This window comes from Spinacia oleracea, chromosome 4, assembly GCF_020520425.1.
Source record: "Spinacia oleracea cultivar Varoflay chromosome 4, BTI_SOV_V1, whole genome shotgun sequence".
NCBI lineage: Eukaryota > Viridiplantae > Streptophyta > Magnoliopsida > Caryophyllales > Amaranthaceae > Spinacia > Spinacia oleracea.
Window position 1 is genome coordinate 120615671 of NC_079490.1, and position 144179 is coordinate 120759849.

General features: G+C 36.6%; 2 protein-coding genes and 1 long non-coding RNA gene across 4 annotated transcripts; all 3 read right to left on the bottom strand.

Annotated features, from left to right (window-relative positions):
• Window positions 1-13302: 13302 nt before the first annotated feature.
• On the bottom strand, window positions 13303-17711 carry LOC110792168 (uncharacterized). Its single transcript, XR_002534318.2, has 3 exons — window positions 17368-17711; window positions 16462-16534; window positions 13303-16378 (listed from the first exon to the last, which is right to left on the bottom strand). It is a non-coding gene; the product is annotated as an uncharacterized lncRNA (long non-coding RNA).
• A 26200-nt stretch (window positions 17712-43911) lies between these two features.
• On the bottom strand, window positions 43912-56971 carry LOC110792169 (probable S-adenosylmethionine carrier 2, chloroplastic). Of its 2 annotated transcripts, XM_021996978.2 has the most exons (12): window positions 56815-56970; window positions 52241-52345; window positions 48813-48899; window positions 48551-48623; window positions 47901-47991; window positions 47159-47212; window positions 46980-47075; window positions 46720-46809; window positions 45565-45616; window positions 44673-44734; window positions 44481-44561; window positions 43912-44286 (listed from the first exon to the last, which is right to left on the bottom strand). In XM_021996978.2, exons 1-12 carry the CDS (start codon window positions 56846-56848, stop codon window positions 44182-44184), a joined length of 930 nt encoding a protein of 309 aa, XP_021852670.1. In that variant the 5' UTR covers window positions 56849-56970; the 3' UTR covers window positions 43912-44181. The 2 variants fall into 2 exon arrangements, with proteins under 2 accessions (XP_021852670.1, XP_056682630.1); XM_056826652.1 differs by lacking the exons at window positions 44481-44561; window positions 44673-44734 and having other exon boundaries at window positions 56815-56971.
• Window positions 56972-81135: 24164 nt separating this feature from the next.
• On the bottom strand, window positions 81136-111703 carry LOC110806057 (uncharacterized). Its single transcript, XM_056842158.1, has 10 exons — window positions 111647-111703; window positions 109736-109930; window positions 109363-109677; window positions 109190-109261; window positions 108690-109108; window positions 108369-108594; window positions 107984-108281; window positions 107674-107888; window positions 107432-107605; window positions 81136-81297 (listed from the first exon to the last, which is right to left on the bottom strand). The coding sequence occupies exons 1-10, from the start codon at window positions 111701-111703 to the stop codon at window positions 81136-81138; spliced, it is 2133 nt and encodes a 710-aa protein (XP_056698136.1).
• Between the last annotated feature and the right edge of the window lie 32476 nt (window positions 111704-144179).

Genomic DNA, 144179 nt, shown 5'->3' on the forward strand with positions numbered 1-144179 from the left:
ACTAGGATTCTAGTTTAACTAATTAGTATCCTAATAAGATTCCAGTTTCTTTTCCATACCTCTATAAATAAGGGCCTAGGGTCATTATTTGCAGAAATGATTGAAGTATTCAAAGGGTAAGTTTTTGAAATAAAATTAACCATACACTTGCAAACACTAGCCGAAATTCCTAGTAAACTTAAGGGCGATTCTAGTTGGTCTAACTTGAGGCGGATCCGGACGTACTGTGGACTATCTACGGAGGGACGACATTTGGAGTCCTAAAGACTTGTTCTTGTTCGGTTCGGGCGCAGCTAGGGAAGGCACGCTACAACATGTATGCATCAATTCTATGCTAAATGATTATGTGAATATAATATGCTTTTCTGGCTTTATGGTTTTCCGCATGATTTATGAATTGTCATATGTATCATAACCTAACAGTGGTATCACGAGCCTCTTATTATTTTCATAATCTAAATTGCATGAACATGGTTAAATATTACAAATTCGCAAGAATTAAAAGGGGTGATTAATTTTCGTAATTGTTAATTAATTGCAAATTGCGTTTATTTAATTATACGTACGCGGTTTTTTCGGCAGTTTCTTCGTTACTCATCCAAATCGAGTGATTTTTGTGTCAATTCCGCATGTAAAAGGCATTCTAAAATTTTGACAAAAATAATATTTTTCGGCCGAACCCAGAATTCTCAAATTCGAAGCCTAACTATGACTTTTCGGAGGTTTTAGTTTTTCGAATGCAAAATTTCGTAAATTTAAGATGTTAAATTAAATATTTGCGATTCTTGTTGATAAATCTTGAATTTTTGATTGACCTACTGTATATGTTTAACAAGTTTGAATGCCTAGCCTTGTTAATTATGCAATCTAATTTGTAATTATGATTAATTTGTTGAAAATTGGAATAATTTAGAATTAATTTGATTTTCATAATTAGTTATAATTTAATTAGATACCTATGATTAAAAACCACCATAAAAATTGTAAATTTATGTTAAATTTTAAATTTTTATGACCTAGACTTGAATCCATGTTAATCGGAAATCAATTAAATAATAAATTTTCGATTTTTTCGCCCTAAAATTATGAAATTAATATTATTTATTAATTTGTCATTAATTTTGAATATAAACTTTTAATTTTTATGCGATTCGCTCATATAACTTGCACGCACAAAGCAATGGACGCTACGTGTTACCCTTAAGGGGTGTTGTATAGTGCGGGCATGCGACGACGAGCAAGGGAGCTCGTCGCCCATGCGGTACGAATGCAGCGAGCAAGGGCATGGTGCACGAGCACAAGGCAGCAGCCCTTCCTTGTGTCGTGGGCTGTGAGCAATGGGCGTGTGGGCAGGGGCGAGAGCAAGGCACGAGCAGTCGCGTGTGGGCAGCAAGCGTGCTACGCCACAGCGCGCACTGCCTCGCGCAAGCATGCGGAGCCTCGCGCGCAGCGAGCGCAAGGTCGCGTGCCACGAGCGCTACGCACAGCGTCGATGGCTCGCGCGCAGCGAGCGCCAGCTCGCATACTACTGCCTCGTGCGATGAGCACAAGCTCGCGTGCGGGAAAGGCAGGCGCGCAGCGAGCGATGGCTCGCATAAATCGAGCGCTGGGGCGCGCAGCGAGCGATGGCTCGCGTACATCGAGGGCTGGCGCGCGCAGCGAGCACCAGCTCGCTTGTTCGATTGATGCCTTGCGATGGTGAGCAGCAGCGATGCGACGCAGCGCATGGGCTGCGCGCACATGGCCAGCGATGGCTGTGTGCGTGTGCCCCATGGGCGTGCGTTGCGTGGGATTGTTGCGTTGCGATTAGATCGTTTTGAAATTTTAATTTGAAATTTTCAGTTTACGTAATTTTAAAATTAATAATTTAAATTATTTTCTTGGATTTTAATTTTGAATATTGTAATTATAATAAATTTTATTTATTCTAATTATTTTACTAAAATTAAAATCATGAATTAATTTAAATACGACTGAAATTAAATTAAACTTTTTGGATTCAATTATAAATTTATATGAGCTTTAAATTTTAATTAAATTTGTATGTTTCCGGTTAGACTAGAAATACATTTTTATGTTTAAAATTAGTGAAGCATATGAATTTATTGGTTTAAGTGGGAGCTCCTTTTAGTCATATACTCTTGATTAGGTCTACAAATCCTTAAGGTTAAAACAACTTGATTAGAATTAATAAGCACTGAATAATTTGTAGATTATTGGTGCCCTTGATTAATTGCTGCAAATGTTTATGTGATGCATAATGTGTTTTACTAACCAGCTATGTGGGCCATTCATGATAATGAATGGGTGAATGGTATATATTGTATATGTACTGTTTTGCAGGTTATGAAGTGACTAGTATGGCCCAAATAGGATAGAAAATATGGTCTGCGTACCATTAATTTGAATGTAATTGGTCTAAAGTACCAAAGTTGTTTTTCAATTCAAATATGGTCTGCGTACCATCAAATAGTTGTAATTAGTTTTAATTATAGCTTATCCTATTTAAAGAAAATGGTACCTCCCACGGAGATTTTCAAGACGGACTTTGAAGTTGAAGCTTCAAGATGAAGTCGGGCCATACTAGATCACATTTGTCTTATACATGTTTTAAGTTATTTATTGCTTTAAATATGTCTTAAAAATGCATGAGATTACGGCTTGATTATGTTGCATGATTAAGGATTTTAGTTCACTTAAAATCTAACCAACATAGTAAGAGCCTTAAGTTCCAAACTTAAAAATTGAGTTAAAAGGTGCCATGCCAAAATATACACTTGCTTGGATATCCTTTACATCAATCTAATAATAATTTTCGCTCAGCGAGGTGTTACTTATTGGTCCTAAAGGGGCAAGGTACACAAATAATTGTGAGTACATGTAAGTTTTGGTGAAACTCAACGATATAAGTAAGGAGTCCTTTTATGTCGTGGCAAAATCGATAGGTTTACCTAATAAGTTCTTAGACGTACCTATCAACCAAGAATAGTTTCTAGACTATTAGCAAAAGGTTTTTGCTTACCTAAAATGTTTTATGATTGAGTCGACAAACTGTGCTTAATTCTTCAATGATTTTAGGGTCTTGGAATCATTTTATTCACACCTGCCGGAACAATAAATTCGAATAAAATGCTAATAACATGTTTAAATTGCATGATTTCTTTTCAAGTTATTACTCATAATAAATGTTTAGACTTTGCATGCTTCAATGTATGTTTTAATTATTGTTTATAATTAAATATCTTGCACTGCAATAAATCCTTTTAGAAAGGTAACAGTAAATTTCCTCGATTGGTAGTGAATCCAAGAACGATTCACGGAAATGAGAGAAAATGAGCAATTTAAAATGTACGTTTCTTATATCGACTTTTATGGTTGTTTTCGAATATCAAAATCGAATGGCAACCCAATTGGTGCTTGTGAATTCAAAATACAATGTTGTTTTGAGATCATAAAGCATTGAGTTTAAACGCTCAGCCTTATCAATGGTTAACAACCTAATATCTTTGTCCATTTATTTCTCGAATGAGTCTAGTCCCTAGACATTCGAATAGATTGATGCTTAGAGAACTTTAGAAGCTTCTGGTAAGATCATCTAGTTGAAATAAAATTTTCAACATAAATTAAAATGGTAAGAACCTTGTTGGTGACATTGGACATGTCTAACAAAGTATAAAAGTCAACACTAAAGAATTCAATTCTTAAGACTATAAGAAAGGGTACAAGAAATAGGAAAACAAAGGAACAAATGACAGGAATTTACAATTCCGTTTCTACCTATAAGTTTATGTTTAAAGAGAAGTGACCTATGAATCAAACTTCCTTGGTATCATATACCGTTTGAGGTTCTTACTTCGGTAATAACTCAAATAATGGAAGCTAGGCTACACTAATGGCCTACAAGTGGGAAATGAAGCATGACAATGCTACATTAGCTGTAGGGTCATCTAGGTTGTTTTAAGTCCTTTCAAGGCTGGAACTAAATGGCTATTTTGTTCCATAATCAGCATACCTAAATTTCTGTTTTCAAACACAGAAAGACTCAATTCAAGAAAAACAAAAACAATGTTTGTTTGTTTATTTGAATGAAATGGTCATTTACGGGTTGAGTCAATATGCTTGATTAAAAACAAACAACTCTTTAACAATAAAACTTTACTAGGTTCAAATCAATCTCTTGATTTGAGTTCCACTAACCTTTAGCATTGTTGCTTAGACCATATCAACAAGTTAACATTCAAAAGCTCTATTTTGATGGACTTTTGAAAGTTGATTGATTTCTAGATCAATTTAAGACAACTAGTCTTACTTGTTGAAAGTAACAAAAGATATGAACTATTGTTAGAACGCCTAGACAATAGAGTTCAAAGCTAAAGAAAGATTTTATGACTTTATTATTTCACACAGATTTGAGTGAATATAGGTTTATTTACTCAATGTCATATAAGTTGAATCTGTTTGGCTAGTTCAAAGATTCAGAAGTATAAATCCCACTTGGCAAGAAATCATAAAGATCTAGGTTAGATCATGTTGATGATTACTTAAGTCAAGAATGAGCATCAATGATTGTGTATTGTAATTTCACAATCTAGCTCCATAAGATATGACATATCTAAGTTGGAATAATCGAAGTCAATTAGTACTTGATTCGATTAATGATGAATCATAAAGACTTTTCCTATAATTTCTAAACAAAATGCTCAACTACCACCAAACTAAACCAAATTCGTCAAAGCTATTGAAAAGTAATTTCAGAATAACTTTTCATAAAATATATCTAGAGAGTTGCAAAACTCAGTGGGAGCTTAGTGTTTGTCGTTCGACAAACTAAGGCCCAAGTATAGATATATGTTTCATTGTGATTTATTCAAATGAGATACAAGGGTATTGTTTCTACCACGAATTTTTGAGAACATAATGTTTGTTTGCTCGAAATATCGTCCTTCTGGAGATTCGTTTCCAAAATGACAAGTGGGAGAAAATAGACCTCGAAAGTCTTCGAGGCAAACAACAAACATAAACGAACATTCCGGAGGCTTTTCGAAGTGCTTCAGAAAATCCGAACTTATTCTTTAAGGACTTTAGAAGTGGCTTTTAAAGAATAGACATCTCTTAGAAGACTTTACAATTGCTTCAAAGGGAACAGAATATTTAAAGGACTTTCAAGTGGCTATTAATATTCTATTTGTTTGATGTTCTATACCCAAGTAGGCATAGAGTTCAAGTCACTGAAACTTTGAGATTCTTCTATTAGATAGTGAAGAAACCTACAACTTGCAGTCAAACTATTATCATGAGTTTGTGACCTGTGAGAAAGCTATGACGAAACCCAGATTCCTTAAAAAGGTTAGAGGCCATATATAAACTCAAATGTTTTAAATGTTTAGAGGCCATAAAACATACTCAATGTTTTGATGACAAAATTGAAATTTTGTTGATTTGCAAGAATAGTTTCACACCTATTGGTTGCAAGTTTGTTTTAAGGATAAAAACCATCAAACATGAAATTGTGTTCACACACAAAGCTAGATTAGTTGCTAAAGGTTACAAGCAAATTCACGGTGTGGATTGTGTTGAAACCTCATGCAAAATCGTAATGCTTAAGGCTATAATTCAAGCAATGATTGCATATTGGTACATATGGCAATTGGATGACAAAACATATTCCTCAATCAAATGTTGGAAGAAACTATGTACATGACATGTCATAGGATTTGTGGATCCAAATAATGCTTGAAATGAATGCTAAGCTTATGAAATCTAAGTACAGATTTAAGCAAGCAATTGGGAATTGGAACTGTATTTTAAGTGAAGCTAATAAGCATTTTAGTTTCATAAAATATACATGATTCTTATAGATATATAAGAAGTTTAGTGGGAGTACATAAAACTTAATTGGTCCTATGTGTATCACACACATATCTCTCTATTGTGAAATAACATTCAAATGATAATGATTTAGGTTTGAAATTATTCATCAATGATGGACCAAGGTGAAACTTAGTACATACTGGGTATTAAGATCTATTTACAAAGATCTTATATTAATGTTTTGGATTAAGTAATGGCATTTACTAAATCAAACACGAAAGACTCCATTGGAGATATTCGACCCATATGAATAAATCTGAGTAAAGGATGTTTGAACTATGTATAAGCATTTACTAAGTTAAACATCAAAGAATCTAAGTAAGATTCTTAACCTATATTATATGTCAAAGAATTTAGCTGAATTTAGTATCTACTGAAACTAGATGAGCTAAAGTTACATGACTAGAATTCAATTGGGAATTATTCTGCAAAAGAATTTATCATGTATGATATAATATGAGGATCGCCAAAAACGTATCGTATGACTTTAGGCATGACAAAAATATACCAATCTCTATTGATCTAAGTGAAGATCAACTAGATTGAGATCAAGAATACTTATGGTACTTGAAAAGGTACATAGGAATAGTTCTTGATTCAAGGAAATAAAGATATGCTAAATATTGATGCTGCACGCATAAACACTAGCAAAGGATCAAGCAAGATTCATTTGGAGTTAACCATTGACAAGGACGAGCTATAGAGCATCGTGTTTTGAAATGGCAACATGGATTGGAGACCATGAGTTGTTGCGTGGGAAATTAAAATATTAATTTCTATGTTCTAAGATACAGCTGGAAAGTCTTCCACATATCTGTGAACTGCTTGGATAAGTAAATCCAAACAAAGCATCACTAGCAACCTATACAGTTGAAGTAAAAGTACTTATTGCCTAAGAAGCAATTAAACAGGGTTGTTTATGTTAAAGAGTTCTTCATTGAACTTGGGTAAATCAAGCATAGCTTTGAATTCCATGAACTGTTTTAGAAGATGGGTTTGAGGCCCATGGTTGTAAAACATTGGAGTTGAACATTTATCATATATGAAATATATTTTCATATTCCATTTAATCTTGGTTTAGTATTAAATGATGAGTCCCTTCAATTTGACGATATATTCAAGATAGACTGTCAGGACCAGTCCTGTGACTAAGAAATGTCTATCAAGTGAACTTGAATGTCAAAGGTTGAAAATGGTCCCTAGTCGGAGTTTTCTATAAAATTGGACGCATAGAAAACGTTAGACGACTAGAATGCAAGATGACTAGTAGTTCTGTTTCTTGAACTATGTGGACATGGCAATGTCATAATCATTTGCATAGATACTTACTTGGGAACACTAGTATCGGACAAGACCTATGAAACTTTACTGTAAGAGATGAAAATCTGTCATAAATAAATTTCATTAAAATTATTAAACACTAAATCCTCAATACCTGAGTGGTTTGAGATTACTTGTTTGAGAACTGGTTACTTTGACGTTGACCAACCGTCGCACCGTAAAAGGAAGCTATAAAGGCAACGCTCAGGTAATCACCTATCAAACGAAGTCTAATCTCAAGATCGCAAGATTGGGATTGTCCTCCCATAAATCGGGATGAGATGCTTAAAAGTTGTACAAGGCCACTCGGAGAGCTAGAAACTGTGAAATGCATGGCCGTGCTCGGATGAATCATAGGCTATCATTATCTGTTTATTTGATCAGTTGAACTCTGAAACCGAGGAACACCTCTGGACATAATAAGGATGACAACTCTTACCTTATGTTCAAGAGCAAGCATCGATCGACAAAGGAATTAGGAAATGCACACTTGTCCCTAAGGACAAGTGGGAGACTGAAGGAAATAATGCACTTGGTCCAAGTATGCATTCTATGTTAAATCTAATAAATGCGGTTCAGTATTAATTAACAAGTTAATAATTCAGTGAGATCAAGTGAACTGAATGCCTAGCTAGAGGCCGCTTCAGTTCAAGTGGAATTAATAATATTAATCCACAGCTTACTCTTGACTGAACCCGTAGGGTCACACAAATAGTACGTAAACGGATCAAGTATTTAATGTCATTAAATACTCTATCTATGGATATTCGGAATCGACGGATCTTGGTTTCAGTGGGAGCTGAGATCGTCACAAGCAAGAAATGAATACTCCGGAAACGATGATATTGCCGGAAACGGAAATATGGATCGTATCGAAAATATAAATATTATCCAAGTCGTAGATGTTGCCGGAAACGAAAACATGGTACGTATCGGAAAATATTATCGAAAATGGAAATATTGCCGGAATCGGAAATATTGCCGGAAACGGAAATATTTTCAGAATCGGAAATATTATCGGAATCGGAAAATAATTCCGGAAAAGGAAATATTAAATATTTGTTCGAAACGGAAATTAATTCCGGAATCGGAAATATTAAATATTGTTCGTATCGGAAATGAATTCCGGAACCGGGAACTTAATCAAAAGCGTATCGTACGAATAAGCATCGGACGAGGCCTGCCGGACGAGGGCCCAGCACGAAGCCAGGCCATCGCCCAGCAAGCCAAGCGCGCCACACGAACAGCCAAGGCCACGCCAGGCCCAGCGCAAGGCCAGGCCCAGCAGGCCATGGCAGCGTGCGTAGCGCGCGCAGCAATGGGCTGCGAGCTGTGCTGCTGCTCGTGTGGGCTTGCGGCTCGCGTGGGCCGAGCGGCCGTGTGGGCTATGCGCGGCCATGGCCTGCACGCTCGTGGGTCATGCTCGTGTAGAGTTTGTGTTCACATACGAAACCTAAATTGTGTAGGATTTGTTTGATGATTAAATTCCTAATCCTAAAAGGATAAAATTAATTAATTAGAGTCCTACTAGGATTCTAGTTTAACTAATTAGTATCCTAATAAGATTCCAGTTCCTTTTCCATACCTCTATAAATAAGGTACTAGGGTCATTATTTGCAGAAATGATTGAAGTATTCAAAGGGTAAGTTTTTGTAATAAAATTAACCATACACTTGCAAAAACTAGCCGAAATTCTTAGTAAACTTAAGGGCGATTCTAGTTGGTCTAACTTGAGGCGGATCCGGACGTACTGTGGACTATCTACGGAGGGACGACATTTGGAGTCCTAAAGACTTGTTCTTGTTCGGTTCGGGCGCAGCTAGGGAAGGCACGCTACAACATATATGCATCAATTCTATGCTAAATGATTATGTGAATATAATATGCTTTCCTGGCTTTATGGTTTTTCCGCATGATTTATGAATTGTCATATGTATCATAACCTAACAGAATCAATACCTTTTATTTCTATGAGTCGCTAATAAAGAAACATATATCCATACTTGAGTTTGTTTGATGTAAACACTAACTCCCACTGGGTTTGACAACCCTAGATATATTTGTACTGAAAAGATGTACTGAACCGAAGTTCAATCCTTATGACATCTTATCCTGGGCTTTGACAAACTTGTTTAGTGTGATAGTCACTTGAGAGTATCATTTACAAACTATATAGGAAAATAGTCGTGATTATCGTTAATCGAATGGATTCCGATTTCTCCATTTGGACATACCATATTCTTATGGAGCTTCGATTGTTATAATGCCATATAAACAATCTAGATAATCTTTCTTTGCTCATGCAAACATCACCTTGACCCAGCCTAGATGTTCCAAAATTCTTGCCAAGTTGATTTTATACCCTTTTGTGAATTACATTGAAGCATTTCACACATTTCACATTGAGTAAATATAGCCATATTTTCTCAAATTCTTGTGAAATAGGTAAGTCATAAAATCCATCTTTGGCCCATGAACTTCATGGTCAAGAAACTTCTAACAATAGTCCATTTCTATGTCATGTTCAACAAGCAAGACCCACGTGTCTTAAATTAACCAACTTTCAGAAATCCATTCCATGGAATCTTAGAATGTTGACTTGTTGATATGGTCGTATGACATGGCCAAAGATATGTGGAACACAAATCAAAATGTTTGATTTGAACCTTCTAAAAATTGAGTGTGAAGAGTTTTGTTTGTTTATTAATCAATCATATGACTCAACCCTTAAATGACCATTTCATTCAAACAAACACTCAACGAATGTTTTTGTTTACTTTGAATGTGAGTCTTTCTGTTGTCCAAACATAAATTGATTATGATGATTAATGAAACATAATACCATTAAGTTCCAGCCTTTAGAAGGACTTTAAAACAAACATGATGACCCTACAATTAATGTAGAACAACTTTGCTTCATTTCCCACTTGTAGGTCAATAACCAGACTTAGCTCCCGGAATTTGAGTTCTTAACAAGAGTTTAGAACCTCAATCGGTAATCTAATACCATAGGAGTTTATTTTCTAAGTCGTTTCTCTTTAACATAAACTTCAAGGTAGAAATTGAATATTGAATTCATTTCTTTTGTTCCCCTTTCCTATCCTTTCTAGCACGTTTTCTTATAGTCCTAAAGATTTTACTCTTTGCTTGATCTTCTTACTTTGTTATGCGTACAAAGTCCCTTTCTTTTGTTCACTTTGAATGACAACATCCAATGAGTCTAATTCATTATCGAATCAAAAGAAATTTGGTTGTTAACCATAGGTTATACATGAGTCTTTAACTCAATACTTCATTATTTCAAAACTACTCGGTATTATGAATATATGAGGTCCAATTGGTCTACCATTCAAATTTTAGTTTGAAAACAACCATGAAGATCACTATAAGAAAATAGCATTCAAGATACGCTCTCACTCTCCTTTTCTTTGAGAATCGCTCTCAAAATTAGTTACTAATCGATCGACGAAATATCGCAGTTCTATTGTCCGAACGCAATAAGGTTGAAGATGTACTATTCTACAGAATGAAATAGCAAAGCAAACATTTATCATACTTTAATAACTTGAAATAAAAGCATTCACGCAATCATCAAAGCTATTAAACATTCCATTCATGCAAAAAGCAAAAACATGGTCCAAAATGAATGAAACGATTCCAAGACCCCAAAAGTCCTAAATCCTTAAGCAACTTTAGCATGTCTTAAGTAGTTTAAGATTTTAGGTAAGCAAAACCTATTGCTAGTAATCCCCAAATTACTCTTGGTTAATAAATTAATGCCATAATTTATCCCATTTCCACAACATAATGCCATTGTTGTTTGAGTTGAAACCACAATCAACGTGCTCCTTTAGGACGCCTTACCACCTAAGTCAACTAAAATAGCACCTCACTTTAGCGTAAACCTACTATCTTAGATCCTTAGATTTTTGTAAGTGCTTGATTTGGAAGGCAATTTTTAAACTCAATATTACTTTGGACCTAGTTGTTTCTATGTTGGTTCGATTATTTAGTGAACTTAATCTAATCGATTCATACGAAACAACCTGTTTATGCAAAGCATACATACATTCACGCATATATATATTAAATTGCATAAAGAAATGGTGATCTAGTATAGCCCAAAACATCTTGTCTTGAAGCATCCAATCTTCATCACCTCCTTGTTAGCTTGGCATCGTCTTGAATCTTCGTTCAAATGCTAACTTAAAGTTCTAAACTTAGAAATAATTGAAAATAATAAATTACATCAAAATTTCCATGGTACGCAGACCATATTTAAAACTTTACATTCAAAGATAGAACGGTACGCAGACCGTATTTAGCTATCCTAAATTGGCCATACTAGTCACTTTGGAGTACCTGCATTACATAAAATATACTTCCTCCGTCTTTTAATACTCGCAACGTTTGGACTTTTGCCACTATTCATATAATCTACTTTGACTATTCGTAGTGTTTTTTGTATACGATAAAACATAGTCATGTGGGATCTTGTTAGATTCGTCTCAATGTGTATTTTCAAAATATCAACTTTTTATAATTTTTGCATAAAGAGAATTTAAGATATAAATGATCAAATTTGTGCATTGGCATGCGTGAAACTAACAAACGTTGCGAGTATTAAAATACGGAGGAAGTATATTCTACACTCATTCGTGTGCTAAAACGAATGGCCCATATAAATATGAAAGTATTTATGTGAATTAATTAAAATTCACGTTCACATAAACGCCTCCTAAAAGATTAATCAATTTCCAAATTATTAATCCTTAGACTTTATTCTAATTAAAATTGAATTTAATTAAAATAATGCGACCTACGAAAATAATTAAAATAATTATTTCATTTTAATTTCATTTTGTGGCCCCCACTCAAACCAAAAATTATTCCGGATAATTAATTATGAAATATTAAATTAAAACTCGCGGCCCGGCCCAAGCAAATAAAATATTAAATTAAATATCCTGTTAGCCCAAATTAATGCAAATATGCGAAGCCCAACGAAATAAACAATTTTCAAAGAAAAAGTTCAATTACGTAGTTGGGCTAGGCTTGCGCCCATCCCATAGCCCTTGCGTGTGGCTTACGAGGCGCACGAGCAAGCTCGCACACCCCGCAGCCTTCGCGCGCGCATCGCTGCGCTGGACGTCGCATGGCCTTGTGCCTTGCTTCTTCGCATGCCCCTTTCCTCGCCCAGCGCGCACGAGGCACGCAGCACGCTTGCTGCTGCCCGTGTCGCTGCGGCTCGGCCATTGCATAGCAGCCCGTATGGCTCGTCGAGCCATACGTCCACCACACATCGTGTTCGTTCCTTTGGTTCGTGATACGGACCAACTTAATTAAAAATAAATTTAATTTCACGAACTTGCATTAATATTATTTTTCAAAAAGTTACGATTTTTATTTTCGAAAAACGATTTTTAACGATTTAATAAACTTTAACGACAATCCAATTTCGTAAAATTATTAAATCAAGGCTAACATTATTCAAACTTTTAAGAACGAACGAATCAACATTAAAAATTTGAACTTTTAATTAATAAAATCCGAAGCTTTAAATCGTTCATTAACATTTAAATTTCAGATTTTTAATAATTAGGTTTAAGTGCGATTAAAATTAACGAAACCATTCAAAATTTTAATCCAATAATTTTTAAAATTAGCCACTGACCCATGAAATTATATCACTTTTCCCAATTAACCGAATTATTAAACCAAAATTAATTAAAATTCAATTAGGGTTTCAAATTTTACGAATTGGGAAAAGGAAAAATTAGGGTTTATACTTATCAGAAAAATCTGAACATTTTACCATAGATCAAGAATATACCCAGAAACATTGTGTCAAAATTTCAAGCAATTCCGAGTAGCTTAGGTCGACCTTTTAATTGAATTACTGCCCGACACTTTTAATTTTTAATGAAAAATTAACAAAAACGCTCAAAACACGACATTTCGAGGCCTGTTTTTGCAATTCCGTTCCCATGATTTGATCTTAGAAAATCCTTTTCAATCAGATTAGGGTTTTAAAACTCAAAAACACGAATATTTTTGATTTCGGACCTGATTATTACGCAATTCATCCAATAATTCGTAAAAAATCCGAAATTCAACAAAAAATTCAAAATTTTCGACAGATGAAAAAGCAATTAAATCATGCTAATTCATGCTTTGAATACATAAGGCTCATGATACCACTGTAGGGGAATACAGTTAAACATAATAACATGTGCGGAAACAATCCCCAAAGCCAGGAAGCATGTATAAAGCACAGATTAAGCAGACTTACGTTTGAAGCGTGTTTTCCACAAATTGTCAACGAACACGATCTTAGAACTCCAGATGTCGTTCCTCTACTTGGTTAACCGACACGATCAAATCCGTCTTGATTATCGTAGCTTAGGCAATCGATCAAGAGTTTATGCTTTTGGGATGAACACACTTTGGAGGCACAGAGAGAATTAGGGTTCTCTGTGTCTAGGGTTTGAGTAAGAATTGTGTGTGTTGGAATAATACAATTGACCTATTGTATTAATGATGTAACCGGCCAAGACTAAAGAGCCTTGACCGGCCACATACACAAGCACATGGACCACAGCCCGCCGCCCAGCAACACACACTGCAGGCCGAAGCCCACAGCGCGCGCGCGCCGAGCAGCTGGGCCATGGACCTGCTCGCTCGTCGCTACATGTTGCTGCTGTTGCGTGCTGTTGCGTGCTCGCGCCCAATGGGCTGGCCTTGTTCGCCTTTGCTCGCGAGCTTGCTGGCTCGTTGGGCCTTGCAGGCTTACGTGCGTGGCTCGACGGGCCGGCAACTCCGATGCCCTTCGTATTCGCGATTCAATATATTTCCGATATATTATTTATCGTTTCGTATACGACGAATCACCGTCGTACGATACGATTTATTCGTGTCGCCCAGCTTACGAATATTCGCGATACGATATACGATTCCGATGCAAGGTCGTATCGTATAATACGTTTTTCCAACTAATTCCCGAAAAGCTATTAAATGAATTTCCGATTCATTTAATCCGATGATCTGTTACGTGTCATTGGTGTGACCTTGTAGGTTCAGTCAAGAGTAAGTTGTGAGTTCAATTTCCATTAGAACTCACTGATCGGAAGCATTGCTCCAGCTAGCTGTTCCGATCACTTGATCTCACTGAATTAATTGTTCGCAATTAATCTGAACCTTGGTATTAGACTTAATGCACCTTGGGTGAAGGACATATTTCTTTCAATTTCTACCTGCTCTGATCATCCCTTGCACAACCAGCAGCCTATACCATGTACCAAAACCACAACCTAAAACTACTAAGATAACAATCATAACAAGATGATCACTTTGACACAAAAACAATAAAATAAATAAACATGCACTCACAAGATAAGGGAAGGAGTTTGGTGACAGTACATGTCTAACACAACTTCCAACAGAAATGTCATTAGTGAAGTTTCATAGACTAGTTGCACATCTCAAAGAGTAAGTGTCATGAGTTGATTTAAAATTAAGGTTAAAGCAAAGATAATTTAATTCACCTATTTCAAATGGTAAAATTTCAGATACTTGGGGAATACATTGACTTATTTATTTGATGAGCATAGAGAGTTAAAAAGGAAAAAAGTACTTGTTTTGATATAATTGTTTTTACCCAAATCCCATAAGATTGAAAGGTAAGGGACTGAAAAGAGTTCTCTTGCAGGACAAACATGTAAGTAAGAACAAACAACTAGTAGAACAAACTCTTGTAGCACACTAGCACTTTTCCATCATTTACAAATGGAGTTCAATAACTCAATTATTCTAACAAATCAAACATGTAGGTGAGTACGTCCAACCTCAACTAAATCTAGGTAATGTAGACATTTAATTCAAAAATCACACCTATAAATCAGAAAACCTTACCAACCACAAAAACAACGGTGAACCTAAAAAATGAAACTGGACAAACTTTATTATGTTACCTTAGGCAGCAACAATTGAACCTAGCTATTTATTTTGTAAGTCATTCTGATCTAGTGGTCAAAATCGAAGGCTCCTTGCTTTGAATTGTTAGACACAGTTAGAAAGAAATATCAAGAGAATTAAACTTGCTGCTATGAGCATCATCAAAACCAGGGGAAATGAGAACCAAAGAGATTCAACACCATAATAACTAACTTAGTCGGCATCATCCAAGAAATACATAACCAAAGAATCAGAAAAGAAAATGAATATAATACAACAGCTAGTCTACACTAGTATCACCAACTAATAGAGGATGGTATAAATCCTAGCAAAAAAAAGTCAAAATCAAGTGAGTATTATTTCAAGGTAAAAATAAATTCAATTCGGTTCAATTTGGACTGAGTTCTTTTTAAAATTTTGGTTTTATAATTTGATTTGGACTATAAATTATGAAACCAAAAAAAATGTGAAGTGTTAAATTGTAAAGAAATGGTGTTTTTTGCGCTTTTTTTCTAGCCTGATTGTATTGCCCAAGCTACTTAGAGGGGTACCTCCTAGAGGGTTTGTTCTAAGTAGCTAACCTATGGCCTATGGGGATTGGGTTTTGATGTTTTGTCAATAATTCGTACATGTTTAGCTGTTGAGCTCTTTTTTCGGCTTTTCGCCCTGCATTTAATTTTTGTATCTCAACAAAAAAAAATGGCAAAAAAGATGGTGAAAAGAAAAAGTAACTTAAAGATGAAAGGAATATAGAAAAGTACATGCACAGTGTGTTTCCGAATGCATCAGAAATGGATCTGAAGCTGAAGTGTAAATGTTACTACTAATTATCTTTACATTGTTCCATTCTTTGTTCTGTTAATTTGTTTTTACTTCTGAATTTACTCAGATACATTTAAGGGACCTGCTAAAGAGTAGCAACAAAAATACCATGCAGGTGTCCGGATTCTTGGTTTTATGGTCAGGGTACTTGCACTTTTAAGCTTTGTTTGGATCTTCAAGTACTATTTTTTTTGGGTTAACATACCTTTAGTGTATATCCTATGGGAAGATATCTGATTGTGCCTAAGAAATTCTACTTATATAAGTATGCAAACACAATTCAGATACGGAAAGTAGTAGCAGATGATTGAAAGAGATGCCGTATTAGCTTAACATACCTTTAGTGACTTCACTGACTTGATTTTCGATCTCTCAATACGCACCAGCTATGGTGGAAATGCCAACTGATATCCTATATGTAAATTTGCAAACACAATTTAGATACAGAAAATAGCAGCAGATGATTGAAGGAGAGACTATATACGCTTAACAAACCTTCAGTGAGTTGGTTTCTCTAGCAGCAAAGACACTTTCACTGACGCCATAGGTGTATCCATGTTTGATATGCCTGTATAAAAACACCGCAAATATCATGAATAAGACCGCAATTATCAAGATTCAAGAGTATAATCTTCAGTGCCTTGCTCCAAGGTGAGTTCTTGTGTAATACATATTTTTTATTATCAGAAGCCACATACAAACATCATATCAGAAGTTGCTGACTGAAGGTAATACATCAGGTCAGAAGCTGCAGACTGAAGGCATATACAAATTCAGAATGTCGTGTTTCGGAAGACAACACATCAGGTCCAGGTCAGAAGCCTAAACATACCTGATTTTCGACATTTTATTGTATGCTGTTAAATGTAAATGTAGCATTGAGGGAACAGACTGGAAACACTTCCTCTTGTATCCCTTATATTGATTGAACCACAGGTATCAGAAACAAATACTCTGTGGAATCACAAAGATCTATCATTTTCATGATCCGTTAACTCTAAGACTCATGGTTTACACCCTTAAAGACCTTGGATTGATACAAAAAAACAACAATGCCAACTGAGTATTACTAAAATAACATAGCATCCAAACACATAGTAAATCAAATAGTTAAATATACATGATTGAACTAAATCTGATACTTTTATAGATATTTCAAGGGCAAAAAAAGTAATGCAGTGAAAATAGAGAAAGACCAGTGCTAATTGAATTCACTAATTAAATAATTAAAACCAATGCATAAACCCTAAAACCCCAAAAAATACTTAATTGAACAAAATCTGAAACCCAAACAATCTACTCTACTAATTGACGATAGAAACAAGAGCAGTCAACCAAACGACAAATCCAATTAAAAAAATAATAATTAGGAAGTTGGTGAGAAAAATAACAAGAAATTACCTCATAATTTCGAAATTGAGATTCCATGTTCTTCAATGGAAATTTCTAGGATGAGCCGCAATCAACGGTCGTCGGTTTTACCTTAAAATAGATTAAACAAAACGAGACAATATTAGAGTAATTACAAATTAGAACTGAAAAATTAGAATGGAAGAAGGAGGAGAAACGACCTAGCACAATAATAGCGAGCGACGAGCATGAACAACTGAAATGGTGAGCAGGAACGATGGAAGGGTGTAAGTGGGAAATGAGGGTGTTCAGAACTTCGGATGGGGTTTGCGGCTTGAATAAGATTTTAGAAAATAGGGAAAATAATATAGTAATGTCCCATTACATGTTTATATTCTTTCGCCAATTTCAATATCATGATGTATTGGACACCGTTGCAATATCTTAAAAAGTTGTTGCAATTAAGCGCCTAATACAACGGTTCTTTACCAATCATTGCAAAAAACCGTTGCAATATCCCTGACTGTTGCATTAGACTGCAATAAACGTTGCATTAGTCTAAAGCGTTGTAGTAAACCGTTGCATTATCTAAAACCGTTGCACTAACCGGTTGCATTAGCTTTAACCGTTGCACTTGACTGTTGCATTTGTCCGTTTATGTAGTAGTGGTGTTAACTAAACTAATATATGGAGAACAAGCAAATTTACTGAACTGATATGCTTAACTAATTGCATTTTTACATACTGTAGACACCTACTTTTGTCCCCATTCCCGAAAGGGAAGGTTCGATAATGAGAACACAAATCTCCACTTGGCAACGCATCTCCTATAAAATAACGAATCTCAATCACCTTTTCATTTCAGCCAAAACTGCTATTTATGGAAACCTGCTAAGAATAGTAACTGCCGTAAAAGGTAGTTGTTAAAAATGACAAATTCATAAAAGATAGAAACCTGTCAGAATTAGGTGTTGCACTCTAACATAAATCCTAAAAGAGATAGAATTTGCATTCCTGGTATAATTCGAAAATAAGAGTTATGTATTAATTAAATTCCTAACGAACCTAGAGTTCGTAACGGGCCCAGACGCATTCCGTCATAAGTTAATACGCACTAAAACACTCGGATAAATCTCAAGAGCTCCGTGTTCTAAGAGTCCAAATCTGACAAAGAACTCGGCCCAGATCACATTTTCAACGCCCAGCCCTGGGCGCTGGAATCTTTGGCGCCCAGCCCTGGGCGGTGAAAATTCCTGGGGCCGTTTTATCTCCGGATTCTTTTTGGATTCGTATCTTAAAAATCTATCTCTCCACACACCCTTTTCCTATAAATACAGCCTCAAAACCGACGTGAAGGGAACACACAATTCCATAACCTGAGTATTGACTCTAGCCTTAAGCCTAGCCTCACGCTGCGAAATTGATCCGGCGTTCTGTCGCAATCGACCCAAAAGTCGAACAGAACGCGTCCCGCCCCTTGTAGCTGATGAATTAAGCCTAAATACTGGAACATTGCTTGGAAACCCGAGATTCGTTAAATAAAAGGAGAAATAGCAAAACCAAGTGGTTAGTTTTCTGAGAACCGTAACGCACCTCTCAACGGTGTGTTGTAATGTGTCCCTCATATGATTTAATCGCTTTCATCACCCTTTTATAAAATTGTCAAACTATTAACTTGATTGATCTATCACGCCTAATAAGATAATACCTTGGACAATTGAATTATCATGCTAGGTACCTTAAATCAATCTAAATAAGATAATCACGATCGATTTAGTGTTATGTGTTGCATATTGCTAAAATCAATTCAGAATAGTTTAATAGTTTAACGCATGTCCCTTCAATTATTTATGCTGAGCTAGTAAGGATAACCTGCCTCTAGAGTTATCGATGAGCGCTCCTCTCGGTAGTTACAGTCCCCCGAACTCTCAATCTCTGCCCTGCGGGAGTACGTTGAGCGATCCCCACACCAGGGATCACAAGGGAACCTATGGCCGTCGTGGTCGAACATAATTGCACTCCCTTTATGTCACGATAACCGGGTTTTGTCAGTTTTTCTCATTGTCGTTAAAAACTAAATGGCGACTCCTATATTACTAGTCGATTGGGTTTAAACTCACAGGAAATCCAATTACACTTGATCTGACAACGTCACGTCCACGAGGGACGAGGTCACGCATTAGCCTCGTGCTTTTTCGACCCCCCCACAGTGGCGACTCAACTGGAGAACTTTAATGAAATACTCGTGCTCGTAGGTAATCAAAATAGCCGAAGGGTGAAACGATCCTACTCCGCGTTTATTTCCTTATCAAGTTGGGACGACCTGAAAATCAGCATATTAATGTGAACGGACAGAACCGCATAACGAATCTTGGCTCCTTTGGTGTGTTTCATCTCGGGAGTTGGGACTAAGGATACCCATTGCCACTCGGGGGGTGCATACGCTTCGAATGTTGTCCACTCGGCACTTTCGCTAGTAGTACACCTGTCCCCAACCCAATCGCTCGCCCACTAGGTCCCTCTCATTGGTGCATGCCCCCTTGGCTTACATCGTGATTGGCCTCTTGGGATGAAATTCGTCTGTTGAATGCACTACCTCGACCAGGGCACGTGTTGGATCTACGATAGAAGCGGTACCAAGCCGGCGCAAATATTACCCATAGAAGCCTATCATAAACTACGTGACATATTATTTTTTGCTTCATGTTGTAATGCTAGTTATGTGTAGCGAATTATGTGATTGTGTTGTGATTGTGTGTGACAAATAATACCAGAAAACCAACGACCCTAAAAACTGCCCAAACATTCATAAACACCGATTGGCCAAAGAGTTATACCAAAATACGTGTTCCGCAGCCCCGGGCGATCGCCACAAAAATAAGCGACGCCTAGGACGGCCTGTAACGGATCCCACAATGCTGCACAACGCGTAAAGGACATTATTAGGCAAGCACGCAAAATTAAGTCGTACGAAAAAAGGATAGACGAACAGAATACGAGTACCAGTCAGGGACGCATTTTCAACGCCCCAGGCTGGGCGCCAATTATTTTCAACGCCCCTGCCGGGCGCTGAAGTTACTGCCTGGCCTTTTGGTCAGGCACAGTAGCCTCGGTACCCGCGCACAAATATACGTAGCAATGAAAAACATTCGTAACAAAGTTGCTACGAGGACGTATGGAAAAAGGCACTCAATTCTAAGAACGACTTATAAAATAAATAACTCCTTGTGTCGTCATTAGGCCTCCTATGACGACAATGTTCGGCACCAAAACCGAGCATACTAATTAAAATGACCTTGAATGTCACATGGGCAAAGTATTCAAAAATGATGTTCGAATAAATTTTTCAAGGAAAAATAACGTTCGAATAAAAAAAAAATCCGAGTCTAGACTAGGCTATGCCAAAGTACAATCTAAATCCTAAGCCTTAGTTGTCTTATACATAGAATTGGTCCTAATGATTGGTGTCGTTCTGCAAGTTAAAAGGTCAAACCATATTGAGTCTCTCTTCCTAACATTTAATAGAAATCAATAAGCACCCATATTTAATTGTCTTCCCTTGTTAAGAATCTACGGCCTCAATACTCTCTCTCACCAATAAAAAGAATATATTATGTAATTCAAGTATTTGCAAAATGGAAACAGTCACATTCTGAAAATCATTCCTCCATAGTCGTACAACCCCCAAAGTGAGCCTAAGGTGTCAATACCATTGGCAGGAAAAAATTAATGGCCTCAAGGATTATGATCACATTGGGTCACGACTATCATAGTCCTCTCGAGCCACTCGCTCCTTGAAATACTCCTAAGTACGGAGTAAAAGATTTTCCATGAATGCAACATGACGAACCATGAAAATACCCAAATCGGCATGCCATAAGGCTACCATTGGGGTAAAGCGATACACACTAAGAGGGAAGCCGCACTAATGATTCTAGTCTTGCAAAAATGAAAATTCGATCTCCCCAACTAACTACCTTGCCAACATTAAGCAAAATGGCGCATGACAAATGAACACCCAAGGGTTAAAATCTAAAGTGTCAACCAACGAAAGTTATGGTCCAATTAGCTTAAGTCTGAAAGTCGCTTGGTCAAGTATTATAGGCTTACGCTACGTCATTATTTTGAGTCTAGGCCACCTCCTTGTATTCATTCACGGGTTATAATCAGAAAAATTAATGAAAGTTCGAGTCTAAATCACAACTTCCAATTAAATCCCGGAAACTAGAATCTGAAAAGAAGCAAAAAAAATTATTTTCGATGTAATTCTTTCGTTAAATTTCAATAGAGTAAAAACAACATTTTGAACCTACGCTATTTGCACATTTTAAGAAACGACTAAAAACTCTTGCAAAGTAAGACAATTTAAAGGTCCACCCTAGGCCTACTAAAATTAAAGGTCCACTATAGGCCTACCAAACGAGGCTCACTCAGTCTCGCCTCGTGACTCAAAGACCACAACCATCTACCTTTTAGCCCAAATAAAAAGGGGGAGAAATCCCAAGCAAAAAAAAAAGAAAGAGAAAAGGGAGAGCGAAAAGAGCGAGCCATGAAATACTTAGCCCGTACCTCCCAAAGTGCGAAATTTACCCAAGTAAACGAAGGAAAAGAATTGAGTCAACCAATCCAAATCATACCACAAAAACTACATAATGTTCTATGATCTTCTACCCTTTCCGATCCTCATGCTTGACTAATACCTATACAAATTATCCTATCTCATTCAACCCATCTTTCAAACCATCTTGAGTCACGAATAAAAAAAAAGACAAATGAAAAGTACATTCTACGCTTAACGTAAAAAAAATAATAACAAAAAAAGGAAACTTTGCAAAACGCCTTTAAAGTCCGTCTAAAAAAAAGCATTTAGCGCACAAAAAAGATTCGCAAATATTTGGCACAAAACGAAAAGGATCAGCGCCAAAAGGCAGCCCATAACACGTTTTCAACGCCCAGGCCTGGGCGCCAAAAATAATAACGCCCAGCCCTGGGCGCCGTTCTTGCTTATCACTTTTCAACTCTCAATTCCTAAAAGTGTTCGTATATTTTCCTATATACATGCGGAAGAATAACGAACACTTGGGGGTAGAAGATCATATAAAATACGCAAAATACGCACGCTCCAAAATTTTCGTACACTTATTTCACCCTATTTCAAACATTACGATTTCACTCGAACGTACTTGTTTAAAATCGGCATTCTAAGAAACCATTTTCTGGCTAAGAACTACGCAAGACCTGATTCCAAATTAAATCTATTTAAGGCGGATACGTAGGCAATCCATGATTCGGTCCAACCAACTTGCAAAAATGTTAAAGCCTATAGAATATAACAAGAATAAAAAAAATAGAATCCCTTATTGAAATTTAATTACTTGCAATCCAAATCGAAAGAAAAATTTAAGTCAAAGGAAGAATCCAAGTCATCAAGATGCCAAAATGAGCACACATCGAAAAATAATAAGGGCACGTACCCTTGCCAGAAGGAGCACTCACACTCCTAGGCACTTAGCCAATACTCAAATGATCGCTTTGCCTCAATTGAATGGGGGCTAGCGCGAGCGTCCATGACCTCTAAAGTACTCGACTTGACCCTCCCTAAAGCAAAGTAACTCACTTAAAGACCTTCTTTCACCACTAGACACAGTCATAATCGCCAATAAGCAGTAAAGGCAGTAAGCTTGCAATAAAGAGGATTGTTCTACGGCATCGCCCCATCGTTCCTTCGAACTCAGGGCACCCGTTCATGGTAATTCAAATGCTTGCGAATCCGCTTTGAAAAAATCAGACATTGTCAATAGGACTTGGCACTTAACCAAGGCTTCCCCTACTCAGACATATGACACGGGCATCTAAAATCGAAATCTGAAAGCATCATTAATGAGAAGACATAATAGCAACTGGGGGGCTAAAAATTGAAATGAAAGAACTAGGGAAAGAACTAAGTATACCTTGACCTTTTGTGCAGACATACACCAAGTAAATCTAAGTCAATTTGAAAGAGGTTTATATTCCCGCAATTCTTGAAAAGATGGCCCTAAAAGCCTAAAGCATGTGCCACACGGGCACAAGTAATATCTTGACGCCTGCACCCCGGCTTCCAGCAAATCCTTAGACAACATTCCGAAAATCGTAACGGTATTTTGATTCACTCATGTAATCCTTTACGAACCCTTCTATAACTCAACTTACTTAGGACACCTCGGATTGTACACAGTAGGACTCGGATTTCAAATAGTTTTCAAAGACTTCTTCGAACATAATAAAGTGTCGTTGGTTTAAGCTAAGTATGCGTTTACCTCGATGCTGCAAGTGAGTCAAAAAGATTTCTAAATACGATTATGGGTAAAGAAAAGCACCTAGCTTTTGGTCAAGGGACACTTCAACATGTGATTACCTTGACCATGGCAATGTCGCACAATACGACATTTACAAGAGAAGTAGCAAATCACTACTCGAACGTACCTCGCACTAAACGAGTCTGGTTCAAACTATTCATGATCCATGTCACCATGAATGCATAAAAACATATGCCAAGCATTATAGCACCAAGCCAATCCCGTAGCTACAATTGGGGGCTTGAGAAAAACACTCTAAAAATGCTCGAAATGACGATTTTATCGCAAATTCTCGACGCTAATGCTATACACACGTCATAGGGGCACAATCCTAAGGTTTGATCGTGTAAAACGAACCTTAGAATGGCTACAACCCCTCCCAAATTCTAAGCGCTACTTAGAATATATAAAGTCACCCCACTAACAAGGGTAACTGAAAATCGCGAGTCACCAAAACTCCGATCAAACTACTGCACATAACGCTCGCTTTAATACCCTACATTTTACTAACTTTAAGTTTCGGGACGAACCTTCTTTTTTAAGGGGGATAGATTGTAATACCCTAATATTTTATGATTTCGTAAAATATTTTTATAGAGAATATGAAGTTATAAATATTATTAAATGGTTCCCCCTCTTTTATTTAGTCTCTATTAATATTTTCGAGAAGTTTAAAAATACTATTTAATTTTTAGCAAAACTCTCATACGTAATATATGCGAGAGTATAAACCTTTTTCTTAAACCCTAAAATCTTCATTTGCCGTTTTTTTTCGGTTTCCTCTTGTGCATAGGCACTATCTTCCTTCATCTAATTATCAACATCTTCCTCTAATTAGCCTTGTAAACAACAACAAAAACAATTCGTATGTCTATATATAAAGTCCCTTGATTAATCCTTCTTGATTAATCCTTATAGATCATTGTTCATCAGTGCCTACATCATCATTATATAAGAGTTTTGTTTTGTATCTTGAACCAATATCCTAATATGTGTGATGTCGTCCAGCCCTAGAGCTTGTTGTATGGCCCTTTTTCTTCCGATTGTGTTATATTGATACCGGAAAGGTAATCACACGTACTTAGTCTATTCGAATTATCTATATATGTTAATTGTGATCACACTTAATCCTTTCTATATATTATTAGTTGTAATCACCCACACCCAGTCTTTTCGAGTCATTTGTATAGTGTGAATTATTATTACTATGTGTAATCACGCTTAGTCCCTTCTAATTATTCGTGTATATTATTAGTTGTAATCACACGCACTAAGTCCTATTAAATTGTTTGTTCATATTACTCTGTAGTTATTATGCGTAATTGCCCGTTCTCAATCTTTGAGGTCATATGTTTTGTTATGATTTCTTAATTACGTGGACCAGTCTCTTCAAAGTTGTTCGTTTATATTAATAATTATGTGTGATCACATGAACCCTATATGCATTACTTCGTTTATGTCAATTATGTTTTTCCGTAATTGCGAGATTCATGTGATATATATGTCAGTATGCTATTCCAGTTTGAAAGAATCGATTATGTTTCTGGTTTTGGATATGCCTATTTGTACTAATTATTGGTTGCCCCCAATTTTCTATTATTGTTCCTGATGAGTTTATTTTGACATTACTAGTTTTTCCATATCTTTTAATTGATGTTGTTACGATTATATGCGCATTTTGCGACTCGTTAGTAGTGAGTTAAAGCAAATTAATGATTATAAGTCAAATTCTAATACTTTATACGTGTGGTTTCAAGGAGTAGTATATTCGTTCGGATGAATACATCTATATTTTGGGTTGTAAAAGAAAGTATTATTGGGTGTCAATGAAAGGAAGAGTATAGTCATAGCTATTTCATATTACTAGTTTGGGGATCTTGTGCCAATATTTAAAAGTATAGATTATTCACCCGGAATGGTATCAATCATATTGATCATATTATGAAAAGAAGGTTGAGGGTAATTATATATTCTTGGTTTGAGGCTCGACGTTATAGACCTTAGTCCTTGGCATGTTTGGTAATGAGATGATAACCATTAGTAGAGGAGCAAGATACAATCTTTATTTTTCTTCATATCTCCAAAAGTGGGATTTGGTCCAAAAGTGACCTTGACTCAGAGAGTCTTTTTAGTAGCTATTGAGAGTTTCAAGTTTTTATACTTGTTGGTTTATTTATTCGAATTACCCATGTCCAAGGCTAGGTATAAAACAAAGAGCAAACATGGCACCTATTGATTGAAGTAAGTTTAGTAGATGAAAGGATCATATCAAATATATTTGAGGTTCAACTGAAGAGAAAACTTATAGTATTTATAGAGTTTGGAGTTAGTTTCATCTTTGAGACCATACTTGAAATGTAGTTTCATACTACATTGTTTACATGAGCCTTTATTATTCTATATTAGTATGTTTCTGTTTGTAACGGGTGATTACTCAGCTTTTTGCTGACGTGTGAGTTTATTTGTTATGTGTGTTTGCGGCCATGTCTTCTTCTTATGATGGCCCTGCGACGATCCTTTTGGAATTTGTCCTCTATGGTGAGCAGTCAAGATTGACTGGAGCAGATTGATCGTGAAGGACAAGTTACAAGTTGAAGGAGTACAAGTCTTATCGTTTAGTCTTTTATGACAGTTTAATATTTTTCGGTTGTACAGTTGTAAATAGATCACCTAGAAATCGAGTTGTAATAGTTTGAGTTTTGTAAGCCTTAGCATTTGACAATGTGGTCAAGTGTGGCGGTGATACCTCCGATTTAGGTGTAAGCTTCCGCAATTTATTATAAAGTCTTTTATATTCTTATTTATTTAAAGTTAGTAAATCGGGGGTGTTACAACCCTACAAGCGCCCGTTACACAGTCTATGTCGTTCCAAAGCAAAAGCGAAAGAAAAATCAAAGATAAAAAAAGAGAAAAAAAACATCTATGAATCCTCGCATCGAACGAAGTAATAAGCCGTGCACACCCACGCAGAAGGTGCTACACTTGTTCGAGCACCTGAACGAGGCGTGATGAAGTACTCCAAATGCAAAAAATAATAATGATATCCCAACACCTGGAGGAATGTTCTAAGACACGCTGTTAGGCCACACAAGCCTACGCCGCACCATAAATCCAACCATCCCACGGTACAAGTCTAAAAAAAAAGGAGTAAGGCATATTGCACTAACGCGGGCACGACCAAGAGCATGTGTAAAAGAGGCAAAGACTACTTATCGCCCAAATTCAAAATGCAAGCCACACATTAAGGATTAAAGGTAGCAAAACATTACCTACCACAGAAGGGATAGCTCGCACCTACACGAGCGGGACCCCAAGGCATCTTTCTCGAAAGAACCTACAAAAATCGTACGCCAAAAGGAAGCATCCCAACATGCATATTTGGGGGCTCCAAGCTACGAAACGACCGTAGCAAAATAAAAAAGGTCTCAAAGCAAATGTTTGAACGATCAAAAGGGAACGATGCTTGAGCCCACTTCATGAATGGGCCCGAACCCTATCAAGCTTCTAAGCAAACTATTCAACATCAGTCATTGCTCAAAAAACATGATCCAAGCAAACTGATTAATGGACCGCATACAACGGCCATTCTATGAACGCGTTCGAAAGAAAAAAATATACTTTCAAAATAACAAGAGCGATTAAAGCCTTGCGCCTCAAGGTATGTTCCTCGGGCCATATAGACTCGCCCGACTATTGCAATAACTGTACGCCTCAAGAGCGACAGTTCCTTTAAATAATCGCCCCAAAGCGACAAACACCGTAGTCCACCAATCGGCTACGACTTCTCGAGAAATCCTCACGATCACTCAACTCATTGTGGTCTCTAATAAAATTTTACGTTCCAAAAATAAAGAAAAACAAAAGAGAAGAGAATGCGTAGAATTTCCAAGTGAAATAAACGAACGAACAAGAGGCCAACTGTGTCATCAAAGAGACCAGCCCAAACAATATTTTCAACGCCCCACTTTGGCGTGAATTATTCTAACGCCCAGGCCTGGGCGCCGAAAATGAGCCCAGGCCCAAAAAAAAGCCCTAACTTCTATAGGGTCCTGCCGTATCCATTCGACTCGAAAAGTACCGATTTCTTTGCTGAAAGTCGCACCTCACGGCCTTGTTAAGAATAGCACACCACTACAAAGATCGCTCGCACTTACGAGCACGATCCCAAACACGATCAAGGACATTACAAAATGTGTATCCCCAAGGAACCTCTTTGACAAGAAATGACCGTCAAGCACGAGTGCTTGGGGGCTCGAAAGAAAATATATATTTCAAAAGTGAGTATGCAAGGTTAAAACAATATTCCCAGACTACGCTGTACGAAGTCCCGTGTTTGGATAATCTCAAAAGATAAAACCGGATTACGACCTCATGACAAAGGTCGTCGTTGATACTTATACATAATCCCCTAATCAAGGACCCAGGTAGTGGCAAAATTTAGCCGTAAAGACTAGCTCAAAACCATGAAAGATGATGACCACGAGACAATGGTCCGTCTAAGCACGTTGTCAACCCACATTCAGGTTGCAACTAAATCCGAGCATCCCTCGAAAGAAAATAAAATTCTTCAAAAAACAAAAACAGGCTCGCCATCTTCAGCCGGCGGGGTCTGCGTCACTAACCGCGCAGGTCCTCAGTTTTCGAAAATGAAAAGAAAAAAATTCTTCAAAATTATAAAACAGGCTCGCCATCTTCAGCCGGCGGGGTCTACGTCACAAACCGCGTAGGTCCTTATTTTCAAAACATCAAAACAGATTCGTCCACTTCTATCGGACGGGGCGTCCACCCTCAGCGGACAGGCTCGCCCACCTTCAGCGGGCGGGGTCTGCGCCACTAACCGCGCAGGTCCTTAGTCACTGCAGCGATAACTTTTCCTGGTTTATCTTTTTCCAAAAATCAAAAGATGGTTTCCCTTTTCCAAAAATCAAAGGATGGTTTATCTTTTTCCAAAAATCAAAAGATGGTTTCCCTTTTCCAAAAATCAAAGGATGGTTTATCTTTTTCCAAAAATCAAAGGATGGTTTCCCTTTTCCAAAAATCAAAGGATGGTTTCCCTTCTCCAAAAATCAAAGGATTGGTTTTCCGCTTTTCCAAAAAAGAGCGATGTGCTGGATTTTCCTTCGTTTTACGTCCTATAAAAACAAGGGGGTTTTCTCGTTTAGCTAACCCTGAAAATGAGAATCTTTAAAACATTTTTACCTCGTGATTGGGCTTGGCCAGGCCTAGTTACACTTTATAGCTTTGATTTCGAAAACATCTTAGATACTTCCAATGACAAAGTGAGGGAGTTTCTATACTATCAGTTAACAAATTCCAATGACACGTGAGGAATGTGTTAAACAATTCAAGTGATGACCCTTAAGTCAAATGTTATCACTCGGGGGCTCGTGAGACCCTCGCAAAACAGGTCACATACACCATGGCTTGTATGACGCAATCCGTCTAGTACTTTGACCATCGTCTCATCTCGAGACTCAGTCAAAGTGGGGGCTAACTGTAGACACCTACTTTTGTCCCCATTCCCGAAAGGGAAGGTTCGATGATGAGAACAAAAATCTCCACTTGGCAACGCATCTCCTATAAAATAACAAATCTCAATCACCTTTTCATTTCAGCCAAAACTGCTATTTATGGAAACATGCTAAGAATAGTAACTGCCGTAAAAGGTAGTTGTTAAAAGTGGCAAAGTCATAAAAGATAGAAACCTGTCAGAATTAGGAGTTGCACTCCCACATAAATCCTAAAAGAGATAGAATTTGCATTCCTGGTATAATTCGAAAATAAGAGTTACGTATTAATTAAATTCCTAACGAACCTAGAATTCGTAACGGGCCTAGACGCATTCCGTCATAAGTTAATACGCACTAAAAGACTCGGATAAATCTCAAGAGCTCCGTGTTCTAAGAGTCCAAATCTGACAAAGAACTCGGCCCAGATCACATTTTCAACGCCCAGCCATGGGCGCTGGAATCTTTGGCGCCCAGCCCTGGGCGCTGAAAATGCCTGGGGTCGTTTTATCTCCGGATTCTTTTTGGATTCGTATCTTAAAAATCTATCTTTCCACACACCCTTTTCCTATAAATACAGCCTCAAAACCGACGTGAAGGGAACACACAATTCCATAACCTGAGTATTGACTCTAGCCTTAAGCCTAGCCTCACGCTGCGAAATTGATCCGACGTTCTGTCGCAATCGACCCAAAAGTCGAACAGAACACATCCTGCCCCTTGTAGCTGATGAATTAAGCCTAAATACTGGAACATTGCTTGGAAACCCGAGATTCGTTAAATAAAAGGAGAAATAGCAAAGCCAAGTGGTTAGTTTTCTGAGAACCGTAACGCACCTCTGAAGGGTGTGTTGTAATGTGTCCCTCATATGATTTAATCGCTTTCATCACCCTTTTATAAAATCGTCAAACTATTAACTTGATTGATCTATCACGCCTAATAAGATAATACCTTGGACAATTGAATTATCATGCTAGGTACCTTAAATCAATCTAAATAAGATAATCACGATCGATTTAGTGTTATGTGTTGCATATTGCTAAAATCAATTCAGAATAGTTTAATAGTTTAACGCATGTCCCTTCAATTATTTATGTTGAGCTAGTAAGGATAACCTGCCTCTGAAGTTATTGATGAGCACTCCTCTCGGTAGTTACAGTCCCCCGAACTCTCAATCTCTGCCCTGCGGGTGTACGTTGAGCGATCCCCACACCAGGGATCACAAGGGAACCTATGGCCGTCGTGGTCGAACATAATTGCACTCCCTTTATGTCACGATACCCGGGTTTTGTCAGTTTTTCTCATTGTCGTTAAAAACTGAATGGCGACTCCTATATTACTAGTCGATTGGGTGTAAACTCACAGGAAATCCAATTACACTTGATCTGACAACGTCACGCCCACGAGGGACGAGGTCACGCATTAGCCTCGTGCTTGTTCGACCCCCTCACACTTACACTATTTGGTTTTAAAACGTAACTAATTTCTTCTAAAACATAACTAGTTGAATTCAGATTTTAAATGAACAATAATATGTTCAACATGTGCAACATGTTCAGTTACTAAAAGTGTGTAACCTAATAGTACAAATAAGTTAACTAATTGGTTTTAAAATCTAACTAATACCATATAGTTTATAACTAATTGATTTCATTTTCAAAAGTTCCTATTAGACCTGTCAAACGGGTCGGTCGGGTCGGGTTGTAAAAAATTATTTTCGGGTTCGGGTTGAATCGGGTCGGTCATTTTCGGGTTCGGGTTTACAAATGCTTGTTCAAGACCCATAAGTTTTGGGTTCGGGCCGACCCAACGATTGAGAGAATTTTAAAACGCGCATTATATTTTCATTAATTTAGGTGATAAATATACAAAATATGGGCACAAATTAACAAATGTTCCTACACAAATTTATATTTAGTCAAATTCAACCATAAAATGGCGTATAATTCAAATTAAAATCATATTACACAAAACAATAGTAAAAATAACTTGTTTATTATGCTTAAGTTTTCTCATAATCTCATTTATTACTACAAATACAATGATTTTCAATCGGACGGGTCCAAAACGGGTTCGGTCGGGTTTTGACCTATTACTTTTCGGGTTGCTCGAGTTCGGATAAAATCTGGTTACGGGTCACAAAATCTTGTTCAGGACCCAGTATTTTCGGGTCGGGTTCAGGTCGTTTTTCGGGTCGGGTCGATTTTTGACAGGATTAGTTCCTGTAATTTAATGAAATATTGTTGATGTTACAATATGCAGGATGGCTATGTTTCCATGAAATACAAGTTCTACATATACATCCTATAATCAACATTCCAGAGCAATATATTTCCAAAAGGTGGACAAAGTTTGCAAAAAGTGAAGTATGGAAGAGATTGAACATAGAGAAGATAATGGAATAGAAAAGAGAAAAATTACTCCATGACGTTATGAGATGGCAAGAAATTTGTACAACTTAGTTATTAAATGTTAGGGGAATGATGCAGCTAAAAAGGTTTTCACTAACTATTATTTAACTAATACATAACAATTAGTACTAATAACTTCCGGAGTTTAACTAGTTGGTTATAATGCTTAACTAATAGGTTCATAAAGAGGCTTATGCTCGTGCTAACGAAAGCATAAATAAGGTTCTAGAAGCACAACAAGGACGCAGCACAAAAGGCACAAGAGGACGTTGAAGCACAACAAGCTGCAGTGAACATGGCACCGTCTACATCATCATCATCATCATCATCAAATGCACCACAAATAACAGTTGAGAATCCACCACTAGTGAAGACAAAAGGAAGAAATAAAATGAAAAAAGGATACTTTGAGATAAGGACATCATCAACAGGACCTACAGAATTTGGAACTTTTGCACCAAAAGAACAACTTTTTTAAAGCTTTATTTATGGGTTAACTTAATTGTTCAATTCATTAACTAATGAATGACATTGGGTTGAATTTTAGTGTTTATCAAATTGGGTTGAATAAGTTCACTAATATGTTTGTATACTTCACTAATTGCTTTATTTCATAAACTAATATATTGATTATTGCAGGAAGTACAATTTCATTGTTTTATAAAATTCGGTTAAATAAGTTCACTAATTTGTTTAAATACTTCACTAATTGCTTTACATAATTCACTAATTAGTTTATATACTTCACTAATTAACATATTTCATAAAGTAACTAATTGATTACTTAACTAATTTATTTTTATTTTAACTAATTAGTTTAATGAAGTTCACTTATTGGGTTGAACATTTGACTAATTGGTCTGTATAAGAAAGTAGTTGGGTTGAAAAGTTCCCTTATTTTTTTGAATATTTCACTAATTGGCTTGAATACGTCACTAATTCATTTTAATCACATAGTTAACTAATTGCCCACTTTTTAATCAAATAGTTAACTAATTTCCCACTTATTTTAAAACAATTAGTTAACCTTTTTCATCAATTAGTTAACTTTTTACAGCAATTAGTTAACTATTTTCATTAATAAGTTTACGTCACTAATTCAATTTAATACGTCACTAATTGGTTTATACACTCCACTAATTAATTAGGTTGAAAAGTTCACTTATTTTTTTGAATACTTCACTAATTGTTTTGAAAACTTCACTAATTTGTTTAAGTAAATGGTTTTTATTTCTAACTAATGTTTATAAAAGGTTCACTATTTGGTTTGAATATGTAACTAATTGTTGTAAAAGGTTCGCTATTTGGTTTGAAAATGTAACTAATTGACTTGAATACGTCACTAATTCATTTTAATACTTCACTAATTGGTTTATATACTCCACTAATTAGGTTAAAAAGTTCAGTTATTTTTTTGAATACTTCACTAATTGCTTTAAAAAATTCCCTAATTTTTTTGAATACTTGTAACTAATTGTTGTAAAAGGTTCAATATTTGGTTTGAATACGTGACTAATTGGTTTCTATACTTAACTAATTGAATTTGAGACTTCACTAATTGAATTTAATGCTTAACTAATATATTCAATAGCTTGACTGATTTGTAAAATATACCAAGGAAATAATTCAAAATAAGCTCCTGCTAAATATATATATTTCAACATTTGTTTAAGTAATTGGTTGGTATTTCTAACTAATGTTTGTAAAAGGTTCACTATTTGCTTTGAATATGTAACTAATTGTTGTAAAAGGTTCACTATTTGGTTTGAATATGTAACTAATTGACTTGAATACGTCACTAATTCATTTTAATACTTCACTAATTGGTTTATATACTCCACTAATTAGGTTGAAAAGTTCAGTTATTTTTTTGAAGACTTCACTAATTGCTTTAAAAAATTCCCTAATGTTTTTGAATACTTCTAACTAATTGTTGTAAAAGGTTCACTATTTGGTTTAAATATGTGACTTATTGGTTTCTATACTTAACTAATTGAATTTGAGACTTCACTAATTGAATTTAATGCTTAACTAATTTATTCAATAGCTTGACTGATTTGTAAAATATACCAAGTAAATAATTCAAAATAAGCTCGTGCTAAATATATATATTTCAACATAAAGGAGCTACTTGCCCAAAATATTCACAAATTAAATTCCTGTTTTAAATGACCTATTGCTCAAAATATATCAACCAAAAGGAGCAGTTGATAAAAATATTCACATATTAAATTGTTTACCAACAGTTAAATTGTTTACTAAATAACAACTAAAAAGGACCTGATAGATAAGTTTACTGATTAATTGGAAGGTTTAGGATGAACAAGTTTTGATCTCTTTGGTTTCGGTCCAAGAGTAACATTGTTTTGAGCCATATCAGATATTGGCACTGCTTCTACCGTTGCCACTGGTTCAGCCGATGTCGCTGGTTCCTTGTTCTCGGCACCTAGCCTTGTTGACTTGTATGTTTTCAAAGTTTTGTCTGGAAGTATACCAGTAGTGTTGTCTTCTTCTAACTTCCCTTGGGCTGCTGCCTTCTTCATTGCAATTGTTTCTAACCTCTTCCTTGTAGTTTCAGCCTTTTTCAAATCCATCTGCTCTTTCAACTTAGCAACATCTTCTGCTTCTTGCTTCTTTTTTGCTTCTGCTTCTTTTCTCTTTCTTTCTTCTTCTGCGTTTTTTTTCTCTCGGCGATCAATGACAGCAGGGGCAATACCAGCTTTAATATTGTTGAATGATTCAATTTCCTCCAGCACGTGTGCCCGAATTTCATTCATATCAGAAAGAACTAAGGTTGAACAAATCTTAGCCAGTAAAATTGTCCTTGTACCGTGCTGATATTAAAACAAAAAAAATAGGTTAATATGTACTAAATGTTGTATGTACTAAACAAAAAATAGTTTAACTAATTGATGAAAAATAGTTAACTAATTGCTGAAAAAAGTTAACTAATGGATGAAAAAAGTTAACTAATTGATGAAATAGGTTAACTAATTGATGAAAAAAGTAACTAATGGATAAAAAAGGTAAACTAATTGATGTAAAAAGTTAACTAATTAATGAAAAAGGAAAGCTAATTGATGAAAAAGGTAAACTAATTAATGTAAATAGTTAACTACTTGCTGGCAAAAGTTAACTAATTGAAGAAAAAGGTTAACTAATTGATGAAATAGGTTAACTAATTGATGAAATGCTGAATATGAAACTATTGGAATATGAAATAGGTTAACTAATTGGTTGAAAATCATAACTTATGTATGCCTTTTGTTAACTAATTGAATTTGTTATTAACTAATTGCTTGAAAATATTAACTAAAGTACACTTACCCAAGAAAGATATAAAGAAAAAATTTGGCCGTTAAAGTACTGCATTGTTGTCATCAGAAAAATTCCGCAATCTACATGATCAGGGGTTGCCGATCTCCCAGGAAAATCCAGAGTTGTCATTTCAAAAGATAAGCTATCAACAGCAAAGTCATGCTCAATCTCTAGCAGGAACTGTGAGAATGATTCAAGAACGAATGACACCATTGTCTTATAATCATCCCTAATCTTGTCACACCAAATTATGTTGTCAACATAGACAACATTTTTGTGATTTATATTGATAATCAACAGAGAAAGGTGCTCTTTGTAATGAATGGGAAAGAAAAACTGCAAATGAATCAAGGAAAAAAAGTAAGACAAATGATAACTAAAATATATAAAAACTTAACTATTTAATATCATAAATTAACTATTTCATATAAATACATAACTACTGAAATAAAAACTTACCATTCCCACATTTTTCAGATCGAATCTGTGGTCATGGATTTGCACCCACATTTTCCAACTACTGATAAGTTCATCAGTAATCTGATTTAGAGCTTGAGCTGACTTCATATTAAGAACATCTTCAAGCTTCCTCTGGCAAAATGAAAAAAAAAATTTGATTAAAAAGCAGTATAACAAACTAAATGAACTGAATACAAAACTAGTTACTTTAAAAGTGCAACTAATTATTGTCAAACCATAACTAATTGGCATCAAAGCTCAACTAATTCAACATAGAAAAAGTTAAGGACATAAATAAAAAAGTTACGTAAAAAAGAAACAAACCGTGTACTCAAGCCCAAAATAGAAACTGCTTCCTTCATGATTAAACTTAAACTGATTTTTGTTTAAGAGAATGGCCCAAATTTCAACAATGTTTGATAAGATATATTGCTCAGGAACCAAACATTGCCTTTCCTCCCTAGTTATTTTGTGAAGCATCCCAAAAACTAAAACTTCAGCCTGTTACACAAAAATTAAAACAAAAAAATAAGTAAAATATTGAATTAAGTAAAATATTTCATGAAAAATCTTAACTAAATGACATATATTGTTAACTAATTTATGTCAAAACATAACTAATTGTTAAAAAAACATAATTATTGTAAAAGCCTAACTATTTAATTTCAGTTGTTAACTATTTAGTTCAATTCCATAACTAAATCATTAAAAAAACAAAAATAAAATACAAAAAATACCAAAGCCAACTTACTTTTGATTAACTTCCTCATCATCCAAGAAACAGAAATCAATAACTTCTTTTTCTAGTCTCCTCAAACGGCTGAGGGTCTTTGGATATCTCATCATTAAATCAGATATGCAGTACACTTCTTCTGTAGCAGAACCAATAGGAACACTGCTAAAAAAAACTTCTAGCTTCTTCTTGTACAGAAACAACAGGATCTGCAGCCTTGGGAGTAGCATTTTCAGAAGCGTCAACGTTCTTCTGAATTGGACCTTTATCACCATCACCAACATGAGAAGGAGTCTTCTCAACAAAACCAACACCAGCGTTATCACAACGAGCATCATCACCATTATTAAAAGAATTGTTTTCTTTTTTCAAATCTTCAGCATATGCAACAATTGAGTCAATAATCTCCAAAAATACAGGATCCTGGACTGTTAGACAATTGTTGTCTATTATCCTTTAACTGATTTATACGGTCCTTATGAAAAGTGGATACAACATATAATTCACAACAATACATTTAGGAGAAGAAAAATACAGCTAAAATAGCACATATACTGATTTAAATAGTTAACTAATTGAATTATCTAATTAATTAAATAGTTAACTAATAATTGATGAAAAATGTTAACTAATTGATGAAAAAGGTAAACTAATTGATGTAAAAAGTTAATTAATTAATGAAAAAGGAAAACTAATTGATGAAAAAGGTAAACTAATTAATGTAAATAGTTAACTAATTGCTGTAAAAAGTTAACTAATTGAAGAAAAAGGTTAACTATTTGATGAAATAGGTTAACTAATTGATGAAATGCTGAATATGAAACTATTGGAAAGATTCATTAAAAAAATAGGTAAACTAATTGATGAAAAATAGTTAACTAATTGCTGTAAATAGTTAACTGATTGATGAAAAAAGTTAACTAATTGATGAAATAGGTTAACTAATTGATGAAAGAAATAACTAATGGATGAAAAAGGTAAATTAATTGTTGTAAAAAGTTAACTAATTAATGAAAAAGGAAAACTAATTGATGAAAAAGGTAAACAAATTAAAGTAAATAGTTAATTAGCTACTTGCTGTAAAAAGTTAACTAATTGAAGAAAAAGGTTAACTAATTGATAAAATAGGTTAAATAATTGATGAAATGCTGAATATGAAACTATTGGAAAGATTCATTAAAAAAACAATACAACAGAAATAAAAATGAACAAAATAATGACTTAAATCATCGCAGGTATCTTGAATTTCAGCATCTGTTTGAACTCCTTCCGGAATAGGGAACTCAATAATCCTGCTTCGATCGGCTTTGGAATTATCCGGTGCACATTGTGAAGATTCAGCAGGAGCTTCAGGAACCTCGAGTTTGATAGGGGTGAGACCCCCTAACAAATCAGCAAAAGTCTTAGACAAGGGATAGTTGGTTATATCAACCAAAGCTACCCCAAACCCCATCTTCTCCTCGGAGACCAGACATTCAGTCACTTGTTCATCATTCCAATGTTGAACAAGTGGGATTTCCTTATGGGGAACTACACCCCGGAATTAAGACCTTTGCAGATAAATTATCTCCAAAACTAGAAGACATCCACCAACCTTGTCATTCTTGACACTCTCTCTCCACCTCTCCACAGCAGACCCAAGGTGGGTTAACACATATTTACACCAATTTTGTTTCACAATCTGTGAAACATCCTCAACGGCCTTGAGAACCTTGATGTCTAACAACCGGTTAGACGTAGGAGCCAAAAAGACACCTGTAAAAACAATTGGATAATTACAAAAACCAATAAGTGAAGCAGTTACATCAATTATTTAACCATTGAGTTCAATCAGTTACACTAAGAAAGAAATTAGTTAAGCAAGCAAAGGAATTAGTTACGAAAGAGAAACAATTAGTTAACAATACTAATTGAAGAAAAAGGTTAACTATTTGATGAAATAGGTTAACTAATTGATGAAAAAGGTTAACTATTTGATGAAGTAGGTTAACTATTTGATGAAATAGGTTAACTAATTAATGAAATGCTGAATATGAAACTATTGGAAAGATTCATTAAAAAAATAGGTTAACTAATTGATGAAAAATAGTTAACTAATTGCTGTAAAAAGTTAACTAAATGATGAAAAAAGTTAACTAATTGTAAATTAGGTTAACTAATTGATAATTGCAGAATCAATTTTTAACTAATTGTGTTTTAAGCCTAACTAATTATTTTATTTACATAACTAATTGATATTGGTAAAATAATTGTTTTCACACCAAAAGCAATTAGCTCAAAAATAAATAAAAATAGTTAAACAGTGATAAATGTTAGCTACAGAGGATAGGAGTTATACCTATCCAACTCTATGACTTCCCCGCCATCTTCCGTGTATTCTAATTGTACTTTGGACTTCTTTGGCCCTCTTCCTACTTTCCTCTCATCATTATATTTACCAGCTGCAGCGTCTACACTCGGCTTCCCACCAGCTGTAACATCTACACTCGGCTTCCCAGATGTGTGCAATTAATGGAGTGTGCAATTAACTAATTGGTTTAAAAACTAAACTAATTGGTCAGGAAACTTTTAAGTTAAATAAATCACTAATTCGTATAAAAACTTAACTAATGAATGTCAGTGTGCAACTAACTGCTTTGAATGATTCACCAACTGGTAAAAATAGTTAACTAATTGGATTGTGCAGTTAACTAATTGGTTAAAAAACTAACTAATTTGTCAGGAAACTTTTAAGTTAAATAAATCACTAATTTGTTTAAAAACTTAACTAATGAATGTCAATAATAAACTAATAACAACAAATACAAAACTAATACATGTGTACTGTTAATAATTTACAGTCTTAATACATACCTCATATTAAACAAGAATAAATTGGGAAATATGAAAAAGATCAAAACTAAAAATACTGGTATCTTAACTAGTTAAACAGTGATAAATAAATAAAAATAGTTAAACAGTGATAAATGTTAGCTACAGAGGATAGGAGTTATACCTATCCAACTCTATGACTTCCCCGGCATCTTCCGTGTATTCTAATTGTACTTTGGACTTCTTTGGCCCTCTTCCTACTTTCCTCTCATCATTATGTTTACCAGCTGCAGCGTCTACACTCGGCTTCCCACCAGCTGTAACATCTACACTCGGCTTCCCAGATGTGTGCAATTAATGGAGTGTGCAATCAACTAATTGGTTTAAAAACTAAACTAATTGGCCAGGAAACTTTTAAGTTAAATAAATCACTAATTCGTATAAAAACTTAACTAATGAATGTCAGTGTGCAACTAACTGCTTTGAATGATTCACCAACTGGTAAAAATAGTTAACTAATTGGATTGTGCAGTTAACTAATTGGTTAAAAAACTAACTAATTTGTCAGGAAACTTTTAAGTTAAATAAATCACTAATTTGTTTAAAAACTTAACTAATGAATGTCAATACTAAACTAATAACAACAAATACAAAACTAATACATGTGTACTGTTAATAATTTACAGTCTTAATACATACCTCATATTAAACAAGAATAAATTGGGAAATATGAAAAAGATCAAAACTAAAAATACTGGTATCTTAACTAAATACACAAAATTCTAAACAAAAACATCTACAGGTAGATAAAATCATACGAAAAAATAAAAACAAAAGCAAGTTTGAGCAGATGAAAACACTAAATCAATGAAAAAAGACCTTAAAAACCTAAAATCACAAATCGCAGTTACGAAACCCTAAAAAAGACCAAAAACAGTAAGAAAACCAAAACGAACTTCAAATTATGAACAAATTGAACAAAAAGAAGGAGAAATGACAAGAAACTTACAAAGTGTTGTCGAAAATGAAGAACAACGGAGATCGATAATCACAAATCGCAGTTACGAAACCCTGAAAAAAGACCAAAAGCAGTAAGAAAACCAAAACGAACTTCAAATTATGAACAAATTGAACAAAAAGAAGGAGAAATAACAAGAAACTTACAAAGTGTTGTCGAAAATGAAGAACAACCGAGATAATCACAAATCGTAGTTACGAAACCCTAAATCAAAACCAAAAACAGTAAGAAAACAAAAACGAACATGAAATGATGAACAAATTGAACAAAAAGTAGATGAAAATAGAAGGAACTTACCGAATGTTGAAGAAGAACAGAAAAAATCACAATCACACTTTCGAAACCCTAAATCGAACAAAAAAAAGGCGAAATTAGTACGAACAAGAGACGAACAAAGAAAAACAAGTAAGAATGCAAAAAACTTACAGAAATTGAAGCAATCGAAGAGAAGATCAAAGAGAAAAAGCTTTCCCTCTCCTAAAATAGTAGAAGTCGAACGATTTTCTCTCTTCAAGTGGTGAACAGTGATTTGAAAATAGGGAAAAGAGTGGGAAAGAGGGCTTTTATACTCAACCCGGAAAAAACAGTTTTGAACCGCGGATCATGATTTGACCCGCGCCCTGACCCATGGGTGGACACGTGGATAGGTCTGACGCGTCTGACCGCCATTTTTAAAAATTTGTAAAATTTAAAATAACTAAAATTAAATCCTTCATTATTACTTTTTCATCAGTTACAATTACATGCACTTTTTTATGATGGGAGTGGAATTTTTCTCACAATTACCCAGCTACTCCGTATTAGCCTATTATGCGTTTGGATCCTCTAAATTTGAGTTTGAACTCTACATAATAGATTTTCTTGAATTACCAATATTGCCCTTAATTTTTTTTAATTAATCCCTATTTCAATTCATCTACCTTCGAGAAATTTCAAAACAATCCCCTTGATTGACATATCAAGTGGCATTTTCGTAATTACAATAAGCAAATATACAATCTAGAAATTGCAATGTACAGCATATTTGATATTTAAAAAAATTAAAAATAAAATAAAATAATTTTAATATAAAAAGATATTGTACACTTAAATATGTAGATTGTATATTTTGATAATTTATTTTCGAAAATACCCCTTGATATGTTTATTTGCCAATCAAGGGGATTGACTGGTTGAAGCTCATCTACCTTCTTCACACATCCCACATTTCCCTAACCACAACATCGCTCCTGCGAACAAGCAAACAATCAGTCATTAATGCATTATTCGGTAATGCCATTCCACCACCACAATCACTTTCTATCCCTCCGACCAGACTACGATTATGCTGAAAAATTATAGTGAAGATGTCCTAGTATAGTGAACAAGAAAAATATATATAGGAAGGACGGTTTGGAAACTTAATTAATCTAGATCTATAAATAAATTACAATAATTTATACTTTTATTCCGACGTGAAGTGACTAAAGATCATCCCCAATGTATTTTTGATGTCTATTCGAGCATCCGATGGTGGCGTAGTTGCCATTGGACTAGAGCTTGGCCTTGTTAAGTGTTTAATTCTCTTCTCTCTTATCAATGTAGGAATCTCACGCGTGATGTTTCATGGGTCAGATCTTAACACTTCCCTTCACGTGTGAGTCCTTTTTAATTCGGTCACGTGTGATGTTTCATGGGTCAGAGCGTGTTTCTCAACACTCCCCCTCACATGTGCCATTTTAATAGGCCCAGAATATTAACGGTCCAAGGCTTAAGTCGTGGGACCGGCTCTGATACCATGTTAAATACTGGCCTAAGCCGTACCCATCACCAAGTGAGAGTCCACTTAACAAGGCCATAGAAGGTTCCACCTTAAAACCATATGGCAATAAGGGGAGTGGACCCTTGGACTTATTAAGTGTTTAACTCTCTTCTATTTTATCAATGTGAGATTTTCACACGTGATGTTTAATGGGTCAGATCTTAACAAGGTATGTAATAAGAAGGAGGAACAAAGGTTGATGGTGGTGAATTGTTGATATCGGAGTACTAGAGAAATAGAGAAGGTGCGTGAGTTCGGTGAATTGTTGATAATGGAGTATTAGAGAAATAGACAAGTTGCGTGAGTTTTGGGAAAAATATTATGGAGTTTTTAGTTTTTCTATCTATTCCCCTTTATTTGTAACCATTGATTCTTATTAAGTAACGATGGAGGGATAAGATTGGAGAAACTCTATATTGTAGAGTTTATTAGCAATTTCAGAGGATCCTGGCGCTTGATTGATTTTGTGGAATCCAAATATACTCCAAAGATTCGGGTTGAAGGCCCTTTCGTTGATATGGAAGCTTGATTGATTGTGTGGAGTCCAAATATACTTGCACACGAGTAAGATTACTAGCCTCGGGGGTGTTTCTGAGGAAAGCCCCTCGGATATCTAAACAAGTACTTGGTTCAGATATAGAGAGTGTACTGTAGAGAATTATAAGTGTGTAGATAGGGCATTTATTACTAATGCCCCTTGGGCCGCTTGAATAGGGCAAGGAGCCTTTGATTGGTGTTGACTTTATGTCATATTTTAGTCAAGTGGGCTTTTGGACAGCAGGCTCAATTGGTAGCCAATTGGGCACCCAAACAACATACCCCGTTTCATTAAAGTTTAAATGAATGTGTATCCATATGCATCTTGACGGTTTTCGAAGTCCAAAAGTCCCGCCACTTTATTCAAAAAGGCATTCTGAATTTGTGCATTTATGACAAGTTTCATTGTTGCTTCAACTTCCTCAGATCGTACGGTGTAGATTTTGAAGGGAAGTTGGGCGGTTTTGGTTTATTTTCCTATAAATAACAACCAGCCCAATCCCTCATTCAAAACTTTATTTCACACCGCTTCTTGAAATTCTCTCAATCTCAGGCGAATTTGCTCTTTGAATTTCTTGAGATCTTTAAATCTTCGTTGGGATTTTTCTTCGGGGCTTTGCATAATTTGACTTGTCAGAGAATTCCGCTTTCGAATAAGGTATTTTTTGTGAATTTTCTTGTTTTTCTTTCTCACTTTTCTCCTATTCCACCGTCTAAACCCTATATTTAGGATTTATGGCTATGGCTAGAGATAAGGGTAAAAGCAGGTTCGTTGTTGATACCTCCAGTGAGGGAGAAGAGGAGGAGATTCCTCTGGACAGGCCAAGGAAGGCCAACGAAGGTATCTCTTGGTCCCGGTGCCTCGGGAAACACCGCTACTGATGGAGGATCCGAGGGTAGAGCTCGTGTTGATTCGGGCAAGAAGGTTGGGACCTCTTTGGGGTGCTATTCTGCTTATCCTCGTTTTTATACAGAGGCGGATCAGAACTCAAGACTTGCGCCGATCCTACATGACGTTGAGAATCTTGGTGGGCCGCTAAACAAAGCCTAAGATGGGATGTGGCTGGTGAGGGCCGGGAGAGGTCACTACCATCGGGTGGTCGAAGACTTGTGCAATTTTTTAAATATACTCCCTTGTGGAGTCGCCACTGTCAGGGGGGTCAAATAAAGGGTTTAGGGTCTCTTAGTTGTCTTCCCTCGCGAATGTGTGGCAAGCAATATTAAGTAAAACGGGACTAACTGTGGGCGTAACAAGTGTCCAACTCCACCCTAGGGTAACTATTACGCCTAAAAGTATCCCCCGTCCCTTCTCATCACTAGGGGTGAGTATGTGTTGAGCACTTGAACGGATGTTGTTATCAGAATTTGGTTTCCGATCAGAAGATAACCAATAACTCTAACATTGATTTCCATGAACCAATAAGTTCAGACACCAGAATTTCTAGTATCTGAAATTTCGAATCGAAAATCGAATATCCGATATGATATCCAATTTATAATTTTAGACTTTATTACTAAATTATAATACTTCGTAGTACTTCGTATTATTCTATAGTAATTTTCAACATTAACATATGATTTCGTCTACAATGGATAATTTTGAGTTTTGAGATTTTAAGGCGTGAGGTACAATGCTATAAAAAAATTCCATTCACCATCCAATTGGGAAATATCGAGTTGGTGTTTTATTGAATTAGTTGAGGATCATTGATTAACAATAGTTTCTCACAACAACAAGCATCTTGTTACCTAAAACTCTTGACGGACTAGCTACAAATTCATCCTTACTGTAGGATATAACATTTTTCTACAGTTGGTTTTAGCATCACCTCGTGACTTTACCAACTATAAGTTTCAATATCACAATAAGATACAAAATTTCCTACAAAAATAAAAATTAAGAGTGAGATGCTTCTTCGCAGTTTGGGAGGATCAAATCTTGGGCTGGCCTTTGGACAAAATTTGCTTCGTCTTCTCCAAGACACCAAAAAATATTGAGCCTCCGATTCCAATCCATACAACTCTTGGTCCAATGCCCTGCAGTATACAAATTAAATACACAGCTTTACTACTGTTTTTGACAATAAATTTGTTAGATATATTAGAAAGAGGCTTTTCTCTTCTACTAGAGTAGAGTCCCTTTTGCTCGTTCTTCCTCTTATATTCGCAAAATCACAGTTAATGATACTGGTACAATCAAGAATATAGTCGAATATAAGATAAACACCAACCTTAAAAAATACATGACTTCCTTCTTCTCTCAGTATGGTCCTCACACAGTCATATATGCCCTTGTACTGCTCTCTAGACCCCTAAAGAAACAAGACCAACGTTGATACAAGGATAGGCAGCAGAATTAGCACATTAAATTTCACATCTAAGAAGATTTAAGCCGGGGGAATGTATGATGGGTCATTATATACCTGAATCATCAGTCGTGTCTTGATCACATCAAGAGGCGTTGTTATAGCTCCTGTTATAGCTCCTGTTCAATAAGTGAGCCTTAAATCCATCAAGTTCAAAAATGGACGGATCGTGTTATGCCTAATCTTCTTTTCTCAATATCTTGCACCCGTTATAATTTTGAACATCCTAAAATTGATTCATCTTAAAGCTATATAGCTTAGCTTAGACCATATCGCAAAATTGTCCATTTGAGAAAAATCTAACTCATTCCCAACAAGTATTCTACCCTGATGAACATTGATTTTGCTTCAGTGGTAGGACCGATGAAGGTTTTAGGCTTGAAAGCCATGGCTAATTGGCTATGGATCAAGGTTCACTGTGAAGAGGTAGGGACAGAGGAGAAAATGTTGTTGGGCCATGGTTTGGGGTCTGAGAGAGGGCCAACCCAAGATCATATCCCTACCCCAAACGGATTCCACCTTGACTTTATCTGTGCTCTAGATATCACACCAGGGACAGCTCATAAAATTACTGTAGCAGGTGTAGATCTTATCTGTCAGTGCTGAAGCAGCTAACAAACCTATGCTGAATGGGACATGAACTATTAGTACTCAGTTATTTAACCAGTAAAATGTTGCATCATAAGTTCGTATTTCAGAACTTTATTTAGCATATGCATATCAGCATATCCATGTTGCATCCTAGACAACTTCTCATTAACACTAGAAGAACCATTAGTTCAGTTCACAAGAATCCGAGAATATGTACAACTGTACAAGGATGGAGTTTCATACAAATACCAGAGCACAGAAGACTGCAGAGAAGCAGACGTCTGAAGTTCATATTTACTTACTACGAGTAGTACTTAGCACCATAGAGAAAGACAAAAATGGTAGTTTTAATATTTACCTGCAAAAGCACCAATCAAAGCATTTTCAGGGTCATTCAGTTCCCTCCTAGCCTGCAAAAAGGGAGATTGTTTTTTATCAATGGGCATGGTAACCAGCTATGTCTCTCTCCATCAAATCATCAACTCCTAAAATGTTACAAAAGAGAATGAGAAACTATTCAATAACATATGCTGAAATTCGTAACCTAAAAGCAGAATGAACAAAGAATCTATTTGAAGATTCAGAAGAGGGTGCCAGTGTCTGTTAGACAAAGCTATAACAGAAAATCATCAAAAGTGTCATTGGGTTTTCTATGATCACACAAGTCAAAAGTAAAAAAGATGAAACAATAAGCATTGTCGGAACATGAAAATCAAGGAACAACATAATTAAAGATGATTCCCTCTTCACACTTTGGTTTGGCAAAGAATTAGAAGTAACAATAGCAGAATGAAAAAAAAAATAGCAGTAGCAAATGAAGAGAGAAAAGGTCAATTTTAAGCTAGAAAGAGAAAATTGGTTGATGTGATGGAAAGAGAAAAATAAATACAATGTTTAAATTATTACTTTTGAATACTTGTATATATACTTCTATAGAAAATGGAGAATTAATTTGTGACATCCAAAATAGAAAAGCATTTCACGTCTCTAGGGAGCTTATATATAAAGAACACAAGTTAGAAAAAAGAATTGGATTGTTGAGAAACTTTTGCAAATATACAGGGGTTGCCAACCCCTGCAAAATTTCCTAAATGTTTTCCCAGTGCCATTACATTCAGATTCCTAGTGATATTAGTTGTTCCCTATTCCAATTTGCAGGTATCCCATAAAGAACTCAGTTTATTAAACATGTGCTGTGGAGAATGAGTGAATTCAGCAGATATATGTTTTTCATGATAAATTTTTTAAATTAACAAAATTTAATTTTCGTCAAACATTGAAGATAGAAATTCGCAAGGGTAACTCACAAAAGAAAATTTGGCAGCAACCAGTTTGTTATTGATGATCTTTTTTAGCTCTGACAATGAAGATCTTAGCAACATTACTACAAAGCTTCATTTATCATTTATCCCGTAAGCAACAGGACCCGACAAATAAACATACTAAGATCACAAAGCAGACATGATGAAATATCTCTACAAAAATAAAAATCTAATCAAGAGAAAGTGCTCACTGCTAGTTTATAACCAATCCTTATTTGCTCATAAATACAAAATTGCATGGCATCGAAAGGCAAATCACGCAGTAGAAAGGATCCATAACCCTGCAACAGAAAAACAAAATTTTAGGATTCAACAGCATCAGTTAATAAGACAGCATCCCTCACAGTCACAGCTACATTTAGAGAAGGCATGAAAGGAGAACATTGTGTACTATACCAACTTGACAGACAAAAGATTTCTATTTCTGTAACAAGCAACAGATCTCACTTACCGCATAAAGGCCTCTGAAGCCCTCTCTAGAAACAATCATGCGCACTGCATTAGGGGCTGTAGCAAATTGACCTGTCTGCATCCTTTGTTTCACAACCTATAATATTGTTTAGGATGACATTAAAGTACTAAACCGCATACACTGATAAAAGAAAAGAGTTGTGGAGTATATCTTGCTACCTCTGTTGGGACTCTGACAATAGATGAGGCAGCTCCTGCAATGGCACCTGCAGACTAAATGAAGTTTAAAACTGGCTATTTGTCTAACAAAAGCTATTGGCATGGACTAATTGATGAAAAATTAAATAGCAAATTTATTGGCGTTAGGAGAGATTCCTCAAATATATTGCAACCCCCTCCCCCACACCTCCTTCCAAAAAAGAAAGAAGAGAAATAAAGAATTAGGTTACACAGGACAATACTGCAACACATTAGGTTCCCCATAAGGGCAAATAAGTGGGATGACTGGGATCAGATTAAAAGCTTGCTATTTTCATGATTTTGTCACAAGTAAGTATAGGACTGTTTAGACACATGTTTTATCACGTCCACCATAATCCAAAGTTATTAATGGCCAGTAATGGTCCTTTCCCCCTTTTTTATAATAAAAACACACACACACAAAAAAACCACACAATATGAGACTTCCCACATGCAAAGAAAATCTGCTTCAACACGCTATGCAATACTAAATTAAATTATATCATTACATCACTTCATCTTTATGGACAGTTTTCTGTGGTTTACCAGATGAAAAGTCTCACATGCACAGAAAACCTGCTTCAGCACACTTCGAAGTACCAAATGAAATTATACTACTTGTATTACAATTAGTAAGCCTGTCTAGCACGAAATTTTTTAACTCCGTCTTTGTTAGAGCTTACTGTTAGTTTTACCCATTTTGCTCATTTATGCAACTTACCAGATGAGCCAGAGCACTGAAGTTCTCAGGGAGAGTCTTTAACAATTTCTGCTTTAGTGGCTCGTACACACCCAAAAATATCGCAGAAGCCCTGAAATATTACAATGAATTTCACATACATATGGAAGGAAAGAAATAATAAATTAATAACTGACACCCTATACAGTTAATAATATGCATGGTCTCCTTACAAAAGAAAATTAAATATAACATACATGGTTAGGCAAAGAAAGCACAAGAAATAAACACTTGTATTATCACAGCATTACTGCAAAGGGCGGGGGGAAGGAGGTCGTATGAACAGAGCCTTACTCTGATGATTGCATAGAGGCTCTATCAGCCTTACCCCTACCAAAATCATTGTATATGTTTGATCCTTGATCCAAAAGGCAAATCGCCGGGCTTGCGATTTCAGCCTTATCCCTTGCTAAACAATTAAATAAAGCAATATACGCAATACTGCGAGAACCTGAAACTGACATCAATTGTATCCAGAATCCTGAAGTTGCTTACAGATATAGGCAACATAAATTCCGTACATAGCTGCCCATCTGTACGGCTGGGCACATACCCAAGAGAGACAGAAACAGAATGCAACCAAATGCATGAACATAAAAGCAGAAAGAACTATTAAAATGGATAACACTTACGGTAAAACACCAACCAAATTTCCAGACAATCCGGAGTAGAGGCCTTTAAAAATGATTTTGCCACCACCATGGGCTGCCTAGAGTTGGAAGTTAAGAGTAGGGAGTTTGTCAAAAAGAAAGTTATCATATGCATGGTAATGAGCAACAAAACAAATACAAAGTTTATCCTAAAAAGGACACATGATGTTTGAAGCTTTTTTAACAGATTAAAAACTATATCAGACTGCAAAACAACAGCAACACGATGTTGAAGATTGTAGACCTGCCTGCAGCCGAGTTTTAATTGTATCTATCGGATATAAGGCTGCTTCTACCACACTGCCCGCAACAGCTCCAGCTACAGCACCATCTGTGAAAGACATACATGTATAGCATCAATAACTTGCATACTTGCCACTGCTCAGTGTCTTACCACAATGCCAAATAGTATGATTAACCGTGAATCCATCAACATTAAATTTTTTTATTTTTAGAAAATGTGGAATCAGCCTGGACTAACCAAGTAAAGAGTTTGGACCACTTACAAGCGCATAGAAGGTTCCATCCCACAACCAATTACCAATGGGAGGAGTAGCTCCTCAAGCTTATAAAGTGGTTAACAGCTAATAAGAACATCTAACAGCTAACTCCAATAAACCGTATCAATTTTCTATTTGTTAATAATATTCCTCCTTAACTAGACTTCCTCAGTTCCTCACACTATCGATTAACCAACTTTTGCTTCTTCTGAATAATTTGGATTATCAAGGGCTTTGTAAATATTTCAACACTCTAGTCCAAAGACTTCACAGATTTCAGGTAGATTTCTTCGCTTTCAATGCTATCTCATAAAGTACAGCTTAGTGTCAATGTATTTGCTTAATTGCTTCTACAATGAGAAATTGGATTTTCCGCCAAATCAAAAGCTGACTTGTTATTAATCATGATCTTGGTGGGTTCATGACTTCATGTTGTAACAAGGTAAATCTCTTTAAATAATCTACTTAACTACTCCGTTTATGGAACGACAAGCACAAGAAGTTGCACCAACATATGCAAATTCACATGAAAAGAAAGTGCAAACAAGTTTCTTGTTTACTCCATGAAACAACATTACTTTTCACTAGAAAAACCAGACCTGCTCTTTTAATCATCCACATCTCCAGTGAACTTACTATTGCAAATTCGCAATAAACCTTAGTACGAAATCTTTGATCTTATGAATTGTAAAAAGAGCAATGCATAATCTAGGTACATTTTCTAATTGTTTGAGAAGTAGATGGATTCTCCATGAAATGATTAACAAGCCAACTCAATAAAAGATGCTTGGCTTACTATAGTTAAGTATCGAAAGCCTCCTACCATTCACCTTTTCCCCACTTTGATAATTTTAAAACTTCACGCCAGTACGCCACATTCCATTGGGGTGCTAACTAGGTTAACATTTTTCTAGTATTACTTCAGTATCAGATTCTTATGAGATGAAAATGACATCAACAAATTGTGAATCTTCGGTGCCCACGTATTAGAACATGCATCCAATTTCTTTCATCTTATATTCATGCAACATGCTTTTCTTGAAATCATCAAACACTTCTAATAATATTTCATGTAAATATAATTATATAAAACATATTTACCGTCCAACTACTTATAGGCAACCATTCCACAGTTGTGGCGGTTACTTTTAACACATAAAGTGGCTTCGTTAATCTCAGTCCTTTATCTTTATGCCCCTTGACAACAAAATCCTATTGAACATACTTGAGTGTACACCCGTTCCACTAGAATTCTATTGAAAAAACTGATTTCACATCAAAATAGAAATTAGCAACCTCACTATATCTAGTCTGACGAAATTAACAACCTCACTATATCTAATCTGACAATGGGAGAAAATACATCTTCATAATCAGTGTTTCACTTTTACTTTAGCAACAAGACTAACTTTGTATCTCTCTATATCACCATAAGAATTTTTCTTGACACTGAAGATCCACTTGACTTCTATTGTTTTCAAACCTCTTATAGACTTCGGTAAAAAAAAAAAATAGACAACCTGAAAGACCAGTGATATCCCTTTGGCACTTCACAAGAACTACAAGAGTCTCTGCTCAAACTTAACAAAGGTAAAAATGTGCAAGGAGAAGAGTCACAAGCACGTAAATCGTTACATCAAAATAAGGGACAACTATTATAAGATTCTTTCTCCTCAGCACTTCAACCCATTAACGAAATGTAATCACTTCGTCAAATTTAACACATTATCTTTGTCGATGATAATTGTCTTTGTGTTGCTTGTACTATAACTTCTAGCCCTAAGATTTTTCATCATACCCAATGAAATCAATTTCTTTGATCAAATTACACAATGCCTATTTTAGCTAACACTTTCTGAAAAAACGATGTCTTAGTCTGTAACCTCTAGATAATAGTTTTTTCGGTAAAATTTTAAAATTTCAACATACAGTGACCATTACATAATGGGACAGCCTATTTTTAGTTTGAAGCGGATATGGGATAATCACGGTGGAGGGGTGTTGTGGAAATGTGGCCAGAAGCCTAGAACAAGACAAGGAGACTTTTAGCTGCAGATCTCCAAGTCAAAAGACTTTGTAATATAGGTTGATTACTATACTAATATGCTTCTTTATGATGCTAATCTAAGGTGTATTTTAGGCTTGGAATTGTGCAACGTCTTCTTTCTTGCAGCTCTTTTATATCTTCACTTCAACTTACACCTTCTAACATAACAGAGTAGATAACTCAAATTCAGTTGATAGGCACCAAATTTTCGTGTATCAACTTCTCAAGAGGTCTTTAAACTTTAGTTCTTCAGTTGAAGTACCCTTTTTCTTCTAATATATAAAAGAAATTATTTGTTTACTTACAAAAAAGTAATAATTATTATTCAACTGCCACTGATGTAGAATACACTGCTTAAAACATCCCAATTTTGAGAAGCAGAATTTCAATGACGCACACTCCCTTTGTCACTTAGGTTTTCTTACTTTTCACTTTGAGTAACTACCTATCCTAGATTAATTTACTACTCTGTGGCAAAGGGAAAATGCACAACTCTATTAGAATGTGCTGCTTTTGGAATAATTTAGCACTGCATATTTTGATAGACAATCTTAAATACATTTGAAATAAAATTATGATCTCTTTAAAGTATATCCAATTTTATGAGAAGAAACCAAAGCCCTTTGAGAAAGTAGCTGGGAGGGTTGCATATTAGCCACTTGACATTTCTACTTCACCAGATAAAGGTTTTATCATATGGAGATACTACTGACATTTTATTTCCTCACATGAAGTAACCTTCTTAGAAAGCTTTCATAACATGTATGGTCCAGTGTATAAAAAGGCGCACCAAGGGGCTGAGGCACAAGGCGTTCAGTGCCATTTATGGTCTGGGCAAGGCGATTTTGATGAGGCGCACCTAAGGCACAAAAAGGCGCACCTTGAGGCGCATTAAGGTGCACACCATTTTTTCACAATTTTTTTTTACTTTTTATTAGGGCGCCTGACTTCAATGAGGCGCACCAGGGGCTGGGAACTCTGAATCGCCTTGGTGCGCTTTGAGCCTTTTTATACATTCGTGTGGTCATAAAAGTTCTGATTAAGCATCCAAAACAAGGTGGTAGCTTGTCACATACGCTAAACATTTTTCACAACAGAAGTTTCTGAATACAAAAAGTAACATACCACACAGAGATTGCAACAAATTCAACGGACTTTCCTTCATGACAATGTCAGATGCAGAAATCTTTTCTTGCTCTTTAGAGGAGCGCAACTGAAACTTCAAGGCACCTGTAAGACGTTACATGTTATACAAACAACCAATGTGCTCAACACAGAAAGAGTGGCTGAATATAGATAGAAAGGTCGAACAGTAGCCACACAAGGTAAAAGAAAGAGAGAAGTAGAACACAGGGTAGGCCCAATCTATATAAATATACTAAAAGAGAGGAAATCAATGTGGTAATGACAAATATCACTCATTGGTTGGCCTCTCTTTTAATATAAATAATAAAATTTAAAATGAAATAATTAAACATCTTTTTTAATTTCCATAAGTGATAAATTACTCCCAAAAATAGTTCCACCTAGGCGTGAGATATTGTTCCCAAAGTATAACTAATATTTTATTTAATTGCAGAGCAGAAGTATATATTATCTATATGGAGTATTATTTTAGTTTATTGGAAGAAATAGCATAAAGAATTGAGATACTATCGTAATCGTCGTACATAAAGTGAATATCTTCATTGGTGTTTCCCTATTTTACGTTTTCATACGACCAAAATAATACCCGTTCAAACAAATCTATTAGATTTTCTTAAACTACATAAGATACAACCATTCTAAAACCCACGTATATAATGGTTGTATCCTTAGTTTTAAAAAGGGTGAAGCGCACTGAAGCGCAAAAGGGCCCTGGAGCTTAAGCGCAAAGCGAAAGCGAAAGCGCTTTTTGTAGGCGAAGCGCACCCGGAAAGAAATAATAAAATTTCAAAAGTTCAGAAAATATGGAGAAAATATGGAAAGGACATATGCAAAAAAAAAGAGAAATCAAAACGATTAAAGAAAAATTCAGAATCCGACGGGAGAAATCCGGCGAGAAAGCTAGAGAAGTCCGGCTATGGGAGAAAATTGCACTAGGGTTTTCAAAAACTTCCCAAATATTCGCTTTAAAAAAAAAAAAAAAAAATCACGTGATATTTAAAAAAGAAGATTAGAGTCACGTGGCTTTATTTTTATAAAAAAGAAGGGTCTTATGTGCCAACTACACGAAGCGCAGAAGCACCGAAGCGCTAGGAAGCGTGCGCTTCCCATATATCGCTAGGCTTCGGCTGGCAAAAGCGTTTTGTTGTGAGCTTCCGAGCTTCCAAGGCTTTAAGCGCAAAAAGGCGTGCTTTTTAAAACTAAGGTTGTATCTTATGCTTTAAAAAGACCATTATACGTGGGTTTTAAAAAGACCAAAGTATAAACATTCATCATCATTATCATTACCCCATTACCTCAAAGAGGCTCCCGCAAGAAGCGGGGTAAGGGGGGTCAGGTGTACGCAACCTTACCCCTGCAATTGCAGAGAGGTTGTTTCCAATTGACTCAAAAAGCGATAACGGGACGACAAGGGGACGATCATCTTCTACTTCATGGAAAGGAAGCGAAGAGGTTTTAAGAGCCATTTTGATTTAGTCCATTACATCCCACAGCCAAAACAACAAATGAATCTTTGGCTCCATCGGAAATGGACACAAAGACCAAAGTATAAACAAATTATAAAAATAAGTTCATAATTACTTTGGTGGTATAACCATTATAAGATAAACGTAAGATCTTATATACTGAGTGGATGGAAAAAGGACATAATATGTTATATACGGAGTGGATGAGATTAATAAGTCATATCGTGACCCATTGTATTAATCTTATAAGGATGAGATTTATAAGGATTATATTATAAAGGATACATATGCAAAAGATGTTGGTCAACCGTAAGATACCAAGAAAGTATATACGAAGTATAATTATATCCTTTCCCTCCAAAAAAATGTATAATTATATCCAGACCCGTTGTATATTTATCTACAGAGTGGATGAAAAAAGGATATCTAACGGGTAAGGGGATTATAAGATATTATATACAGAATATATAGAATAATGTCAAAATCTTAATTATAGAAAAAAAAATTATAGCATATATACTCATAAAATATCTTTGACTTTATTACTAATTTACATACTAACTAATGTGTAGCCGACAATACTGCATCAATCATTTCTATATAAAATATTATGGAATCCAATATGGAGTATATTATACGAATATAATGTAAGGATTTTATTTTTAAAAAAAAAAAATTAATTCTAATAATCCAATCTTTGGGCCATTTACTTTTAATAATCCAACCTATCGATTATTATCTAATAATCCAACCTTTATACCCCATTCGCTTTTATTGCACCCAAATGATCAGTTACCGGCTAACAAGGTTACACCCACTAACCTTGATTAAGAAAATATAAAAAAAATTATTGAGCCTCTTTCATGCCTAAATTCAACAATTAATAGAAAAAAAATTAAAAAATGAAAGAAAATTAAAAGGATTTTTTTTAAATAATTATAATGGACTAATAACAGCATGCCACGTGGACGTATGATATCAATTGTATCGAATTTATAATATTTTATTGTATAATATCAATTGGTATATAAAAAAGGACATAGAACGGGCAGAATATCACTTATTCATATCTCTAATAATATTTGAATCCCCTATTATGAAAAATAATTCAATTAATTCAAAATAGCGTAGACTACTTGGATTGCTTTGTTGTTGAACATTCAAAAAAGAAGAAAATAGGAGTTCTAAATAGAATTTCAGTGTCCATATTAATATTTGTAGTTTATTAATCTATTAACGTAAACATTTCCACTATTACTCAAGTAAATAGATTGATTTTAAATTAGTATATAGATTGATGTTAAAATTTTATATACCGTGAATCGCACAAGTGATATACTAAATACCCTTGCGATAATGAACTATTCGATATACATGTAACTTAGTTATCGACGCGGGGATAGAGGAAAGTTTTGAAACCCCCCCCCCCCTTTGGCCCCAATATGGTTGACCCAATCATTGGCCCAAGTAGGCGGAGATGGAGATAAGTCTTGTGGGTTATATATGGGGATAAAAAAAGTATCTTGATGCGGGTAATGGGGGGTAATGGGGTTATCCGCCTTCTTTTTGGGACGGGAATAGGGTTATCCACCTTGGCTAAACGAGCAATGATGAATTGTGGATTAATTGTGGATTGGACTTGAACGCCTTGCTGGTATTTTATCTAATTGATTATGAGTATATCAATACTATTTTAATACTATACTACATATTATAATTTTGTTTGCTTACCCAATCGCCCTGAACAGACAACTAAGTTGTCAAATACTCTAGAACAAAATTTTAAAATTCAAAACTCTCAATCAAAAAAAGTAAAAAATTGTCGGACCTAGGGTTGAGCTTGAGGCGGGTGCGGATTCCCGCGCGAGGGATTGAGTGGGGATGAGTTTTATTTAGTTCCCCGTGAGGATGGGATAAGGATTGAGTTTGGAATGAGGATGGGTACCATACTTATCGTGGGCCGGAAATGGGGACAAGTTAAACAAAGACCCCATGTCTTGTGCATTTGTCCCAGGCGAATGGGATTTGAGAAAAGTTTTGTGTGTGATAGGATAAAAATTGTCCGTTGAGGGTGACGGGGCGATCGAGGATGGATTATAAATTGGATCCGTCCACCTTTTTTATCCTTCAATAATTAATTAAAATATGCATATATATCACCATTTTTACTACTAACATGCATATTATAAAATTTGTTTATTTACCTATTTATTTTAACAAGACAGCTATATTGTCTAATACTCTAGAATAGAGTTTAATTTTCAAACTTGTTTTACGAAAAGAAAATGTCGAGTCCAGGGGTGGGTTTGAGGCGGGTGTGGATACCCGGATAGGTGATGAAGTGGGGATGAATTTTAGTTCTTATCTCATAATTAAGACGAGCAAGAAGGGATTGGGTTTGGTACCATACCTATAGTTGGCCGCTGTAAGCCTCTAATGTAACCTATTGAAGGTAGAAATTGCACAAAAGCATCATCCTTAACAACTACAGAAGTTACGAGTAATGGGTGAAACCATGAAAGACCTTTGAACAGATATTACAGAGCATAAATAAACACATTGCACAAGTTACCACTATTATAACAAAGAAGGATCTGCAATTTAACATTGTTCACAAAATCCACATGACTTACTACAACAGTTTGTTCAGCAATGAGTAGCAAAAACAATTTAAAAGTATAGCTCGAAGTTAATTTAACATATGAAACTTATTGATTGGTGTTATATTCGAGCTTCAAATGTCTTACAACCGATGCAATATCATCTACTCACCAAAACGTGATCTTATCGACTTAAATTTGCTTAATTTCATCACAAATTTAGTTTAATTTACAGTAGTTCTATTCAATTGAAGAGAGAAATTTCTAAATCAAATTCCCATTATTATTCTGTTTCAAAGGATTAATTCCATACATAATTTCAAATTTTGAATTATTCAATGCAATTAACAACTCACAGCAATTGCATTACTATTATAAATCACCCAACAACGAAAATTCAATTGAAATGTACCAAAAGATTTTGTAATTAACAAGAGCAATGAAGTTTAACCAATCAAACTAAACGAGATCCAAAAATTAGACTCACTTGAGGATGCATTTGCAGATGTTTCTGTCTTCATTGCGGCCTTGCGGGGGGTAGAACTTGAAATGGAGAAAGGAGGTGAACTATTATATCTCTGGTAAAAGTGAGGCGTGAATTGAGGAGGAAGTATTAGTCATAAAGCATATTGGGCTTCGAGGAAGTCTTGGACTCGAGTGGCTTGTGTCCATATACTAATACAGAATCTGGAGTACCAATACAAAATATGTTAGTACTAATACAAATTATGTGAATATCAATAACACAATATGACTTGTATTGGTGGTATTTCTAAGCAATTTTGCATTTTGGTACTGACATATTATGGGTTGGTACTCAAAATGATTGTATTTGGATCACTTGTGTTCATATGGACACAAGCCACTTGAAGTTTAGAAACCCTCATTGGGCTTCAAGGCCTACAGACTGTAGCAGTGCTACAGTAGCCAATATAGCCAAAAATAAAATTAGTGAAATTCCTAATACGGAGTAGTACACTTATGACTTGTACTATTGGCTTTTGCCAACAATACACTCAATATAAATTGACTTGTCAATAGTACATTTATAATGTTCACATCCTTATTACTATGAACTTTTTCATTAGATAGTTTAACTGAGGTACCATTGGTTAAAAAACAAAAATAGAAAACAAATAAAGAAACCATAACACTTCCAGTTTGAACACACTTTAATTCGGACAATTTTCTATGTGATGATTTTCTGAAGAAACTCTTCTTTAAGTCTCAAAGCAATTTCTCTATTGTTGGTTTTCTGTGCAGTAGTTCCTACAGCAATGACTTTGGTTACAGTCTAAATTGTCACCGAAATGCTACTATATTTGTTACCTGAAGTCGGTATATATGTGCTGATTATTTTTTGCTTGAAGAGCACATACAAGAATCCTTTGAAGACGGATCATATATCATTTTAGTAATCAGAGTTAATGATCTTCATGAGACTGCATATTAGGCAACTTCGGAGCCATAAGCCAATGTTACTCACTAGTACACAACTACACTGTATTAATGCATTACACCACTGGTCCACTATATATACAAGATATTACACCTCTTGTTTGAACACAACCTTACATTCATATTGTAGGATTAATCGAAGGCTGGCCTTGCAGAAATAGAAGGAGAGAAGAAGGAAAAGAGCAGCCTGGAAAAAGATAAAAGACTATAAAATGTCCACAAGTGTGGTTGTTTGTTTACTTGTGAGTTGATTGGTAGTGAATGAAATAGCCACAACAAAGGAGGATGATGCACTCGGTTAATAACTTGCTGAAGTTTGTGGTATTATACTATGATGTACTCCGTCAAAAAAAAAGCATACTATGTGAATTAACATGGAAAATATGCGATTTGTTTGTTTTTAATTTTTAACTTTTATCCCAGTTAAACGCAGTTAAATATTTGATGGAATAGGTCATGATAATAAGAAAGTCAATATTTCAAGTGTACCATTGGCAATATGATTAAAAATAAGTGTATCGTTGGCAAAAGTCAATAGTACAAGTGTACTAATGTGAATTTTCCATAAAATTATATTATTTTCTTACTGGGTAATGGATGATGACAGAGGAACAGAAATAGTGAGGTGGCTTTGCTGAGATGGCAAATGGAATACGTATATCATCAAGAATACAATAGGAATACAATAGAAATACATCACTACTTCTGATTTTCCCTCCTTTTTTTCCCACCTCTCTCATTTTCTTCTTCACTGGTTCCTTCTCCTTTTCTCCAATCTCCCTCCATTGTTATTCTTCACCAGTTCTTTAAGTTTCGGCAAGATTGAATTGGGGAAAACTAATTTCTTTCCCATAAACTCTAGTTTTAGATATTTAATTGGGGAAGAACATTTCAGATATTGAATTGGAGAAGAACATAAACCCTAGTTTCAAAGATTTAAATTGGGAGCGGAAATCGTGCAATTTTAGAGCGCGTTGCAGGCCTTGAACCTCGCCTGCCTTGTTTGCTGCTTCGTCTCGTCCTCGCCCACGCACACACTCGCACACAGGCAGCGGGCAGCATACGAGCTCGCGCCCCACACCGCACACTGGTGCACTTGCACGCTGCACAACACACCGCATGGGCGACAAGCTTCCTTGCTCGTTGTCGCATGTCTGCGCCGTGGCAGCAGCCCCTAAGGCCAAACTTGCTTCATTCTCTAATTTGTACAAGTTCGTGAACGTGTTTATAAAAATTAAAAAAAAAATCACAATATTAAATTTCATGAAAAATTAATAAATCATATTATTAATTTCACGAATTTAGGCGAAAAATCGAAAATTTATTAATTAAAACAATTTCCGACTACATGAATTTAAGAGATTAAAATTAGGGTTCATAAAATTTTAAAGAATCAAACTTTACCAAACTTTAGGCGATCTTTTAAACATGAGATCCCAATTAAGTTATCAACTAATTATAAAAAATGAAATAAAATCAAATTTATTCGTAATTCAACAAATTAATTGTAATTACAAATTAGGTTGCATAATTAACGAATTTAAATTTTGAAATTGTTAATCATATGTAGTAGGTCATTTATTAATTCAAAAATATTAAAAAGATTCGCAAATATTGGTTTTAACATCATTAAAAATTATAATTATGCATTCGAAAACTTAAACCCCCGAAAAGTCACATTTAGGCTTTTAATTTCCGAATTTCGGGTTCGGCCAAAAATTATTATTTTTTTCATAATTTCAAGACGTCGTTTACGTGCGGAATTCACTATAAAAACATAAGATTTCGATGAATATTGACAAAACTGCTGAAAAACCTGTGAATATATAATTAAATAATCAAATGAATTTGCAATTAATTACCACGACATTAATTCACCCCTTTAATTCTTGCAAATTTATAAAATTTAATCCGTTTTAATAATTAATTATGTAATTAAACAAGAGGCTCGTGATTCCATGGTTAGGTTATGAACAATCTGATGTCATGCGAAAAAACCATAAGTTGCCAGAAATGCACATAATCAATTAGCATAATTCAGATTACATACTTTGTGATGCGTGCCTTCCCTAACTGCTCCCTAACCGAACAAGAACAAGTTAGAACGCCAAATGTCGTCCCTCCGTAGAAAGTCCAAAACACGTTCAGATCCGCCTTAGGTTCAACCAACTAGTATATAATCTAAGGTGTTATGAATTCGGGATCTCACTTTATATCATAGGAAAAGTATATTGAGTTGTGTGTTTAAATATTTCACCCTATGGTGATATTTATAGCGTATGGTATATTCTAGAATATAATTAAACCTAACTGTATTAGGATTAGGATACTAGAATTAGGGATAACTTAGGAAATAAGCTAGCTTAGTTAGATTAGGAATCTAATCATAATCCTAACATAAACCGGTTGCTTATGGCCCAAGCAACTTGCATAGCAAGATACTTGGCGCCTAAGAAACCTTGAATCACCAATGTGCACGGCCCAATAGGCGCACGGCCCATGGGAGATGGCTGGCCCCTAAGCGCGTGTGCGCTGGCCCTTCTTGCCTGTTGGTTGGCCCTACGCGATGCGATGGCTTTGTGGCGCTGGCCTATGGGAACTTGCGCTCTACACCATGGGTGTTGGTCTAATGTTGGCGATGGGTCGGCTTGTGCTAGCCCATGCGTTGGCTCTTAAGCTGCCTTCGTGTTTCTGATTCGATTTTCGATTCTGGTAATATTTCTGATTCGGAAAATCTTTCCGTTTCTGAAAATATTTCCGATTCCGACAATATTTCCATTTTCGGCAATATTTACGATTCGAACAATATTTCCGTTTCCAGCAATATTTCCCTTTCAGATAATATTTCCATTTTTTTTTTTTTTTGCTAAGCAAGCAAGATCGAATAATATTAAAGCTCAAAACAAATTTACAACCTAAACTAACTTAGAGGTGAAACAAACCAACTAGGTTGGACCATTTCACCAAAGAGCTAGAAAACAGACCAAGCATAAAGCTTACAAAGTAGCAAACCACAAGCTATCTCTCCTACATACATTCTTAGGCATAACAAACTGAAGGAAATATGTCCTTCACCCAAGGTGCATTAAGTCTAATACCAAGGTTTAGATTAATTGCGAACAATTAATTCAGTGAGATCAAGTGATCGGAACAGCTAGCTGAAGCAATGCTTCCGATTAGTGAGTTCTAATAGATATTAAGCTCACAACTTACTCTTGACTGAACCTACAAGGTCACACCAATGGCATGTAACAGATCACCAGATGAAATGAATCGGAAATTCATTTAATAGCTTTTCGGGAATTAGTTTTGGAAAACGTATTATACGATACAACCTTGCATCAGAATCGTATATCGTATCGCGAATATTCGTAAGCTGGGCGAAACGAATAATCGTATCGTACGATGGTGATTCGTCGTAAACGATACGATAAATAATAGCCATAAGGCATTAGTCGCGAATACGAGGAGCATCGGAGCTGCCGGCTCGTCGAGCCAAGCGCGCAAGCGCGCAAGGTCCAACGAGCCAGCGAGCTCGCGAGCAGGCCAGCCCGTGGCGTGACACAAGCGCACAACAAGCAAAGCAACGCAGCAGCGAGCACGCGAGGCCCATGGCCCAGCTGCTCGGCTGTGCACGCTGTGAGCTTCGCCTGCAGCGTATTGGCTGTGTACGGGTCTGTGAGGCCGTGTGTGCAAGTGTGGCCGGTCAAGGCCTTGTCTTGGCCGGTTACACTAATATAATATTTAGTTATTATATTTTTGCACACAACACACAACACACAATCAGTTTTCCAGAAACCCTAAACCTAATTCTAATATTACGTTCTTCAGTTTTCTCTCTGTGAAAACTGTTCATCCCGAAAAGAAAAAATTCTTGAGTGATTGTCCAAGCTACGATTATCAAGACGGATTTGAACGTGTCGGTGAACCAAGAAGAGGAACGACAAGTGGAGTTCTTTTTTCGATTTCGTTGATACATTACTCGGGAAAATACACTTCGAATGTAAGTTTGCTTGATCTATGCTTTATACATGTTTCCTGGCTTTGGGGATTGTTCCGCACATGTTATGTATGTTTAACTGTATTCCCCTATAGTGATATCATGAGCCTTATGTATTCAAAGCATTTTTTAGCATGATTTAATTGTTTTTGCTGTTGTCGAATTTTTTTGGAATTTTGTTGATTTTTCGGAAGTATTATGAATTATTGGATTAATTGCGTAATAGGTTCTGAAATAGAAAAGATTCGTATTTTCAACTTTTCGAACCTTAATCTGATTGAAAACGATTTTCTAAGATCAACTCATGAGAACGGAATTGCAAAAACAGGCCGAAAAGTATGTGTTTTGGGGCGTTTTTGTTAATTTTCGAGTTAAAATTAATAAATTCGGAAAGTTTTTCAATTAATTGGTCGACCTAAACTACTCGGAATTGATTGAAATTTTGACACAATGCTGTTGGGTATATTCTTGAATTATGGTAACGATTTCCACCATTTTTTATAAGTATAAACCCTAATTTTGCTTTCCCCAAATTCGTAAATTTTAGATCACTAATTGATTTTTTAAATAATTTGGATCTAATAATTTGGTTAATTGGGAAAGGGAATAATTTCATGGTCAGTGGAGAATTTTAAAAATTATTGGATTAAAATTTTGTATAGTTTAGTTAACTTTAATCGACACTTAAACCAAATTGATTAAAATCTGAAATTTAAATGTTTGTAACGATTTAAAGTTTTAGATTTGATTATTTAAAAGTTCAAATTTTCAGTTGAAATCGTTTGTTCTTAAAATTTGAATAATGTTAGCCTTGATTTAATAATTTTATCGAAATTGGATTGTTGTTAAGTTAATTAAATCGTAAGAATCGTTATTTTTTGAAAATAAAAATCGTAACTTTTTTTAATGAAAAATAACTTAATGCAAACGTTCGTGAAATTAATTTTTTTTTTTTAATTAAGTTGGTCCGCAGACACGAACCAAAGGCACAAATTTGAGGTGGGGTGGACGTGTGGCTCGACGAGCCACGCGGGCTGCCACGCCTGTGCCGAGCCACAGCAACGCGGGCAGCAGCAGCGTGCTGCGTGCCGCGCGCACTGGGCGAGGAAGGGGCAAGCAAGGCAGCTTGCCTTGCGCAGCGACGAGCACAACCGCACACAGGGGCAGCAGCAATGCTGCGGGTACGTAGGTGCGGGCTGCGAGGGGCATGGGCTTTGCTCGTGTGCCTTGTAGGCCAAAGCGTGCAATGCTGGGCTGGGCGCAAGCCTAGCCCGCACATGCACACAAACAATTTTTTTTTGTTTCGTTGGGCTTGACTTTTATGTTTGCATTAATTTGGGATAACGGGATAATTATTAATTATTTTATTTACATGGGCCGAGCCGCGAGTTTAATTTAATATTTAAATAATTAATTATCCGGAATAATTATTGGTTTGAGTGGGAGCCGCTAAATGGAATTAAAATGAAATAATTATTTTTAATTATTTTCGTAGGTCGCATTATTTTAATTAAATTCAATTTTAATTAGAATAAAGTCTAAGGATTAATAATTTGGAAATTGATTAATATTTTAGGACGCGTTTTTGTGAACGTGAATTTTAATTAATTCACGTAAATACTTGCATAATTAACATGGGCCATTCGTTTTAGCATACGAATGGGTGAATGCATAGAATGTACATTTTATGTAATGTATGTACTCCAAGTGACTAGTATGGCCATTTAGGATAGTTAAATACGGTATGCGAACCGTTCTATCTTTGAATGTAAAGTTTTAAATATGGTCTGCGTACCATGGAAATTTGGATGTAATTTTATTATTTTCAAGTATTTCTAAGTTTAGAACTTTAAGTTAGCAATTGAATGAAGATTCAAGACGATGCCAAGCTAACAAGATGGTGAAGAAGATTGGATGCTTCAAGGCAGGAGTTTTGGGCCATACCTGTTCACCAATTTATTTATGCAGTTTATATATATTATGCTTGAATGAATTTATATTATGCATGAATAGGTTGTTTGTATGACTCGATTAGATTTAGTTCACTAAATAATCGAACCAACATAGAAACAACTAGGTCCAAAGAAATATTGAGTTTAAAAATTGCTTTCCAAATCAAGCACTTACAAAAATCTAAGGATCTAACGTAGTAGGTTTACGCCAAAGCGAAGTGCTATATTAGTTGACTTAGATGGTAAGACGTCCCAAAGGAGCACGTTGATTGTGGTTTCAACTCAAACAACAATGGCATTATGTTGTGGCAATGGGATAAATTATGGTATTAATTTATTAACCAAGAGTAATTTGGAGATTACTAGCAATATGTTTTGCTTACCTAGAATCTTAAACTACTTAAGACATGCCAAAGCTGCTTAAGGTTTTAGGACTTTTAGGGTCTTGGAATCGTTTTATTCATTTTTGGACCATGTTTTTGCTTTTGCATGAATGAAATGTTTAATAGCTTTAATGATTGCATGCTAGCATTTATTTTAAAGTTATTAATGTTAGGTTATGATACATATGACAATTCATAAATCATGCGGAAAAACCATTAAGCCAGGAAAACATATTATTTACACATAACCATTTAGCATAGTTTAGATGCATACTCTTTGTTGCGTGCCTTCACTAGCTGCGCCCGAACCGAACAAGAACAAGTCTTTAGGACTCCAAGTGTCGTCCCTCCGTAGATAGTCCACAACACGTCCGGATCCGCCTTAAGATTGACCAACTAGAATCTCCCTTAAGGTACTATTATTTTTGGCACTTTATAGGCAAATGTATGACTGAATTTTGCTCTCAAAAACTCACTTTGAATACTTGAAAACCCTATGTAAATATGTGACCCTAGGCACCTATTTATAGAGTTATGGAAAAGGATTTGGAATCCTATTAGGATACTAATTTATTTAATTATAATCCTACTAGGACTCTAATTAAATAAACTAAATCATTTAGGATTAGATTTAATCATATGACAAATCCCGGTAGCTTTAGGATTCGAGTAGCACACAAACACACACGCACGCACAGCAGCCCACGAGGGGCGCTATGCGCGCGCGCGCGCAGCCCGCGAGCTCGCAGCCCACTGCCGCAAGCCCACACGCTGCCGCAGCCTTGGCGCGCGCTGGGCCTGCCTTGCGGTGGGCCTGGCGCAGCCTTGGCTGGTGCGTTTGTGGCGCGCTGGCTTGCTGGGCGATGGCCCGGCTTCGTGCTGGGCCTTCGTCTGGCAGGCCTCGTCTGATGCTAATTCGTACGATACGCTTCCGATTAAATTCCCGGTTCCGGAATTCATTTCCGATACGAACAATATTTAATATTTCCGATTCCGGAATTAATTTCCGTTTCGAACAAATATTTAATATTTCCGTTTCCGGAATTATTTTCCGATTCCGATAATATTTCCGATTCTGACAATATTTCCGTTTCCGGCAATATTTCCGATTCCGGCAATATTTCCATTTCCGATAATATTTTCCGATACGTACCATGTTTCCGTTTCCGGCAACATCTACGACTTGGATAATATTTATATTTCCGATACGATCCATATTTCCGTTTCCGGCAATATCATCATTTCCGGAGTATTCATTTCTTGCCTGTGACGATCACAGCTCCCACTGAAACCAAGATCCGTCGATTCCGAATTTCCATAGATGGAGTATTTAATGTCATTAAATACTTGATCCGTTTACGTACTATTTGTGTGACCCTACGGGTTCAGTCAAGAGTAAGCTTTGGATTAATATCATTAATTCCACTTGAACTGAAGCGACCTCTAGCTAGGCATTCAGCTCACTTGATCTCACTGAATTATTAACTTGTTAATTAATACTGAACCGCATTTATTAGACTTAACATTGAATGCATACTTGGACCAAGGGCATTATTTCCTTCAGTCTCCCACTTGTCCTTAGGGACAAGTGTGCATTTCCTAATTCCTTTGTCGCTTGATGCTTGCTCTTGAACATAAGGTAAGAGTTGTCATCCTTATTATGTCTAGAGGTGTTCCTCGGTTTCAGAGTTCAACTGATCAAATAAACAGATAATCATAGCCTATGATTCATCCGAGCACGGCCATGCATTTCACAGTTTCTAGCTCTCCGAGTGGCCTTGTACAACTTTTAAGCATCTCATCCCGATTTATGGGAGGACAATCCCAATCTTGCGATCTTGAGATTAGACTTCTTTTGATAGGTGATTACCTGAGCGTTGCCTTTATAGCCTCCTTTTACGGTGCGACGGTTGGTCAACGTCAAAGCAACCAGTTCTCAAACAAGTAATCTCAAATCACTCAGGTATTGAGGATTTAGTGTCTAATATTTTAATGAAATTTACTTATGACAGATTTTCATCTCTTACAGTAAAGTTTCATAGGTCTTGTCCGATACTAGTCTTCCCAAAGTAAGTATCTATGCAAATGATTATGACATTGCCATGTCCACATAGTTCAAGAAACAGAACTACTAGTCATCTTGCATTCTAATCGTCTAACGTTTTCTATGCGTCCAATTTTATAGAAAACTCCGACTAGGGACCAATTTCAACCTTTGACATTCAAGTTCACTTGATAGACATTTCTTAGTCACAGGACTGGTCCTGACAGTCTATCTTGAATATATTGTCAAATTGAAGGGACTCATCATTTAATAAACCACAAATTAAATGGAAAAATGAATTCTTTTCATTTATTGTGAATGATTAACCAATAATGTTTTACAAAGATTTAAACTCTAAAACTTTAAAACATTAAACAGAGACATCAAAGCCATTCTCCAATATGCTTGATTCTCATAGCTGCAGTGTGCAAGTTGTGCTTCGCCTGCGGCAGAGGTTTAGTCAATGGATCTGATATGTTGTCATCAGTTCCAATCTTGTTTATCTCGACTTCTTTTCTTTCAACGAACTCTCGTAGAAGGTGAAATCTACGAAGTACATGCTTGACTCTCTGGTGGTGTCTAGGCTCCTTTGCCTGTGCAATAGCTCCGTTATTATCACAATACAGGGCTATTGGTCCTTTAATGGAGGGGACTACACCAAGTTCACATATGAACTTCCTTAGCCATATAGCTTCCTTTGCTGCTTCATGTGCAGCAATGTACTCCGCTTCAGTTGTAGAATCCGCAATGGTGCTTTGCTTAGCACTTTTCCAGCTTACTGCTCCTCCGTTGAGGCAGAAGACAAACCCAGACTGTGATCTGAAATCATCTTTGTCGGTTTAGAAACTTGCGTCCATATAGCCTTTAACAATTAATTCATCATCTCCACCATAGACCAGGAAGTCATCTTTGTGCCTTTTCAGGTACTTCAGAATATTCTTGGCAGCAGTCCAATGCGCCTCTCCTGGGTCTGACTGGTATCTGCTCGTAGCACTGAGTGCATACGCAACATCCGGGCGTGTACATATCATAGCATACATTATTGAACCAATCAATGATGCATATGGAATCCCATTCATTCGTCTACGCTCATCAAGTGTTTTTGGGCACTGATTCTTGCTTAGAGTCATTCCATGAGACATGGGTAGGTAGCCTCGCTTGGAGTCCGCCATCTTGAACCTATCAAGCACCTTATTGATATAATTGCTTTGACTAAGTCCAATCATCCTTTTAGATCTATCTCTGTAAATCTTGATGCCCAATATGTACTGTGCTTCTCCTAGATCTTTCATCGAAAAACATTTCCCAAGCCAAATCTTGACAGAGTTTAACATAGGAATGTCATTTCCGATAAGTAATATGTCATCGACATACAATACTAGGAAAGCAATTTTGCTCCCACTGACCTTCTTGTATACACAAGATTCGTCTGCGTTCTTGATGAAACCAAAGTCACTGACTGCTTCATCAAAACATATATTCCAGCTCCTGGATGCCTGCTTCAATCCGTAGATTGACTTCTTTAGCTTGCATACCTTTTTAGCATTCTTTGGATCCTCAAAACCTTCAGGCTGTGTCATAAACACAGTTTCTGTTAAAACGCCATTTAAGAAAGCAGTTTTGACATCCATCTGCCATATTTCGTAATCGTAATATGCAGCGATTGCTAACATTATCCGAATAGACTTTAGCATTGCAACTGGTGAAAAGGTTTCATCGTAATCCACACCGTGGACTTGCCTGTAACCTTTTGCAACCAATCTAGCTTTGAAAACTTCAAGTTTGCCATCCTTGTCCTTTTTCAGTTTGAAAACCCATTTGCTTCCAATGGCTTGGTAGCCATCTGGCAAATCGACCAAATCCCATACTTGGTTTTCAAACATGGAGTCTAATTCAGATTGCATGGCTTCTTGCCATTGCTTGGAGCTAGGGCTCGTCATAGCTTGTTTGTAAGTCGCAGGTTCATCACTTTCAAGTAATAGAACGTCATAGCTCTCGTTCGTCAAAATACCTAAGTACCTTTCCGGTTGAGATCTATATCTTTGCGATCTACGCGGGGTAACATTTCTAGTTTGACCATGATTCTCACCAGATTCTTCTAAAGATCTCTGAGTTTCATCCTGAATGTCATCTTGAGCATTCTCTAGAGTTTGTTGTTCGACTCGAATTTCTTCGAGGTCTACTTTTCTCCCACTTGTCATTTTGGAAATGTGATCTTTCTCCAAAAAGACACCATCTCGAGCAACAAACACCTTGTTCTCAAATGTATTGTAGAAGTAATACCCCTTTGTTTCCTTTGGATAGCCCACAAGGATACATTTGTCAGATTTTGGATGAAGTTTGTCTGAAATTAATCGTTTGACGTATACTTCACATCCCCAAATCTTCAGAAAAGACACATTTGGAGGCTTTCCAAACCATAACTCATATGGAGTCTTTTCGACAGCTTTAGACGGAGCTCTATTTATAGTGAGCGCAGCTGTGTTTAGTGCATGTCCCCAAAATTCTAATGGAAGTTTGGCCTGACCCATCATTGACCTGACCATGTCTAGCAAGGTTCTGTTCCTCCGTTCTGACACACCGTTCCATTGTGGTGTTCCAGGAGGAGTCAATTCTGATAGAATTCTACATTCTTTCAGATGGTCATCAAATTCATAGCTCAGATATTCACCGCCTCTATCAGACCGCAGTGCCTTAATCTTCTTGCCTAATTGATTCTCTACTTCACTCTGAAATTCCTTGAATTTGTCAAAGGATTCAGACTTATGCTTCATTAGGTAGACATAACCATATCTACTGAAGTCATCAGTGAAAGCGATAAAGTAGCTGAAACCACCTCTAGCATTTGTACTCATTGGTCCACATACATCTGTATGGATTAAACCCAATAGTTCATTTGCTCTTTCTCCAACTTTAGAGAAAGGTTGCTTTGTCATTTTGCCAAGTAAACATGATTCGCATTTACCATAATCCTCTAAGTCAAATGGTTCTAGAATTCCTTCCTTTTGAAGTCTTTCTAAGCGTTTCAAGTTTATATGGCCTAATCGACAATGCCACAGATAGGTGAGATCTGAATCATCCTTTTTGGCATTTTTGGTATTTATGTTATATACTTGTTTGTCGTGATCTAATAAATAAAGTCCATTGACTAATCTAGCAGATCCATAAAACATCTCTTTAAAATAAAACGAACAACTATTGTCTTTTATTAAAAAGGAAAATCCCTTAGCATCTAAGCAAGAAACTGAAATGATGTTTTTAGTAAGACTTGGAACATGGAAACACTCTTCCAGTTCCAAAACTAGCCCGGAGGGCAACGACAAATAGTAAGTTCCTACAGCTAATGCAGCAATCCGTTCTCCATTTCCCACTCGTAGGTCGACTTCACCCTTGCTTAACTTTCTACTTCTTCTTAGTCCCTGTGGATTGGAACATAAGTGTGAGCCACAACCTGTATCTAATACCCAAGAAGTTGAATTAGCAAGTATACAGTCTATAACGAAAATACCTGAAGATGGAACGACTGTTCCGTTCTTCTGATCTTCCTTTAGCTTTGGACATTCTCTTTTGTAATGGCCTATTCCATCACAATAAAGACAGCTTGATGTGGACTTGTCCTGCTTTGATTTAGCATTTCCCTTGGACTTTCCACCTTTCTTGAACGGTCTCCTTCTAGCCTTGAGTAAATCTTTGGCTTCACAGTCCAGTATTATTTCAGCCTTTCTGACAAGGTGAACAAATTCTGCAACTGTTTCTTCTCTTGGTTCACTTAGGTATAGTTGCTTGAAGCGACCAAACCCACTGTGTAGTGAATTGAGCAAGATAGAGACTGCCATCCTTTCGCTTATTGGTGTTCCTAGTAGACTTAGGCGATCAAAGTATGAACGCATAAGATCCACATGGAACCTCAGTGGGACGCCTACCCTCTGTTTAGTGCGAAGGAGCTGAACATGTGTTTCTTGGACATCCATCCTATAACACCTGTTGGGAGAACTAACCTTTAGACCAGACATTGATTCAATCAACTCATGGACGTTCAAGTCCCTGTCCTCCGTGCTTCCACGACAGATATCCCTCAGATTCTTGATGAGCGTAAAAGGTTCATAGGCTACAAACCTTCTAGCCCAATCATCAGGGATATTGTTCAGCATGAGACTCATAACCTTTTTGAGATCCGCATCCCAGGCGTAAAATCTCTCAGGGGTCATGTCTCTGGCATAGTAGCTTGGCATGGGATGTGACAGTACATACTCAAGTCCATTGAGTTTGACTATTTCAACTAGCTTAGCTTCCCATTCAAGAAAATTTGCCAGGTTCGGCTTGACCATAAGCTCAGAACCTATGATGATGTTTTGATTGTTGTTTGCCATATTTAAAAACTACAATCGAAAAGAATAAACAAATAAATAACCATTCACAATTTCTCTTAATAAACTTAAATTCTAGCATACATGCATAATTCAATGTTTATTAAGCATTTTATTCAAGTTATGTGTTCCGGCAGGTGTGAATAAAATGATTCCAAGATCCTAAAATCATTGAAGAACTAAGCACAGTTTGTCGACTTAATCCTAAAACATCTTAGGTAAGCAAAAGCCTTTTGCTAATAGTCTAGAAACTATTCTTGGTTGATAGGTACGTCTAAGAACTTATTAGGTAAACCTATCGATTTTGCCACGACATAAAAGGACTCCTTACTTATATCGTTGAGTTTCACCAAAACTAACATGTACTCACAATTATTTGTGTACCTTGCCCCTTTAGGACCAATAAGTAACACCTCGCTGAGCGAAAACTATTACTAGATTGATGTAAAGGATATCCAAGCAAGTGTGCATTTTGGCATGGCACCTTTTAACTCAATTTTTAAGTTTGGAACTTAAGGCTCTTACTATGTTGGTTAGATTTTAAGTGAACTAAAATCCTTAATCATGCAACATAATCAAGCTTTTGATCTCATGCATTTTAAGACATATTTAAAAGCAATAAATAACTTAAAACATGCATAAGATAAATGTGATCTAGTATGGCCCGACTTCATCTTGAAGCTTTAACTTCAAAGTCCGTCTTGAAAATCTCCGTGGGAGGCACCATTTTCTTCAAATAGGATAAGCTATAATTAAAACTAATTACAACTATTTGATGGTACGCAGACCATATTTGAATTGAAAAACAACTTTGGTACTTTAGACCAATTACATTCAAATTAATGGTTCGCAGACCATATTTTCTATCCTATTTGGGCCATACTAGTCACTTCATAACCTGCAAAACAGTACATATACAATATATACCATTCACCCATTCATTATCATGAATGGCCCACATAGCTGGTTAGTAAAACACATTATGCATCACGTAAACATTTGCAGCAATTAATCAAGGGCACCAATAATCTACCAATTATTCAGTCCTTATTAATTCTAATCAAGTTGTTTTAACCTTAAGGATTTGTAGACCTAATCAAGAGTCTATGACTAAAAGGGCTCCCACTTAAACCAATAAATTCATATGCTTTACTAATTTTAAACATAAAAATGTATTTCTAGTCTAACCGGAAACATACAAATTTAATTAAAATTTAAAGCTCATATAAATTTATAATTGAATCCAAAAGTTTAATTTAATTTCAGTCGTATTTAAATTAATTCATGATTTTAATTTTAGTAAAATAATTAGAATAAATAAAATTTATTATAATTACAATATTCAAAATTAAAATCCAAGAAAATAATTTAAATTATTAATTTTAAAATTAATTAAAATTACGCAAACTGAAATTTTCAAATTAAAATTTCAAAACGATCTAATCGCAACGCAACAACCCCACGCAACGTACGCCCATGGGCCACACGCACACAGCCATCGCTGGCCATGTGCGCGCAGCCCATGCGCTGCGTCGCACGCTGCTGCTGCTTTCCTTCGCAAGGCCTCACGAGAGCTGGTGCTCGCTGCGCGCGCGCTAGCGCTCGATGCACGCGAGCCATCGCTCGCTGCGTTCGCTCGCCAGCGCTCGCTGCGTTCGCTCGCCAGCGCTCGCTGCATGCGAGCCAGCGCTCGCTGCGCGCGCTTGCCAGCGCTCGCTTTGTGCGAGCCAGCGCTCGCTGCGCGCGCTTGCGCGAGGCAGTGCGCGCTGTGGCGCAGCTCGCTTGCTGCCCACACGCGACTGCTGTGCCTTGCTTTCACCCTCGCCCATTCGTTCATTGCACACAGCCCACGACACAAGGCAGGGCTGCTGCCTTGTGCTCGTGCACCATGGCCTTGCTCATTGCATTCGTGCCGCATGGGCGACGAGCTCCCTTGCTCGTCGTCACATGCCCGCACTATACAACACCCTTTAAGGGTAACACGTAGCGTCCATTGCTTTGTGTGTGCAAGTTATATGAGCGAATCGCATAAAATTTAAAAAATTTATATTTAAAATTAATGACAAATTAATAAATAATATTAATTTCATAATTTTAGGGCGAAAAAATCGAAAATTTATTATTCAATTGATTTCCGATTAACATGGATTCAAGCCTAGGTCATAAAAATTTAAAATTTATCATAAATTTACAATTTTTATGGTGGTTTTTAATCATAGGTATCTAATTAAATTATAATTAATTATGAAAATCAAATTAATTCTAAATTATTCTAATTTTCAACAAATTAATCATAATTACAAATTAGATTGCATAATTAACAAGGCTAGGCATTCAAACTTGTTAAACATATACAGTAGGTCAATCAAAAATTCAAGATTTATCAACAAGAATCGCAAATATTTAATTTAACATCTTAAATTTACGAAATTTTGCATTCGAAAAAACTAAAACCTCCGAAAAGTCATAGTTAGGCTTCGAATTTGAGAATTCTGGGTTCGGCAGAAAAATACTTTTTTTGTCAAAATTTTAGAATGCCTTTTACATGCGGAATTGACACAAAAATCACTCGATTTGGATGAGTAACGAAGAAACTGCCAAAAAACAGCGTACGTATAATTAAATAAACGCAATTTGCAATTAATTAACAATTACGAAAATTAATCACCCCTTTTAATTCTTGCAAATTTGTAATATTTAACCATGTTCATGCAATTTAGATTATGAAAATAATAAGAGGCTCGTGATACCACTGTTAGGTTATGATACATATGACAATTCATAAATCATGCGGAAAAACCATTAAGCCAGGAAAACATATTATTTACACATAACCATTTAGCATAGTTTAGATGCATACTCTTTGTTGCGTGCCTTCCCTAGCTGCGCCCGAACCGAACAAGAACAAGTCTTTAGGACTCCAAGTGTCGTCCCTCTGTAGATAGCCCACAACACGTCCGGATCCGCCTTAAGATTGACCAACTAGAATCGCCCTTAAGGTACTATTATTTTCGGCACTTTATAGGCAAATGTATGACTGAATTTTGCTCTCAAAAACTCACTTTGAATACTTGAAAACCCTATGTAAATATGTGACCCTAGGCACCTATTTATAGAGTTATGGAAAAGGATTTGGAATCCTATTAGGATACTAATTTATTTAATTATAATCCTACTAGGACTCTAATTAAATAAACTAAATCATTTAGGATTAGATTTAATCATATGACAAATCCCGGTAGCTTTAGGATTCGAGTAGCACACAAACACACACGCACGCACAGCAGCCCACGAGGGGCGCTATGCGCGCGCGCGCGCAGCCCGCGAGCTCGCAGCCCACTGCCGCAAGCCCACACGCTGCCGCAGCCTTGGCGCGCGCTGGGCCTGCCTTGCGGTGGGCCTGGCGCAGCCTTGGCTGGTGCGTTTGTGGCGCGCTGGCTTGCTGGGCGATGGCCCGGCTTCGTGCTGGGCCTTCGTCTGGCATGCCTCGTCCGATGCTAATTCGTACGATACGCTTCCGATTAAATTCCCGGTTCCGGAATTCATTTCCGATACGAACAATATTTAATATTTCCGATTCCGGAATTAATTTCCGTTTCGAACAAATATTTAATATTTCCGTTTCCGGAATTATTTTCCGATTCCGATAATATTTCCGATTCTGACAATTTTTCCGTTTCCGGCAATATTTCCGATTCCGGCAATATTTCCATTTCCGATAATATTTTCCGATACGTACCATGTTTCCGTTTCCGGCAACATCTACGACTTGGATAATATTTATATTTCCGATACGATCCATATTTCCGTTTCCGGCAATATCATCGTTTCCGGAGTATTCATTTCTTGCCTGTGACGATCTCAGCTCCCACTGAAACCAAGATCCGTCGATTCCGAATATCCATAGATGGAGTATTTAATGCCATTAAATACTTGATCCGTTTACGTACTATTTGTGTGACCCTACGGGTTCAGTCAAGAGTAAGCTGTGGATTAATATCATTAATTCCACTTGAACTGAAGCGGCCTCTAGCTAGGCATTCAGCTCACTTGATCTCACTGAATTATTAACTTGTTAATTAATACTGAACCGCATTTATTAGACTTAACATTGAATGCATACTTGGACCAAGGGCATTATTTCCTTCAATTAAGTTATTAATGGTTATTTATTGCTAATTCTTTTCAAATGTAGTAATCAAATGACCGCATACATAACAACAATCAAATCATCGGAAATTCTGGATGTCGAGTTAAACTTGACTAACTTTCTTGAATGGGAAAGGAAACTTATCGAAGTTTTAAAAGTTAATGACACGCACTATGTCATTGAACAACCTTTTCCTAGCTATGATGCGCAGGGTATGACTCCTGAAAGGTACAGAAGTTGGGCACTTCACAAGTACCTTGTCACGGAGTTTATCCTAAAGTCTATTCCCTAAAATTGGAGAGGGAGGTTCATTACTTTTGAGCCTTATGCTCTCCTAAGTCGTCTTGGGGATAGGTGTCGTGCGAGGTTTCAACCCAAGTGCCAAACTGGTGACAAAAGGGTTGATGAATTGGCTAATTCAATGAGCGATCTCAAACTCATTACCCCACACAAGTCGTGCCTAGAGAACGAGCTTCTAGAGGTACAAAAGCGCATTTACTCAATCAAGATGGACAAAAACACACCAATTCGGTCTCATGTGAATAAGATGTCTGGATTATTTTTCACAATCGAGAGACTTGGTGGTTCCTTCAAAGAGTCGATAGATATTGCACTAGTGCTGAATTCTCTTCATAGGGATTATGAGGGGTTTAAGATGCACTATCTCTTTAATCAAAAAGTGTAACGCCCCGACTTCTAAACACCATTAATTAGGTTAATTATCTTTAATTAGCAGTGGAAACCCTAATTTAGTCGGAGCGTCACATGGCATATCTCCCTCGTGGGAAACACAAGGCGACATAACCTTTTTAAATTTACTGACTACTGTTGAGTAACAGTAAACATACTTAACTTCGAATAATTATAAATAAACTTTAATAACTATTCCTAACATTGATCAAAGATTGATATTAAAATCTAACTCAATACTTGAAATTAACTTAGTGTTTAATTAATACATCCATTATTACTAGTGAGACATAGTTATCATTACTAGACATCGATCGTAAATTTGATGGTTGCATCCTCACTCTAAGGCGTCCCATGATCTTCTTCGTACCTAAAACAAAAGCAACATCGTGAGCCGAGGCCCAGTAACATACTACCCTAACAGCGTAAACTCATTTCAATTCATTTTATTTACTTTGCAACCAGGGAGAATAGAATATAGTAAATCACTTTTATAAAAGCATTATAATAAAACATCATTTATAACTTGAAACTTTAATAGTTCTCATTATCATTCATAAAACATTCATTTTACTTGGTAACTGACAAGTTAGCCTTGCGGGACGTCTCCCACTTTGCGATAGTCCTCAAGGAGCACTCTCCCTTGTTGGGCATACGCCCGTACCTAAATAGTTTCTTTCCTTTTTTAGCTTGCGGTAACCCTCAAGGAGCACTCTCCCTTGTTGGGTGTCCCGCGGTACGGCGGTACGTGCACGACCTAGAAATAGTAACCCCACTAACTGTAAGAACCGGTTACACTTGTATTTATCATGTTTCGCGTCATATTAATAACTCATAAACATCATCTTATAAAATCATTCATAAACATATTTAAATATCATCATTCATAAAACACACTTCATAAATACATTTCATATCCCACAATGCAATAAAAACACATCATTATAAACATATTTTATAATCTCACATTTCATAAGGGGATTGTGGGTGTTAGCAATAGATGTTACCTCAACCGTAGTTTATACTTCCTGTTCGATGGGCCGTTCTCCCGAGCTCCAGAATTATTTATACTTGTAATATGAAAATATGTATAATTGAATTAATATTTTAGTTTAGAGACATAAGTGGTTTAAGTACCTCTTTTATTTGAAATGATAAATCTATCTCTATATAAAAAAGCCGAACAAGCAAACATATTTTGGCGTAATTTCTATACCCACTATACCCATTCCCTTAGATTATACTCCCTCCATTCCCTTTTGTTCTTCCCCTAAAGAATGTTGGGTGTGGTTTAAGAAAACTGAATCTTGGTTTGTATTGGGATATGAGTAATGATTGGGTGTAAGAATAATGATTGGGTGTAAGAAATTGAATAAAGTAAAGAGAGAGAAAGTATTTAATTAATAGGGAGAAAAGTAGATATTTTATTAAAGTAATGAAAGAAATCAGCAAAGAATTTCAGTCACATGGGGTATGGGACCCATCAGCTGTTACATGGACCAATCAGATTTAATCATACAATGACTCACGTTTTTTTTGGCTGGAAATTAAGCCCAAACAATTGATTTCAGTTTTCCCTCCAAATTTTCCCCCCAAATAAAAAAACAGGGGATTTTTAATTTCCCTCCAAATTTTTGAGGGGTTGACATAGTGAATTCCCTTTATAAATAGGGTCACTTTCCCCCCACAAAAGACCAAAATCTGACTTTTACCAAGTTCAATAAATACAAGCAAAACACCAAAATTTCTACCTCAATTCAGCATTAAATAGCAAAAAAACAGGGGACTTAATGGCTTCAGATCAAGAGGATGACGATTTCCTCGGATTTTCTGATGATGAAGGCGATGGCATTAACTCCGATTCTGACTCAGAGGTAGGTGATGATGCTGCTGACTTGGTACAAGCTTCTCAAAATACTGCTGCTGATTTTGGGGACATTGGGTTTAATGAAGATGTACCAAACAGCACTGAATATGTACAGCAAGTACCAGAAGTAGAAGGGGAAGGGCAGCAGCAAACTACCAACTTTCAAGAGGTACCATTTCTTTTTGATTTGAACTTTCCACCACCATCAGAAAATGCATCACCAATTCATCATCAAACAGCAACACCCAGAACAGATCATCATAAGCCTAGGACTCCTAGAATAAATAATGAATTGAGGCTTGAAATTTTGGTGTACCTGCTGAATAGAAAAATTCCAGATTCAGAAACTCTTTTGTTTGGGACAATAAGGGATGCAGCCATAGAATTTGATTACAACAGAAAAACCATAGGGTCAATATGGGACAAAGCAAAGAAGCAGAAGGCAGCAATGAATTCATATGTGGTGGAAAGTAAGTATCACAAGTGTGGCAGGAAAAAGGTTCAAGTCACATATGACTCTATTGCACAAATAGCCATGGGGGACAGAACATGCATTGTAGATCTTGCAAGAATGCTCAATTTGGGACCAACAACAGTATGGAGGCTCATCAAGAGGAAAATTATTAAGCCACACTCAAGTCCCTTGCATCCAGGCATTTCAGATGCATGCAAAATGGCAAGGATGAGGTGGGTACTCAGACTAATAATGGATTACACTATACCACAAATACCAACATATTACAGCATGTATGACTTCATTCATATTGATGAGAAGTGGTTTTATTTGACTCAAAAAAACCAGAGAGTTTATATTGCAAACAATGAACCCTATCCACATAGAAGTGCAAGTTCAAGAACCAAGATACCAAAATTCATGTTCATGGCAGCAGTAGCCAGACCAAGGTGGGGTGAAAATGGGAATTGTGAATTTGATGGTAAAATAGGCATATTTCCATTCACAAATGCAGTTGCAGCCAAGAGGACATCAAAAAACAGAGTAAAGGGGACCATTGAAACAAAGCCAGTGAAGTCTGTGAATCAAATTGAAACAAGGGCAATGATGATCAACATGCTAATTCCAGCAATCAAGGCAAAGTGGCCACCACATGAAGGGGAAAAGGTCATCTATATCATTCAAGATAATGCAAAGGCACATATATTGCAAAATGATCCTGAATGGCAACTACACTACAAACAAGATGGGTTCACTTTTGTGTTGACTCAACAGCCAGCAAACAGTCCAGATTGCAACATCTTGGACTTGGGATTTTTCAGGTCAATACAATCACTTATGCACAAGAAAATGCCTAAAACCGTGGAGGACTTAAGTGGAGCAGTGTATGATTCTTTTAATGAGTTGCATCCTAAGACATTGTCTAATGTGTGGATGACATTACAGTTTGTTTCTAATGAGATTCTAAAACACAAAGGCAACAATGATTACCAACTTCCGCACAACAAGAAGAAGATTTTAGAAGATGAAGGCAGACTGCCAGAGCAAGTCAAGGCACCTATATGGGCAGTTAATGAATGCATGCAACTCTATGATGAATGGAAAGCAAACCAGTGAAGCAAGGTGAAAACAATTAGATAACTTTTTGTGTTTTGGGGACATGTTTTTAAATTGACAAGTAAAACCAATGTGTCACTTTTGTAAGCTTAAATGCAAGCATAACATGTAGGCAAAACATTTTGTAAGCATATCTTTTGGAAGCATCAATGAATGAATCTCATGTTTAAGTTTAGTAAAGTTTTTTTCCATCATTCTTATTCACATCAATGTAGAGTAATCAAGGCAAGGCAATAAACATCAAATGAGTACATAACAAGAACAAGGCAGCATTGGCAGAAAAAGAACAAGGCACAAGAGGTAAGGCAGCATTGGCAACACTATAAACAAGGCAGCATTGGGTTATTAAGAACAAGGCAGCATTTGCAATATCACAACTCTAAACACATCGGCTTCAAAATGGAAATAAATAATAATATCACATCATTTTCAGATGGAAATTATTCCCATTTTGAAACCGATGCGTCAAAAGATGTAATTTTGACAAAAACAATCAATTCATCATTGATAACACATGGAATATGCCTCACATAAACAAAGAATCATAATTATCTCAGAATGTCCCCAAAAATCATTGAATCAAACCCTTTCCAATTAAACTTAGCTCCTGAAAAACATCATGGATGCTAATGGTGCATGAGTTTGATTGAAAAACATAGGGTTTGACACTCATAAAATGAAGACTCATCACAGATCACAAGGCATAAGTACACAACTTTAACACATCACATCTCTAAACACATCGGCATCCAAATGGAAAGAATGCATATCACATCATTTTCAGATGGAAATTCTTCCCAATTGGATGCCGATGTGCCAAAAGATGTAATGGACAAGGAAACAAGAACAAAGCAGCAAAAACAAGGAAGCAATGAACAAGGCAACATCATTGAATCTCAGTTAAGTTGTTTTACATCATTGACAGATTTGTTTCTAAATGATTTACAACCTCACCACCAATTCACCAAAGGGGATACTAGATCAATCAATGATGTGACATGATCTGTATTCCCTTTGGTAATTGGTGGTGAAGGACATGTTTAGAATCAAATATCTCAGGTTATCAACACATACATCACAGAATATCAACACTAACATCATTGAATATCAGAAACACATTATACATGTTTTGCAAGACATGAATTGCCTCTCCTGTCAAACATGACATAAGATCTCAGAATGTCCCCAAGCATCATTGACACAAACCCTATCCCCTAACACTTAGCTCCGGAAGAGCATCAATGATGCTAATGGTGCACAAGTGTTATTGGAACATTGGGTTTGAGTCTCAGCAAATGAAAGACTCATCACAGATCAAGCATAACAATAACAATCAACAATGCATCAGATCACCATGAACTGATCAAAACATAGGGTTTGAACCTCATCAAATGAAAGACTCATCACAGACCTCCACTGATTCATGGGACATGAAACATTAAACAGATCATTAACATGTAGGGTTTCATTTCTCAGACATATTGACACACATCATTGATCAAGTAGTTTCAATACTATCATATCTTTAACATTCTTCTGCCGAACGGAATGATTGATATTCACATTCCATTGTGTGAAATGACATTCACTCCGTTCGACAAAAGAAGTTAAAGGACAATTATCAAAACAAAGATCTCAGAATATCAACAATCACATCATTGAAGATCACAAACCTCCTAATATTGATCTCAGAATGTCCCCAAGCATCATTGAAACAACTCCAAACCACAAACACTTAGCGCCCGAGAAATATCATTACTGATACTAATGGCAGCACGAGCATTTGTGGTTAGTAAGACTTGTTCCTCAGCAATAAAAAGACTCATCATCGATCACAATAAATAAAGGGACATTACTGTATCCTAAAGGGACATGCTTGGACATTAAGCATTCAACACCAGGCCACACTGAGAGGACTGAAATAACTCAAACCCTATCCCCAAATTATATTCATTTCATGCCTTTACTAATCCAAAACATAGTTATACTGATCAAATCTCATACTCACCAAAGCATCATATTTATCATACACAAAACATACCATAAAACAGGGGACATTAAGCCATCAAATCATGTTCATCACACAGACAACATTCCACAAAATTTCATAACCATATGGAAACACCATCATCCAATCATCATTATCAATATCAATATCATAACATCATTATCTAACATCAACATCCATACAACTAATCACAACATCATCATCCAAACAACAACACCCCTGGCCAACAACAGATCACAGTTGTTGGCATCCACCTTATGACTCCACAGCTAGCCAGCATTCAATAAAATGAAAAAAGGGAGAAAGGAGACAGACTTATCTAAGCATCATCAGATGCTGAAGCCGATTTTTTGGTTATTCCTCCTTTCTTTGAGGAGGGATAACCAGATGAAAGTTGTCCTGGAGACCCAACAGCATCACCATTATCATTTTCACACTCTCCAACATACACCAGATCAAATGAATCAGACCCACTTGGTTCCTTGCAATCAATAGGGGACAAACAACGTGATTAGTGCCATCATAAAATAACAGGGGACCATGAATTAAAATCAGATTTAATCAAACAACTCAAAATAAAGTTCCAAATAATTTCAGATCACCATGGTTACCACATGCAATGAGATAAATGAGAGCAAATCACACAATAATTCCATTAAAATCCAACTAATTTTCCGAATACATCCAGATCCCATTTTTACCCAAAAAATGTCAAATAATATCCCAAATACATCCAGATCCCATTTTTAACCACATGCAATGGGAAAACAGATCAACAAAACACATGAATATTCCGATTTTCTTCAAATAATTTCCAAATATCTCCAAATAAAATCAGAACTCAATTTTAACAACATGCAATGAAAAAACAGAGCACAAAATAAAATCAGAACTCAATTTTAACAACATGCAATGAAAAAACAGAGCACAAAATAAAATCAGAACTCAATTTTAACAACATGCAATGAGAAAACAGAGCAAAGAATAACATAAAAAGCCCGAATGAATCCAACAAATCTCCAAAAAATTCCCAAAAAATTCGAAATAAGACCAGATCTGCATTTTTAACACATGCAATGGGAAATCAGAGCAACTTATCCAAAAAATAATCCGAGTTTAATGAACAATACTCCAAATAAATCCAACATTTATCAAATCCCACTTTTTTAGACATGCAAACAATCATCAAACCATTTTAATAAAACCGACATCACTAACCCTAAATAAATCGCAAAAAATCAAAAGTAATACCTCATCGGAATCTCCTTCACCGAAAAAACGCAGATCTGAGGGAGTGGGTTTCCGATCGTCATATTTTGGCTCAACCTCCTCTCCTGGCTCCACTTCCCTCTTCCGAAACCATTCTTCCAAATAGTTTCGAGTACTCGTATTTTCTTTTTGGGCCAAATACAGATTGTTTTTATATTCGGCGGAGTAGGAATGCTCGTTATTGGGACAGTTGCACTTGGATCCCCAATCACAGTTGGAATCGGGGATTCTTTGACCAGTAGTTCCCACCCCAGAATCACCTCGAGTTCTAGACAAAGAAGAACCCATAACGTACCAGAAAAACAAAGATCAGCGACGATTAGGGACCAAAAAGGGGACAAAAATAGAGGGGATCTGATCGGAAAATGAATCCGAGTAATTTTTATGAAAGTTTTTCGGCGAAAACGTTTCAGATTTGTGAGATTTGGAGAGGAAAACCCAGATCAGAGGCGGAAAACCTAGGGTTTTCTCAAGAACAAGGGAGGGATTTTAAGAGATAGAGAGAGTGAAATAAGAGAGAGAGAGATCCGAAGAGGTGAGAGAGAGAAATCAGAATGAGAGAGAGAGAAATCAGAGGTGAGAGAGTGAAATCAGAATGAGAAAGGGACGGGTAATAAAGGGAGGGGGGGTAGGGTTAGGTTAAATAATTAAATAAGGTGGGTGGGGTAAAGGTGGGTGGGAAAGGGTAGAATCTTAGGGTATTTTTGGTAATTAGTGGGGAATCTTAGGGTAAATTGGTAAAAAAACTATGGCCAAAAATAGTAAAGATTCAGTAGGGGAAGAAAAAAAGAAATGCTAAAAAAGGAAATGGGAAGAACAAAAAGGAATGGAGGGAGTAATTACTTGATAAAATTATTCCTCTTTGTTTACTGACAGGCGACAATTGCCAATTTGCCATAGTTTTCATTGATGCATGCCTTGCATGAAGACACCTGACATTGTTGACACAATGACACCTGCATCCTTGAATCAAGGATATAATATTTATGTTCATCTAAAATTAAATATGATTGCTCTTCCCATTCTAAGCTTTAAATTTTACGGCTGATATTTTTAATTTGTAATCACATTAGTACACTTCTTATGTAGTTTATTTTTTGTCTTGAGATAATCAATTATTTATTACACAATTCCTCTCGACCATAAATTACGAATATAATCTAATAAAAGCTTAAATAATGATTGCCAAATATTTGAAATTTACTCAATTTAATTAGTCTTTGCATCCTTTTTATTTTTTTGTTATTAATTGTGTTTGATTTGATGAGTCTCAAATTCAAGCTCTACACACACACAACCCCCCCACGTGGACATTTACAGTCAAATTTTGATTTTTGCAATGGATTGATCAAGTAATTCAATTTGTATGTTAATACTCCTTCCGTATTTTTTTAAGAGATACACTTGTCTTTTCCGGCCGTATTTATTTAAGAGACACACTTGCCATTTTTAGTAACTTATCAACTCCACCCTCTAATTAAATAATACATCTAATATACTCTATCACCCACCATCCTATTAAACAAACATTTTCATAAACTCACCCCACCATCCACCCACCAAAATGACATGGTCCCCACATATTTAATTATTAAAATATCTATCCAACCCCACTTGCTTTATTATTTTATTTCATTCAATTATTCTTCTTAATACCCGTGCCCGGTCAAGTGTATCTCTTAAAAAAATACGGAGGGAGTAACAAAATTTAGTACGGAGAGTACTCCCTCCGTTATATAATGACGTTCCAATTTAAGAAGGAGAGGTTGAGAGAGAGGAAGGGCGGTGGTCGGGGATTATAACAACGATGATGTGTATTTATTGGAGGTGGGTTGAAATCCGACATTCCTACGAACGGTGTTCAACGGGTGGTGTTAATGGGTGCTCGTGGGTTGCTCAGAATAATGTAATTAAAATGGTAAGAAAACTTCACTGGTTTTAATGGTGAATCAGAAATTGAGGGTTGTTTGATCTTGATTTTTCAGTCTAATTGGGATGGTATTTAGAGCAATACAAAGTGCCCATTTATGTAAGTAATGATCTCATTTGCAGGACTTACAATTGACAAATGTAAGAAAATAGAAAAAGGTAGGTGATGAGTAGTGAAATCTAGTGTTTTTAGGGGAGTGAATCAGCAGGGCTAGAGCTAGTAGGTGGTATAGATGGCAAGCTCCATGGCTGCCATTTGCTAAAGTTTACACGGCAGAAAAAGAAGAGAAAGAAGGGCTGACTTAGTTTACAATGCAGTCAAAGGATATTTTTGTAAATATGCAATATTGGACCGATTTTCAGAATTTCTATTGCTATTTTGGATATTAAATGAAAATAGAAAAATGACTATGGATAAGAGTTATTATCAAAATAATTCTTTTATAAAATGCTAATAAATTTAAGTTTTCGATAAAATTTATCGTTAATAAAAACGTTAAATTATTTTATAAATGACGAAATAAGGTTTAAAATGTAGCTAAGCTCGTAAATATACAATTATATAATAATATATATCGGGTAAAAGTATTAAAATTCTCAAATAAAACTTTCGTTAATCAAATCAAAGTTAAAATTAGGATTTAAAACGATTTTAAAATAAATAAAAATAATTAAGCATAATTAATCGAGTTTTAAAAATTCGGGTATTACACTCTTACCCCCTTAGAAAATGTTTCGTCCTCGAAACTTGAAAATTAGACATATAAAATTATTGTTTGAAAATCGAAAACATTCGAGTAAAAGTATGATATTTATTTTAAAACAAAGATCTCACAATTTTATTTCAATTCTGACAATGTCTAGCCTTCATTCCGCCATCTTCTTTCATGACTCCGCTTCAACTCGAGACCTAGAATCGAAGAGTAAAGAATACAAAAGGGGCAAAATTATATGTTGATCCTTAATCGTTATTAAGGTCAATTACATTCCGCCATCGTCTTTCGTATCTCCACTTTACTTCATAAAATAGGATCGAGGAGCAAAGAACATAAAAAGGGGCAAACTTGTTAGCATAAACTAGGCTCCCATTTTACTTTGTGAGATCCCGTTTGAAAATATTTTCCACCAAAAATAGTAATGTTTTTAATATAAAATTATAATTCTGAAGATATATATAATGAAAATAAAATATTTATCTAACAATTATTGTAATACCCCGAATTTTTAAAACTCGATTAATTATGCTTAATTATTTTTATTTAACTTAAAATCATTTTAAGTCCTAAATTCGAACTTTATTTTAATTAACGAAGTTTTATTTCGCTTGAATTTTTAATATTGTTACACGATTTATTTTTCAGTTTATAATTTAATTTCAAATTTACGAGCTTGAGCTATTCTTTAAATATTAATTATTTCGTAATTTATTTCGAATTTTGAATAATTTCGAAACGTTCTTATTTTATTCGGAAACTAAATTTATTTTTCGTTAACGATATTTTTTTTATAAAGAATTATTTTAAAACTTGATTTTAATTAAACATTTCTATTTTTATAAATTTCTGAAAATTACAACAATTTCTGAATTTTTGCCTATTATTGTGAAATTACAAAAATGGCCTCAAATAACCAAAATTCCATTTCTTTTCTTCCCTTGCTCACCACGTATAAACCAGGAAGGAATTTCCTTCCTTCCTTCCCTCAAATCTGTCCAGGTTCACTCCTTGGACCTCAAGTAATGCACCTTGTTCTTCACTCTTCTTGACTTTTTATAATCAGACAATCAATTTCTATTTTTGTTCTCAACCAAAATCAATTCATAAAACTGAGAAATCAATTCCCTTGTTCCTTCATTGTTCGAACCACCACCAACAACAACAATCTCAACCACTGACTACCATCAAACCACCATCGTGACCACCTTGACCACCACATCCAACAACCCAGCCACACCATCGGGCTGTTTCAGTCAACCACCACCACCGCACGCACTCTACCGTCCCCCTGCTCCCTCTCCTCTCACGCACTCCCCTGCTCCCTCCTCCCTTTCGCTTGTCGCACCACCAACGCCACGCCCCACCACCTTCTACCATCACCAACACCGGCGCAACCATGATGCGCCGCCCATACATTCGCCACCTCCCTTTCTCCTCCCCAAAAACCGAACGAAAAACCTCCAGAAAACTCCCCTGTTTTTGCCCAAGTCGCGCTCCCTCCTCTCTCTCTCTCTCTCGTCGTCACGCCACCACTACCACAACCGCCATCATCAATCAATCTTTGCCCCAATCTCCGGCGAGTCGCCGGCAAGAACTGACCCGAGACACCCCTCCCTCAAACTCCCCTGCCTCTTCTCCTCTTTTCGCACAAATCTCCCTCTCCCCCCCTCCTTGCTGTTTCTCCGCCGTGACCAACCACCATCATCGCCGTCACCTTCGGCGCAACCCTGCTGCGCCGACCAACCAGCCGCCACCTCCCTCCTCTCTTTCCTCCCTTTCTCCTCTGTTCGTGCCCCTCCCTTTCCCTCTGTTCCGTGCCCTGCTTCACCAAAACCAATTGCTGTTTTTTTTGGTTTTATTCTCCTTAAAAACCATAGTTAAGTTGGGCCACTTTCATTTGGGCCTTGGTAAGTTAAAACTAAATTGTAATTTCAGATTTTTAAACTATGAATTTGCATGTTTTAATAATTGTTATTATATAATTAGTTACTAATAAATCGTTATTATTTTTCAGGTTAAATTATTGATTTTACGAAAATAAGTTACTAGTTTTATGTATCAAAAACCGAATTTATATAATATTTTCATGAAAATCGGCTTATGAAATATAAAATATATTTCGATTGAAATTTCGATTAATAATATTTTCATTAAATTTCGAAAATATACTTTTTATTAAAATTCGTTAATTATAAATTCATTACTTATAAAATTTATTATTTATAAAATATTAATTTTAGATTATTTATCGTTTAATACTAATTCAATAAATTTAATATTCTGAAAGAAATCGGACTTGGAGCTCAGGAAGAACGATCCATCAGACGGGAAGTATAAAACTACGGTTGAGGTAACGGCTATTGCTAGTACCCGCAATCCCCTTATAAATGTATTATGAAAATTATGACGTTATGGTTGAATTTATGAATTAAATGTTTTGATGTGTTTTATGGATTGTGGGATGAAATATGATTCGTTTGAATTGTTTATTATAATATGATTTGATTGAGTTTTCTCATAAAATTATGTTTATGCAATGCTTTGAAAGAAATGATATGTTTATTGATCCCAGGATCAAAATGATGTTTTATGAGCTAAATGAGTTATGTTATTTCGAATTGAAATACAAGCCAATGCTTGGTAAAATTACATAAAACATGATAAAATGAAAGTGAAAGACCTGGTTTGTCTGGCGGTATATAAACTACCATCTTCCTATCTATCGGTCATGCATGCACCACGGACACCTGTCCACCCATGGATTACGAGCCCAGGCTCCCATGGTTTATGAGCCCAGGCTCAGGGCCCAGGCCCCATGTTACGATGAGCCCAGGCTCAGGGCCCAGGCCCAGTGGAGAATTCCTTCACGGTTCGTACTTGCCGACAACTAGCATGTTAATTAAAAGTTTATGAATGACATTTTCATTGAAAAGTTTATGAATGAATTTATTATGATGTTTTATTAAATGTTTTACTTATTCTATTCTCTCTGTGTTATTAAATAAAATGAGTTGAAATGAATTTACGTTGCTAGGGTAGTCGTTACTGAGTCTTCGGCTCACCGTTTTGTTTTCCATTTTAGGTACTGCGGGGATCGATGGAAACGAGTAGAGGCGAGGAATTTCACTTTAATAAAATTCACCTAGTTTATGCTTAAAGTTATAATAGTTTAATTAAAGACTTTTAGTAAGTTATGTACTTTTATTTTTAGAATATAAAGGATTATTATATTAAATTGGAGGTTTTTATGGCTTATGTATGGTGTTGCCTTGTAATTTCCAAGAGAGAATTACGGCAGGTAATGTCCCGACCAAATAAGGTTAATTCCGCTGCTAATTATGCTTTAATAAGTAATTTAGAGGTCGGGGCGTTACAGTTTGGTATCAGAGCAAAGGTTCTGGACCATAAGTGCTAAACCTTACGGGTTTTGCGCATAGTATAATTCAATAGGCTTGAAGCAAAGAGTTTAGTTAAAAAGAATATGTTCAAATCATGTTAAGTTAAAATGAAATGAGTGCTTGCCAAAAAAAAAAAAAAAAAAAAAAAAAAATGAAATGAGTGTGAGCGTAGGAACGCACGGGATAAAAGGGATCCATTTCTTATGATTTTGATGTTTTCTTGATTGAATATGTTATGCGAAATATCGATTATCGAACTTACCAACGATGCCACGAACGAAGCTCACAACAAAGCGCAACATTCACGATAACGTCGCCCACAATGATGTCCCCTATGATGATTTCTATGACGAGCAATCTATAATAGACTCCAAGGAGATGATGGAACGATTAAGAACTGCAAGTACGTTGTCAACTGAAGTGGTCAAAGATTCTCGAAAAAGAAAGTCACTAATGCGAACGAAAATGCGTCACTATTTAAAGTTTTCACCCTCGAATCCACCAATCTTTGATCGCAAGCCAATTCGATGGAATTTAAAAGACTAGATCAATCATACGGATCAACTACTCGAAACTTTCGACATGCTCTAACGAATGGAAGCGAATATCGTGCGAAAAACGAATACTTGTTATTTATGTCAAGGAAAAGATTATTTCGTTAAAGATTGTCCTAAACCACCTCCAACGAATACCGGAACATTAACCTCGACCAATCAGGAACGAAGCAACAACAATGCTAAATCCATCACGCCCGTCAACATATGTAAGAGCTTACATGATGAAAGACAAAGATGATGCCAACGTTGATATTATTTTAATTTAGTTTTCTCTCGCTTTGAAGTTGATTTCACTTTTATTGTTATATGTCATATTATGAGTTTCCTACCCTAGACAGTCTAGGAAAAGTTGAAGTATTACTATTTTCTTAGAAGGAGTTAAGTTAAGCATGGTTCGAACTCAAAGATTCTGTGGATATGGATTGTTTTAAGGAACTTTTATGAAAGATTTAAGGATGGTATAAATGTTAGAGTGCCAAACAAGCATAAGGTTGTATTTCATGAGTGGTTGATCCCCAGTTCAGATGAGGTTATTCGAAGTTTAACGTGTTAACGTTATGAATAAAAGTGATCCTTGGTCTACCTTTCCGATGCATATTTTGGTGTTTATAAGTACAAAGGCCTATTATCTAAAAGCTGATTGATATGCCCCTATTAATGAAGCTAAGAAGTTATACATAAGTGTTATGAACCCAACATGAGTTATGATAAAAGACCTATTTGAGTTGACACATGAATAAGATCTTGAGGATTTTTCCAAAAGAAGTTACCAAGAATTAGCTTGTCAATAAAGATTGAATGATAGAGTACCGAAAGAGCATGAGTTGTAATTTTGTAAGTGGTGAACCATCGATTAAATCAAGGTTATTCAAGGTTTAAAGCGTTCAAGTATGATTGATTCTTGAGTTACTATTCCGCGCCCTTTATAATGATTGTTTTTGCGATTGCAAGTACCTAAGTGTATTTTCAGATATGTTAAGGAAGCTAAGCTAGAATTTTAAAAGTTGTGCAAGAATATTATGCGCAACCAAACATGATTTATGGTGAAAGGATGAAATTAAGGTTACACATGAAGTTCTGAGAATTTTAAAAAGAAGTTATCAAGAATTGGTCTTTCAATAAGGTTGACCTTCTGCATCATTTATAAGGAATGTTTTTGTGTAATTATCTGAAAGGATGCTTGATTATCTCCATAAAAGAAAAGTTGAACCAGAGAATGTAAGTTTTGCAAAAATGTTGTGAGAAAAAGTATGATTTATGGTGAGGAAATGAAATTGAGTTTGCATATAAAGCAAGTTATCGAGAATTAGTCCTTCTATTAGGTTGATGATATCAATGGATGTTATCGAAAAGAATTATGAATGAGTGAGGGATGCAATGGAATTGAGAATAGAAAATCGACAAAATGACATGTCAATAGAACCGAGTAGTCTGAACTGAGTTTTCTAGGAGCTAGATTGTTCCTGTTAAAGGCACACTTGATGGCTTAGCGTTATCCGCAAAATACGAGATTTACCGACTTAAAATATTAAGGATAAATAACGAAGTCGCATGTCTAGCAATGTAATTCCTGTAACATGATTGGACTCGAACCCCTGCAACGAACGTAGTCAACGAAGTTGTTCAACGTAGAAGAAAAGAGCGGATATCAAAATCAAAACAAATCGAATAAAGAAAGTCAACGGCAAGATTCCTGCAGCAAAGAAGCTCAAGAGCAAAACGAAAACGCCATATCTTCAAATAGTCGCCTAAGAATGATATAACGTACGAATCACGATGTTTTATGTAAACGTGTTATGAATCAACCATGCTCGTGTGTTAGATCAAATGATTATGTTATGAATGTCATGCTTATGTTGAATGTGAAATTTTCAATTAAGGGTTATGTACTTATGATATGCTTTATAAATTTTGTTTATGCTAACATGATTTTATTTGTGATACTTAATCGTCATACATGGATGCCGTGTTCGATGGAAATTCTCTTGAGTTCAGAGTACGAGATTATTATTATAATAAATAAATTTTACAACTATTTGAGTATTGCAATTGATAGATAAATATTTATTTTCATTATATATACATATATTTTCAGAATTATAATTTTGCATTAAAAACTACTACTTTTGGTGGAAAATATTTTCAAACAGGGTCTCGCAAAGTAAAATAGGAGCCTAGTCTATGCTAAAAAGTTTGCCCCTTTTACGTTCTTTGCTCCTCGATCCTATTATATGAAATCAAGTGGAGATACGAAAGACGATGGCGAAATGTAATTGACCTTAATGACGATTAAGGATCAATATATAATTTTGCCCCTTTTGCATTCTTTACTCTTCGATTCTAGGTCTCGAGTTGAAGCGGAGTCCTAAAAGATGATAGCGGAACGAAGGCTAGACATTGTCGGGATTGAAATAAAATTGTGAGATCTTGGTTTTAAACATCATGCCTTTATTCAAGCGTTTTCAATTTTCAACAATCATTTTATAAATCTAATTTTCAAGTTTCGAGGACGAAACTTTTTCTAAGGGGGTAAGAATGTAATACCCCGAATTTTTAAAACTCGATTAATTATGCTTAATTATTTTTATTTAACTTAAAATCATTTTAAGTCCTAAATTCGAACTTTATTTTAATTAACGAAGTTTTATTTCGCTTGAATTTTTAATATTGTTACACGATTTATTTTTCAGTTTATAATTTAATTTCAAATTTACGAGCTTGAGCTATTCTTTAAATATTAATTATTTCGTAATTTATTTCGAATTTTGAATAATTTCGAAACGTTCTTATTTTATTCGGAAACTAAATTTATTTTTCGTTAACGATATTTTTTTTATAAAGAATTATTTTAAAACTTGATTTTAATTAAACATTTCTATTTTTATAAATTTCTGAAAATTACAACAATTTCTGAATTTTTGCCTAATATTGTGAAATTACGAAAATGCCCTCAAATAACCAAAATTCCATTTCTTTTCTTCCCTTGCTCACCACGTATAAACCAGGAAGGAATTTCCTTCCTTCCTTCCCTCAAATCTGTCCAGGTTCACTCCTTGGACCTCAAGTAATGCACCTTGTTCTTCACTCTTCTTGACTTTTTATAATCAGACAATCAATTTCAATTTTTGTTCTCAACCAAAATCAATTAATAAAACTGAGAAATCAATTCCCTTGTTCCTTCATTGTTCGAACCACCACCAACAACAACCATCTCAACCACTGACTACCATCAAACCACCATCGTGACCACCTTGACCACCACATCCAACAACCCAGCCACACCATCGGGCTGTTTCAGTCAACCACCACCACCGCACGCACTCCACCGTCCCCCTGCTCCCTCTCCTCTCACGCACTCCCCTGCTCCCTCCTCCCTTTCGCTTGTCGCACCACCAACGCCACGCCCCACCACCTTCTACCATCACCAACACCGGCGCAACCATGATGCGCCGCCCATACATTCGCCACCTCCCTTTCTCCTCCCCAAAAACCGAACGAAAAACCTCCAGAAAACTCCCCTGTTTTTGCCCAAGTCGCGCTCCCTCCTCTCTCTCTCTCTCTCGTCGTCACGCCACCACTACCACAACCGCCATCATCAATCAATCTTTGCCCCAATCTCCAGCGAGTCGCCGGCAAGAACTGACCCGAGACACCCCTCCCTCAAACTCCCCTGCCTCTTCTCCTCTTTTCGCACAAATCTCCCTCTCCCCCCCTCCTTGCTGTTTCTCCGCCGTGACCAACCACCACCATCGCCGTCACCTTCGGCGCAACCCTGCTGCGCCGACCAACCAGCCGCCACCTCCCTCCTCTCTTTCCTCCCTTTCTCCTCTGTTCGTGCCCCTCCCTTTCCCTCTGTTCCGTGCCCTGCTTCACCAAAACCAATTTCTGTTTTTTTTGGTTTTATTCTCCTTAAAAACCATAGTTAAGTTGGGCCACTTTCATTTGGGCCTTGGTAAGTTAAAACTAAATTGTAATTTCAGATTTTTAAACTATGAATTTGCATGTTTTAATAATTGTTATTATATAATTAGTTACTAATAAATCGTTATTATTTTTCAGGTTAAATTATTGATTTTACGAAAATAAGTTACTAGTTTTATGTATCAAAAACCGAATTTATATAATGTTTTCATGAAAATCGGCTTATGAAATATAAAATATATTTCGATTGATATTTCGATTAATAATATTTTCATTAAATTTCGAAAATATACTTTTTATTAAAATTCGTTAATTATAAATTCATTACTTATAAAATTTATTATTTATAAAATATTAATTTTAGATTATTTATCGTTTAATACTAATTCAATAAATTTAATATTCTGAAAGAAATCGGACTTGGAGCTCAGGAAGAACGATCCATCAGACAGGAAGTATAAAACTACGGTTGAGGTAACGGCTATTGCTAGTACCCACAATCCCCTTATAAATGTATTATGAAAATTATGACGTTATGGTTGAATTTATGAATTAAATGTTTTGATGTGTTTTATGGATTGTGGGATGAAATATGATTCGTTTGAATTGTTTATTATAATATGATTTGATTGAGTTTTCTCATAAAATTATGTTTATGCAATGCTTTGAAAGAAATGATATGTTTATTGATCCCAGGATCAAAATGATGTTTTATGAGCTAAATGAGTTATGTTATTTCGAATTGAAATACAAGCCAAGGCTTGGTAAAATTACATAAAACATGATAAAATGAAAGTGAAAGACCTGGTTTGTCTGGCGGTATATAAACTACCATCTTCCTATCTATCGGTCATGCATGCACCACGGACACCTGTCCACCCATGGATTACGAGCCCAGGCTCCCATGGTTTATGAGCCCAGGCTCAGGGCCCAGGCCCCATGTTACGATGAGCCCAGGCTCAGGGCCCAGGCCCAGTGGAGAATTCCTTCACGGTTCGTACTTGCCGACAACTAGCATGTTAATTAAAAGTTTATGAATGACGTTTTCATTGAAAAGTTTATGAATGAATTTATTATGATGTTTTATTAAATGTTTTACTTATTCTATTCTCCCTGTGTTATTAAATAAAATGAGTTGAAATGAATTTACGTTGCTAGGGTAGTCGTTACTGAGTCTTCGGCTCACCGTTTTGTTTTCCATTTTAGGTACTGCGGGGATCGATGGAAACGAGTAGAGGCGAGGAATTTCACTTTAATAAAATTCACCTAGTTTATGCTTAAAGTTATAATAGTTTAATTAAAGACATTTAGTAAGTTATGTACTTTTATTTTTAGAATATAAAGGATTATTATATTAAATTGGAGGTTTTTATGGCTTATGTATGGTGTTGCCTTGTAATTTCCAAGAGAGAATTACGGCAGGTAATGTCCCGACCAAATAAGGTTAATTCCGCTGCTAATTATGCTTTAATAAGTAATTTAGAGGTCGGGGCGTTACAATTATAATAGTCAAATAATTTGTAAAAATCATTTATTATAACAATCTCGTACTCTGAGCTCAGGAGAACTTCCATCGAAGACGGCTTCCTTGTATAACGATTAGATTACCAATACAATCATATCAGCATAAATATATTCCACAAAGCATATTATAAAGACATAATTGACAATTTCACATTCAACATAAGCATAACATTCATATCATAATCATTTGATCTAACACACGAGCATGGTTTTCATAACACGTTTACATAAAACATTGTCATTCGTGCATTATATCATTTTTAGGAAACTATTTGGAGATATTGCGTTTTCGTTTGCTCTTGAGCTTCTTTGCTGCAGGAATCTTGTCGTTGGCTTTCTTTATTTGATTCGTTTTGATTTCGATCTCCAATCTTTTCTTCTACGTTGAATAAATTCGTTGACTATGTTCGTTGCAGGGGTTCGAGTCAATCACGTGACAGAAAATACATCGTTGGACATACGACTTCGTTACTTATTCTTAGTATTAAAGGTACAAAACCCTCGAATTTTGCGGATAATGCTAAGTCATCAAGTGTGCCTTGATCAGAAACAATCTATCCTCCAGAAAACTTAGTTCAGACTACCTGGTTTTATAGACATGTCATTTTGTTGATTTCCTATTCTCAATTCCATTGCATTCCTCAATCATTCATAATTTATTTCGAATTTCATAACATTCATTGATATCATCAACTTGATAGACAGACTAATTCTTGATAACTCATTTTGGTAGAACCCTCAACGCTTTATATGCAAACTCAATTTCGTCTTTTCGATCACCATAAATCATGTTTTCCACATAACATTTTGCAATACCTTAAATTCTCTCGCTTAGCTTTCTTTATGGAGATTATCAAGCATCTTTTCAGATAAATACATAAAAACAATCCTTAGAAATTATGCGGAATGGTAATCTAAGAATCGATTTCAATTATAACTTCAATGTTTTAAACCTCGATTTAATTGTTGATTTGCCACTTACGAAATACAAACTCATGCTCTTTCGACACTCTATCATTCATTTTTTTTGATAGACTAATTCCTGATAACTCTTTTTGATAAAATCCTCAAAATCTTATTCATGTGTCAACTAAAACGGGTCTTCTACCATAACTCATGTAGTTCATAACATTTATGTTAACTTCTAGCTTCCTTAATAAAGGCATATCAATCATCTTTTAGATACTAGACTTTTGTACTTATACACCAAATATTCATCATGGAAAAACACGGGAAGGTAACACTAGAATCCATTTCATTCATAATTTGAACACTTTAAACCTATAATAACCTCAACTTAATTAGTGATCCACCACTCGTGAAATACAACATTATGCTCATTTTGTACTTAAACATTTATACTATCCTTAAAGATTCCATAACCATAAAAATTCCTCAGAACAATTCATACCCACAAAATCTTTGTGTTCGCACCGTGCTTAACTTAACTTCTTCCAAGAATACAGTAATAATTAAACTTTGCCTAGTCTGTCTAGGGTAGGAAACTCATAACATGACATAATAAACATGAAAACAAGGGAAGTTCGGATCCAAAGCGAAAGAGAGAGCTAAATTAAAATAATATTAGCGTTGTCGCCATCGTGAATGTTGCGCTTGTTGTGAGCTTCGATATTTCGCATAACATATTCAATCGGGAAAACATAAATACAGGAGAATAAATCCCTTTAATCCCGTTCCTACACTCACACTCATTCCATTTTAAATTGACTTGATTTTAACATATTCTTTTTAACTTATTCATTAAAATTCTTGCTTAAAGCCTAATGAATTTTATTTCGTGCAAAACCCGTAAGGGCTAACACTTATGGTCGCAGAACCTTGGCTCTGATACCAAACTGTAAAGCCCCGACTTCTAAACACCATTAATTAGGTTAATTATCTTTAATTAGCAGCGGAAACCCTAATTTAGTCGGAGCGTCACATGTCATATCTCCCTCGTGGGAAACACAAGGCGACATAACCTTTTTAAATTTACTGACTACTGTTGAGTAACAGTAAACATACTTAATTTCGAATAATTATAAATAAACTTTAATAACTATTCCTAACATTGATCAAAGATTGATATTAAAATCTAACTCAATACTTGAAATTAACTTAGTGTTTAATTAATACATCCATTATTACTAGTGAGACATAGTTATCATTACTAGACATCGATCGTAAGTTTGATGGTTGTATCCTCACTCTAAGGCATCCCATGATCTTCTTCGTACCTAAAACAAAAGCAACATCGTGAGCCGAGGCCCAGTAACATACTACCCTAACAGCGTAAACTTATTTCAATTCATTTTATTTACTTTGCAACCAGGGAGAATAGAATATAGTAAATCACTTTCATAAAGAATTATAATAAAACATCATTTATAACTTGAAACTTTAATAGTTCCCATTATCTTTCATAAAACATTTATTTTACTTGGTAACTGACAAGTTAGCCTTGCGGGACGTCTCCCACCTTGCGATAGTCCTCAAGGAGCACTCTCCCTTGTTGGACATACGCCCGTACCTAAATAGTTTCTTTTCTTTTTTAGCTTGCGGTAACCCTCAAGGAGCACTCTCCCTTGTTGGATGGCCCGCGGTACGGAGGTACGTGCACGACCTAGAAATAGTAACCCCACTGTAGACACCTACTTTTGTCCCCATTCCCGAAAGGGAAAGGTTCGATGATGAAAACATAAATCTCCACTTGACAACGCATCTCCTATAAAATAACGAATCTCAATCACCCTTCTCGTTTCACCCGAAACCTGCTATTTATAGAAACCTGCTATTTATGGAAACCTGCTAAAAATAGTAACTGCCGTAAAGGGTAGCTTCTAAAAGTGGCAAGTCATAAAAGATAGAAACCTGTCAGAATTAGGTGTTGCACTCCAACATAAATCCTAAATGAGATAGAAAACTGCGAGAATCCTATTCCTAATATGATTCGGAAATAAGAGTTACGTATTAATTAAAATCCTAACGAGCCTAGAGTTCGTAACGGGCCCAGACGCATTCCGTCATGAAATTAATACGCACTAAAAGACTCGATTAAGTCTCAAACACTACGGATTTCAGGAATCCGAATCTGACTAAGAAAACAGCCCAAACATCAATTTCAACGCCCAGCCCTGGGCGCTGAAATTGCCTGGATCCTATTTTCAACGCCCAGAGCTGGGCGCCGAAATCTTTGACGCCCAGCACTGGGCGCTGAAAATACCTGGGACGTGTTTTTTCCTAATTCCTCGAGGATTAGAGTTCTACAATTCTATCTTTCCACGAACTCTTTTCTATAAATAGGGCCCTAAGTTCGACGTGAAAACACAACACACAATTCATATTCTGAGTATTGACTCCAACCCCTAGCCTAAGCCTCACGCTGCGAAATTATTCACGCGTTCTGTCGCAATCGATCCATAAATCGAACAGAACGTATCCTGTCCCATAATTTGAGATTCGTTAAATAAAAAGGAGAAATAGCAAATTCAAAGTGGTTAGTTTTCTGAGAACCGTGACGCACCTCTCAAGGGTGCGTCGTAATGTGTCCCTTTTCGATGATTTAATTGCTTTCCTCGCCCTTTTTATAAACTGTTAAACTAACTAAATCTGATTGTTCTATCACGCTTAATAAATATAATAATTTTGGGAAATTGGATTATCATGCTAGGTCCCTTAATGCTATCTAAATCAGATAATCGCGATCGATCTAGTATTATATGTTGCATATTGCTAAAATCAACTCAGATTAGTTAAATAGTTAACGCATGTCCCTTCAATTGTTTATGTTGAGCTAGTAAGGATATCCTGCATCTGGAGTTATCGACGAGCGAGTACACCTCTCGGTAGTTACAGTCCCCCGAACCCTCAATCTCTACCTTGCGGGTGTATGTTGAGAGATCCCCACACCAGGGATCACAAGGGAACCTACGGCCGTCGTGGTCAAACATAATTGCACTCCCTTTATGTCACGATAACCGGATTTTGTCAGTTTTTCTCATTGTCGTTAAAAACTGAATGGCGACTCCTATATTACTAGTCAATTGGGTGTAAACTCACAGGAAATCCAATTACACTTGATTGAATAAAAAGAATCGTCACACCCACGAGGGACGAGGTCATGCATTAGCCTCGTGCTTTTTCGACCCCCTCACACCCACTAATTGCAAGAACCGGTTACACTTGTATTTATCATGTTTCGTATCTTATTAATAACACATAAACATCATCTTATAAAATCATTCATAAACATATTTAAATATCATCATTCATAAAACACACTTCATAAATACATTTCATATCCCACAATCCAATAAAAATACATCATTATAAACATATTTCATAATCTCATAAAACACATTTCATAAGGTAATTGTGGGTGTTAACAATAGATGTTACCTCAACCATAGTTTATATTTCCTATTCGATGGACCGTTATCCCGAGCTCCAGGATTATTTATACTTGTAATATGAAAATATGTATAACTGAATTAATATTTTAGTTTAGAGACATAAGTAGTTTAAGTACCTCTTTTATTTGAAATGATAAATATCATATAAATGACGTTTAGAAAGCTTGCATTACTACCAAAGTTCATTTAAAATATAACAATAAATAAATAAATAAAAGGTTTAGAAATAATACCATTTATGTACTTTGGGCTTAGGGGAATAGTGGGCCAATGATAAAGAATGTTTGCTTTTTTTTAAACAAGGATGCAAACATACAGTAGTGATACAGGTTCAAACAATTTTTACAATTGGTTTCAGGAACCGACTTTGGTTTCGGTCTACAAAGGCACGAAAAGGAAAATATCAGGAGGAGAAGGTGGTTTTTTGTGCGGCTCACATACGACATACAAAGTTATTCCGGAAGAGGCTAGTCATTGGTGGTGGTGTTGGGTGGTAGTACTAGCAGTGCCCGTAGGCGGAGGTGCCGCGGAGGAGAGAGAAAGGAAGAGGCGAGAAGGAGAGGTTGAGAGAGAGGAAGGGCGGTGGTCGGGGATTATAACAACGATGATGTGTATTTATTGGAGGTGGGTTGAAATCCGACATTCCTACGAACGGTGTTCAACGGGTGGTGTTAATGGGTGCTCGTGGGTTGCTCAGAATAATGTAATTAAAATGGTAAGAAAACTTCACTGGTTTTAATGGTGAATCAGAAATTGAGGGTTGTTTGATCTTGATTTTTCAGTCTAATTGGGATGGTATTTAGAGCAATACAAAGTGCCCATTTATGTAAGTAATGATCTCATTTGCAGGACTTACAATTGACAAATGTAAGAAAATAGAAAAAGGTAGGTGATGAGTAGTGAAATCTAGTGTTTTTAGGGGAGTGAATCAGCAGGGCTAGAGCTAGTAGGTGGTATAGATGGCAAGCTCCATGGCTGCCATTTGCTAAAGTTTACACGGCAGAAAAAGAAGAGAAAGAAGGGCTGACTTAGTTTACAATGCAGTCAAAGGATATTTTTGTAAATATGCAATATTGGACCGATTTTCAGAATTTCTATTGCTATTTTGGATATTAAATGAAAATAGAAAAATGACTATGGATAAGAGTTATTATCAAAATAATTCTTTTACAAAATGCTAATAAATTTAAGTTTTCGATAAAATTTATCGTTAATAAAAACGTTAAATTATTTTATAAATGACGAAATAAGGTTTAAAATGTAGCTAAGCTCGTAAATATACAATTATATAATAATATATATCGGGTAAAAGTATTAAAATTCTCAAATAAAACTTTCGTTAATCAAATCAAAGTTAAAATTAGGATTTAAAACGATTTTAAAATAAATAAAAATAATTAAGCATAATTAATCGAGTTTTAAAAATTCGGGTATTACACTCTTACCCCCTTAGAAAATGTTTCGTCCTCGAAACTTGAAAATTAGACATATAAAATTATTGTTTGAAAATCGAAAACATTCGAGTAAAAGTATGATATTTATTTTAAAACAAAGATCTCACAATTTTATTTCAATTCTGACAATGTCTAGCCTTCATTCCGCCATCTTCTTTCATAACTCCGCTTCAACTCGAGACCTAGAATCGAAGAGTAAAGAATACAAAAGGGGCAAAATTATATGTTGATCCTTAATCGTTATTAAGGTCAATTACATTCCGCCATCGTCTTTCGTATCTCCACTTTACTTCATAAAATAGGATCGAAGAGCAAAGAACATAAAAAGGGGCAAACTTGTTAGCATAGACTAGGCTCCCATTTTACTTTGTGAGATCCCGTTTGAAAATATTTTCCACCAAAAATAGTAATGTTTTTAATACAAAATTATAATTCTTAAGATATATATAATGAAAATAAAATATTTATCTAACAATTATAATAGTCAAATAATTTGTAAAAATCATTTATTATAACAATCTCGTACTCTGAGCTCAGGAGAACTTCCATCGAAGACGGCTTCCTTGTATAACGATTAGATTACCAATACAATCGTATCAGCATAAACATATTCCACAAAGCATATTATAAAGACATAATTGAAAATTTTACATTCAACATAAGCATAACATTCATATCATAATCATTTGATCTAACCCACGAGCATGGTTTTCATAACACGTTTACATAAAACATTGTCATTCGTGCATTATATCATTTTTAGGCGACTATTTGGAGATATTGCGTTTTCGTTTGCTCTTGAGCTTCTTTGCTGCAGGAATGTTGTCGTTGACTTTCTTTATTTGATTCGTTTTGATTTCGATCTCCGATCTTTTCTTCTACGTTGAATAAATTTGTTGACTATGTTCGTTGCAGGGGTTCGAGTCAATCACGTGACAGAAAATACATCGTTGGACATACGACTTCGTTACTTATTCTTAGTATTAAAGGTAGACAACCCTCGAATTTCGCGGATAATGCTAAGTCATCAAGTGTGCCTTTATCAGAAACAATCTATCTTCCAGAAAACTTAGTTCAGACTACCTGGTTTTATAGACATGTCATTTTGTCGATTTCCTATTCTCAATTCCATTGCATTCCTCAATCATTCATAATTCATTTCGAATTTCATAATATTTATTGATATCATCAACTTGATAGACAGACTAATTCTTGATAACTCATTTTGGTAGAATCTTCAACGCTTTATATGCAAACTCAATTTCGTCTTTTCGATCACCATAAATCATGTTTTCCACATAACATTTTGCAAAACCTTAAATTCTCTCGCTTAGCTTTGTTTATGGAGATTATCAAGCATCTTTTCAGATAAATACATAAAAACAATCCTTAGAAATTATGCGGAATGGTAATCTAAGAATCGATTTCAATCATAACTTCAATGCTTAAAACCTCGATTTAATTGTTGATTCGCCACTTACGAAATACAAACTCATGCTCTTTCGACATTCTATCATTCAATCTTTTCGATAGACTAATTCCTGATAACTCTTTTTGATAAAATCCTCAAAATCTTATTCATGTGTCAACTAAAACGGGTCTTCTACCATAACTCACGTAGTTCATAACATTTATGTTAACTTCTTAGCTTCCTTAATAGAGGGATATCAATCATCTTTTAGATACTAGACTTTTGTACTTATACACCAAAATATTCATCATGGAAAAACACGGGAAGGTAACACTAGAATCCATTTCATTCATAATTTGAACACTTTAAACCTATAATAACCTCAACTTAATTAGTGATCCACCACTCGTGAAATACAACATTATGCTCATTTTGTACTTAAACATTTATACTATCCTTAAAGGTTCCACAACCATTAAAATTCCTCAAAACAATTCATACCCACAAAATCTTTGTGTTCGCACCGTGCTTAACTTAACTTCTTCCAAGAAAACAGTAATGCTTAAACTTTGCCTAGTCTGTCTAGGGTAGGAAACTCATAACATGACATAATAAACATGAAAACAAGGGAAGTTTGGATCCAAAGAGAGAGAGAGCTAAATTAAAATAATATTAGCGTTGTCGCCATCGTGAATGTTGCGCTTGTTGTGAGCTTCGATATTTCGCATAACATATTCAATCAGGAAAACATAAATAACAGGAGAATAAATCCCTTTAATCCCGTTCCTACACTCACACTCATTCCATTTTAACTTGACTTGATTTTAACATATTCTTTTTAACTTATTCCTTAAAATTCTTGCTTAAAGCCTAATGAATTTTATTTCGTGCAAAACCCGTAAGGGCTAACACTTATGGTCGCAGAACCTTGGCTTTGATACCAAACTGTAAAGCCCCGACTTCTAAACACCATTAATTAGGTTAATTATCTTTAATTAGCAGCGAAAACCCTAATTTAGTCGGAGCGTCACATGCCATATCTCCCTCGTGGGAAACACAAGGCGACATAACCTTTTTAAATTCGCAGGGACTAAGGAGAAGTAGAAGGCTTGATAAAGGAGAGATGGATTTACGCGTGGGAAATGGAGTACGGATTGCTGCATTAGCCGTAGAATCTTATTTTATTTCTTTGCCCAGTGGTTTTGTTTTGGAACTAGAAAACTGTTACTATGTTTCTAGTATCACCAGAAACATTATTTCCGTTTCAAGTTTGGATTCTAAAGGTTTTAGTTTTCAATTTAAAGACAATAGTTGTTCTTTTGCTTTGAATGGAATGTTTTATGGTTCAGCACAACAAGAAAATGGTCTATATGTGCTAGATACGAGCAAACACGTTTATAACATAAATACTAAAAAGGCTAAAACTGGTGATTCCGATCTCACATTTCTGTGGCATTGTCGATTAGGCCATATAAACACAAAGCGCATGGAATTACTTCAACGAAAGGGAATTCTAGAATCATTCGACTTAGAGAAGATTGATCAATGGGAATCTTGTTTACTTGGCAATATAACAAAGCAACCTTTCTCAAAGGTGGGAGAAAGAGCAAGCGAACTACTAGGGCTAATACATACGGACGTATGTGGGCCTATGAGTACGAAAGCTAGAGGGGAGTTCAACTATTTCATAACGTTTACAGAAGATTTCAGTAGATATGGCTATATTTACTTAATGAAACACAAGTCTGAATCGTTTGAGAAATTCCGAGAATTTCAAAATGAAGTAGAGAATCAACATGGCAAGAAAATCAAAGCTTTAAGATCGGATCGAGGAGGTGAATATCTTAGCCACGAGTTTATAACCATCTAAAAGAATGCGATATTCTTTCTGAATTGACTGCTCTGGGGACACCTCAATGGAATGGAGTGTCGGAACGGAGAAACAGGACCTTACTCGATATAGTCAGGTCAATGGTGGGTCAAGCCGAACTTCCTTTACAATTTTGGGGATATGCGTTGCAAACAGCAGCACTCACACTGAATCGTGCTCCGTCAAAAGCTGTTGAAAAGACTCCATATGAATTATGGACTGGGAAACTTCCAAAGTTGTCTTTTCTAAAGATTTGGGGTTACGAAGCATATGTCAAGCGATTAATTTCGGACAAGCTCGAACAAAAATCTGATAAATGTTTCTTCGTTGGGTATCCAAAAGAAACAAAGGGGTATTACTTCTACAACAAGTCAGACAACAAGGTATTCGTTGCTCGTGACAGTTTTTTTTTTTGAAAGAAACATATTTCCAAATTGACAAGTGGGAGAATAATAGACCTCGAAGAGATTCGAGACGAACAACGAACCAAGAACTCTTTAGAAGTAGTTCAGGATGAATAACCTCCAAGGTATTTAGAAGATCCAGTGGGAGTAGTTCCTCAAAACGTTGTTGCCTCTCGTAAGTCAAATAGAACTAAGGTTCAGCCGGACAGATGGACATGCGTCCTCTTGACTGAAAACTTAGACGTTCTCATATTAGATAGTGACGAACCTATGACTTACAAGTAAGCTATGACGAGCCCAAGCTCCACTAAATGGTTAGAGTCCATGAAATCCGAAAGAGACTCCATGTCTGAAAATCAAGTCTGGGATTTGGTAGATTTGTCAGATGGGTTTACACTTATCGGATGCAAATGGGTCTTCAAATTGAAGAAAGACAAAGATGGAATTGTATACATATACAAAGCTAGATTGGTAGAAAAAGGTTACTGGCAAGTTCACGGCGTTGACTACGATGAAACCTTTTCTCCAGTCGCGATGCTTAAGTCTATTCGGATAATCCTTACGATTCCCGCGTTACATGACTATGAAATATGGCAAATGGATGTCAAAACTGCCTTCTTGAATGGTGTTCTTGAAGAGACTGTGTTTATGATGCAGCCAGAGGGTTTTGTCGATCAAACGAACCAAGGAAAGGTATGCAAGCTTAAGAAGTCCATTTACGGACTAAAGCAGGCATCAAGGAGTTGGAATAAACGATTTGATGAATCAGTCAATATGTTTGGCTTCATCAAGAATCAGGACGAATCTTGTGTATACAAGAAGGCCAGTGGGAGTAAAATTGCATTCCTAGTCTTTTATGTAGATGACATACTGCTTATTGGAAAGGACATTCCTATGTTGGAGTCTGTAAAGACTTGGCTTGGAAAGTGTTTCTTACTGAAGGACTTAGGAGAGGCACAGTACATATTGGGCATCAAGATCTATAGGGATAGATCTAAGAGGATGATTGGACTAAGCCAGAGCACTTACATTGACAAAGTGCTAGATAGGTTTAATATGATGGAAGCCAAGAGAGGCCATCTACCCATGTCACATGGCACATATCTAAGCAAGACTTAGTGTCCCAAAACATCTGATGAGCGTAGAAAGATGAGTGGAATTCCACACGCTTCGACTATTGGATCCATCATGTATGATATGATTTGTACAAGGCCGGATGTTTCGTTCGCACTCAGTGCAACGAGCAGGTACCAGTCAGAACCAGGTGAGGCACATTGGACTGCTGCCAAGAATATCCTAAAGTACCTGAAAAGGACTAAGGATCAGTTTTTGTTTTATGGTGGTACAGATGAGTTGATTGTTAAGGGCTATACGGACACAAGCTTTCAAACCGCCAGAGATGATTTCAGATCACAGTCTGGGTTTTTGTTATGCCTTAATGGCGGAGCAGTAAGCTGGAAAAGTGCTAAGCAAAGCACTATTGCGCATTCTACAACTGAAGCCCAGTACATTGCTGCCTCAGAAGCCGCAAAGGAAGCTGTTTGGATTCGGAAGTTCATCGAAGAACTTGGAGTTATCCCCTCCATTAAAGGACCAGTGGCTTTGTATTGCGACAATAGCGGAGCCATTGCCCAGGCAAAGGAGCCTAGGAGCCACCAGAAGTCCAAGCACGTACTGCGGCCATTTCATATTCTTTGAGAGATCGTTGAAAGGAAAGAAATCGAGATTTGCAAGGTTGGAACTGACGACAACGTCGCGGATCCATTGACTAAACCGTTGCCACAAGTGAAGCACAACGCACATGTAGCAACCATGGGAATCAAGCATGTTGGAGACTGGCTTTGATTTTCTAAGTTTTGTTTTAGAACATTTGTTAGATCTATGTTTAAAACAATTGGTTAAACCATTTCATATTTATGAAATTTATTATTTCATATTCATTTAATTTTGGTTTAGTATTAAATGATAAGTCCATGTGATTCAAAACATTCAAATGGGATGTCAAGATGGATTCTTCGACAAAGAAACACCCATAAGTGAACTTGAATATTAAAGTCACAAAGGATCCCTAATCCAGGTCATTGAAAGGTGGACGACCAATGATTAATGAAGATTAGATTGCAAGTAGATTTTTGGTTCTGTTTCTTGAACTAGTTTGACTGGATGTCAGAATCTTTTGCATAGATACTTATTGGATCTTGTATCGGATTGACCATGAGAACACTTTAAGAGATTAAAGTCATGTCATAAGTAGTTCTCATTAATGGTGATTAGAACCATTCCTCAGAACATGAGCGATTATGTCTGCTCGTTTGAGAATTAGTCCGCTTTGATGCTTGCTAAACGTCGCACCGTAAAAGGAGGCTATAAAAGCAATCATTGGGTGTACTATGAATCAAAGTGAGTGTTCGTAGATTACAAGAATGGATTGTCCTCCTATCTTTGATAGGATATGCTGTTGTTGTGTAACAAGGCCTCTCGGAGAGTTAGATACTGTGAAAATGCATGGTCGTGCTCAGAATGGTTAAGGCATAACCTTCTGTAAAAGTTTAATAGTTGAGCTCTTTAATCCAAGAAACACTTCTGGACCTAATAAGGATGGCTTGGATCTTACCTTATGTTCAGTAAGTAACACTAAGTGACAAAGAAATGTGAATGCACACTTGTATGAATGACAAGTGGGAGAGTGAAGGAAATATGTCCTTCACCGAAGGTGCATTAAGTCTAATACCAAGGTTCAAATTAATTGCGAACAATTAATTCAGTGAGATCAAGTGATCGGAATAGCTAGCTGGAGCAATGCTTCCGATCAGTGAGTTCTAATAGATATTAAGCTCACAACTTACTCTTGACTGAACCTACAAGGTCACACCAATGGCATGTAACAGATCACCGAATTAAATGAATCGGAAATTCATTTAATAGCTTTTCGGGAATTAGTTTTGGAAAACGTATTATACGATACGACCTTGCATCGGAATCGTATATCGTATCGCGAATATTAGTAAGCTGGGCGAAACGAATAATTGTATCGTACGACGGTGATTCGTCGTATAAGATACGATAATTAATAGTCATAAGGCATTAGTCGCGCATACGAGGAGCATCGGAGCTGCCGTCCCGTCGAGCCAAGCGCGCAAGCGCGCAAGGCCCAACTAGCTAGCGAGCAAAGCGAGCAGGCCAGCCCGTGACGTGGCATAAGCGTGCAACAAGCAACAACAACACATCAGCGAGCACGCGAGGCCCATGGCCCAGCTGCTCGGCTGTGCGCGTTGTGGGCTTCGGCCTGCAGCGTGATGGCTGTGCGCGGGTCTGTGAGGCCGAGTGTGCAAGTGTGGCCGATCAAGGCCTTGTCTTGGCCAGTTACAATAATATAATATTTAGTTATTATATTTTTACACACAACACACAACCCACAATCAGTTTTCCAGAAACCCTAAACCTAATTCTAATATTACGTTCTTCAGTTTTCTCTCTGTGAAAATTGTTCATCCCGAAAAGTAAAAACTCTTGAGTGATTGTCTAAGCTACGATTATCAACGGGTCTGAATGTGTCGGTGAACCAAGTAGAGGAACGACAAGTGGAGTTCGTTGTTCGTGTTCGTTGATACATTACTCGGGAAAATACGCTTCGAATGTAAGTTTGCTTGATTTGTGATTTATACATGTTTCCTGGCTTTGGGGATTGTTCTGCACATGTTATGTATGTTTAACTGTATTCCCCTACATAAACAAGATTCGATCTCTAACATTTGTCTTAATCCTAACTACAATATTCTGCACAGTTGGGATTGAAGAGTTCCAAAAACTACTATTTCTGCTTGTCCAAACAGAATAAACTGCAGCAGCTAACATTGCAAAACCAACTTGCCTCCTGAATTTAGACAATCTGCCATGACTAATGAATCTCATAAGCTGCTTCAGCTTACAAGAAGGAAAAGAAATTCTTAACCAAGCTTTAAGTGCAATGATGCACCTGCTATTGTAAGGACACTCAAAGACAAGTGAGTATGATCTTCATCAGCTTGTCCACAGAGAAAACAAGCTGCAGAATTGCTTACACCAAATCTTGCCAATTTTGCAGTGGTTTGGAGCCTACCCTGCACTGCCAACCAGCATATAAATCTATGTTTGGGAATATTCAACCTATCCCAAACCATGGTATCCCAATGAATCAGAGGTTTTGGCCCAATAATCTTCTCATAAACTGTTTTCACAGAATAATGAGGCATAGCAGTAAACTCAGCCTGAGTATAAACTAACTTGATCCTTTCTTTTATGGCACATATCTTCTTCCAATACCAGCTAGCAGAAGCTGCAGGCAGGTAATCCCACCAATCCCCATCTTTAATGTACACAACATGAATCCATTAATCCAAACATTGTCCTGCTTAGAGGCAATAGCCCAAACATACTTCCCCATGTTTGCAATGTTCCAAGTGATCACATCTCTGAAGCCAAGACCACCCTGTTTCTTATCACAACAAGAACTTTCCCAAGAGATATTACTAATTTGATGACTATAAGCCTGGCCACTCCATAGAAATGATCTACAAAACTTAGTGACTTCCTGCAATAATCTCTTGGGAAGTATAAACACCTAAGACCAGTACATATGCACACTCATAAGAACAGAATTAATGAGCTGCATTCTTGCTGTATAGGAGAGATTCCTTGAACTTCACACTTTGATCCTAGCAATCATCTTATCCACTAGAACATCACATTGAGCTACTGAAATTCTTTTAGCACAGATGGGAACTCCTAAATACTTAAAAGGAAGCTTACTCCTAGTAAAACCAGAAACATTTACAACTCTGGTGATATCATTCTCAGACATGTCACAACAATAGATAGAAGACTTCTGCTTATTGGCCAATAAACCAGAAGAAGCAGAGAAAAGCTCAAAAGCTCTTGAACCAAAAGATACATAGAGGGGAACTCACCTTTACTACACAAGATTAGATCATCTGCAAAACATAAATGAGTGAGCTTAATTTCTTTGCACCTAGGATGGAACTGAAACTGAGGGAACTCACTCATTCTATTGAGGATTCTGGATAGATACTCCATACAGAGAACAAATAATAGAGGAGACATGGGATCTCCCTGTCTTAAACCCCTTTCTGACTTGAAGAAACCATGCATTGTCCCATTGAGCATCAAAGAGAATTTAGGAGTGAATACACACTCCATAACAAGGGCCAAAAAATCACTAGGAAACCCCAAGTGTACAAGCATTTCTTTAAGGAATTCCCAATCCACTGTGTCATAGGCTTTTTGAAGACCAATCTTCATCATGCAGCTAGGCTTAGCACTCTTCCTACCATACTGCTTCACCAAGTCCTGAACCACCATGATATTATGAACTATGTATTTACCATGGACAAACCCCCCTTGATTTTCAATGATCAAATCTGGCAAAATCTGTCTCAATCTACCACAAATTACCTTAGTAATACACTTGTAAAGAGTATTACAACAAGAAATGGGTCTGAATTGACTCACATTCTTTGGAGATTTAGTCTTAGGAATGAGAGTAATGACTGTATGATTAAGCTCTTTTAACAATTTTCCTTGCTGCAGAACATCAAGCACAACCGTATAATATCATCTCCAACAATATTCCAAGCATCCTAATAGAAATATGAACCAAATCCATCAGGACCTGGGGCTTTCACACCAGGAATAGAGAACAATGCCTTCTTCACTTCAGCAGTTGTGTATGGAGCATTAAGGATAGCCCTATGAGCATCAGTAACCATAGGACCAGAATGAACAATATGCCTAAGCACATGTCTTCTATCAGTATGGGTGGTACCCAACAGATCAGTATAATAATTCGAAAAAGCTTGGGAAATATCTGTAGGATTATCTCTCCATACCCCATCCATGTCATGAATACTGTAAACCTGATTATGAACATTCCTAGCTTTGATACTCTGGTGAAAGAGAGAAGTATTTTCATCACCATCTTTAAGCCATGCAGCTTTTTCCTTTTGTTTCAAGAAATCCAAATAATTAAGCTTGGTGCTTAATTTTATAATTCTGTACTGCAATGATTTCTGCATCAGCAAGTGTCTGGTCAGCAGGATGTAGATGCATTGCATTATGAGCTGTAACCATGTCATGATAAGCTTGAAGATCAGCAGCTTGGATATCAGGAAAACCACTCCTATTCAGCTCTTTAAGTGCCAACTTCACCTTCTTCAACTTATGAACTACATTTCGAAACAATATATTTGTTTCCTGTAATATTTTCAATTATAGTAATATTTCCACTTCTAATAAATTTCCAATTCGAACCATATTTCCGTTTTCGGAATATCTTCGTTTCAGACATATATGCTCGTCTTTGCCTTTTGATGGTTTGTTTAGCTCCCACTGAAACCAACATCCATCATTTTTTAAAATCCATTATTTGAGTATTTATTGAATTTTATATTACCTATACGGGATCCGTCCACGCACTATTTGTGTGACCCTACGGGTTATTCAAGAGTAAGTTGTGGCATTAATATTGTTAATGTCACTTGAACTGAAGCTGCCTCTAACTAGGCATTCAGATCACTTGATCTCACTAAATAATTAACTCGTTTAATCAATACTGAACCACATTTATTAGACTTCGCATTAAATGAAAACTTGGACCAAGGGCAGATTTCCTTCAGTGGTATGATTTTTTTTCCTTTTAATCCAACCAAAAAAGTATGATTAATAATTCAACATAATCAAAATGATTTCATATGAAAATTTCCAAGAATAAATTCATAACAGAAGCTTTTTGACAGAAAAAAAGGTTTTTGATTCAGATATAAGAATTATATTTATGGATTTTTTTGTTAATGGATGGATATGTATATTTTCAAGTGATTGGTTTTAAGTGTACATGTGTTGGTGCTCACTTTCATAAAGAGCTGGTTGTTACGATTGGTGTATTATACCTAAAATTTAGCGCTAGCAAAACAAATGAACGAAATTCAATCATTTGTACCATAATAAAAATTTAAAATTTATAAAATATTTTAAATATATAATTTCAAATTAATTTACACATTTCATATTAACTATTAAATAAATATAAAATTTTAATAAGAAAATAGCATTTTGCACATCAATGCGCGAATTTTTTCGACCTTAAAATATGGGGCGTTACACCCAGCCTGGACTGCTGGCTCCAGCGTAATACGCTGGAATCCAACACGGCCTGCTGGAATTATTCTGAAGATTTTGGAAATCTTCATGAGCGATGGATTGATTAGATAATATCTCGCTCGCCCGGGCTCATTTTTAGGCCTATGATAGCTTGTTGGAACGCTACAGATTTCTGCTTTCTAAACCAATTAAAATAATTGGTTTATCATTTGTAAAACTCAAGATAAGTCCCAAGTAGTGAACCATATAGAGTTTTAAAAAACGATTCAGTTTTAGTAAATGACTCATAACCTTTTCGTTACAAATCAGTATTGAGCTTATGATATGTGAATGAAAATACTATTTGAAGGGGTATCCAACCATGAAGTATTAATTGCCAGCTAATCAAGATCATATGGATGGAATGATCTTGGTTTTGGTTATACCGATCTTGTTGAGGCTTGATTGTGACAACTTTATGGCTTAGTAGTTGGAATGGGCCCTTTAAAAATGTTTATGAAATTTATAATGATTAATGAAGTTGTGAAATGATTTCTTTCCCCTTTTCATGAGTGCGGACCCAAATGATTAAGGTCGTACTAAATAAACAAAGTTGATTAAGTCCGATCATAAGACGCTTTTGGGAGGGAACTTTTTAGGGGTCTACATAAGCCCCCACTTTGAATGAGTCTAAAAGACTAAGTCTATAATTAGTCTTATTAGACGAAAGTCAAAGTACATAACCGTGGGTCAGAAAATTGTTAAGTACATTCTGCAACCCGAACCGTTTTATTCGCCGGTTCCTGCAAAGTTTAACATTAGTGCACGTACCATTTCGCATGTCCTGTTTTGTCTTCCTTGTGCTTTTGAAGACTGGACTTGATGCATGTGCAATTTCACCCCTTTTGGCAAAATTGGTTGCTGTAGACACCTACTTTTGTCCCCATTCCCGAAAGGGAAGGTTCGATGATGAAAACATAAATCTCCACTTGACAACGCATCTCCTATAAAATAACGAATCTCGATCACCCCTTTTCATTTCACCCGAAACCTGCTATTTATAGAAACCTGCTAAAAATAGTAACTTCCGTAAAGGGTAGTTGTTAAAAGTGGCAAGTAATAAAAGATAGAAACCTGTCAGAATTAGGTGTTGCACTCCAACATAAATCCTAAATGAGATAGAAATTGCGAGAGAATCCTATTCCTAATATGATTCGAAAGTGAGAGTTACGTATTAATTAGAATCCTAACGAGCCTAGAGTTCGTAACGGGCCCAGACGCATTCCGTCACAAGGTTAATACGCACTAAAAGACTCGATTAAGTCTCAAATACTCCGGATTCTAGGAATCCGAATCTGACTAAGAAAATAGCCCAGATCCTATTTTCAACGCCTGGCTCTGGGCGCCGAAATCTTCGGCGCCCAGGTCTGGGCGCTGAAATTACCTGGGACGTGTTCTTTCCTAATTCCTCGTGGATTAGAGATCTACAATTCTATCTTTCCACGAACTCTTTTCTATAAATATAGCCCAAGTTCGACGTGAAAACAACACACAATTATTATTCTGAGTATTGACTCTAAACCCATAAGCCTAAGCCTCACGCTGCAAAACTGATCACGCGTTCTGTCGCAATCGATCCATAAATCGAACAGAACGTATCCCGTCCCATAATTTGAGATTCGTTAAATAAAAGGAGAAATAGCAAAGTCAAAGTGGTTAGTTTTCTGAGAACCGTGACGCACCTCTCAAGGGTGCGTCGTAATGTGTCCCTTCTCCATGGTTTAATTGCTTTCCTCGCCCTTTTATGAACTGTTAAACTAATTAAATCTGATTGTTCTATCACGCCTAATAAAGATAATATGTTGGGAAATTGGATTATCATGCTAGGTCCCTTAATACAATCTAAATCAGATAATCGCGCTCGATCTAGTACTATATGTTGCATATTGTTAAAACCAACTCAGATTAGTTTAATAGTTAACGCATGTCCCTTCAATTATTTATGCTGAGCTAGTAAGGATATCCTGCCTCTGGAGTTATCGAAGAGCGAGTACTCCTCTCGGTAGTTACAGTCCCCCGAACCCTCAATCTCTACCTTGCGGGTGTATGTTGAGAGATCCCCACACCAGGGATCACAAGGGAACCTACGGCCGTCGTGGTCAAACATAATTGCACTCCCTTTATGTCACGATAACCGGGTTTTGTCAGTTTTTCTTATTGTCGTTAAAAACTGAATGGCGACTCCTATATTACTAGTCAATTGGGTGTAAACTCACAGGAAATCCAATTACACTTGATTTGATAAAAAGAAACGTCACACCCACGAGGGACAAGGTCACGCATTAGCCTCGCGCTTTTCCGACCCCCTCACAGTGGCGACTCCACTAGGGATAGTGAAGGAAATACTCGTGCTTGTAGGTAATCAAAATAGCCGAAGGGTGAAACGATCCTACCCCGCGTTTATTTCCCCATCAAGTTGGGACGACCTGAAAATCAGCATATTAATGTGAACGGACTGAACCGCATAACGAATCTTGGCTCCCTTGGGATGTTTCATCTCGGGAGTTGGGACTAAGGATACCCATCGCCAACCGGGGGGTGCATACGCTTCGAATGTTGTCAACTCGGCACTTTCGCTAGTAGTACACCCGTCCCAAACCTAATCGCTCGCCCACTAGGTCCCTCTCATTGGTGCATGCCCCCTTGGCTTACATCGTGATTGGCCTCTTGGGCGAAATTCGTCTGTTGAAGGCACTACCTCGACCGGGGCATGTGTTGGATCTGCGATAGAAGCGGTACCAAGCCGGCGTAAATACTACCCATAGAAGCCTATCATAAACTACATGACATATTATTATCTTGCCTCATGATGTAATGTTAGTTATGTGTAGCGAAATATGTGATTGTGTGTGACAAATAACGTTAGAAAACCAACGACCTTAAAAATTTCCCAAACATTCATAAACCAATTGGCCAAAGAGTTATACCGAAATACGTGTTCCGCAAACCCGAACGATCGCCACAAAAATAAGCGACGCTCGGGATGGCCCGTAACGAATCCCACGAACGCTGCACAACGCGTAAAGGACGTTATTAGGCAAGCACGCAAAATCAAAGTCGCATAAACAAAAAAGTAGACGCAAACAGAAAACGAGAACCAGCCAGGGACGCATTTTCAGCGCCCCTGGCTGGGCGCCGATATCTCTCACGCCCTTTGCTGAGCGCTGAAGTTGCTGTCTGGCCTTTTGGTCAGGCACAACAACCTCGGTGCCCACATATGAAGAAAATACGTAGCAAAAAAAAACTTTTCGTGAAAAAAATTGCTACGAGGGCGTATGAAAAAGCACTCGATTCTAAAAGCGACTTATAAAAAAATAAATAACTCTTTGTGTCGTTGTTAGGCCTCCTACGACGACGATGTTCGGCACCAAAACCGAGCATGCTAATTAAACCTTGAATGTCACATGGGCAAAGAATTCGAAAAATAATAAAGTTTTCAAGGAAAAATAATGTTGGAATAAAAAATAAATAAATCCGAGTCTAGACTAGGCCATGCCAAAGTACAATCTAAATCCTAAGTCTTAGTTGTCTTATCCATAGAATCGGTCCTAATGCTTGGTGTCGTTCTGCAAGTTAAAAGGTTAAACCATATTGAGTCTCCCTTCCTAACATTTAAATCAATAAGCACCCATATGTAATTGTTATCCCTTGCTAAGAATCTACGGCCTCAATACTCTCTCTCACCAATAAAAAGAATATGTTATAGTATTTGCAAAATGGAAACAGTTACATTCTGAAAATCATTCCCCCATAGTCGCACAACCCCCCAAAGTGAACCTAAGGTGTCAATACCATTAGCAAAAATTAATGGCCTCAAGGCTTATGATCACATTGGGTCACGACTATCATAGTCCTCTCGAGTCACTCGCTCCTTGAAATACTACTAAGTACGGACTAAAAGATTTTCCATGAATGCAACATGACAAACCATGAAAATACCCAAATCGGCATGCCATAAGGCTACCATTGGGGTAAAGAAATACACACTAAGAGAGAAGCCGCACTAATGATTCTAGTCTTGCAAAAATAAAAATTCGATCTCCCCAATTAACTACCTTGCCAACATTAAGCAAAATGGCACATGACAAATGAACACCCAAGGGTTAAAATCTAAAGTGTCAACCAACGAAAGTTATGGTCCAATTAGCCTAAGTCTGAGAGTTTCTTGGTCAAGTATTATAGGGTTACGCCACGTCATTATTTTTGAGTCTAGGCCACCTCCTTATATTCATACACGGGTTATAATCAGAAAGATTAATGAAAGTTCGAGCCTAAATCACAACTTCCAATTAAATCCCGAAAATTAGAATCTGAAAAGAAGCAAAAAAAATTATTTTCAATGTAATTCTTTCGTTAAATTTCAATAAGGTAAAAATAACATTTTGAATCTACGCTATTTGCACATTTTAAGAAACGACTAAATACGCTTGCAAAGTAAGACAATTTAAAAGTCCACCCTAGGCCAACTAAAATTAAAGGTCCACCCTAGGCCTACTAAAGTTAAAGGTCCACTATAGGCCTACCAAACGAGGCTCACTCAGTCTCGCCTCGTGACTCAAAGACCACAACCATCTACCTTTTAGCCCAAATAAAAAAATTTATGTTGGGGAGAAATCCCAAGCAAAAAGAGAAAATAGACAGAGAAAAGGGAGAGCGAAGAGAGCAAGCCATGAAATACTTAGCCCGTACCTCCCAATGTGTGAAATTTACCCAAGTAAACGAAGGAAAAGAATTGAGTCAACCAATCCAAATCATGTCACAAAAACTACATAAAGTTCTACGATGTCTACCCTTTCCAATCCTTATGTTCTTAGACACCTTCGCTCTGGGGCCCCTGTTCAGCTCATTTAACCCATCCATGTTCTCATCGCCATAACCCAAGAAACCATTAACTCGACTCTTGTTCATGAAATTGTTATCAACTGCAAACCACGTACGGTCATTGACACGTGCGTCATACCCATTATTTCCAAAGTCCAAACCTGCTCTTACACCACCATTAGCATAATGACCATATAACTGAAGGAAATAATGCCCTTGGTCTAAGTATGCATTCTATGTTAAGTCTAATAAGTGCGGTTCAGTATTAATTAACAAGTTAATAATTCAGTGAGATCAAGTGAGCTGAATGCCTAGCTAGAGGCCGCTTCAGTTCAAGTGGAATTAATGATATTAATCCACAGCTTACTCTTGACTGAACCCGTAGGGTCACACAAATAGTACGTAAACGGATCAAGTATTTAATGGCATTAAATACTCTATCTATGGATATTCGGAATCGACGGATCTTGGTTTCAGTGGGAGCGGAGATCGTCACAAGCAAGAAATGAATACTCCGGAAACGATGATATTGCCGGAAACGGAAATATGGATCGTATCGGAAATATAAATATTATCCAAGTCGTAGATGTTGCCGGAAACGGAAACATGGTACGTATCGGAAAATATTATCGGAAATGGAAATATTGCCGGAATCGGAAATATTGCCGGAAACGGAAATATTGTCAGAATCGGAAATATTATCGGAATCGAAAAATAATTCCGGAAACGGAAATATTAAATATTTGTTCGAAACGGAAATTGATTCCGGAATCGGAAATATTAAATATTGTTCGTATCGGAAATGAATTCCGGAACCGGGAATTTAATCGGAAGCGTATCGTACGAATAAGCATCGGACGAGGCCTGCCGGGCGAGGGCCCAGCACGAAGCCAGGCCATCGCCCAGCAAGCCAAGCGCGCCACACGAACAGCCAAGGCCACGCCAGGCCCAGCGCAAGGCCAGGCCCAGCAGGCCATGGCAGCGCGCGCAGCAATGGGCTGCGAGCTGTGCTGCTGCTCGCGTGGGCCGAGCGGCCGTGTGGGCTGTGCGCGGGCATGGCCTGCACGCTCGTGGGTCATGCTCGTGTAGAGTTTGTGTTCACATACGAAACCTAAATTATGTAGGATTTGTTTGATGATTAAATTCCTAATCCTAAAAGGATAAAATTAATTAATTAGAGTCCTACTAGGATTCTAGTTTAACTAATTAGTATCCTAATAAGATTCCAGTTCCTTTTCCATACCTCTATAAATAAGGGCCTAGGGTCATTATTTGTAGGAACGATTGAAGTATTCAAAGGGTAAGTTTTTGAAATAAAATTAACCATACACTTGCAAACACTAGCCGAAATTCCTAGCAACCTTAAGGGCGATTCTAGTTGGTCTAACTTGAGGCGGATCCGGACGTACTGTGGACTATCTACGGAGGGACGACATTTGGAGTCCTAAAGACTTGTTCTTGTTCGGTTCGGGCGCGGCTAGGGAAGGCACGCTACAACATGTATGCATCAATACTATGCTAAATGATTATGTGAATATAATATGCTTTCCTGGCTTTATGGTTTTTCCGCATGATTTATGAATTGTCATATGTATCATAACCTCACAGTGGTATCACGAGCCTCTTATTATTTTCATAATCTAAATTGCATGAACATGGTTAAATATTACAAATTTGCAAGAATTAAAAGGGGTGATTAATCTTCGTAATTGTTAATTAATTGCAAATTGCGTTTATTTAATTATACGTACGCAGTTTTTCGGCAGTTTCTTCGTTACTCATCCAAATCGAGTGATTTTTGTGTCAATTCCGCATGTAAAAGGCATTCTAAAATATTGACAAAAATAGCATTTTTCGGCCAAACCCAGAATTCTCAAATTCAAAGCCTAACTATGACTTTTCGGAGGTTTTAGTTTTTCGAATGCAAAATTTCGTAAGATGTTAAATTAAATATTTGCGATTCTTGTTGATAAATCTTGAATTTTTGATTGACCTACTGTATATGTTTAACAAGTTTGAATGCCTAGCCTTGTTAATTATGCAATCTAATTTGTAATTATGATTAATTTGTTGAAAATTGAAATAATTTAGAATTAATTTGATTTTCATAATTAGTTATAATTTAATTAGAAACCTATGATTAAAAACCACCATAAAAATTGTAAATTTATGTTAAATTTTAAATTTTTATGACCTAGACTTGAATCCATGTTAATCGGAAATCAATTAAATAATAAATTTTCGATTTTTCGCCCTAAAATTATGAAATTAATATTATTTATTAATTTGTCATTAACTTTGAATATAAATTTTAATTTTTTATGCGACTCGCTCATATAACTTGCACGCACAAAGCAATGGACGCTACGTGTCACCCTTAAGGGGTGTTGTATAGTGCGGGCATGCGACGATGAGCAAGGGAGCTCGTCGCCCATGCGGTACGAATGCAGCGAGCAAGGGCATGGTGCACGAGCACAAGGCAGCAGCCCTGCCTTGTGTCGTGGGCTGTGAGCAATGGGCGTGTGGGCAGGGGCGAGAGCAAGGCACGAGCAGTCGCGTGTGGGCAGCAAGCGTGCTGCGCCACAGCGCGCACTGCCTCGCGCAAGCATGCGGATCCTCGCGCGCAGCGAGCGCAAGCTCGCGTGCCACGAGCGCTACGCACAGCGTCGATGGCTCGCGCGCAGCGAGCGCCAGCTCGCATACTGCTGCCTCGTGCGATGAGCGCAAGCTCGCATGCGGGAAAGGCAGGCGCGCAGCGAGCGATGGCTCACATGGATCAAGCGGTGGCAAGCGAGCGCAGCGAGCGATGGCTCACGTGCATCGAGCGCTGGCGCGCGCAGTGAGCACCAGCTCGCGTGTTCGATTGATGCCTTGCGATGGTGAGCAGCAGCGATGGCTGTGTGCGTGTGGCCCATGGGCGTGCGTTGCGTGGGATTGTTGCGTTGCGATTAGATCGTTTTGAAATTTTAATTTGAAATTTTCAGTTTACGTAATTTTAATTAATTTTAAAATTAATAATTTAAATTAATTTCTTGGATTTTAATTTTGAATAATGTAATTATAATAAATTTTATTTATTCTAATTATTTTACTAAAATTAAAATCATGAATTAATTTAAATACGACTGAAATTAAATTAAACTTTTTGGATTCAATTATAAATTTTTATGAGCTTTAAATTTTAATTAAATTTGTATGTTTCCGGTTAGACTAGAAATACATTTTTATGTTTAAAATTAGTAAAGCATATGAATTTATTGGTTTAAGTGGGAGCATGTTTAGTCATAAACTCTTGATTAGGTCTACAAATCCTTAAGGTTAAAACAACTTGATTAGAATTAATAAGGACTGAATAATTTGTAGATTATTGGTTCCCTTGATTAATTGCTGCAAATGTTTATGTGATGCATAATGTGTTTTACTAACCAGCTATGTGGGCCATTCATGATAATGAATGGGTGAATGGTATATATTGTATATGTACTGTTTTGCAGGTTATGAAGTGACTAGTATGGCCCAAATAGGATAGAAAATATGGTCTGCGTACCATTAATTTGAATGTAATTGGTCTAAAGTACCAAAGTTGTTTTTCAATTCAAATATGGTCTGCGTACCATCAAATAGTTGTAATTAGTTTTAATTATAGCTTATTCTATTTGAAGAAAATGGTGCCTCCCACGGAGATTTTCAAGACGGACTTTGAAGCTGAAGCTTCAAGATGAAGTCGGGCCATACTAGATCACATTTATCTTATGCATGTTTTAAGTTATTTATTGCTTTAAATATGTCTTAAAATGCATGAGATTACGGCTTGATTATGTTGCATGATTAAGGATTTTAGTTCACTTAAAATCTAACCAACATAGTAAGAGCCTTAAGTTCCAAACTTAAAAATTGAGTTAAAAGGTGCCATGCCAAAATATACACTTGCTTGGATATCCTTTACATCAATCTAGTAATAGTTCTCGCTCAGCGAGGTGTTACTTATTGGTCTTAAAGGGGCAAGGTACACAAATAATTGTGAGTACATGTTAGTTTTGGTGAAACTCAACGATATAAGTAAGGAGTCCTTTTATGTCGTGGCAAAATCGATAGGTTTACCTAATAAGTTCTTAGACGTACCTATCAACCAAGAATAGTTTCTAGACTATTAGCAAAAGGCTTTTGCTTACCTAAGATGTTTTAGGATTAAGTCGACAAACTGTGCTTAGTTCTTCAATGATTTTAGGGTCTTGGAATCATTTTATTCACACCTGCCGGAACACATAATTCGAATAAAATGCTAATGACTTGTTTAAATTGCATGATTGCTTTCATTTTCAAGTTATTATTCATGATAAATGTTTAGACTTTTCATGCTTCAATGTATGTTTTAATTATTGTTTATAATTAAATATCTTGCACTGCAATAAATCCTTTTAGAAAGGTAACAGTAAAATTCCTCGATTGGTAGTGAATCCAAGAACGATTCACGGAAATGAGAGAAAGTGAGCAATTTAAAATGTACGTTTCTTATAGCGACTTTTATGGTTGTTTTCGAACATAAAAGTCGAATGGCAAACCAATTGGTGCTTGTGAATTCAAAATACACTGTAGTTTTGAGATCATAAAGCATTGAGTTTAATACGCTCAGCTTTACCAATGGTTAACAACCTAATATCTTTGTCCATTTAATTCTCGAATGAGTCTAGTCCCTAGACATTCGAATAGATCGATGCTTAGAGAACTTTAGAAGCTTCTGGTAAGATCATCTAGTTGAAACTTAATATTCAACATAAATTAAATGGTAAGAACCTTGTTGGGGTGACATTGGACATGTCTAACAAAGTATAAAAGTCAACACTAAAGAATTCAATTCTTAAGACTATAAGAAAGGGTACAAGAAATAGGAAAACGAGGAACAAATGAAAGGAATTTACGATTCCGTTTCTACCTATAAGTTTATGTTTAAAGAGAAGTGACCTAGCAATCAAACTTCCTTGGTATCATATACCGCTTGAGGTTCTTACTTCGGTAATAACTCAAACAATGGAAGCTAGGATACACTAATGACCTACAAGTGGGAAATGAAGCATGGCAATGCTACATTAGTTGTAGGGTCATCTAGTTTGTTTTAAGTCCTTTGAAAGGCTGGAACTTAATGGCTATTTTGTTCCATAATCAACATACCTAAATTTCTGTTTTCAAACACAGAAAGACTCACATTCAAGAAAAACAAAAACAATGTTTGTTTGTTTATTTGAATGAAATGGTCAATTACAGGTTGAGTCAATATGCTTGATTAAAACAAACAACTCTTTAAAGAACTTTACTAGGTTCAAATCAACCCCTTGATTTGAGTTCCACTAATCTTTGGCATTGTTGCTTAGACCATATCAACAAGTTAACATTCAAAAGCTCTATTTTGATGGACTTTTAAAAGTTGATTGATTTCTAGATCATTTTAAGACAACTAGTCTTACTTGTTGAAAGTAACAAAAGATATGAACTATTGTTAGAACGCCTAGACAATAGAGTTCAAAGCTAAAGAAAGATTTTATGACTTTATTATTTCACAAGGATTTGAGTGAATATAGGTTTATTTACTCAAATGTGATATAAGTTGAATCTGTTTGGCTAGTTCAAAGATTCAGAAGTATAAAATCCACTTGGCAAGAAATCATAAAGATCTTGGTTAGATCATGTTGATGATTACTTGAGACCAAATATGATCATCAATGATTGTGTGTTGTAATTTCACAATCTAGGTCCATAAGATATGGCATATCTTAGTTGGAATAATCGAAGTCAATTAGTACTTGATTCGATTAATGATGAATCATAAAGACTTTTCCTATAATTTCTAAAACAAAATGCTCAACTACCACCAAACTAAACCAAATTCGTCAAAGCTATTGAAAAGTAATTTCAGAATAACTTTTCATAAAATATATCTAGAGAGTTGCAAAACTCAGTGGGAGCTTAGTGTTTGTCATTCGACAAACTAAGGCCCAAGTATAGATATATGTTTCATTATGATTTATTCAAATGAGACACAAGGGTATTGTTTCTACCACGAATTTTTGAGAACATAATGTTTGTTTGCTCGAAATAATGTCCTTTTGGAGATTCGTTTCCAAAATGACAAGTGGGAGAAAATAGACCTCGAAAGTCTTCGAGGCGAACAACAAACATAAACGGACATTCCGGAGGCTTTTCGAAGTGCTTCAGAAAATCGGAACTTATTCTGTAAGGACTTTACAAGTGGCTTTAAAGAATAGACATCTCTTAGAAGACTTTACAAGTGCTTCAAGGAGAACAGAATATTCAAAGGACTTTCAAGTGGCTATTGATATTCTATTGTTTGATGTTCTATACTTAAGTAGGCATATAATTCAAGTCACTGAAACTATGAGATTCTTCTATTAGATAGTGAAGAAACATAGAGATCAGGTCAATGAAACTATGAGATTCTTCTATTAAATAGTGAAGAAACCTACAACTTGCAGTCAAACTATTATCATATAGATTAATGAGTTTGTGACTTGTAAGAAAGCTATGACGAAATATAGATTCCCTAAAATGGTTAGAGGCCATATATAGACTATATGTTTAATTGGTTAAAGGCCATAAAACATACTCAATGTTTTGATGACAAAATTGAAATTTTGTTGATTTGCAAGAATAGTTTCACACCTATTGGTTGCAAGTTTGTTTTAAGGATAAAAACCATCAAACATGGAATTGTGTTCACACACAAAGCTAGATTAGTTGCTAAAGGTTACAAGCAAATTCATGGCATGGATTGTGTTGAAACCTCATGCATAATCGTAATACACAAGTCTATAAATCAAGCAATGATTGCATATTGGTACATATGGAAATTGGATGACAAAACGTATTCCTCAATCAAATGATGGAATAAACTATGTACATGGTATGTCATAGGATTAGTGGATCCAAATAAATGCTTGAAAAAGAAAGCTAGCTTATAAAATCTAAGTACAGATTTAAGCAAGAAAATTGGGAATTAGAAATGTATTTTAGTGAAGCTAATAAGTATTTTAATTTCATAAAATGCACATAATTCTTATAGATATATAAGAAGTTTAGTGGGAGTACATAAAACTTAATTGGTCCTATGTGTATCACACACATATCTCTCTATTGTGAAATAACATTCAAATGATAATGACTTAGGTTTGAAATTATTCATCAATGTTGGACCAAGGCGAAACTTAGTACATACTGGGTATTAAGATCTATTTACAAAGATCTTATGATATTGTTTAGTAATGGAATTTACTAAATCAAACACGAAAGACTCCATTGGAGATATTCGATCCATATGAATAAATCTAAGTAATGAATGTTTGAACTATGTATAAGCATTTACTAAGTTAAACATCAAAGAACCTAATGAGATTCTTCACCTATATTATATGTCAAAGAATTTAGTTGGATTCAGTATCTACTGTAACTGAATGAGCTAAAGTTACATGAATAGAATTCAATTGGGAATTATTCTGCAAAAGAATTTATCATGTATATAATATAATATGAGGATCGCCAAAAACGTATCGTATGACTTTAGGCATGACGAACATATACCAATCTCTATTGATCTAAGTGAAGATTAACTAGATTGAGATCAAGAACACTTATGGTACTTGAAAAGGTACATAGGAATAGTTCTTGATTCAAGGAAATAAAGATATGCTAAATATTGATGCTACACGCATAAACACTGGCAAAGGATCAAGCAAGACCCTTTGGAGTTAACCATTGACAAGGACGAGCTAAAGAGCATCGTGGTTTGAAATGGCAACATGGATTGAAGACCATGAGTTTTTGCGTGGGAAATTAAAATAATAATTTCTATGTTCTAAGATATAGTTGGAGAGTCTTCCACATATCTGTGAACTGCTTGGATAAGTAGATCCAAACAAAGCATCACTAGCAACCTATACAGTTGAAGTAAAAGTAATTATTGCCTAAGAATCAATAAAATAGAGTTGTTTATATGAGTTCTTCATTGAACTTGGGAAGATCACATGTCTGTTGAATTAATGGTTCTTCATTGCAAAATGCGTAGAACCACTAATGTAGCAAGAAAGACTAGATCACAAAATAAACATACTCAAAAGTTCTTATCATCATATTTCGAAGAACATTCGATGAAAAGGATGTTAAGATTGGCAAAGCGTGATAACTAAACCTATGCAACAAGTGAGAAGCAACACTCACGTTGTAGCACTGGAAATCAAGCATAGCTTTGAATTCCATGAACTGTTTTAAAGATGGGTTTGAGGCCCATGGTTGTAAAACAATGGGGTTGAACATTTATCATATATGAAATGTATTTTCATATTCCATTTAATCTTGGTTTAGTATTAAATGATGAGTCCCTTCAATTTGACGATATATTCAAGATAGACTATCAGGACCAGTCCTGTGACTAAGAAATGTCTATCAAGTGAACTTGAATGTCAAAGGTTGAAAATGGTCCCTAGTCGGAGTTTTCTATAAAATTGGACGCATAGAAAACGTTAGACGATTAGAATGCAAGATGACTAGTAGTTCTGTTTCTTGAACTATGTGGACATGGCAATGTCATAATCATTTGCATAGATACTTACTTTGGGAAAACTAGTATCGGACAAGACCTATGAAACTTTACTGTAAGAGATGAAAATCTGTCATAAGTAAATTTCATTAAAATTATTAGACACTAAATCCTCAATACCTGAGTGATTTGAGATTACTTGTTTGAGAACTGGTTGCTTTGACGTTGACCAACCGTCGCACCGTAAAAGGAGGCTATAAAGGCAACGCTCAGGTAATCACCTATCAAACGAAGTCTAATCTCAAGATCGCAAGATTGGGATTGTCCTCCCATAAATCGGGATGAGATGCTTAAAATTTGTACAAGGCCACTCGGAGAGCTAGAAACTGTGAAATGCATGGCCGTGCTCGGATGAATCATAGCCTATGATTATCTGTTTATTTGATCAGTTGAACTCTGAAACCGAGAAACACCTCTGGACATAATAAGGATAACAGCTCTTACCTTATGTTCAAGAGCAAGCATCGAGCGACAAAGGAATTAGGAAATGCACACTTGTCCCTAAGGACAAGTGGGAGACTGAAGGAAATAATGCCCTTGGTCCAAGTATGCATTCTATGTTAAGTCTAATAAGTGCGGTTCAGTATTAATTAACAAGTTAATAATTCAGTGAGATCAAGTGAGCTGAATGCCTAGCTAGAGGCCGCTTCAGTTCAAGTGGAATTAATGATATTAATCCACAGCTTACTCTTGACTGAACCCGTAGGGTCACACAAATAGTACGTAAACGGATCAAGTATTTAATGGCATTAAATACTCTATCTATGGATATTCAGAATCGACGGATCTTGGTTTCAGTGGGAGCTGAGATCGTCACAAGCAAGAAATGAATACTCCGAAAACGATGATATTGCCGGAAACGGAAATATGGATCGTATCGGAAATATAAATATTATCCAAGTCGTAGATGTTGCCGGAAACGGAAACATGGTACGTATCGGAAAATATTATCGGAAATGGAAATATTGCCGGAATCGGAAATATTGCCGGAAACGGAAATATTGTCAGAATCGGAAATATTATCGGAATCGGAAAATAATTCCGGAAACGGAAATATTAAATATTTGTTCGAAACGGAAATTGATTCCGGAATCGGAAATATTAAATATTGTTCGTATCGGAAATGAATTCCGGAACCGGGAATTTAATCGGAAGCGTATCGTACGAATAAGCATCGGACGAGGCCTGCCGTACGAGGGCCCAGCACGAAGCCAGGCCATCGCCCAGCAAGCCAAGCGCGCCACACGAACAGCCAAGGCCACGCCAGGCCCAGCGCAAGGCCAGGCCCAGCAGGCCATGGCAGCGCGCGCAACGCGCGCAGCAATGGGCTGCGAGCTGTGCTGCTGCTCGCGTGGGCTTGCGGCTCGCGTGGGCCGAGCGGCCGTGTGGGCTGTGCGCGGGCATGGCCTGCACGCTCGTGGGTCATGCTCGTGTAGAGTTTGTGTTCACATACGAAACCTAAATTATGTAGGATTTGTTTGATGATTAAATTCCTAATCCTAAAAGGATAAAATTAATTAATTAGAGTCCTACTAGGATTCTAGTTTAACTAATTAGTATCCTAATAAGATTCCAGTTCCTTTTCCATACCTCTATAAATAAGGGCCTAGGGTCATTATTTGTAGGAACGATTGAAGTATTCAAAGGGTAAGTTTTTGAAATAAAATTAACCATACACTTGCAAACACTAGCCGAAATTCCTAGCAACCTTAAGGGCGATTCTAGTTGGTCTAAATTGAGGCGGATCCGGACGTACTGTGGACTATCTACGGAGGGACGACATTTGGAGTCCTAAAGACTTGTTCTTGTTCGGTTCGGGCGCAGCTAGGGAAGGCACGCTACAACATGTATGCATCAATACTATGCTAAATGATTATGTGAATATAATATGCTTTCCTGGCTTTATGGTTTTTCCGCATGATTTATGAATTGGCATATGTATCATAACCTCACAATAACTTGTTTGGATACATCCTGTTAATATACCCTTGAGCCGTCCCCATGCTGCTCATCGGCCTTGGTTGATGTGAACTCATGACACTAGCTTGAGGCTGGAAATTGTGAGTCCTAGCAGATATAATCCTCATGCTTGACCAATAACTACACAAATTATCCTATCTCATTCAACCCATCTTTCAAACCGTCTTGAGTCACGAATAAAAGAAAGAAGACAAATGAAAAGTACAAAAACAATAATAAATAATAAAAAAGCAAACCTTGCAAAGCGCGTTTAAAAGTTCGTCTAAAAAGAAAAAGAAGCATTTAGCGCACCAAAAAAGATTCGCCCAGAAAACATTTTCAGCGCCCACGTCTGGGCGCCGAAAACTTTGACGCCCCAGCCTGGGCGTTGAAACTCTCTGCCTGCCAAATTTTGACCAGAAGTGCTCGTCATTTTATCCGCACATGCACGGAAAAATAACGAACACTTGGAGGGGTACAACACGTATTCAGATATACGTACCACCAAAAAAAAATATACATGTACTCAAAAAAAATAAAACAAATTTACAAATATTTGGCTTACGGCAAGGCAGCAGATTAAAATAATAATAAACTTCACTTATTCTACCGTTTCAAATAATATGTTTCCACCTCAGAACGTACTTGTTTAAAATCGGCATTCTAAGAAACCATTTTCTAGGTTAAGAACTACGCAAGACCTGATTCCAAATTAAATTTATTTAAAGCGGATACGTAGGCAATCCATGATTCGGTCCAACCTATTTGCAAAGATGTTAGAGCCTATAGAATAACAAGAATAAGAAATAGAGTCCCTTATTGAAATTTAATTACTTGCAACCCAAGTCGAAAGAAAAATTTAAGTCAAAGGAAGAATCCAAGTCACCAAGATGCCAAAACGAGCACACATCGAAAAATAATAAGGGCACATACCCTTGCCAGAAGGAGCACTCACACTCCTAGGAACTTAGCCAAGACTCAAAAGATCGCTTTTCCTCAATTGAATGGGGGCTAGCGCAAGCGTCCATGACCTCTAAAGTACTCGACTTGACCCTCCCTAAAGCGAACTAACTCACTTAAAGATTTTCTTTCACCACTAGACATAGTCGTTCGCTTAAAGACCTTCTTCACCACTAGACACAGTCATAATCGCCAACAAGTAGTAAAGGCAGTAAAGCTTGCAATAAAGAGGATTATTCTACGGCATCGCCCCATCGTTCCTTCGAACTCAGGGCACCCGTTCATGGTAACTCAAATGCTTGCGAATCCCCTTTGAGAAAAAAAATCAGACATTGTCAATAGGACTTGGCACTTAACCAAGGCTCACCCTACTCAGACATATGACACGGGCACCTAAAATCGAAATATGAAAGCATCATTAACGGGAAGACATAATAGCAATTGGGGGCTAAAAATTGAAATGAAAGAGCTAGGGAAAGAACTAAATATACCTTGACCTTTTGTACGGACATACACCAAGTAAATCTAAGTCAATTTGAAAACGGTTTATATTCCCGCAATTCTGGAAAAGATGGCCCTAAAAGCCTAAAAGCATATGCCAAACGGGCACAAGTATATCTTCACGCCTGCACCCTGGCTTCCAGCAAATCCTTAGACAACATTCCAAAAATCGTAACAGTATTTTGATTCACTCATGTAATCCTGTACGAACCCTTCTATAAGTCAACTTACTTAGGACACCTCGGATTGTACACAGTAGGACTCGGACTTCAAATAATTTTCAAAAACTTCTTCGAACATAATAAAGTGTCGTTGGTTTAAGCTAAGTATGCATTTATCTCGATGTTGCAAGTGAGTCAAAAGATTTCTAAATATGATTATGGGTAAAGAAAGGCACCTAGCTTTTGGTCAAGGCACGTTTCAACATGTGACTACCTTGACCATGGCAATATTGCACAATACGACATTTATAAGAGAAGTAGCAAATCACTACTCGAACATACCTCGCACTAAACGAGTCTGGTTCAAACTATTCATGATCCTTGTCACCATGAATGCATAAAAACGTATGCCAAGCATTACAGCACCAAGCCAATCCCGTAGCTGCAATTGGGGGCTTGAGAAAAACACTCTAAAAATGCTCGAAATGACGATTTTATCGCAAATTCTCGATGCTAATGCTATACACACGTCATAGGGGCACAATCCTAAGGTCAATCGTGTAAAACGAACCTTAGAATGGCTACAACCCCTCCCAAATTCTAAAGCACTACTTAGAATATGTAAAGTCACCCCACTATCAAGGGTAACTGAAAATCGCGAGTCACCAAAACTCCGGTCAAACTACTGCACATAACGCTCGCCCTATAAGCGCCTGTTACACAGTCTACGTCGTTCCAAAGCAAAAACGAAAGTCCTGCCTGGGGCGCACTTTAAACGCCCAGGACCAGGCGCCAGAGATTCCGACGCCTAGCTCTGGGCGCTGACAATCAACTCCAGGCGAAGGCTGTCGAGGATAAACAAAAAAGGAACATCTATGAATCCTCGCATCGAACGAAGTAATAAGCCGTGCACACCCACGCAGAAGGTGCTACACTTGTTCGAGGACCTGAACGACGCGTGATGAAGTACTCCAATGCAAAAAATAATAATGATATCCCAACACCTGGAGGAATGTTCTAAGACACGCCGTTAGGCCACACAAGCCTACGTCGCACCATAAGTTTAACCATCCCACAGTACAAGTCTAAAAAAAAAAGAGAATAAGGCATATTGCGCTAATGCGGGCACAACCAAGAACATGTGTAAAAGAGGCAAAGACTACTTATCGCCCAAATTCAAAATGCAAGCCACACGACTTCTACATTGAGGATTAAAGGTAGCAAAATATTACCTACCACGGCAGGGATAGCTCGCACCTACACGAGCGAAACCCCAAGGCATCTTTCTCGAAAGAACCTACAAAAATCGTACGCCAAAAGGAAGCATCCCAACATGCATACTTGGGGGCTCCAAGCTACGAAACAACCATAGAAAAATAAAAAAAAAATCTCGAAGCAAATGTTTGAACAATCGAAAGGGCACGATGCTTGAGCCCACTTCATGAATGGACCTAAACCCTATCAAGCTTCTAAGCAAACTATTCAAAATCAGTCATTGCCCAAAAAAATGATTCAAACAAACTGATTAATGGACCGCACCCAACGGCCATTCTATGAACACTCGTTCGCACATACATATCATCTTTTCTAAGTATCGAACATTTACGAACGCGTTCAAAAAAAAAAAAAAAAAAAAAAAAGAAAACGAATGAACAAGAGGCCAACTGTGTCATCAAAAGACCAGCCCATATAACACTTTCAACGCCCCACCTGGGCGTGAATTATTTCAACGCCCAGGCCTGGGCGCCGAAAATGAACCCAGGCTCAAAAAAGGCCCTAACTTCTATTGGGCCCTGCCGCATCCATTCGACTCGAAAATTGCCGATTTCCTTGCTGAAAGTCGCACCTCACGGCTTTGTTAAGAGTAGCACACCACTACAAGGGTCGCTCGTACTTACGAGCACAATCCCAAACACGATCAAGGACATTACAGAATGCGTATCCCCAAGGAACCTCTTTGACAAGAAATGACCGTCAAGCACGAGTGCTTGGGGGCTCGAAAGAAAATATATATTATGCAAAGGTAAAACAATATTGCCAGACTACGATGTACGAAGTCCCGTGTCTGGATGTCTCAAAAGATAAAACCGGTTTACGACCTCAAGACAAAGGTCGCCGTTGATACTTATACATGGTCCCCTAATCAAGGAACCCGGTAGTGGCAAAATTGAGCCGTAAAGACTAGCTCAAAACCATGAAAGATGATGACCACAAGACAATGGTCCGTCTAAGCACGTTGTCAACCCACATTCATGTTGCAACTAAATCCGAGCATCCCTCGAAAGAAAATAAGTTCTTCAAAAAACCAAAACAGGCTCGCCCACCTTCAGCGGGCGGGGTCTGCGTCACTACCACGCAGGTCCTCAGTTTTCGAAAAAGAATCTTCAAAAAAATATATGTTTACAGGCTCGCCATCTTTAGCCGGCGGGGTCTGCGCCACTAACCGCGCAGGTCCTTAGTCGCTGCAGCGATAACTTTTTTTGGTTTTCCGTTTTTCCCAAAAACGATGTGAGTAGCTTTTGGTTTTCCGTTTTTTCCAAAAAAGAACGATGTGAGTAGCTTTTGGTTTTCCGTTTTTCCAAAAAAGAACGATGTGAGTAGCTTTTGGTTTTCCGTTTTTCCAAAAAAGAACGATGTGAGTAGCTTTTGGTTTTCCGTTTTTTCCAAAAAAGAACGATGTGAGTAGCTTTTGGTTTTCCGTTTTTTCCAAAAAAGCGATGTGAGTAGTTTCCCTTTTTTCCAAAATTTAAAAGATTGGTTTTCCGTTTTTCCAAAAAAAAAGAACGATGTGCTGGATTTTCCTTCGTTTTACGTCCCATAAAAACAAGGGGGTTTTCTCGTTTAGCTAACCCTGAAAATGAGAATCTTTAAAACATTTTTACCTCGTGATTGGGCTTGGCCAGGCCCAATTACACTTTATAGCTTTGATTTCGAAAACATCTGTAGCTACTCCCAATGACAAAGTGAGGGAGTTTCTACATCTCTTTAGATATTTCCAATGACAAAGTGAGGGAGTTTCTATACTATCCGTTGACAAATCCCAATGACGCGTGAGGGATATGTCGACACTTCAAGTGATGACCCTTAAGTCAAATGTTATCACTCGGGGGCTCGTGAGACCCTCGCAAAAGCAGGTCACCATGACTTGTGTGGCGCACTCCGTCTAATACTTTGACCATCGTCTTACTCCAAGACTCAGTCAAAGTGGGGGCTAACTGTAGACACCTACTTTTGTCCCCATTCCCGAAAGGGAAGGTTCGATGATGAAAACATAAATCTCCACTTGACAACGCATCTCCTATAAAATAACGAATCTCGATCACCCCTATTCATTTCACCCGAAACCTGCTGTTTATAGAAACCTGCTATTTATGGAAACCTGCTAAAAATAGTAACTGCCGTAATGGGTAGTTGTTAAAAGTGGCAAGTCATAAAAGATAGAAACCTGTCAGAATTAGGTGTTGCACTCCAACATAAATCCTAAATGAGATAGAAATTGCGAGAGAATCCTATTCCTAATATGATTCGAAAGTGAGAGTTACGTATTAATTAGAATCCTAACGAGCCTAGAGTTCGTAACGGGCCCAGACGCATTCCGTCACAAGGTTAATACGCACTAAAAGACTCGATTAAGTCTCAAATACTCCGGATTCTAGGAATCCGAATCTGACTAAGAAAATAGCCCAGATCCTATTTTCAACGCCTGGCTCTGGGCGCCGAAATCTTCGGCGCCCAGGTCTGGGCGCTGAAATTACCTGGGACGTGTTCTTTCTTAATTCCTCGTGGATTAGAGATCTACAATTCTATCTTTCCACGAACTCTTTTCTATAAATATAGCCCAAGTTCGACGTGAAAATAACACACAATTATTATTCTGAGTATTGACTCTAAACCCCTAAGCCTAAGCCTCACGCTGCAAAACTGATCACGCGTTCTGTCGCAATCGATCCATAAATCGAACAGAACGTATCCCGTCCCATAATTTGAGATTCGTTAAATAAAAGGAGAAATAGCAAAGTCAAAGTGGTTAGTTTTCTGAGAACCGTGACGCACCTCTCAAGGGTGCGTCGTAATGTGTCCCTTCTCCATGGTTTAATTGCTTTCCTCGCCCTTTTATGAACTGTTAAACTAATTAAATCTGATTGTTCTATCACGCCTAATAAAGATAATATGTTGGGAAATTGGATTATCATGCTAGGTCCCTTAATACAATCTAAATCAGATAATCGCGCTCGATCTAGTACTATATGTTGCATATTGTTAAAACCAACTCAGATTAGTTTAATAGTTAACGCATGTCCCTTCAATTATTTATGCTGAGCTAGTAAGGATATCCTGCCTCTGGAGTTATCGAAGAGCGAGTACTCCTCTCGGTAGTTACAGTCCCCCGAACCCTCAATCTCTACCTTGCGGGTATATGTTGAGAGATCCCCACACCAGGGATCACAAGGGAACCTACGGCCGTCGTGGTCAAACATAATTGCACTCCCTTTATGTCACGATAACCGGGTTTTGTCAGTTTTTCTTATTGTCGTTAAAAACTGAATGGCGACTCCTATATTACTAGTCAATTGGGTGTAAACTCACAGGAAATCCAATTACACTTGATTTGATAAAAAGAAACGTCACACCCACGAGGGACAAGGTCACGCATTAGCCTCGCGCTTTTCCGACCCCCTCACAGTGGCGACTCCACTAGGGATAGTGAAGGAAATACTCGTGCTTGTAGGTAATCAAAATAGCCGAAGGGTGAAACGATTCTACCCCGCGTTTATTTCCCCATCAAGTTGGGACGACCTGAAAATCAGCATATTAATGTGAACGGACTGAACCGCATAACGAATCTTGGCTCCCTTGGGATGTTTCATCTCGGGAGTTGGGACTAAGGATACCCATCGCCAATCGGGGGGTGCATACGCTTCGAATGTTGTCCACTCGGCACTTTCGCTAGTAGTACACCCGTCCCAAACCTAATCGCTCGCCCACTAGGTCCCTCTCATTGGTGCATGCCCCCTTGGCTTACATCGTGATTGGCCTCTTGGGCGAAATTCGTCTGTTGAAGGCACTACCTCGACCGGGGCATGTGTTGGATCTGCGATAGAAGCGGTACCAAGCCGGCGTAAATACTACCCATAGAAGCCTATCATAAACTACATGACATATTATTATCTTGCCTCATGATGTAATGTTAGTTATGTGTAGCGAAATATGTGATTGTGTGTGACAAATAACGTTAGAAAACCAACGACCTTAAAAATTTCCCAAACATTCATAAACCAATTGGCCAAAGAGTTATACCGAAATACGTGTTCCGCAAACCCGAACGATCGCCACAAAAATAAGCGACGCTCGGGATGGCCCGTAACGAATACCACGAACGCCGCACAACGCGTAAAGGACGTTATTAGGCAAGCACGCAAAATCAAAGTCGCATAAACAAAAAAGTAGACGCAAACAGAAAACGAGAACCATCCAGGGACGCATTTTCAGCGCCCCTGGCTGGGTGCCGATATCTCTCACGCCCTTTGCTGAGCGCTGAAGTTGCTGTCTGGCCTTTTGGTCAGGCACAACAACCTCGGTGCCCACATATGAAGAAAATACGTAGCAAAAAAAAACTTTTCGTGAAAAAAATTGCTACGAGGGCGTATGAAAAAGCACTCGATTCTAAAAGCGACTTATAAAAAAAAAAATAACTCTTTGTGTCGTTGTTAGGCCTCCTACGACGACGATGTTCGGCACCAAAACCGAGCATGCTAATTAAACCTTGAATGTCACATGGGCAAAGAATTCGAAAAATAATAAAGTTTTCAAGGAAAAATAATGTTGGAATAAAAAATAAATAAATCCGAGTCTAGACTAGGCCATGCCAAAGTACAATCTAAATCCTAAGTCTTAGTTGTCTTATCCATAGAATCGGTCCTAATGCTTGGTGTCGTTCTGCAAGTTAAAAGGTTAAACCATATTGAGTCTCCCTTCCTAACATTTAAATCAATAAGCACCCATATGTAATTGTTATCCCTTGCTAAGAATCTACGGCCTCAATACTCTCTCTCACCAATAAAAAGAATATGTTATAGTATTTGCAAAATGGAAACAGTTACATTCTGAAAATCATTCCCCCATAGTCGCACAACCCCCCAAAGTGAACCTAAGGTGTCAATACCATTAGCAAAAATTAATGGCCTCAAGGCTTATGATCACATTGGGTCACGACTATCATAGTCCTCTCGAGTCACTCGCTCCTTGAAATACTACTAAGTACGGACTAAAAGATTTTCCATGAATGCAACATGACAAACCATGAAAATACCCAAATCGGCATGCCATAAGGCTACCATTGGGGTAAAGAAATACACACTAAGAGAGAAGCCGCACTAATGATTCTAGTCTTGCAAAAATAAAAATTCGATCTCCCCAATTAACTACCTTGCCAACATTAAGCAAAATGGCACATGACAAATGAACACCCAAGGGTTAAAATCTAAAGTGTCAACCAACGAAAGTTATGGTCCAATTAGCCTAAGTCTGAGAGTTTCTTGGTCAAGTATTATAGGGTTACGCCACGTCATTATTTTTAAGTCTAGGCCACCTCCTTATATTCATACACGGGTTATAATCAGAAAGATTAATGAAAGTTCGAGCCTAAATCACAACTTCCAATTAAATCCCGAAAATTAGAATCTGAAAAGAAGCAAAAAAAATTATTTTCAATGTAATTCTTTCGTTAAATTTCAATAAGGTAAAAATAACATTTTGAATCTACGCTATTTGCACATTTTAAGAAACGACTAAATACGCTTGCAAAGTAAGACAATTTAAAAGTCCACCCTAGGCCAACTAAAATTAAAGGTCCACCCTAGGCCTACTAAAGTTAAAGGTCCACTATAGGCCTACCAAACGAGGTTCACTCAGTCTCGCCTCGTGACTCAAAGACCACAACCATCTACCTTTTAGCCCAAATAAAAAAATTTATGTTGGGGAGAAATCCCAAGCAAAAAGAGAAAATAGAAAGAGAAAAGGGAGAGCGAAGAGAGCAAGCCATAAAATACTTAGCCCGTACCTCCCAATGTGTGAAATTTACCCAAGTAAACGAAGGAAAAGAATTGAGTCAACCAATCCAAATCATGTCACAAAAACTACATAAAGTTCTACGATGTCTACCCTTTCCAATCCTTATGTTTTTAGACACCTTCGCTCTGGGGCCCCTGTTCAGCTCATTTAACCCATCCATGTTCTCATCGCCATAACCCAAGAAACCATTAACTCGACTCTTGTTCATGAAATTGTTATCAACTGCAAACCACGTACGGTCATTGACACGTGCGTCATACCCATTATTTCCAAAGTCCAAACCTGCTCTTACACCACCATTAGCATAATGACCATATAACTGAAGGAAATAATGCCCTTGGTCTAAGTATGCATTCTATGTTAAGTCTAATAAGTGCGGTTCAGTATTAATTAACAAGTTAATAATTCAGTGAGATCAAGTGAGCTGAATGCCTAGCTAGAGGCCGCTTCAGTTCAAGTGGAATTAATGATATTAATCCACAGCTTACTCTTGACTGAACCCGTAGGGTCACACAAATAGTACGTAAACGGATCAAGTATTTAATGGCATTAAATACTCTATCTATGGATATTCGGAATCGACGGATCTTGGTTTCAGTGGGAGCGGAGATCGTCACAAGCAAGAAATGAATACTCCGGAAACGATGATATTGCCGGAAACGGAAATATGGATCGTATCGGAAATATAAATATTATCCAAGTCGTAGATGTTGCCGGAAACGGAAACATGGTACGTATCGGAAAATATTATCGGAAATGGAAATATTGCCGGAATCGGAAATATTGCCGGAAACGGAAATATTGTCAGAATCGGAAATATTATCGGAATCGAAAAATAATTCCGGAAACGGAAATATTAAATATTTGTTCGAAACGGAAATTGATTCCGGAATCGGAAATATTAAATATTGTTCGTATCGGAAATGAATTCCGGAACCGGGAATTTAATCGGAAGCGTATCGTACGAATAAGCATCGGACGAGGCCTGCCGGGCGAGGGCCCAGCACGAAGCCAGGCCATCGCCCAGCAAGCCAAGCGCGCCACACGAACAGCCAAGGCCACGCCAGGCCCAGCGCAAGGCCAGGCCCAGCAGGCCATGGCAGCGCGCGCAGCGCGCGCAGCAATGGGCTGCGAGCTGTGCTGCTGCTCGCGTGGGCCGAGCGGCCGTGTGGGCTGTGCGCGGGCATGGCATGCACGCTCGTGGGTCATGCTCGTGTAGAGTTTGTGTTCACAAACGAAACCTAAATTATGTAGGATTTGTTTGATGATTAAATTCCTAATCCTAAAAGGATAAAATTAATTAATTAGAGTCCTACTAGGATTCTAGTTTAACTAATTAGTATCCTAATAAGATTCCAGTTCCTTTTCCATACCTCTATAAATAAGGGCCTAGGGTCATTATTTGTAGGAACGATTGAAGTATTCAAAGGGTATGTTTTTGAAATAAAATTAACCATACACTTGCAAACACTAGCCGAAATTCCTAGCAACCTTAAGGGCGATTCTAGTTGGTCTAACTTGAGGCGGATCCGGACGTACTGTGGACTATCTACGGAGGGACGACATTTGGAGTCCTAAAGACTTGTTCTTGTTCGGTTCGGGCGCAGCTAGGGAAGGCACGCTACAACATGTATGCATCAATACTATGCTAAATGATTATGTGAATATAATATGCTTTCCTGGCTTTATGGTTTTTCCGCATGATTTATGAATTGTCATATGTATCATAACCTCACAGTGGTATCACGAGCCTCTTATTATTTTCATAATCTAAATTGCATGAACATGGTTAAATATTACAAATTTGCAAGAATTAAAAGGGGTGATTAATCTTCGTAATTGTTAATTAATTGCAAATTGCGTTTATTTAATTATACGTACGCAGTTTTTCGGCAGTTTCTTCGTTACTCATCCAAATCGAGTGATTTTTGTGTCAATTCCGCATGTAAAAGGCATTCTAAAATATTGACAAAATTAGCATTTTTCGGCCGAACCCAGAATTCTCAAATTCAAAGCCTAACTATGACTTTTCGGAAGTTTTAGTTTTTCGAATGCAAAATTTCGTAAGATGTTAAATTAAATATTTGCGATTCTTGTTGATAAATCTTGAATTTTTGATTGACCTACTGTATATGTTTAACAAGTTTGAATGCCTAGCCTTGTTAATTATGCAATCTAATTTGTAATTATGATTAATTTGTTGAAAATTGAAATAATTTAGAATTAATTTGATTTTCATAATTAGTTATAATTTAATTAGAAACCTATGATTAAAAACCACCATAAAAATTGTAAATTTATGTTAAATTTTAAATTTTTATGACCTAGACTTGAATCCATGTTAATCGGAAATCAATTAAATAATAAATTTTCGATTTTTTCGCCCTAAAATTATGAAATTAATATTATTTATTAATTTGTCATTAACTTTGAATATAAATTTTAATTTTTTATGCGACTCGCTCATATAACTTGCACGCACAAAGCAATGGACGCTACGTGTCACCCTTAAGGGGTGTTGTATAGTGCGGGCATGCGACGACGAGCAAGGGAGCTCGTCGCCCATGCGGTACGAATGCAGCGAGCAAGGGCATGGTGCACGAGCACAAGGCAGCAGCCCTGCCTTGTGTCGTGGGCTGTGAGCAATGGGCGTGTGGGCAGGGGCGAGAGCAAGGCACGAGCAGTCGCGTGTGGGCAGCAAGCGTGCTGCGCCACAGCGCGCACTGCCTCGCGCAAGCATGCGGAGCCTCGCGCGCAGCGAGCGCAAGCTCGCGTGCCACGAGCGCTACGCACAGCGTCGATGGCTCGCGCGCAGCGAGCGCCAGCTCGCATACTGCTGCCTCGTGCGATGAGCGCAAGCTCGCATGCGGGAAAGGCAGGCGCGCAGCGAGCGATGGCTCACATGGATCGAGCGCTGGCAAGCGAGCGCAGCGAGCGATGGCTCACGTGCATCGAGCGCTGGCGCGCGCAGTGAGCACCAGCTCGCGTGTTCGATTGATGCCTTGCGATGGTGAGCAGCAGCGATGGCTGTGTGCGTGTGGCCCATGGGCGTGCGTTGCGTGGGATTGTTGCGTTGCGATTAGATCGTTTTGAAATTTTAATTTGAAATTTTCAGTTTACGTAATTTTAATTAATTTTAAAATTAATAATTTAAATTAATTTCTTGGATTTTAATTTTGAATAATGTAATTATAATAAATTTTATTTATTCTAATTATTTTACTAAAATTAAAATCATGAATTAATTTAAATACGACTGAAATTAAATTAAACTTTTTGGATTCAATTATAAATTTTTATGAGCTTTAAATTTTAATTAAATTTGTATGTTTGCGGTTAGACTAGAAATACATTTTTATGTTTAAAATTAGTAAAGCATATGAATTTATTGGTTTAAGTGGGAGCATGTTTAGTCATAAACTCTTGATTAGGTCTACAAATCCTTAAGGTTAAAACAACTTGATTAGAATTAATAAGGACTGAATAATTTGTAGATTATTGGTTCCCTTGATTAATTGCTGCAAATGTTTATGTGATGCATAATGTGTTTTACTAACCAGCTATGTGGGCCATTCATGATAATGAATGGGTGAATGGTATATACTGTATATGTACTGTTTTGCAGGTTATGAAGTGACTAGCATTGCCCAAATAGGATAGAAAATATGGTCTGCGTACCATTAATTTGAATGTAATTGGTCTAAAGTACCAAAGTTGTTTTTCAATTCAAATATGGTCTGCGTACCATCAAATAGTTGTAATTAGTTTTAATTATAGCTTATTCTATTTGAAGAAAATGGTGCCTCCCACGGAGATTTTCAAGACGGACTTTGAAGTTGAAGCTTCAAGATGAAGTCGGGCCATACTAGATCACATTTATCTTATGCATGTTTTAAGTTATTTATTGCTTTAAATATGTCTTAAAATGCATGAGATTACGGCTTGATTATGTTGCATGATTAAGGATTTTAGTTCACTTAAAATCTAATCAACATAGTAAGAGCCTTAAGTTCCAAACTTAAAAATTGAGTTAAAAGGTGCCATGCCAAAATATACACTTGCTTGGATATCCTTTACATCAATCTAGTAATAGTTTTCGCTCAGCGAGGTGTTACTTATTGGTCTTAAAGGGGCAAGGTACACAAATAATTGTGAGTACATGTTAGTTTTGGTGAAACTCAACGATATAAGTAAGGAGTCATTTTATGTCGTGGCAAAATCGATAGGTTTACCTAATAAGTTCTTAGACGTACCTATCAACCAAGAATAGTTTCTAGACTATTAGCAAAAGGCTTTTGCTTACCTAAGATGTTTTAGGATTAAGTCGACAAACTGTGCTTAGTTCTTCAATGATTTTAGGGTCTTGGAATCATTTTATTCACACCTGCCGGAACACATAATTCGAATAAAATGCTAATGACTTGTTTAAATTGCATGATTGCTTTCATTTTCAAGTTATTATTCATGATAAATGTTTAGACTTTTCATGCTTCAATGTATGTTTTAATTATTGTTTATAATTAAATATCTTGCACTGCAATAAATCCTTTTAGAAAGGTAACAGTAAATTTCCTCGATTGGTAGTGAATCCAAGAACGATTCACGGAAATGAGAGAAAGTGAGCAATTTAAAATGTACGTTTCTTATAGCGACTTTTATGGTTGTTTTCGAACATAAAAGTCGAATGGCAAACCAATTGGTGCTTGTGAATTCAAAATACACTGTAGTTTTGAGATCATAAAGCATTGAGTTTAATACGCTCAACTTTACCAATGGTTAACAACCTAATATCTTTGTCCATTTAATTCTTGAATGAGTCTAGTCCCTAGACATTCGAATAGATCGATGCTTAGAGAACTTTAGAAGCTTCTGGTAAGATCATCTAGTTGAAACTTAATATTCAACATAAAGTAAATGGTAAGAACCTTGTTGGGGTGACATTGGACATGTCTAACAAAGTATAAAAGTCAACACTAAAGAATTCAATTCTTAAGACTATAAGAAAGGGTACAAGAAATAGGAAAACGAGGAACAAATGAAAGGAATTTACGATTCCGTTTCTACCTATAAGTTTATGTTTAAAGAGAAGTGACCTAGCAATCAAACTTCCTTGGTATCATATACCGCTTGAGGTTCTTACTTCGGTAATAACTCAAACAATGGAAGCTAGGATACACTAATGACCTACAAGTGGGAAATGAAGCATGGCAATGCTACATTAGTTGTAGGGTCATCTAGCTTGTTTTAAGTCCTTTCAAAGGCTGGAACTTAATGGCTATTTTGTTCCATAATCAACATACCTAAATTTCTGTTTTCAAACACAGAAAGACTCACATTCAAGAAAAACAAAAACAATGTTTGTTTGTTTATTTGAATGAAATGGTCAATTACAGGTTGAGTCAATATGCTTGATTAAAACAAACAACTCTTTAAAGAACTTTACTAGGTTCAAATCAACCCCTTGATTTGAGTTCCACTAATCTTTGGCATTGTTGCTTAGACCATATCAACAAGTTAACATTCAAAAGCTCTATTTTGATGGACTTTTGAAAGTTGATTGATTTCTAGATCATTTTAAGACAACTAGTCTTACTTGTTGAAAGTAACAAAAGATATGAACTATTGTTAGAACGCCTAGACAATAGAGTTCAAAGCTAAAGAAAGATTTTATGACTTTATTATTTCACATGGATTTGAGTGAATATAGGTTTATTTACTCAAATGTGATATAAGTTGAATCTGTTTGGCTAGTTCAAAGATTCAGAAGTATAAAATCCACTTGGCAAGAAATCATAAAGATCTAGGTTAGATCATGTTGATGATTACTTGAGACCAAATATGATCATCAATGATTGTGCGTTGTAATTTCACAATCTAGGTCCATAAGATATGGCATATCTTAGTTGGAATAATCGAAGTCAATTAGTACTTGATTCGATTAATGATGAATCATAAAGACTTTTCCTATAATTTCTAAAACAAAATGCTCAACTACCACCAAACTAAACCAAATTCGTCAAAGCTATTGAAAAGTAATTTCAGAATAACTTTTCATAAAATATATCTAGAGAGTTGCAAAACTCAGTGGGAGCTTAGTGTTTGTCATTCGACAAACTAAGGCCCAAGTATAGATATATGTTTCATTATGATTTATTCAAATGAGACACAAGGGTATTGTTTCTACCACGAATTTTTGAGAACATAATGTTTGTTTGCTCGAAATAATGTCCTTTTGGAGATTCGTTTCCAAAATGACAAGTGGGAGAAAATAGACCTCGAAAGTCTTCGAGGCGAACAACAAACATAAACGGACATTCCGGAGGCTTTTCGAAGTGCTTCAGAAAATCCGAACTTATTCTGTAAGGACTTTACAAGTGGCTTTAAAGAATAGACATCTCTTAGAAGACTTTACAAGTGCTTCAAGGAGAACAGAATATTCAAAGGACTTTCAAGTGGCTATTGATATTCTATTGTTTGATGTTCTATACCCAAGTAGGCATAGAATTCAAGTCACTGAAACTATGAGATTCTTCTATTAGATAGTGAAGAAACATAGAGATCAGGTCAATGAAACTATGAGATTCTTCTATTAAATAGTGAAGAAACCTACAACTTGCAGTCAAACTATTATCATATAGATTAATGAGTTTGTGACTTGTAAGAAAGCTATGACGAAATATAGATTCCCTAAAATGGTTAGAGGCCATATATAGACTATATGTTTAATTGGTTAAAGGCCATAAAACATACTCAATGTTTTGATGACAAAATTGAAATTTTGTTGATTTGCAAGAATAGTTTCACACCTATTGGTTGCAAGTTTGTTTTAAGGATAAAAACCATCAAACATGGAATTGTGTTCACACACAAAGCTAGATTAGTTGCTAAAGGTTACAAGCAAATTCATGGCATGGATTGTGTTGAAACCTCATGCATAATCGTAATACACAAGTCTATAAATCAAGCAATGATTGCATATTGGTACATATGGCAATTGGATGACAAAACGTATTCCTCAATCAAATGATGGAATAAACTATGTACATGGTATGTCATAGGATTTGTGGATCCAAATAAATGCTTGAAAAAAAAAGCTAGCTTATAAAATCTAAGTACAGATTTAAGCAAGCAAATTGGGAATTAGAAATGTATTTTAGTGAAGCTAATAAGTATTTTAATTTCATAAAATGCACATAATTCTTATAGATATATAAGAAGTTTAGTGGGAGTACATAAAACTTAATTGGTCCTATGTGTATCACACACATATCTCTCTATTGTGAAATAACATTCAAATGATAATGACTTAGGTTTGAAATTATTCATCAATGTTGGACCAAGGCGAAACTTAGTACATACTGGGTATTAAGATCTATTTACAAAGATCTTATGATATTGTTTAGTAATGGCATTTACTAAATCAAACACGAAAGACTCCATTGGAGATATTCGATCCATATGAATAAATCTAAGTAATGAATGTTTGAACTATGTATAAGCATTTACTAAGTTAAACATCAAAGAATCTAATGAGATTCTTCACCTATATTATATGTCAAAGAATTTAGTTGGATTCAGTATCTACTGTAACTGAATGAGCTAAAGTTACATGAATAGAATTCAATTGGGAATTATTCTGCAAAAGAATTTATCATGTATATAATATAATATGAGGATCGCCAAAAACGTATCGTATGACTTTAGGCATGACGAACATATACCAATCTCTATTGATCTAAGTGAAGATCAACTAGATTGAGATCAAGAACACTTATGGTACTTGAAAAGGTACATAGGAATAGTTCTTGATTCAAGGAAATAAAGATATGCTAAATATTGATGCTACACGCATAAACACTGGCAAAGGATCAAGCAAGACCCTTTGGAGTTAACCATTGACAAGGACGAGCTAAAGAGCATCGTGTTTTGAAATGGCAACATGGATTGAAGACCATGAGTTTTTGCGTGGGAAATTAAAATAATAATTTCTATGTTCTAAGATATAGTTGGAGAGTCTTCCACATATCTGTGAACTGCTTGGATAAGTAGATCCAAACAAAGCATCACTAGCAACCTATACAGTTGAAGTAAAAGTAATTATTGCCTAAGAATCAATAAAATAGAGTTGTTTATATGAGTTCTTCATTGAACTTGGGAAGATCACATGTCTGTTGAATTCATGGTTCTTCATTGCAAAATGCGTAGAACCACTAATGTAGCAAGAAAGACTAGATCACAAAATAAACATACTCAAAAGTTCTTATCATCATATCTCGAAGAACATTCGATGAAAAGGATGTTAAGATTGGCAAAGCGTGATAACTAAACCTATGCAACAAGTGAGAAGCAACACTCACGTTGTAGCACTGGAATCAAGCATAGCTTTGAATTCCATGAACTGTTTTAAAGATGGGTTTGAGGCCCATGGTTGTAAAACAATGGGGTTGAACATTTATCATATATGAAATGTATTTTCATATTCCATTTAATCTTGGTTTAGTATTAAATGATGAGTCCCTTCAATTTGACGATATATTCAAGATAGACTGTCAGGACCAGTCCTGTGACTAAGAAATGTCTATCAAGTGAACTTGAATGTCAAAGGTTGAAAATGGTCCCTAGTCGGAGTTTTCTATAAAATTGGACGCATAGAAAACGTTAGACGATTAGAATGCAAGATGACTAGTAGTTCTGTTTCTTGAACTATGTGGACATGGCAATGTCATAATCATTTGCATAGATACTTACTTTGGGAAGACTAGTATCGGACAAGACCTATGAAACTTTACTGTAAGAGATGAAAATCTGTCATAAGTAAATTTCATTAAAATTATTAGACACTAAATCCTCAATACCTGAGTGATTTGAGATTACTTGTTTGAGAACTGGTTGCTTTGACGTTGACCAACCGTCGCACCGTAAAAGGAGGCTATAAAGGCAACGCTCAGGTAATCACCTATCAAACGAAGTCTAATCTCAAGATCGCAAGATTGGGATTGTCCTCCCATAAATCGGGATGAGATGCTTAAAATTTGTAAAAGGCCACTCGGAGAGCTAGAAACTGTGAAATGCATGGCCGTGCTCGGATGAATCATAGGCTATGATTATCTGTTTATTTGATCAGTTGAACTCTGAAACCGAGAAACACCTCTGGACATAATAAGGATGACAGCTCTTACCTTATGTTCAAGAGCAAGCATCGAGCGACAAAGGAATTAGGAAATGC

What these genes read in the sequence shown, in the direction of transcription:
- LOC110792169 (XM_021996978.2), bottom strand. Translation starts at nt 56,848, where the DNA reads ATGAAGACAGAAACATCTGCAAATGCATCCTCAA. An exon ending in TTTGTTGCAATCTCTGTGTG is followed by an intron (nt 48,900 to 52,240) that starts GTATGTTACTTT and finishes TGTCTTTCACAG; the next exon opens with ATGGTGCTGTAGCTGGAGCT. An exon ending in GCTTCAGAGGCCTTTATGCG is followed by an intron (nt 46,810 to 46,979) that starts GTAAGTGAGATC and finishes TTTCTGTTGCAG; the next exon opens with GGTTATGGATCCTTTCTACT.
- LOC110806057 (XM_056842158.1), bottom strand. Translation starts at nt 111,703, where the DNA reads ATGCATCAAGTCCAGTCTTCAAAAGCACAAGGAAGACAAAACAGGACA. An exon ending in CTGATGCAGAAATCATTGCA is followed by an intron (nt 109,678 to 109,735) that starts GTACAGAATTAT and finishes TTGAAACAAAAG; the next exon opens with GAAAAAGCTGCATGGCTTAA. An exon ending in ATACTCACTTGTCTTTGAGT is followed by an intron (nt 107,606 to 107,673) that starts GTCCTTACAATA and finishes CCTTCTTGTAAG; the next exon opens with CTGAAGCAGCTTATGAGATT.